General features: G+C 37.0%; 10 protein-coding genes, 2 long non-coding RNA genes and 2 pseudogenes across 15 annotated transcripts; 6 read left to right on the forward strand and 8 right to left on the reverse strand.

The window, feature by feature from the left end:
• Positions 1 to 15480: 15480 nt before the first annotated feature.
• On the reverse strand, positions 15481 to 20257 carry LOC143631364 (uncharacterized). The gene is made up of 2 exons (XM_077100152.1): positions 19757 to 20257; positions 15481 to 16845 (listed from the first exon to the last, which is right to left on the reverse strand). The coding sequence occupies exons 1-2, from the start codon at positions 20255 to 20257 to the stop codon at positions 15649 to 15651; spliced, it is 1698 nt and encodes a 565-aa protein (XP_076956267.1). The 3' UTR covers positions 15481 to 15648.
• Positions 20258 to 27984: 7727 nt separating this feature from the next.
• LOC143631311 (cyclin-U2-1-like) lies at positions 27985 to 29542 on the reverse strand. The gene is made up of 2 exons (XM_077100111.1): positions 29163 to 29542; positions 27985 to 28252 (listed from the first exon to the last, which is right to left on the reverse strand). Exons 1-2 carry the CDS (start codon positions 29537 to 29539, stop codon positions 27985 to 27987), a joined length of 645 nt encoding a protein of 214 aa, XP_076956226.1. The 5' UTR covers positions 29540 to 29542.
• Positions 29543 to 31147: 1605 nt separating this feature from the next.
• On the forward strand, positions 31148 to 37129 carry LOC143631337 (uncharacterized). The gene is made up of 14 exons (XM_077100128.1): positions 31148 to 31542; positions 32820 to 32954; positions 33028 to 33178; positions 33306 to 33379; positions 33474 to 33533; positions 33629 to 33745; positions 33824 to 33952; positions 34047 to 34739; positions 35396 to 35588; positions 35665 to 35858; positions 35943 to 36047; positions 36130 to 36269; positions 36364 to 36642; positions 36743 to 37129. The coding sequence occupies exons 1-14, from the start codon at positions 31312 to 31314 to the stop codon at positions 37005 to 37007; spliced, it is 2766 nt and encodes a 921-aa protein (XP_076956243.1). The 5' UTR covers positions 31148 to 31311; the 3' UTR covers positions 37008 to 37129.
• A 1576-nt stretch (positions 37130 to 38705) lies between these two features.
• Positions 38706 to 40881, reverse strand: LOC143631312 (F-box protein At5g07670-like; annotated as a pseudogene). The gene is made up of 2 exons (XR_013153329.1): positions 39798 to 40881; positions 38706 to 38970 (listed from the first exon to the last, which is right to left on the reverse strand). The product of XR_013153329.1 is annotated as an F-box protein At5g07670-like (transcript).
• Positions 40882 to 45203: 4322 nt separating this feature from the next.
• LOC143631365 (uncharacterized) lies at positions 45204 to 47857 on the reverse strand. The gene is made up of 13 exons (XM_077100153.1): positions 47832 to 47857; positions 47710 to 47761; positions 47496 to 47615; positions 47360 to 47404; positions 47106 to 47252; positions 46957 to 47018; positions 46727 to 46871; positions 46454 to 46645; positions 46202 to 46306; positions 45989 to 46123; positions 45671 to 45898; positions 45488 to 45589; positions 45204 to 45417 (listed from the first exon to the last, which is right to left on the reverse strand). Exons 1-13 carry the CDS (start codon positions 47855 to 47857, stop codon positions 45268 to 45270), a joined length of 1509 nt encoding a protein of 502 aa, XP_076956268.1. The 3' UTR covers positions 45204 to 45267.
• Positions 47858 to 47873: 16 nt separating this feature from the next.
• Positions 47874 to 48610, forward strand: LOC143631313 (uncharacterized). The gene is made up of 4 exons (XR_013153330.1): positions 47874 to 47910; positions 47979 to 48043; positions 48136 to 48194; positions 48309 to 48610. It is a non-coding gene; the product is annotated as an uncharacterized LOC143631313 (long non-coding RNA).
• Positions 48611 to 49957: 1347 nt separating this feature from the next.
• Positions 49958 to 51811, reverse strand: LOC143631314 (GATA transcription factor 4-like). The gene is made up of 2 exons (XM_077100112.1): positions 51571 to 51811; positions 49958 to 50639 (listed from the first exon to the last, which is right to left on the reverse strand). Exons 1-2 carry the CDS (start codon positions 51802 to 51804, stop codon positions 50142 to 50144), a joined length of 732 nt encoding a protein of 243 aa, XP_076956227.1. The 5' UTR covers positions 51805 to 51811; the 3' UTR covers positions 49958 to 50141.
• Positions 51812 to 60300: 8489 nt separating this feature from the next.
• On the forward strand, positions 60301 to 63005 carry LOC143631366 (putative plastid-lipid-associated protein 11, chloroplastic pseudogene; annotated as a pseudogene). The gene is made up of 4 exons (XR_013153341.1): positions 60301 to 60779; positions 62208 to 62273; positions 62450 to 62551; positions 62785 to 63005. The product of XR_013153341.1 is annotated as a putative plastid-lipid-associated protein 11, chloroplastic pseudogene (transcript).
• A 17116-nt stretch (positions 63006 to 80121) lies between these two features.
• On the forward strand, positions 80122 to 82188 carry LOC143631316 (uncharacterized). Its single transcript, XR_013153331.1, has 2 exons — positions 80122 to 80454; positions 81688 to 82188. It is a non-coding gene; the product is annotated as an uncharacterized LOC143631316 (long non-coding RNA).
• Positions 82189 to 98687: 16499 nt separating this feature from the next.
• LOC143631367 (nuclear pore complex protein NUP62-like) lies at positions 98688 to 102557 on the reverse strand. The gene is made up of 9 exons (XM_077100154.1): positions 102014 to 102557; positions 101429 to 101516; positions 101024 to 101102; positions 100748 to 100874; positions 100442 to 100515; positions 99644 to 99747; positions 99384 to 99471; positions 99107 to 99205; positions 98688 to 98922 (listed from the first exon to the last, which is right to left on the reverse strand). Exons 1-9 carry the CDS (start codon positions 102555 to 102557, stop codon positions 98827 to 98829), a joined length of 1299 nt encoding a protein of 432 aa, XP_076956269.1. The 3' UTR covers positions 98688 to 98826.
• A 1524-nt stretch (positions 102558 to 104081) lies between these two features.
• LOC143631338 (putative helicase CHR10) lies at positions 104082 to 109178 on the forward strand. 2 transcript variants are annotated; one of them, XM_077100130.1, is made up of 15 exons: positions 104082 to 104295; positions 105361 to 105368; positions 105506 to 105584; positions 105676 to 105836; positions 105920 to 106051; positions 106122 to 106284; positions 106379 to 106517; positions 106582 to 106699; positions 106786 to 106983; positions 107075 to 107278; positions 107396 to 108153; positions 108237 to 108382; positions 108459 to 108617; positions 108694 to 108808; positions 109001 to 109178. In XM_077100130.1, the coding sequence occupies exons 1-15, from the start codon at positions 104121 to 104123 to the stop codon at positions 109023 to 109025; spliced, it is 2580 nt and encodes an 859-aa protein (XP_076956245.1). In that variant the 5' UTR covers positions 104082 to 104120; the 3' UTR covers positions 109026 to 109178. The 2 variants fall into 2 exon arrangements, with proteins under 2 accessions (XP_076956245.1, XP_076956244.1); XM_077100129.1 differs by lacking the exons at positions 104082 to 104295; positions 105361 to 105368 and having other exon boundaries at positions 105502 to 105584; positions 106382 to 106517.
• Positions 109179 to 109430: 252 nt separating this feature from the next.
• Positions 109431 to 110103, reverse strand: LOC143631317 (putative germin-like protein 9-2). The gene has a single exon (XM_077100113.1). The coding sequence runs from the start codon at positions 110101 to 110103 to the stop codon at positions 109489 to 109491; it is 615 nt and encodes a 204-aa protein (XP_076956228.1). The 3' UTR covers positions 109431 to 109488.
• A 1901-nt stretch (positions 110104 to 112004) lies between these two features.
• LOC143631318 (putative germin-like protein 9-2) lies at positions 112005 to 113199 on the reverse strand. The gene has a single exon (XM_077100114.1). The coding sequence runs from the start codon at positions 112952 to 112954 to the stop codon at positions 112337 to 112339; it is 618 nt and encodes a 205-aa protein (XP_076956229.1). The 5' UTR covers positions 112955 to 113199; the 3' UTR covers positions 112005 to 112336.
• A 5098-nt stretch (positions 113200 to 118297) lies between these two features.
• On the forward strand, positions 118298 to 121624 carry LOC143631340 (uncharacterized). Its single transcript, XM_077100131.1, has 4 exons — positions 118298 to 118623; positions 120326 to 120484; positions 120611 to 120719; positions 121087 to 121624. The coding sequence occupies exons 1-4, from the start codon at positions 118306 to 118308 to the stop codon at positions 121305 to 121307; spliced, it is 807 nt and encodes a 268-aa protein (XP_076956246.1). The 5' UTR covers positions 118298 to 118305; the 3' UTR covers positions 121308 to 121624.
• Positions 121625 to 121896: the final 272 nt, after the last annotated feature.

Here is a 121896-nt window from a genome sequence, read left to right on the forward strand (position 1 = left end):
GCTGACGGTGAACATACCCCTTTGGCCGTAGTAGCAAAATTTCGAACGGGCCAAGGGAAAGCTCTATGGACATCAAATCATTCCGATTCTTTCGTAGGGTCATAAAATTTTCGATGCAGGTCTTCAGGACCGAAAATTTGGTCATTTTGGATGAATAGCCCTTACTCATTTTTTTCGAGCTGACGGTAAACATATCCCTTTGGCCGTAGGAGCAAAATTTCGAACGGGCCACGGGAAAGCTCTAGGGACATAAAATCGATCCGATATATTCGATGCAGCTCTCCAGGACAAAAAATAAGGTCATTTTGGGTGAATAGCCCCATTCTCGGTTTTTTCGGGCTGACGGGGAACATACCCCTTTGGCCGTAGTAGAAAAATTTCGAACGGGCACGGGAAAGCGCTAGGGACATCAAATCGATCCGATTATTTCGTAGGGTCATAAAATATTCGATGAAGGTCTCCAGGACCGAAAATATGGTCATTCTGGATGAATAGCCCCGTACTCAATTTTTTCGGGCTGACGATGAACAGATCCCTTTGGCCGTAATAACAAAATTTCGAACGGGCCACGGGAAAGCTCTAGGGACATAAAATCGATCCGATTTATTCGATGCAGGTCTCAAGGACCAAAAATAAGGTCAATTTGGGGGAATAGCCCCATTTCCGGTTTTTTTGGGCTGACGGTGAACATACCCATTTGGCCGTAGTTGCAAAATTTCGAAACGGGCAACGGGAAAGTTTTAGGGACATCAAATCGATCCGATTATTTCGTAGGGTCATAAAATATTCGATGCAGGTCTCCAGGATCGAAAATATGGTCATTTTGGGTGAATAGCCCCATACCCAGTTTTTTCGGGCTGACGGTGAACATTTCCTTTTAGCCGTAGTAGCAAAATATCGAACGGGCCACGGGAAAGCTCTAGGGACGTCAAATCGATCTGATTGTTTCGTAGGGTCATAAAATATTCGATGTAGGTCTTCAGGACTGAAAATATGGTCATTTTCGGTGAATAGCCCCATACTCGGTTTTTTCGGGCTGACGGTGACCATACCCTTTTGGCCTTAATAGGAAAATTTCGAACGGGCCACGTGAAAGCTCTAGGGACATCAAATAGTTCCGATTCTTTCTTAGAGTCATAAAATATTCGATGCAGGTCTACAGGAACGAAAATTTGGTCATTTTGGGTGAATAGCCCCTTACTAATTTTTTTCGTGCTGACGGTGAACATATCCCTTTGGCCGTAGTAGCAAAATTTCGAACGGGCCACGGGTAAGCTCTAGGGACAACAAATCGATCCGATTCTTTCGTAGGGTCAAAAAATATTCGATGCAGGTCTCCAGGACCAAGAATATGGTCATTTTGGGTGAATAGCCTCATACTCGGTTTTTTTGGGCTGACGGTGAACATACCTCTTTGGCCGTTGTAGCAAAATTTCGAACTGGCCATGGGAAAGCTCTGGGGACATCAAATCGATCTGATTCTTTCGTAGGGTCATAAAATATTCGATACAGGTCTCCAGGACCGAAAATTTGTTCATTTTGGGTTAATAGCCCCATACTCATTTTTTTCGAGCTGACGGTGAACATACCCCTTTGGCCGTAGTAGCAAAATTTTAAACGTGTCACGGGAAAGCTCTAGGGACTTCAAATCGATCCGATTCTTTCGTTGGGTCATAAAATATTTGATGCAGGTCTCCAGGACCGAAAATTTGGTTATTTTGGGTGAATAGCCCCTTACTCATTTTTTTCGAGCGACGGTGAACATATCACTTTGGCCGTAGTAGCAAAATTTCGCACGGGCCACGGGAAAGCTCTAGGGAAATAAAATCGATCCGATTTATTCGATACAGGTCTCCAGGACCAAAAATAAGGTTATTTTGGTGAATAGCCCTATTCTCGGTTTTTTAGGGCTGACGGTTAACATACCCCTTTGGCCGTAGTAGCAAAATTTCGCACGGGCCACGGGAAAGCTCTAGGGAAATAAAATCGATCCGATTTATTCGATACAGGTCTCCAGGACCAAAAATAAAGTTATTTTGGTGAATAGCCCTATTCTCGGTTTTTTAGGGCTGACGGTTAACATACCCCTTTGGCCGTATTAGCAAAATTTCGAACGGGCCACGGGAAAGCTCTAGGGACGTTAAATCGATTCGATTATTTCGTAGGGTAATAAAATATTCGATGCAGGTATCCAGGACAAAAAATATGGTCATTTTGGGTGAATAGCCTCATACTCGGTTTTTTCGGGCTGACGGTGAACATTTCCCTTTGGTCGTAGTAGCAAAATTTCAAACGGGCCACGGGAAAGCTCTAGGGACATAAAATCGATCCGATTTATTCGATGCAGGTCTCCAGGACAAAAAATAAGTTCATTTTGGGTGAATAGCCCCATTCTCGGTTTTTTCGGGCTGACGGTGAACATACCCCTTTGGCCGAAGTAGCAAAATTTCTAACGGGCCACGAGAAAGCTCTAGGGACATCAAATCGATCCGATTATTTCGTAGGGTCATATAATATTCGATGCAGGTCTCCAGGACAAAAAATAAGTTCATTTTGGGTGAATAGCCCCATACTCGGTTTTTTCGGGCTGACGGTGAACATTCCCCTTTGGCCGTAGTAGCAAAATTTCGAACGAGTCACGCGAAAGCTATAGGGACATAAAATCGATCCGATTTATTCGATGCAGGTCTCCAGGACCGAAAATATGGTCATTTTGGGTGAATAGCCCCATACTCAGTTTTTTTGGGCTGACGGTGAACATACCCCTTTGGCAGTAGTAGCAAAATTTCGAACGGGCCACGAGAAAGCTCTAGGGACGTTAAATCGATCTGATTCTTTCGTAGGGTCATAAAATATTCGATGCAGGTCTCCAGGACTGAAAATATGGTCATTTTCGGTGAATAGCCCCATACTCATTTTTTTCGAGTTGACGGTGAACATATCCCTTTGGCCGTAGTAGCAAAATTTCGAACGGGCCACGGGAAAGCTTTAGGGACATAAAATCGATCCGATTTATTCGATGCAGGTCTCAAGGACCGAAAATATGGTCATTTTGGGTGAATAGCCCCATACTCGGTTTTTTGGGGCTGATGGTGAACAGTCCCCTTTGGCCGTAGTATCAAAATTTCGAACGGGCCACAGGAAAGCACAAGGGACGTCAAATCGATCCGATTCTTTCGTAGGGTCATAAAATTTTCGGTGGAGGTCTCCAGGACTGAAAATATGGTCATTTTCGGTGAATAGCCCCATACACATTTTTTTCGAGCTGCCGGCGAACATACCCCTTTGGCCGTAGTAGCAAAATTTCGAACGGGCCACGGGAAAGCTCTAGGGACATCAAATCGATCCGATTCTTTCGTAGGGTCATAAAATATTCGATGCAGGTCTCCAGGACAGAAAATATGGTCATTTTCGGTGAATAGCCCCATACTCATTTTTTTCGAGTTGACGGTGAACATATCCCTTTGGCCGTAGTAGCAAAATTTCGAACGGGCCACGGGAAAGCTTTAGGGACATAAAATCGATCCGATTTATTCGATGCAGGTCTCAAGGACCGAAAATATGGTCATTTTGGGTGAATAGCCCCATACTCGGTTTTTTGGGGCTGATGGTGAACAGTCCCCTTTGGCCGTAGTATCAAAATTTCGAACGGGCCACGGGTAAGCTCTAGGGACATCAAATCGATCCGATTCTTTCGTAGGGTCATAAAATATACGATGCAGGTCTCCACGACAAAAAATAAGGTCATTTTTGGTGAATAACCCCATACTCGGTTTTTTCCGGCTGACGATGAACATTCCCCTTTGGCCGTAGTTGCAAAATTTCGAACGGGTCACGGGAATGCTCTAAGGATATAAAATCGATCCGATTTATTTGATGCAGGTCTCCAGGACCAAAAATAAGGTCATTTTGGGTGAATAGCCCCATTCTCGGTTTTTTCGGGCCGACGGTGAACATACCTCTTTGGCCGTAGTAGCAAAATTTCTAACGGGCCACGGGAAAGCTCTAGGGACATCAAATCGATCCGATTATTTCGTAGGGTCATAAAATATTCGATGCAGGTCTTCAGGACCGAAAATATGGTCATTTGGGTGAACAGCCCCATACTCAGTTTTTTCGGGCTGACGGTGAACTTACCCCTTTGGCCGTAGTATCAAAATTTCGAACGGGCCACGGGAAAGCTCTAGTGATGTCAAATCGATCCGATTCTTTCGTAGGGTCATAAAATATTCGGTGTAGGTCTCCAAAACTGAAAATATGGTCATTTTCGGTGAATAGCCCCATACACATTTTTTTCGAGCTAACGGTGAACATACCCCTTTGGCAGTAGTAGCAAAATTTCGAACGGGCCACGGGAAAGCTTTAGGGACATCAAATCGATCCGATTCTTTCGTAGGGTCATAAAATATACGATGTAGGTCTCCACGACAAAAAATATGGTCATTTTTGGTGAATAACCCCATACTCGGTTTTTTCCGGCTGACGATGAACATTCCCCTTTGGCCGTAGTAGCAAAATTTCGAACGGGTCACGGGAAAGCTCTAAGGATATAAAATCGATCCGATTTATTTGATGCAGGTCTCCAGGACCAAAAATAAGGTCATTTTGGGTGAATAGCCCCATTCTCGGTTTTTTCGGGCTGACGGTGAACATACCCCTTTGGCCGTAGTAGCAAAATTTCTAACGGGCCACGGGAAAAATCTAGGGACATCAAATCGATCCGATTATTTCGTAGGGTCATAAAATATTCGATGCAGGTCTTCAGGACCGAAAATATGGTCATTTGGGTGAACAGCCCCATACTCAGTTTTTTCGGGCTGACGGTGAACTTACCCCTTTGGCCGTAGTATCAAAATTTCGAACGGGCCACGGGAAAGCTCTAGTGATGTCAAATCGATCCGATTCTTTCGTAGGGTCATAAAATATTCGGTGCAGGTCTCCAGGACTGAAAATATGGTCATCTTCGGTGAATAGCCCCATACACATTTTTTTCGAGCTAACGGTGAACATACCCCTTTGGCTGTAGTAGCAAAATTTCGAACGGGCCATGGGAAAGCTTTAGGGACATCAAATCGATCCGATTCTTTCGTAGGGTCATAAAATTTACGATGCAGGTCTCCACGACAAAAAATATGGTCATTTTGGGTGAATAACCCCATACTCGGTTTTTTCCGACTGACGATGAACATTCCCCTTTGGCCATAGTAGCAAAATTTCGAGCTGAGGGTGAAAATATCTCTTTGGCCGTAGTATCAAAATTTCGAACGGGCCACGGAAAAGCTCTAGGGACATAAAATCGATCCGATTTATTCGATGCAGGTCTCCAGGACAAAAAATAAGTTCATTTTGGGTGAATAGCCCCATTCTCGGTTTTTTCGGGCTGACGGTGAACATACCCCTTTGGCCGAAGTAGCAAAATTTCTAACGGGCCACGAGAAAGCTCTAGGGACATCAAATCGATCCGATTATTTCGTAGGGTCATAAAATATTCGATGCAGGTCTCCAGGACAAAAAATAAGTTCATTTTGGGTGAATAGCCCCATACTCATTTTTTTCGAGCTGACGGTGAACATACCCCTTTGGCCGTAGTATCAAAATTTCGAACGGGCCACGTGTAAGCTCTAGGGACATCAAATCGATCCGGTTATTTCGTAGGGTCATAAAATATTCGATGCAGGTCTCCAGGACCGAAAATTTGGTCATTTTGGGTTAATAGCCCCATACTCGGGCCACCGGAAAGCTCTTGGGACGTCAAATCGATCCGGTTATTTCGTAGGGTCATAAAATATTCGATGCAAGTCTCCAGGACCAAAAATATGGTCATTTTGGGTGAATAGCCCCATACTCGGGTTTTTCGGGCTGACGGTGAACATTCCCCTTTGGCCGTAGTAGCAAAATTTCGAACGAGTCACGCGAAAGCTATAGGGACATAAAATCGATCCGATTTATTCGATGCAGGTCTCCAGGACCGAAAATATGGTCATTTTGGGTGAATAGCCCCATACTCAGTTTTTTTGGGCTGACGGTGAACATACCCCTTTGGCAGTAGTAGCAAAATTTCGAACAGGCCACGAGAAAGCTCTAGGGACGTTAAATCGATCTGATTCTTTCGTAGGGTCATAAAATATTCGATGCAGGTCTCCAGGACAGAAAATATGGTCATTTTCGATGAATAGCCCCATACTCATTTTTTTCGAGTTGACGGTGAACATATCCCTTTGGCCGTAGTAGCAAAATTTCGAACGGGCCACGGGAAAGCTTTAGGGACATAAAATCGATCCGATTTATTCGATGCAGGTCTCAAGGACCGAAAATATGGTCATTTTGGGTGAATAGCCCCATACTCGGTTTTTTGGGGCTGATGGTGAACAGTCCCCTTTGGCCGTAGTATCAAAATTTCGAACGGGTCACAGGAAAGCACAAGGGACGTCAAATCGATCCGATTCTTTCGTAGGGTCATAAAATATTCGGTGGTGGTCTCCAGGACTGAAAATATGGTCATTTTCGGTGAATAGCCCCATACACATTTTTTTCGAGCTGCCGGGGAACATACCCCTTTGGCCGTAGTAGCAAAATTTCGAACGGGCCACGGGAAAGCTCTAGGGACATCAAATCGATCCGATTCTTTCGTAGGGTCATAAAATATTCGATGCAGGTCTCCAGGATAAAAAATATGGTCATTTTGGGTGAATAACCCCATACTCGGTTTTTTCCGGCTGACGGTGAACATTCCCCTTTGGCCGTAGTAGCAAAATTTCGAACGGGCCACGGGAAAGCTCTAGGGACATAAAATCGATCCGATTTATTCGATGCGGGTCTCCAGGACTAAAAATAATGTCATTTTGGGTGAATAGCTCCATTCTCGGTTTTTTAGGGCTGACGGTGAACATACCCCTTTGGCCGTAGTAGCAAAATTTCGAACGGGCCACGGGTAAGCTCTAGGGACAACAAATCGATCCGATTATTTCGTAGGGTCAAAAAATATTCGATGCAGGTCTCCAGGACCAAGAATATGGTCATTTTGGGTGAATAGCCCCATACTCGGTTTTTTCGGGCCGACGGTGAACATATCCCTTTGGCCGTAGTAGCAAAATTTCGAACGGGCCACGGGAAAGCTCTAGGGACATAAAATCGATCCGATTTATTCGATGCAGGTCTCCAGGACCAAAAATAAGGTCATTTTGGGTGAATAGCCCCATTCTCAGTTTTTTAGGGCTGACGGTGAACATACCTCTTTGGCCGTAATAGCAAAATTTCGAACGGGCAACGTGAAAGCTCTAGGGACATCTAATCGATTCGATTCTTTCGTAGGGTAATAAAATATTTGATGCAGGTCTCCAGGACAAAAAATATGATCATTTTGGGTGAATAGCCTCATACTCGGGTTTTTCTTGCTGACGGTGAACATACCCCTTTGGCCGTAGTAGCAAAATTTCGAACGGGCCACGGGAAAGCTTTAGGGACATCAAATCGATCCGATTCTTTCGTAGGTTCATAAAATATTCGATGCAGGTCTCCAAGACAAAAAATATGGTGATTTTGGGTGAATAACCCCATACTCGGTTTTTTCCGGCTAACGATGAATATTCCCCTTTGGCCGTAGTAGCAAAATTTCGAACGGGCCACGGGAAAGCTCTAGGGACATAAAATCGATCCGATTTATTCGATGCGGGTCTCCAGGACTAAAAATAAGGTCATTTTGGGTGAATAGCCCCATTCTCGGTTTTTTAGGGCTGACGGTGAACATACCCCTTTGGCCGTAGTAGCAAAATTTCGAACGGGCCACGGGTAAGCTCTTGGGACAACAAATCGATTCGATTCTTTCGTAGGGTCAAAAAATATTCGATGCAGGTCTCCAGGACCAAGAATATGGTCATTTTGGGTGAATAGCCCCATACTCGGTTTTTTCGGGCTGACGGTGAACATAACCCTTTGGCCTTAGCAGCAAAATTTCGAACGGGCACGGGAAAGCTCTAGGGACATTAAATCGATTCGATTCTTTCGTAGGGTAATAAAATATTCGATGCAGGTCACCAGGACAAAAAATATGGTTATTTTGGGTGAATAGCCTTATGCTCGGTTTTTTCGGGCTGACGGTGAACATTCCCTTTGGTCGTAGTAGCAAAATTTCGAACGGGCCACGAGAAAGCTCTAGGGACGTCAAATCGATCTAATTTTTTTCGTAGGGTCATAAAATGTTCGAAGGAGGTCTCCACGACTGAAAATATGGTCATTTTCGGTGAATAGCCCCATAATCGGTTTTTTCGGGCAGACGGTGACCATACTCTTTCGGCCTTAGTAGGAAAATTTCGAACGGGCCACGTGAAAGCTGTAGGGACATCAAATCGTTCCGATTCTTTCGTAGAGTCATAAAATATTCGATTTAGGTCTCCAGGACAAAAAATACGGTCATTTTGGGTGAATAGCCTCATACTCGGTTTTTTCGGGCTGACGGTGAACATTCCCCTTTGGTCGTAGTAGCAAAATTTTAAACGGGCCACGGGAAAGCTCTAGGGACATAAAATCGATCCGATTTATTCAATGCAGGTCTTCAGGACCAAAAATAAGGTCATTTTGGGTGAATAGCCCCATTCTCGGTTTTTTCGGGCTGACGGTGAACATACACCTTTGGCCGTAGTAGAAAAATTTCGAACGGGCCACGGGAAAGCGCTAGGGACATCAAATCTATCCGATTATTTCGTAGGGTCATAAAATATTCGATGTAGGTCTACAGGATCGAAAATATGGTCATTTTTGGTGAATTGCCCCATACTCAGTTTTTTCGGGCTAACGATGAACATATCCCTTTGGCCGTAATAGCAAAATTTCGAACGTGCCACGGGAAAGCTCTAGGGATATTAAATCGATCCGATTTATTCGATGTAGGTCCCCATGACCAAAAATAAGGTCATTTTGGGTGAATAGCCCCATTCTCGGTTTTTTCGGGCTGACGGTGACCATACCTCTTTGGCCGTAGTAGCAAAATTTCGAACGGGCCACGGGAAAGCTCTAGGGACATCAAATCGATCCGATTATATCGTACGGTCATAAAATATTCGATGCAGGTCTCCAGGACCGAAAATATGGTCATTTTGGGTGAATAGCCCTATACTCAGTTTTTTCGGGCTGACGGTGAACATACCCCTTTGGCCGTAGTAGCAAAATTTCGAACAGGCCACGGGAAAGCTTTAGGGACATCAAATCGATCCGATTCTTTCGTAGGGTCATAAAATATTCGATGTAGGTCTCCAAGACAAAAAATATGGTCATTTTGGGTGAATAGCCCCATACTCGGGTTTTTCGGGCTGACGGTGAACATTCCCATTTGGCAGTAGTAGCAAAATTTCGAACGAGTCACGCGAAAGCTCTAGGGATATAAAATCGATCCGATTTATTCGATGCAGGTCTCCAGGACCGAAAATATTGTCATTTTGGGTGAATAGCCCCATACTCAGTTTTTTTGGGCTGACGGTGAACATACCCCGTTGGCTGTAGTAGCAAAATTTCGAACGGGCCACGAGAAAGCTCTTGGGACGTCAAATCGATCTGATTCTTTCGTAGGGTCATAAAATATTCGATGCAGGTCTCCAGGACTGAAAATATGGTCATTTTCGGTGAATAGGCCCATACTCATTTTTTTCGAGTTGACGGTGAACATATCTATTTGGTCGTAGTAGCAAAATTTCGAACGGGCCACGAGAAAGTTATAGGGACAACAAATCGATCCGATTCTTTTGTAGGGTCAAAAAATATTCGATGCAGGTCTTCAGGATTAAGAATATGGTCATTTTGGGTGAATAGCCCCATACTCGGTTTTTTCGGGCTGACGGTGAACATACCCCTTTGGCCGTATTAGCAAAATTTCGAACTGGCCACGGGAAAGCTCTGGGGACATTAAATCGATCTGATTTTTTCGTAGGGTCATAAAATATTCGATACAGGTCTCCAGGACCGAAAATTTGGTCATTTTGGGTTAATAGCTCCATACTCAGTTTTTTTGGGCTGACAGTGAACATACCTCTTTGGCCGTAGTAGCAAAACTTCGAACGGGCCACGGGAAAGCTCTAGGGACATCAAATCGATTCGATTGTTTCGTAGGGTAATAAAATATTCGTTGCAGGTCTCCAAGACAAAAAATATGGTCATTTTGGGTGAATAGCCTCATACTCGGTTTTTTCGGGCTGACGGTGAACATACCCCTTTGGCTGTAGTAGCAAAATTTCAAACGGGCCACGAGAAAGCTTTAGGGACGTCAAATCGATCAGATTCTTTCGTAGGGTCATAAAATATTCGATGTAGGTCTACAGGACCGAAAATTTTGTCGTTTTGGGTTAATAGCCCCATACTCATTTTTTTCGAGCTGACGGTGAACATACCCCTTTGGCCGTAGTAGCAAAATTTCGAACGGGTCACGGGAAAGCTCTAGGGATATCAAATCGATCCGATTCTTTCGTAGGGTCATAAAATATTTGATGCAGGTCTCCAGGACCGAAAATTTGGTTTTTTTGGGTGAATAGCCCCTTACTCATTTTTTTCGAGCTGAGGGTGAACATATCTCTTTGGCCGTAGTAGCAAAATTTCGAACGGGCCACGGGAAAGCTTTAGGGACATAAAATCGAACCAATTTATTCGATGCAGGTCTCCAGGACAAAAAATAAGGTCATTTTGGGTGAATAGCCCCATTCTCGGTTTTTTCGGACTGACGGTGAACATACCCCTTTGGCCGTATTAGCAAAATTTCTAACGGGCCACGGGAAAGCTCTAGGGACATCAAATCGATTCGATTATTTCGTAGGGTCATAAAATATTCGATGCAGGTCTCCAGGACCGAAAATATGGTCATTTGGGTGAATAGCCGCATACTCAGTTTTTTCGGGCTGACGGTGAACATACCCCATTGGCCGTAGTAGCAAAATTTCGAACGGGCCACGGGAAAGCTCTATATTTGTAAACTAATAATTTTGAAGAGAAAAAATAAGTTGGTTGAAACCATCAAACCGGTAAAACCAGTAGTTTCGGTTTATTGCTTTTCAAAAGCTAAGTTAGTGGTTCGACACATAATTTAAATCAAAACTTAATCGTAAACACACTGATTTTTAGTTTTTATACATAACATAGACACTAGAACATCACATAGAATATATAGGATTTATGTGGGCTACTCGCAAATTAATCATATATGAGAGCACATAAAACTAACACCAAAAATGAAACCAAACTCACCAAGCATGCTTTCGAGTAGGTGGCCAATATCGATTCAAATTTCCCAACGATCGATGATCCACAATACGGGCAACGCATGGTGTCATATGTTCGTCTTCATCTCCAACCAAAATCATAAACTCATGAGGTCTCGTTTCACCAGACGTTTCAGTTACAATTTCTGAATCACCTGCTACAATTTCCATATTATAGAGTTTCCGAAACTTAAAACTTAAAAAAGAAAAGTTTTCCTAAATGAATAGATTGATGAGAGGAAAGTTGGTTATATTAAGAAATGAATTGGCTCTTCATGTCAAGTGATTGTCACACATGCTCATTTTTTATAAAGTTGGTAATATATATACATATACTTACAAATAATCATATATATATGTTATAATGTTAACATGTAATCCACACAATAGCAATGACGTAGTTTACATTACCTTTTTATTATAAAAACTAACGACTAAAACAATATCTTTTTTATACAAATAGTAACACATTTTTGTTAAGCTTGAAATTGAAAAAGAAAAACAAAAACCATTAATTAAATCATGTTTTTCTTTTTGGACCAAGAAGTCAAAAACGTATTTGTTTATACTTTTTTATTTGTTTTTAATCCGTAAAATGATGTTTTAATTTCATTAATCATTAGTCACGTTTGTTATCGATAGAGGTTTGTTGATGAAGAGCATATCATTTCTTGATTTACAAATCATTCAACATGTTACTAGTGAGATCGACAGATCGCTTGAACTACTTAACATTCCTCGATATTAATTTATGTTTACTTGGGTATTCAAGTATTCCTTCACCAAATGACATAACACTATTATCTCCCACATTAACACCTCGAATTGACGGTGTCTCTTTGGTAACGATTCGATCTAAAAGCAATCTTCAAATTAAACAAAATTAAACAGCTAACTTTAATCGAAGCCCACTTTAACCAAAAAGAAAACTCAACTACCTGATGTTCCAAATTGTCCAACTCCCACATTAGATCTTTCACAAGAAAATTGGAATATAAGCCATTCAGACCTTTAGATAACCAAAACCATACAACTTTGAAGTTTCTTATCGGTTATGGTTATAGTTATGGTTAAACAACCCCACCCCCGTGTCAGGGTTAACCACCAAGTCCTCCAATCTCTTTGAACCTACCACCCGTCTGTACGCTATTACACACCATTTTACTCAAAAACAACATAAAAAACCAGGTTATTAATAACAAAAAAAATAATAATAACCAAAACTAACATATACCTTTCAAGGTTAATTGCACATACTTTTCAACAACCTCCATTTAACTAACTCAATTGTTAAACCTAAATATATTTATTTAAAACCAACAATTTTGATTTAAGACGTAAAACTTTGCTTGTTTAGTTATTATGTCACGTTTAAAAGTTAATTATTAAACAACCTTTTAACAAAAATTATTAAATTAGTTAAGTGATACGTAGCTAGTCATAGGTCACGTTTCCATTGTCACATACATAATTAAAAAAGAGTAAAGCTTTGTGGGTTCACACATCAATGTTAACATTGACTATACTTTAGTCTTTAAACCTAAAAATCAACTTATTAAAAAAATCCAAGATTTTAAAACTACCTCACTACCTAAATGAGAGTTTATGAGACGGGATACCAATTGTTCATGTTGATTTCAACGCTTCAAGCCTGACTTACATAGTCGGTCAGTAACACCATCAAAAAGAAAACTCATCACTACTCTCTTGAATTAGGCTTCAAACCTAAAACCATAAAATCCCAAGTCTTAATCGTCAGTTGTCACCCATGTCAATGGAACAAAAGGCCATTTGCAACTTATTATTTCTAAGTAATGAAAACTTCTTACTTTATTACAAGATTTTAAAATTTATCTAGCTTATGTATTGATTTTTTTATTAATCAAATCAATGTTGTAAAAGTAGGATTACAAGGCCGAGTACTCACTACAAGGTATGTCACCGACGCGAGTTTCTGTAAATCCGCCTAGTTACTAAGAATCGATCAAATGTGGTCAACCTCAGCTAAAACCACATCTTATCGGTGAACTTGGACAAATAAATATAATTCGTATTTCATTAATATTAAAGGACAAATATCATTTTTTTTAAATAAATGATTAATAATTTTTAGAATATTTTATTATTTAAAAATGTATTTCTTTTATTTATATTGATATTCACCTATTTTGTTTATAAATATTAGTAAACTTATGATATATGACATATATATAATATCTAAAAATTAATTTTCTTTATATTTACCATGTCCGAGTACTCTCCGAGTACTCCGAGTACACTCAACTCCCCAATCAGCCGTCTAGGGTCCGTCTAACGACTTTTGCATCCTTGAATCAAATATAGCTAGTCGTCTTTTATAAAGATTTGAAATAATGAAAAACTAACTATATATCTTAAGTCTTAACCAACCCACAAATTCTAAATCCCAAATTGATGTTTTTAGCTCCCTCAAGGGTGACAAGTTAATACTATACTCAAGTACTCATTTTATGCATTTGAAAGGGTGGGAAACATAAGTTATTCACTATATTAAGTTTATCTTGTAGTATAATATATAATCTTAAATAATAGTTCTTTAATGTTATTTAACAGTGTTTTTTTGTAATAAGCTTCAGGTTTGTGTACTGTGGGTAAACATAGTAACATACATATTACATATAGTTTCAAAGCTTCAAGCAATAGTCATATCATATTGACATATTCAAATGCAAATACCCAAAATCGATTTCGCAAAGTTCTCTAGATGATTTGAAAACTCACAAAATCGTCGACTAATATTGAAGAAACACCAGTCGAACCCCGACAGATTACGAGTAACCTGAGGGTTAGATAGACGTTTCCCACGAGGGGTTATTTCCGGCAAGATGGTTCTTCCGATAACCTGCAAAACAGACACCGTGAGCTCGTCACTAAGAAAGGGGGGGGGGGGGTTCCTCCTTGTGACCACCCTCCGGCGTGAGAATCAGTCTATATTACTCTTTGAATATAAAAGTATATTAATAATACTAGAGCAGTTATCAGGTAAATTATACAAGATATTAGATGATGAAATGATAATACCATTTGATGTCTTTTATAGCCGAAGGTGGGTTTCCAAGGAGGTTTAGCCGGCCTACTACTCTGCCAACTGTGGCCTACGCACGTGCTCTGCTGGTAATTGGTGGATAGGTAGCGGCTGACAGTGACCAGGCGTGCTGTTCACTTTTCCTTTTCCACCAACTACAGGCTAGGCACGTGGTATGGCATGAGTTGGTGAGCAGGCGGCGGCTATTGGTCACAGTGCTGTGGCGTGTTGTCTGCCATGCTGCTGTCAGTGAGCTGTCGTATCGTTGGTCAGATCTTTTGTCCATACCTCGTCAGATATCACACAAAAGATCCTCCATTATTATACGGACTGGCTCATTTAGGCGGGAGTTTTCCCCCTCCCGCCTTTATGCGGGAATGTTCCCGGCTTTGCTCATTCCTTCTTCAGGTGACTACTGAATTATTATGAGTCTGAGCCTTATGCGTGTAGCCATGCTGCGCGGGTGGCCAGTCCCTAATGGCGGGTATCCGCACCTGCGGGAACAGGCGGATACTTGGAAACCATAGGGAGGCATTTCCTGCGGGACCAGCTTGCGTACCGCATGTGAGGTCGTCACAACTCTGAGCGTGGTGGGTCCTGCGGGTTTGGTAGGTCGCGGCGCAGACGTCCCTATGGTGAAGTCTGCGGGTTCAACTGCGCAGACGTCCGTTTAAGGAGTCTTGCGTGTTCAACTGCGCAGACGTCTCCTTTTAAGGAAGTCTTGCGGGTCCTAACCACCTCTGCTGGGACCTACCTCTTCAAATATTGACTCGGACCATGAGTTATGAAAGTGATCTTTTCTTCTTTTTTTTAAATCTAATCATCGTGTATGGGAAAATGTTAGAATATAAAATGATCAAAACCATATCATGACATTGACTAAACCAACATGCACACAAACATGCCATTGTCAAAGAGGGAATTCTTATTAGAAAATGGTGGAGTCGACGATGGTTCCAACAAATGGAGATTGATGTTGGCAACGAAAGAGTGTGACAGTCGGCTATGGATAGACGGGGATGCAAGATGCGATTCCATTATTAGCAAAAAGGGTTTCTTTTATGCTGTTAAAACTATCAAAACTTGGTATAAATAGCAACAAAACATTTTGGGGTAGAAGCATAATGCATCTATGTGCATAGACAGCAATAATATTTTATAAAAACAAATCTAGTAAATAGAAATATAAGTACTAAAAATTGTCAAAAGTACTCAGGTTCAAATTCAAGACTATAGCATCATCATTCAATTTGTGACATACACTTAGCCATAAAAACAACACCCCAATATTAAATCCTTAAACTGCTCAGATCCAAAACCCCACAAGCAAAACAAAAAAACATTCTCTCACTCCTTCGGTTCCACTGCCTCTTCGGTCTTGCTCTCAGTCTCAGGCTCCACTTGATCTTCAGCCTCGCTTTCAGGCTCCACTTCATCTTCAGTCTTGCTCTCGGGCTCATCTTCAGTCTTGCTTTCGGGCTCATCTTCAATCTTGCTTTCGGGCTCAGCTTCCGCTTGATCTTCAGTCTTGCTCTCGGGCTCTGCTTGATCTTCAGTCTTGCTTTCAGGCTCCGCTTGATCCTCAGTCTTGCTTTTCTTGCTATCGGGCTCCACTTGATCTACGGTCTTTGACCCAATCCCGACTTGGTTTCCAACTGCTCCTTGGGTTACAACCAGGTTCGGACCCTGGGGTCGCAAAGCTAGAGGCGGTCCAAATGTCGATGCAGGGCCATGTGGGAAAAACGCAGGCCCATTTGGAGGTAAATGCGGTTGCAGCAATCGAAGAAGCGCCTGTTGATCGAGTGCTGGTCCTCCAAGACCTAGAGAGGAGGAAGCATTCTGAGCAAGTGCTTGAAGAAGTGCAGGATACAATGCAGCTTCTAGTGCTGGATAAAGTGCCTGTAAAGCCGCTTGTCCAATTGCAGCTTGAGTTTGTTGCTCCTGAAACCGCTGAGCATTAAATATGTGTTTTCTGCCTTTCAAATGGCTATCGAAAACAGCAGCCGATTCACATTTCACTTCACAAAGTTCACAAATAAACGGTACGGGCTCAACAGATATCCGCTCATCTTCTCTCATTTTTCTCTTTAGCCCGTTCCCATGTTCTAAAGCCTGCACGATTTGATTTTCAAATTTGAGTTCTGGTCTGTCAACTGCAGCAGGCATAGGCATTTGTGTTTTGCCTGCAAGTCTCTGCAACTCTTCCTGTATTTCCATGTTCTTTTTATGTTTTTTCCCATTCTTATGATTTTCAAGAACCTCGTGAGTGTTGCAATCGACTCGACAAAGTTCACACCATGCCAGAAACTGAGGTTTTGGCTCAGTCTTGATCCTACTCCCGCCACGTCCTCCACCACTACGCCCTCCACCACCACGACCGCCGCCACGTCCAGAGAAAGATGAACCACCACCTCTTGAGCCTCGGCCTCCGCCTCCACCTCCACCTCTGCCTCCTCCTCCTCGACCACCGCCTCGGCCGCCGCCACGACCACCTCCTCGACCACCGCCTCGGCCAGAAGTGCCAAACTGACCACCTTGCACACTCTGCAAACAATACATCATAAAGAATTTAAGCATATACAACTTACGCATGCGAGGAAACAATAAGATATGGGTGTAAAAAAAGAAACTCCAGCAACGGTATAAAGGTAAAATATTCACGAAGAGATCATATGTCTCAAGCACAACAATTATTAATAGCATGAACACAAGAGTTGTAACACCCCAAGCCCAAATATACATATAAGGCAACTAGCCCAACAACTTCTGAGTTAAGTTAAAACTTAAAAGTTAAAGATAGTATACAATTATTTCAAACTTTTCATCTTCTATCAGTGAATTAAGTGACTATGTGAGTCATGTGACCAGTTTGGCAAGAGGTATCCTGCTTTTGTTATTAGCAAACGCCAGCAGAGAAAAAAAAAAGAAAACTTACTATCCAGTTCTAAACGGTAGATTTGGGCTTTAGAATCGAGTCGTTTGCATTAATGCAGACGCCTTCTGTTAAGCTAGAGAGCATTGACTTTTGAAGTCAAGCAAACTACATTTCAAATGCAAAAAGATTTGTTCTTTAGCGGGAATGACATGAAACTTATTAAGTTTCATGTGGTACTTGTTAGCTGTTAGAAAGTTTGATGCAGTTATAAGATCATATCAATTTTGAAGTTGAAATGTAGTATCACTACCTTGAAAGTCAAACCGTATCGCTTTCAAGGTAAGGCTGGAGTAAAAAGTAATTTCTGTCATTACCATAAAGCTATAATATTCACATTTCTACGCCCGATGTTTTGAAGAACTAAGAAGCAACTCGTAAAAATTGCATGAAATCAAGATTCGCCTCTCGTCAAAAAAGAAACTGCTGCAAGAAGCTGTGAGAAAGTCATAGTTTTCCAATGAAACCCCTTACGGTAAAGATCCTTAAATGACTGCCCCTGGCTGGATGGCACATGCGACTAACAAGGCCACACAGCAGTAGAGGCGGCAAAATGAGCGAGTTGGGCAACAGATGAAACAGATATCTTTATGATTAAACCCGTTTCACCCGTTTAGATAACACATATGACATAGCTTGGTTCGACCCACTGATAAGTAAATGGGTCGATATTGCCACCTATATTTAGCTGTAATGAATACGCTGAATTGGAACGGGATGCTGTTGAGTTTTTCGTTTCATTGTTGCTTTAAGGTTCTGAGGCCATCAGTTTTAATAGTTGATAAAGGTGTTTATACATTTTATTATATAAACATAAGTTAAACAATTTCACTTCTCTCATAAGAAAAGCCATAAATAATTCATAAGTTTTAACCCATTTATAGATTTTTATGGCTCTGCTAGTGTGTACAAAAGCTGAAAAGCCATATCTTCACTTCCCTTGAACTATTCTACAAATGAAAAATATCATGTACCATTTCCAATTGTCAAAAGTCAAAACCTGCAAATCTTCAATAAAACCGAGATCTTGTGGCTAATCACTTCTGCAGATGGGAAAAACAACTTTTAAGCAGAAGTAAAGTTCATTCAAGCATAAACCAAAGTCATTCCAAAGACTGGTTTTGAACTCAAGCTCGAGCTTGTGAGAATTATTCGCCAATGCTCGGGCTGATACGAAGGTGCCCCCTCTATAATCTCTTTAGAGAACTACTCCTTTATACATAACATATTACAAAGGAATAGTTCTTGGATTTATCTGATATGAAAGTTGGTCCAACACCCCCAGGACCCCGTGCATATGGAAACCTCGTGCACCAGATTTCACAGATTATAAAGGAATAGTTCTTGACTTCTTGGATTTATACTATTCCTTTATAATTTAGAGAACTATTTTTAACTGATATGAAGGTTTCTCCATAAAGTGATTCTAAGATGATGAAATGGACCAATTACATATTTGGTTGCTCCACAAAAATTAACAAGATTGTTTACGTGTGTTGTTTGGCATGCACTAATATACATTTGAATTATATTTAAGTAGTAAATCAAGACACGAATGTCCTTAAATGTTATTAAATAAATTATGAACTTAACCTGAAGATTTCTCTTAGATATTAAAAGATAGTGACAATTCAGACATTTTTTAGGTATTAACTAAATCAAAATAAATAAATAAATAGAATTATTCACCGGTTTTATATTTTTTATGATATATATTTCTTTCATTCCATTACAGGAGAAAACACCCCAGCCCCAGAAACTGAAAATCAATCAAATAGAAAAAATGGACTTTTCTACATTGTTCAGTCCATTCTACCTACCATTAAGACACGCCAAAAACTACTTAAAATTAACAGTACATGTTTACAAAATTCTTTTCTAGAAGCATGCATTCATAAGTCAAAAACTCCAAATACCCACCCTTTAAATCGATGTTTGGATAAGCATAAAAGTTGATTATAATGACTTAATCTTTTAACGTTTAATAAAAAGACCAACTTTAATCCCCATTTTCTGCCTATATAAGATCATATTAAAACTTGAAAATACAGAAAAAAAGCAGCTAAACGAAACCAAAAATTTAAATATACGAACAATTACCAGATAATCCCTAATTTTTAAACTGCTTATCTTATTCAAATTCTTCAAGCAACACTTATGATTTTGTAAACTCATCCTCCTAGCGTTACAAGCAATCAAGCATCATTAATGTAAATTATACAACACTAACTAAAACTATACAAATGACACTAAGACAAAGCTACCATTCTCACTAAAAATGAGCAAATAGTACCATACCGGTTATCTTCGATACCCGCTTTTAGGTCTCCGGATCGGTACGGTACTAATATTTTACCGACTTTTACTAACCGGTACCGAGCTCATCCCTAATATTTCTCACCACAATCACTCTACATTTTCATCTAACCCGAAACCCCTCAATTCAATCAAACAAATACCCAATTCCCAAAACCCTAATTCCCAAATACCCAAATTACCAATCAAACAATAAAAAACAATTACCGGAGCGGAAGCAGGGGCGGGAGGCGGGTTCGAAACCGGAGCAGGCGGCGGGTACGAAGCAACCGAATACTCAGTCGGCTGCCACTGCTGCGGCTGCGGCTGATGAGCCACCACAGTCGGATCATACTGCTGCTGGTGATGATAATAATAATTAGGATCCGTCGTCTGGTAATAATAATTATTAGGGTCAGTTGACACCGGAGCAACTGAAACACCGGGTGGATGAATCGCACCGTGTTCAGTTTCCGGCTGCGGTTGTTGTTGTGATTGAACAACGGCAGCTTGTTGTTGTTCAGGGTAATTATGGTCTGGGTAATTAGGGTTAGGGTTAGGGTATTGAGATTGGTCGTATGGTGGGTAATAAGCGGCGTAATGTTGTTGTGATGGGTCGTATTGGAGGTGTGATTGGTCGTATGGTGGTTGTTGGGTGTAGCCGGCGTATGGATCTTGTGGTGGTGGGTAGGCTTGTGGTTGAGCTTGTGCGGCAGCGTACGGATCCATGGGGATTGTGTGAATGAAGAAGAATGAAGGAATAAGGTGGAGTTTGGGGATTTATATTTGTGGGGCAACTTTGCGGAGTATTGGTATTTTTTGGTTTGTTTTGGTTTTAGTTCATAACAGAGGTAACGAAACGAAAACCGATTGAATGTAAGTTTTGTTTTGTTTTAGTTCTGATACTGTAACCAACATGAAGGAAACCGACCGAATTGAAGTAGACTCAACACGTTTTGTTTTAGTTCTAGTACCGTAACAAACGTAAAGAATATCGACAGGATGCTGATTTTGTTTGTTTTAGTTCTGGTACTGTCACGGATGTGAAAATAAACCAACCGGATTTGCGTAGACTCATTGCCTCAATGCTCGGGATCAACAACGATCGGGTTTTACCAACACCCGAGTTTTACCGGCTGACGCCACCCCATTGGTCCACCTCGATTTTATTATTTTTTTTATATTGGTTTTAGTTCTGGTAAAATAACACTCGTAACCCGAACCAATCGAATTCGCATCGACTTACCGTATCGTCACTTGTTACCGACAAGGCTTGGGTTTTACCCGGTAAGTGTATGACATGTGATTATTTTATTTATATGATGTATGAATGATATATGTATGTCATAGAAAAGATTAAGAGTATGTATGAAAGTTTATAATTATGAGTATAAAGAAAGGTATGCTATGGTATGGTTGCATGGAAAGAATGGAACCAGACCCTAATAATACTCGAGGAAGAAGGGAACCAGACCATAATAATATCCTAGGCAGAAGGGAACCGTGCCCTAATTATACTCGAGGAAGAAGGGAACCAGACCCTAATAATATCCGAGGCAGAATGGGAACCGGGCCCTAATAATACTCGAGGAAGTAGAGCGTAATGCTCTTTAAAAAGTATAAGTGTGTATGTAAAGTAAGATAAAATATGAAAGTATGAATGAAAGAATGTATGAATGAAAGAAAGTATGAAAGAATGAAAGTGTAAAGTATGAATGTTTGTGTATGTATGTATGTATGAATGCAGTAGAAGCAGGTTAAGTAAGTAATAGGTATCTTCGTATACGTATAAGTAAGTATGTGAATGTAATGTATGTTGCCTGATTATAACTCACTCAGCGTAGCAGAATTTTAGTATGCACGCAGGTGAGTAGGATGAGACAGCTTGCTTGAAGAGGGATATATGGCAGAAGAATAAAGAAGCTGTCATCTGAAGACTTAGTTAACGATGTTTGAACTTAAATTTTAAGACTCGTGTAATGAATGGTTGACATTTATCTACTTCGCGAAAAGTTTTAATTAACTATGATATTTAGAACTTTGTTTATGAGTAAATCCAACGCCAAAGTAAGGGCTCCGGGATCAGGGCCTTACAAGGCGGTGTCGCTGCTGGCGGATTTACACATAGTTTTGTTGAAGAATGTAGTAAAACTTTCAGTAAGCCACATATGAACTATTTGTGGAAACAATCTTCAAAGTATATGGTCATAAAGAATTTGATGATAAGTTGCTTAAGGAGTATATAAGGCTTACATCCTACATATAGTCTAAGATTGAAAAAATGGAAGTTGAGTTGAAAGACATGATTGTTCAACAAATTGAACCTTGGAAGAAAACACTATATGCGACCCGGCACAAGATTTTGTACCCATTCTGTAAAGATTTGTTTGAGGTATTTCCAACCTTGTTGAGCATTCAGGATGTGACCGAGATTAGTGACGTAATCATGTTGGAGTCGGAGATTGCGAATATTGACAGTATATTGAAGAAATGGACATTAGATATTCAAAGAAAGAGGCAAACACTAACCAATATATGTGAAGAGATAGAGATGAAAGCCAAGGGTACACATGATTTGAGAAATATTTAAGAAACTAAAAATTAGTGAATATGAAGAGTGCTACATTGGCGGAGTGATGCTTAAGGTGGATGTTATTCGTAACCTGTGCAACAAGTTAGGACAAGTTGAGTTTCACACTTTATCAAGGCTCGCCAACGTTATAGCGAAAAGTATGCATTAGCTAATGGATCATCCCTCTATCTTCTTGAGAAAAGTATTACGAAAATGTAGATGTATATATGATGCCATGCCTTAGTATTGAGTGAGAAGGTTTTATAAGAAGTAGCTACAACTTATGCATATGTGTTGAATGTTGTTGATATCTTTTTTTTGTGTGTGTGTCCCCTTCACTTTCTCTTCATAAATGTGTACATTATTGCTAGGCCTCGACTTTCATTTCTTGACCAGTCCTATTGGACCACCTCTCAAAGCACACCTTAAGTCAGAATCTTTCAAAAATATTACTTATATGATTATGAGGCTCTAGCAAAATCATTAACAAATTTAGGAATAAACTAGTTGTTTGACCCACCGCGATGCGGCAGGTATGGTGGTAACAGTTTGGAGATGGTAACAGTTTGGAGACCGGAGTGTGTCGCGTTGATGACATTTTTTATAGGTCAAAGTAATTGGAGATCGAAGAGTGTCACTTTGATGACATTTTAAGTTAACGTAATCTGACTCAACCCAAGTCATATTGAACAACACTTCCAAGTTATTTTAACATTTTTATAGGTCAAAGTAATCCAAGTCAACCATTGAAAACACTTCAAATAATTTAACTCAGACATTAATTTAGTATATTGTTACAATCCAAAAGTATAAGATTGGAGCTTACGCATTGAGATTGCATTACATGGGAAGTTAACCTGCATTTTACAACATGATTTAGTGTCTTTAGGTCATTGTTTTGTGTAAATTGACCATATCAAAACAGCTTGCGCGCAGCGTATCCGCCATGACCTCTTTGAAGAAAACCACACTCATAGTTGTGTCAACATATAAAAAGTGGACATCACCAAGTCAACAATCCTCATCTGTAGAAACAAACTGCAACAACCCAAGATGAGCCTATTAAAAAGCCAAGCTAAGTGGAAATACAGAAATTTTAAACGTTAATACTAAAATGTTAATCAATAAGAACACCAGATTCGAAAAAGTTATAAGCTAAAGGCATATACAAATATTTTAACTCTAAATACTAAAATGTTAATTAGTTAAATTTGTGTCGTAAGAAGAAATGTATTGTGAATGAGTTGCAATTAACTCCAAAAAACGTTTATGACATATGGCAAAAGACACCATAAGCATAAATACGTTGCCATTTGGTTCTGTATGTTACTGAAACAAAACTAAGACCAAAGTAATAGTAAGAACACTTAAATAATTTCAGCAGCAAAATGGTTATAATGACTTTGTTGTTACTAAATTAAAGTAAAAAGAAAAGAAAAAACTCCAAAAAAGTACTTGCAGTAACCTATTCTACAACAAACACCAACTAAAGTAACACAAAACTAACTGTAAATACACCTACATGATAACAACAATTAAATAGGCATAATTGAAGGATGTTTACCTCCAATAATACTGTTGTAAATGAATTAGACTAAAACATCACAGTAACCTGTTCCACAATAAATACTATTAGTAAAGCTTAAAAAGTAATCCAATAGTTTTAGACTGCTCAGAAATGCTAAGTCAATGTAGCTGCAAATAAATAGTCACGTCAAAACGATATCTTTGGATCATCATTGCCTCCATCTATTTGACTGTTAGCCATTTAAAAGTCAAAAGTCATCAAATTAGGGTGAATATCAGATGTGAATATATTGTAGGTTTCATAATAGAAGGCTCAGGCGAGCATCATAGCACAATACAGATGTGAATATATTATAGAGTGAATCATCACATCAACATGACTAAACGTACCATTACAACCCCTAATGCACAATACACCTTCTAAGCATCAACTACACTAACATGCAGTCATAACTTTGCCAATTTCGACCCTAAATCAGTAATCGTTTATAGATACAACAATATTTGAATAATAATAATCAACAATTTAACCAACAAAGAAAGATTTATTTACCTTAATTGGGTTGACCTTCATTGTCTATGGCGACAACCCACGACGTGGCCGGATCGATTAGGGTTTTCTTGCCTCAAGAGGCGAGGCCTTAGCAGCCACCAGACCACCGCCACCTAAATGTAACCCGGCAACAACAGCCGATGACTACAGAACCACTGCCACCAACGCTACCTATGGTTTCGCAAGTGAACCGAGCAACAGTAGTTGAAGGAGAGATGTAGAAGATGGCGGTGAAGACGAAGATGAGCTCTGGTTGATATGCGTGCGTGGAAGGAAGTGGTGAAAGAGAAAAGTGAAAACACGTGACGACAGAAACCAGATGTTAAAAAGGATAGAAAAATGGTGGAAATGAAGGTCCAATCACAACCAACTTGCAACATCATTAACATAGTGTATAAACCACCAATGCATAAAACATTTATGAAGCATCATGTACAAAGCACAAATCTCCCACTTTTATTATTATATAAATTCTTAGATATTCAAAATAATAATAATAATAATAGGGATGAATATAAATATTAGTTAAATTTTAATGAATGGGGATACATAATTTCATTGTCAATGCTCTTATACGACGATTAGTTTATATTTTGTTATGTGAAATGAGTAAATAATATAACTTACAAGTTATTTTTATTCGAAAGTATGTCACTGGCTTAAACACTATGTGTTTAGATCATATATATTAATTTTTTCACAAAATTAACATTAACTAAAAAATTCATACACTTTGTGACACAAAAGGTGTAGAGTGACCCAAATCATGAATAAAAGAAGGCCTAAATGTTGAATGGCCCACACAATGAATCAAAAAGGCCCACGTATTCAATTAAATAATGACCCAATTAGGGATGAACAAACTCGGTACCAGTATCGTACCGGTACTGATTTGGTACCGTCGGTACCGAATCGGTATCAAAGTTTTGAGTTTCGGGATCGGTACAGTACCGGTACGGCACGGTACGGTACCGGTATTTCCCGAATTTTTACCTTCGGTACCGGTTCTATCACGGTACCGTACTGGTACCGAACCGAATATTTTCGATACCGGTACCAAGAATTCGCGATTTACGGGATCGGTATTTTCGGTATCGGTATCGAGCTCATCCATATACCCAATTAGCATGTGAAGATAGATTTGCGTAACCGGACGTGTGAAACTTATATGAATTATGAACACATTTGTGATATTGAAAACTAGTTATTTTTTATAGTCGAGACGGAAAATTTATGAATAGTTTTCAAAACATGAAAATTCGTAGAAACAATTATTATATGTATTTTTTTTCAAATGACTTTGTATTTTATTTAGGGGTGCAAACGAGCCGAGCCGAGCTTGAGCTCGACCAGACTCGAGCTCGGCTTGTTTAACTTATACGGAACTCGAGCTCAAGCTCGGCTCGTTTCGTAGTTTTTCAAGCTCGAGCTCGGCTCGGGCTCAGCTCGATAAGTGAATCTCAGGCTCGTTTATTAAACGAGCTTTATTTTAGGCTCGAGCTCGGGCTCGTTTATTAAACGAGCTTCATTTTAGGCTCGAGCTCGGGCTCATGCTCGTTTAAGCTCGACTCGATCGAGTTTTTTCTCGTGCCGATCTCAAGTAGCTCGCAAGCAGCTCGGCTCGTTTGCACCCCTAATTTTATTGAATGCTGGCAATGTAGCTTTGTTATGATATTGCATTTTTATAACTTGACCCGACAATTTTGTCGTATGGTAATAAGCCAAGAAAAATACTTAACTCATAAGAAAAAGTTCTTGACTTCGTCTTTAGTTATGAGTCACCAACACTTGGACCTCCCATTCTTTCTTTAATCTTTATTCCAGTTAAGACGTCGAAGACAACACCAACAATATTGTTGGCCCGAAACAAAGACATCTCTTTGTGGCCTAGGCCGAAGAGGCTAACATTGTAATTATTTATAGAAACTAACTTAAAACAAAATCACAATAAAGAAATGATTCATGGTGTAACTTCACCAAAATAATGGATACTAGAGTTTTACTTTTTAGTATACATATAAGTGTAATCATCTATCATTGAATATAAAATATATGTTGAATTAAGCTGATATTAAATTAAAGAAATATCACTAAGAAATACAATTTTTTGTTTATTGTTAGCACATGTATATTCTACATGTATCCCAACAAAATAACATGTCACTCAGGAGGGGAAATGAAAGAAGCACAAGGAGACATGGATATGATATAAAGCAAATTACAAATAGATATAGGATTTTATGGAAGGAATCAAATTATTAAAATTATAATTTATTTGTTATGACTATTCAATGTATCAAACATTAAACTTTATCATTGGTCGGCTTTACATTAATCAATCATATTATACATATAATAAAAATATATTGTTATGGTGTTACAAAACTGACAATCAAAGAAGAACAAAGGCATCGACTCGCAATTAGTGATTGTGATTTGTGATGGTTTGATTTAAAAGGAATAAAAGTTGTGCACCTCATAGATACCGACGAATTTTCCGATAAATCAGAAAAAATAATTTCTAAGAAAAAAAATACAAAATAGCTTTTAAAAATGTCATCAACAATCAATGACGTGTTAAAATCTTACTAGTCATGTTTTTATTCGCTTAATAAAATTGGCCGTTAAATAAAAACAACAACAATCACCGACGTATTAACGAAAAAATTGAAGGGTAAATAATAACCTAGGGTTTGTTCCACCATAAAATTTATTTTAGTAATGTCACTTTCTAAGCTCCTCAATAATTGAGTTGATAAGACATTTAAACAGATTATTTCTGAGTAGAAATTAAAAAATGTTCAAACTATGAACAAAATAATTTAAGTCGAAATCAAATTGTCAAAAACTCTATTTAAGGACTATGTTATAATGTAGTTAGTTGTATGTTTTATATGTTTTTAATATGTATTTTTAAAGAGGCACTTCATATACCATGAAAATTATTCACGCATCATCAAAATTGTTTACCGGTGTTGTATTTAATGTTGAAAAAAGCGTCGGGCTGGATTCTTCAACTCTAACCTGACCCATATACTTATTTGTAGCGTGACGTGTCAAGCAGACTTCAAATCGTGTTGTATTTGGGTTGACTCATTTTATTTTCATTTACTAATATGAGCCGTCCCTATTGACGTAAAACAATAATATTTGAAACAATCAATTACTTTAATTCACATGAAATATTATTGTAATTTGTGTTATTTTTAATTGGTTTATTTGTGTATTTATCACTCAATCTCAATAAACAAACCTGGTTTTATAGAAATATTTATGATTAGAATAAGCGAATGAAGATACTCGGAGGACGGGCATTTAAAGATAAAAAATAATATTGTTTAAAAAGAAGACTAGTTTAATAGGGCTTAGAAGAGAAGATAATTTCAAGCTTAAAAATTACCAGTTATTAGAAAAATTAGAATATTTAACTTTTAACATTTTCATATTTAAAATCAAAATACTAACTTATATTAAAACTCTTAAAACGGGTTGACATGTCAACCTACTTTTAACAGGTTGTGTTTTGATTGGCCCATTATTTAAACAAATCATGTTCGGATTGACCCTATTTAAGAAAAAATGTCGTGTTAGACCGTTAGCCAATCCAAAACTGAGTTTTTTTTTTGTGTTGTGTCAGGAATTGCCGTCCACAGTTATGTAAATGTTATCTTAAGGAACAAATCACCAAAGCTTTTCTTCCATAATTGTATTTATAAAAGTATATATGTTATGTGTATACATATAGTTATATCCTACACAACAAAGTATATATATATATATATATGAACAATATAAGTAACTAATTTACAAAGTAAGTCGAGCAACTCGATTACATGATCTTCTCTCTTCTCTTTGTTGAAGCTTAAGTTCTTCGGCACATCGTAACGATTTCTCAATATGATAACCACCTCCTATGCTCACTTCTCGCTCAAGATGACAACAATAGTTCTCAAAAACACTCACATTTACATGCATTTTAAAATTCATCAAGAACAGAAAATTAAGCTCCAAATTGTTTATTTCTTTTGTTGTTATTCCACCAACTCTTGCATAATATGAATTTCTGTAGTTCCTGCAATTATATAATTATATACGTTATTATTTAATAATAATTTGCATTTAGAAAATAAAGATTCGTTTTTATAAATAAAGTTTTTATTTATTTATGGTAAAGGTACAAGTTAATAATTGAGGAGCTACCAAACTAAGAGCATTAGCTTACAAGGCATCAATATATAAATAGATCCTAAAGCTTAGTTAATTTAAGTTTAATAATAAACTTCAACTAAAGATTCTTGTTTCGATATAAAAAGAACACATCTAATGTTTTAGGTTTAGATTTATAAAAGTAATAGCTTCTAGTTAATTATTTTATTGGAAACGATGGTATGATTTTTTAAGTTTAGAAATAATATAATCATGTAATTTTCATTATATTTGTCAAAAAAATATAAACCAATGTATATCTTGATCAAACGACTGTCCGATTAGAGGTATGTTGCCGAAAAATAGTTTTTAACGTCTAACATCTAATGCTACACCATTTCAAACAGTCTGAATAAATGTCGAATGGCATTTCGACAAAAAAGTTTCAACATTTGAGTGTTTGTGGTTAGAATGGTCATCAAAATAGCAAAACAGCCGTTCTAACTAATCATTTTTAAAGTTTGCCCCTCTTTATAGCCATAATGGTCGTCCAGATATTGTTCAATCTGGATAAATGTCGAACGACATTTTGACAAAAAAGTTTCAACATTTGTGTGTTCGTGGTCAGAACAGTCATCCGGATATTAATTAACTAAATGACCGTTCTAACTAATAATTTTTAAAGTTTGCCACTCTTTATAGTCATAATGGTCGCCCAGATATTGTACAAACGACTGTTATGACAAATAATATTCAAAGTTTGACTTTTCGGTCAAAACAACCGTCTAGGTATTTTATGAACGACTGATGTAAAAATAAACGAGGCGAAAACTTACATGTCTTCAACATATTTTGAGGCCACCATAATAGTAGTAATAAGCAGCCTATGAACATTCCTCCCACTGATCCTGAACTCGGGTTGTGATCGACAAAACCTATCGATATACACATACGCCACCACATACACCGACGGTCCAGCCTTCGTGTACTTAAAAATCCGCTCAAGATACGACTGTATACTCATATCCGGTGTTTCATCGCAATCAAAAACCCTAATCTTCGAACCACGCATTAATCTATTGGTTCGTTCGTTTCTAACCAACGTTCTTTCGATTAACGAAGCAAGAACTGTGATCACCAAAGGCGTGTTCGAGTTGTTTTGGTATGAGTATGAGTATACATCGTTTCTAAGCTTTTTTGGAGAGATTGCCATTGTATATAAGAGAGTTGTGTGTGTGTATATGTGACTATGTGTGTGTTTATATATATATGTATATGTATATGTATATGTATATGTATATGTATATATAGAGAAAGAGAGTGAGAAGGGGAGAAGAACTTGACAAATGGAAGGTGGAAGGAAAGAAGGTGATTTGAGGTTTTATAAAATTTTGTGTCATCTTCATTGTAACAATGAAGAACAGACAGAACAGCTATTAATCATATTATTTTAGAACAAACCTAAAATATGTGTTTTGTCTTTTTATTATGTTTTTTTTGTAATTTATTTTGTCTTTTAAGTGATTTGGTTTAGATTTTTATGTTTTTTTTTTATTTATGCTGTTATTGTTAGACCATGTGTTGTGTTGATGTGAAACGGGTGGCGCCTAGCTAAGTCGTCAAAATCGGCATGAAACAGTGGAACACTGCCATTGTGTGGGTATGATGGGGCGCAAAGAAGGGAAGCACAAAGAGAATAGTGAAATATAGGTGTACTAATTAGGTATTTTATAAAAGTATAGATGATTAAATACGAGGCTCTAGATACATAGATGTACTTCGGTATTTTATTAAATTTTTTCTCTTACAAAGAACCCATGATGTTTTAATTAATTTTTCTCTTTTTTTTAATAAATATAGAGGCTTTTATATAAACTCTTTTAGTCGGCTTAAGTTGACCAAATAAATATCATGAAAATAAACTTGGTTATGGACCCGACCTGGTGTACTCATACCGGAACCGGTTCTTACCTAACCCAGCCTACGAGTACGAACCGAGTTTCAGTTCCTCAGAAAATTCGTACCCGAAACCGAGATCACCTCTACCCGTTCAAAACTCATGCCCGCACCATATCGAAACCCAATAAAAACCCGACCATACACGGAAATAGTTCCTACACGACCCAATTATTGACTTTTGTTGACCATACCATAAACCGGTTCCTGAAAATACCCGATTTATGCACAAAATACCCTGTTCCGCACCCGGCCAGGAACCGGTTCCTACCTGTACCCGACCCGCAAGTACGACCTAGTATTAGATTTCTCCCCGGAGCCGTACCCAAAACCAGAACCGAAGCCAGAAATACCCAATCAAAACCCGACCCAACCCAAAACCCAAAAAATTCAAATATGCGACTATACCCGGAACCATTCTTACCCAACCCATTTCCGGTTCCTGAAAATAACCATACCCAGAACTAGAGGTGCACAAATCGGTTAACTGGTTATTTTGCTAACCGGTTTTTTTTGTCGGGCATTAACCGGTTATATCGGTTTTTCGGTTAGGGTAGTAACCGTTTTAACCGGCTAAAGAAGCGGTTTTGACCGGTTAGGCCGGACGGTTAACCGGTTAAAAACGGTTTTTTATAAAATAATAATTAAAAAAAATCGGTTAACCAGTTTATAACCGGCTTTGAAATCAAAAATACAAACCGGTTATTAACCGGCGGTTAGGATCGGTTAGTAACCGGTTAGGATTGGACCGGCTACTAACCGGTTACAAAATCAGTTAGAAACCGGTTAACTGGTTTCTGTGTGCACCTCTACCCGGAACCGGTTCCTACTTGTTTTCATTTGTAGCAGCCCATCACTGTATCCCATACGGCCCAATCTAAACCCAGTCCACTACAATAAACCAAAACCACTAAAACCTTATTAAACTTAAACCTCACTGCAACATCTTCTTCTTCACCACCGCTGTAACCGCCGGCAACAACCACTACATATTTCCGTTGACCGTCAACGCTCGCTCCAGCTGGTCCAATGGTGAAGGTAATAAGAGCTAACAGTAGTGGTACAAATGGAGACACAAACAATAAAAAGAATAAGAAGATAAACCCTAACGCAGTAGCTATGAAGGTCAAAGCTCCGGCAACAAAAAAACCTAATCCGTTCGAAACGATATGGTCTCGTCGGAAGTTTGATATACTCGGAAAGAAGCGTAAAGGAGAAGAACGCCGTATTGGCCTCGCACGATCTCTAGCTATCGAAAAGGTTATTATTATTATTATTATCAATTGTGTGCCCTATGGATTGTTTTAATGTAATTATGCTTGTAATTGTTCATAGTTTGTACTCAATTGAACATTTGGAAATCAAATTAGGTCTATTAATAATAATAATATTGTACTTGTAATTGTTAATTGTTTGTAGTTAATTGAACATTTGAGAATTAAATTAGGTTATATTTGTTTGTGATGTTACAGAGCTCGGCTTGTTTTGACTTACGAGAGCTCGAGCTCGAGCTCACTTGTTTTTAGCTCCTTTTTAAAGCTCAAGATATTATTATTATTATTATCAATTGAGTGCCCTAGGGATTGTTTTTATATGATTATATGCTTATAAATTGTTCATAGTTAGTACTCAATTGAACATGTGGAAGTCAAATTAGGTCTAATTTCGTGAGTTAAGTTAGATATTATCATTGATTGAGTTCCTTAGGGTTTTGTGTTTATGAATTGTACATATAATTGGTCATAGTTTATAGTTTATATTTAAAATGGACATTTGAGAATCAAATTAGGTTTAATCGGTGAACTAGTTTAGGTGTTGTCGTCGATTAAGCTCCGTAGGGTTTAGTTTTTATAAAGTTGTACGTAATATTGAACATTTGAATTCAGATTAGGTATAATTTGTTGAAATAAGATAGGTTATGTTTGATTTTTGGTGATGTAAATGCTGTTAAGTGTTAACATATATATATATATTTGTTTAGTTTTAATTTACTAGAGCTCGATCTCGGCTCGTTTTAGTTTACGAGAATTTGAGCTGAACTCAGCTGGTTTCAAGCTCGGCTCATGAGTTGTTTTTTCAAGCTCGGGCTTTGTTTGTAAGTATTTATTAATTAATTTACATACGTGTTTTAAGTGTTTTATATATTTGAGAAAAACCTCAAATGAGCCTAGGCTTTAGCTTGCGTAATACCTTAAATGAGCCACATTTTGGCTCAAACTCGGCTGTGCAGTGTGAAATTAATACATAGAGGTCCAAAATAGGTAAAACTTAAAATTACACAAGGCTCGTTAAGGCTTGACGCACTTAAATGAGCTTCCCGTACAAGGCCTGAGGTCAGGCTCGATAAATCTGCTTGTTTGTACCCCTAGTATTAAGTAAAGGTTAGAGACTTAGTATTGGTAGTTACCTAACAATAAATAGCTTTAATTCTGTTAGAAGTCTCATTTTTGTATAAATAGGATAGATGATTGTACTGTACTTTACTTCACTTTTTCCTCTTAATGAAGTTTCCCCCCTTTTTAAAATAACAAATGCAGAGGAAGAAAACATTGCTGAAAGATTACGAGAGGAGTGGCAAATCATCGGTGTTTGTTGATAAGCGAATTGGTGAGCAGAATGAGGATCTTGGTGAGTTTGATAAGGCTATTCTCCGGACGCAACGAGAAATGCGGGTAATTGTTATATCTTTTTGTTTTTTTATTGTATTGTCTATGGTGATTTATGTGTTTGCAATATTTGTTGTAGGTTAAACTTAGTAAGAAAAGCAAGTATAATCTATCCGATGGGGAAGAAGACGAGTATGAGGATCAAGAGGGTGGTTTGTATCCTGAAAGAGATGATTTTGATGATGAAATTCCTGTTGATGAGGAAGATGAAGAGGCTGCAGAGGCTCAGAGTAAGTTCACAATTGTTTTCTTGAATATTACTTTAGTTTGTAGTTTGAACTTTGAAGTATATTGTTTACTTTTAAGACTATTTTTTAATATTTTATTTACCACAACATAATTCTCATATTTTTGCAGAGAGGTCTGTCATCTTAAAACAGCTTAGTGCTGATGGCACTCCTGGTGCTCATGCAACCGAGTCCAGCGGAGAAGTAAGCGCGAGATGAGTTGGATTGTTTGAATGCTGACTTGGCGTATGTTTCCTCTTGTATTTCAATTAATGTGGGGTGTTTTTTGTTATTACAGAGACAGAAGACTAAAAAGGAGGTGTATGATGAGATTATTTCCAAAAGCAAGTTTTTCAAGGTTCTGATTAATGATCGTATAACTATTCTTTATTATTATTGGGAAATTTCTTTGATTGCTGTTAACTTATTGTTAATTTATTGATATACTAATAGGCGGAGAAAGCTAAGGAGAAGGAAGAAAATGACGAGCTGATCAAAAAATCGGATGAACAGTTTATATCTTTGCAGAACCTTACAAGTGTTCAACCTAAAACAGTTGAACCTGATCTGGTAAGACTTATATTATTAATTTAGATGTGGTTTTGTTGCATTAGGTTTGTTATCGGGAATTTAATCAGTTAAATGCAGGAAAAAGCTGATGCGTATGATAAACTATTGAATGAAATGGTGTTGGAAATGCGTGCTCGCCCATCAAGTAGGACAAAAACACCCGAAGAACTCGCACAGGATGAAAAGGAACGATTAGAAGAATTAGAGGTATGCGCTAATGTGACATATAGAGTTAAAGTTGTCACAGACTCACAGTATGACTGCTAAAACTATAATATCTATATGTGGTTATGTTATTTAGGAAGAGAGGCAGAAAAGGATGCAGGCTGCTGATGATACAAGTGATGAAGATGATGATGGTGGCGATGGTGATAATGGAAAGTCTACTTCTAAGAAGCTAACTTCTATTTCTGGAGATGATCTTGGAGATTCCTTTGATGTTGAGGAGCCAAAAACCAAATTGGAGTGGATACAACAGATGCTGAGAAAAGAAAATGAAATTGATGGCGATGAAGATGATGAAGACGAGGATGAGGATGAGGATGAGGATGAGGATGAGGATGAGGATGATGATGATGATGATGATGATGATGATGATGATGAAGATGAAGATGGTGATGAAGAAGGAGATGACTTGGCAAGTAAAAAACCACAATCTCTAAAAGATTGGGAACAAAGTGACGACGAGGATGATGACAACGACGACGATGATGAGGATGACACAGCCACAGAGGGAAAAGCAGGAGAGGATGCTGATGTGGATTTGGTGGGAAAACCGAAGGACCGTGTGGATAAAGTTGATGATAAGAAAAAGGAGTCAAAGGTCCAACCTTCACAAGGAGACCTTCCATATACAATTGAAGCTCCAAAGACCATTGAAGAATTGTCTGCATTTTTGGATAACCGTTCTGATGATGAAATCATTGAAGTAATCAGGCGAATTCGTGCATTCAATGCAATTAAAATTGCTGCAGAGAATCGAAGGAAAATCCAAGTAGGCATATACAATCTTTTTTAACTTGCAATATTCTTTTTGTAGGCATATCCAAGTAGGCATATTATTGTAATAATATCCAATGTTTTCAGACCCGGCCCGGGCGTCGACCCGGACGCCTTACCGGGTCAAAGGTCGGACCGACCCGGGAGGGCGGACCGGTGTTTGACCCGGATGATGTCATAAATAATTTAAATATATATATATTTATATATATAATTCATATACATTAAAAATTAATAATAACAAAAAATAATAATAATAACAAACTTTAATGTTTATTTATGTTTAATACATTGTTTTTTGAATATATATGATATATATTTTATCAATAAAGACAACAATAAAGCTTGGTTGGTTGGCTTATGGGTAATTATTAAAGCTTCTACCTAGGAAATGACCCAAGTTCGAATCCCACCATGCACGTTTCATATTAGATTTAATAAAAAATGGGTTTTACCGATCGACCCGTCGTGTCACCGGGTCCGGGCCGACCGACACCCGCCAAACCCGGCTGGGGTTTTCAAAAACGGGTCAAATACCTCACCCGACCCGGTTTTGAGACCGGGTCCCGGTCAGACCGGTCCGACTGGCCGGGCCGGGCCGGGTTTCAAAACAGTGATAATATCTGATGAATAAAAATCTGCCCTTTTCAGGTATTCTATGGTCTATTGCTGCAGTATTTTGCCGTTTCAGCAAATAAAAAGCCATTGAATTTTAAATTATTAAATTTGCTTGTCAAGCCACTGATGGAAATGAGTATTGAAATCCCATACTTTGCTGCCATTTGTGCTCGCCAGCGTCTACTTAGAACTCGATCACTCTTTGCAGAGGATATTAAGATTTCAGGTTTTTTTCATACCTCTAGTTTTTTTTCCAATTTAAAGACGTTATTGCTATTGATCATATTTTAATTTTGTTGCAGAAAAAAACTGTTGGCCTTCTGTGAAGACATTATTTCTCTTGAGGCTCTGGTCCATGATATTTCCATGCTCAGACTTTCGTCATGTTGTTATGACCCCGGCAATGTTATTAACGTGTGAATATTTGACACGTTGCCCAATTATATCCGGTCGTGACGTGGCAATCGGATCCTTCTTGTGCTCTATACTTCTTTCGGTAATTCACACATTTATTTAATATTTTTTACACCATTTAAATGCAAAAGAATTTGTTCATCACATTTTGTGGTACTAATATTAGATCTGCAAGCAATCAAAAAAGTTCTGCCCGGAAGCGTTAGTGTTTCTGCAAACTCTTTTACTGGCAGCTTTGGAAGAAAAGCCGGGAGTTTCTCTAGACTCTGAGGTGTTTTCAATTTGTTTTTTTTAATTAAACAAATCTGGATAATTTAATATATTGCTAATAAAGATGTTTGTGTTATTTGCAGTTATATCACCTAATGGAATTAAAATCTCCAAAGTCTCTGCTACGTATACGTGGCACAGTTGATGAAATAAAGCCTTTAGATTTCCTTATGTTAATGGACTCACCTGATGACTCACCTTATTTCACTTCTGAAAATTTCAGGTAAATTTATTTTTTCCCATCTTTTCTTGTATTCTTATTAGTTTATTATTTGTTATTTAATAAAAGCATCTAATAAATATGTGGTTTTATGCAGGGCAAGCATGCTTGTGGCGGTAATTGATACGCTACAAGGATATGTCAACATTTATGAGGAATTTAAATCATTTCCCGAGATATTTTTGCCAATTTCCAATATATTAACGGAACTAGAAGGACAAGATCATACGCCTGGTGCATTAAAAGATAAAATAAAAGCTACGGTGGAGCTGATAAACAAGAAGGCCGATGAACATCACATGTTACGTTTGCCACTACAAATGAGGAAACAAAAGCCCGTTCCAATTAAGTTGCTTAATCCAAAGTTTGAAGAAAAGTAATTCTCTTGCTCTCGTGTTTGTTATATATTTTTTTATTAACATTTTTGTAAACCGAGTTTTAAAAATTGCTCATTTTTGGATTATTATGTTTGGCAGCTTTGTGAGCAATAGAGACTATGATCCTGACCGACAACGTGCTGAGGATAGAAAACTAAGGAAGCTTGTGAAACGTGAATTTAAAGGGGCGGTCCGTGAGTTGAGGAAAGATAATGACTTTTTGGCTAATGCAAAGGCTCGGGATAAGGCCCGGTTAGAAGAAGAAAAGGCGGAGACGTATGGGAGAGCTAAGGCTTTTCTTCAAGAACAAGAACACGCGTTTAAGTCTGGACAACTTGGCAAGGGCAGGAAAAGGCGACGGTAGTTTAATTATATTTATGGTTCGGTTTTTTACTCTGTTTCTTTAGTATCATATATAATTTTGCATGATCACTTTCAAACACCTATTTAGATTTGTTTAAAAACAGGTGCAAGAAAATTTTGACTAATTGAAATGATACTCTAAATTACTTGATATTTGTTATCTTGTATTCTTTCTTCCTTAAATCTTATTTTTCTATTCAATGATAGTATTGAAATTATAGTTATTGCAAGACTATTAGTCAGTTTATAATATTAAGCTCAGTCCACATGTCTACAACAATTTAGTTTGTAATTTGCTATTAAACATGATGCTTCAATATTATTTCTACATTTTTCTTAATATGCTCCTCCCTCCGTCCCATTATAAGTGTCATAATTTGATTTTTCAAGTCTTTCTTGTTTAACCTTGATTGGTAATATTTTTGTTTGTGTTATATAACACTTGATGTAAAATATATGAATGGGTTGGGTTTTATATGTATTTTACATTGATATAATTTTCATCAAGTATTATATGACATGAACAAAATATTTACGGTCAATGTTGCAAAAGAAAGACTTGAAAAATCTAACTATGGCACTTATAATGGGACGGAGGGAGTATCATTCTTGAGAGGCCACTAGTGTTGCAAAAATCTTAACTAGGTACCGATTAATCCCTGATTAATTGCTAGTCTCCACTTCACCTGATTAATTTTAGGCTAGTCGGCTAATTAATCAGTCAACGGTCAGATTCGGCCAAAATCGGCGGTATATAGCGAAATTCTGACCAAAATCAGCGATTTCCTGCAAGTTTCCACTTTCCAACAAAAACCAACGGTTTTTAGCGAGATTTCAGCCAATTTCCGGCCAAAATATGTTTGTGTATGTATAAAACTGAAAATTACATTAAAAAGTGTGTGCGTGTATATATAAAACTGAAAAATATACATTAAAGTCTGATCCGATTAATCTCGATTAATCGCTAGTCCCCACCGCACCGCCCGACTAGCGATTTTTACAACACTGGACGCCACTAGCTTGGTGGGCTAAATGGCTCATTGTGTGGGGCTAAATAGGAGTCATTCAACATATCATAATACTACGTGAATATTTGTTATTGTTCAAAAGACTATATTACCCTCGTTTTAAAAAAAGTAAAAGAAATGAATAATAACTTTTGATTGGTCAAGATGAGTTCCTAGAGTTCCTAATTGACACTAACCCTATATATATATATATATATATATATATATATATATATATATATATATATATATATATATTTGTTTATCATAGCTTTTTAGTTGGTAGTACCTATTTGTTATAATAGTCCCAACTATCAATTAGTTAGAACTTAGAAGTTAACATCCAACACAAATGACAACATTGTCCACATTATAATGCACCAATTTAGTCTTTTTAAGTTTTTCTTTTTTGCTACTTTTCAAAGCTAGTTAATCTTCCCTTGTAAAATCTCTTTATATTATTCAATAACTTTAAATAAAGTTACATAAAACTATATGTGAAAGTATAATAACAAAATAAAATAAAATGAAGATCAGATTAAGAACATGTATAGTACCTAAAGTGACTTGTAATACACTTGTTCTCTAAAATTCTAAACACTAAGACTACTATTTATTAAAATTTCTATAACAACGCGTATACTCTATGTCGTAACCTGTAGGCTGTAACCATCGATCCGATAATAAAAAGATCAAATTTTGAAGCTTCTTCCGCCTTTCTGCCACACTTCCGTGCCCTCAAGACCCGACGACAGAATAGACTTGGAATCTGGACACCATTTTAACTCTTTAAGAAGAGAGAAAAGGGTAGCTAGCTCGGGTGTCATTGCGCTATCTTTAATGTTGTTACATGAAACTACTTTTAGTCTTTTAAGCTCTTTCCATGAAAGAACCACAGGCTCGAAACCATCCATTGTAAGTAATGAGCAGCCTTCTAAACATAGAGACACCACTCTCCTTATAAAACATGTCAAAAATCAAAACTTTTTAGACAATGAGTGCAACATGTAGATAACAAGTTATTACATATGAGTACTAAATAGGTGTGTGCATGGGTCGGTTCGGTAAGGTTTTGGGCTAAAACCGAACCATAAACCAAAAATGTAAGTTTTTGAGAACAGTTTGCTTTCGGTTTTTCTGGTTTTTGGTTTGAGTTCGGTTTATGTTTTTTTGGTTTTCCTATTTGGGGCTTGAAATTTTTGGACTGAAAAAAGATTGGCCAAAAAAAAAATATGAATTTGGGCCTAGATTTTTTTGTTAGTGTGCATGGGTCAGTTTGGTAAGGTTTTGGGCTAAAACCGAACCATAAACCAAAAATGTCGGTTTTTGAGTTTTCAAAAACAGTTCGCTTTCGGTTTTTCTGGTTTTTGGCCTCAGTTCGGTTTATGTTTATTCGGTTTTCCCATTTGGGGCTTGAAATTTTGAACTGAAAAAAGTTGCTAAAAAAAAATAATTGAATTTGGGCCTAGATTATTTTGTTAGTTAATAATTAACTGATAATTATACACTTGGGCTAATATATTTGAGTTAAACTATATGTTAAACTATTATAAATTACTTAAAATCTAAAATAAAAAATAAATGTCTATAAATTCGACCATTTCGGTTAGATTTTTTTGTTTTAGTTACATGGAAAACCGAACCGAAAGTTCAGTTTTTACAAAAACATAAAACCTAACCGTCAGTTTTTGTTTCGGTTTGTTTTTTGATTTCGGAGCGTTTTGGTTTCTTGCACACCCCTAAGTACTAAACTCAATTTGCAGGAATATAAATTATAATCATACCAACAAATACTTGCAGCACTGAATGAGTTATTATCCAATCCCCAACAATCCTCAAAAACCAACTCCTTAACACTTTTACAAACAAAAAACAACGCTCCGAGTCCCTGCTTATCTCTCAACCGACACCTCTCCAAATGCAACTCTTCAAGGGTCGGGCACGAGCCTAAATACTCATCGGGCCCTGGATTCGGATCAATAAACTTGCAAGATTGAAACTTTAAAGTCTTCAAATTTACACAATAAGACAATGCAGCTAACCATCCACCTTCCAAATTATGATCACAAAAAGTCAACTCCTCCAACATTTGACAACATTGACCAATAGCTTTGATCCCATCATAACTCCCTTCACATCCAACAAGCTCAAGCTTTTACAACCTCGGACACCCTTGCGCCAAAATAGTCAACCCGATATCCGTAACCACCGATCCATACAACCCGTTAACCGAACCAACAAGTTTCAAAATCTGCAAATTCCTAAACCCTGCAAGCCCTTTTAGATCCAAATCCGTACACGAACATAACTCTAGCTCCTGCAAAGCTAAACACTCGTTCGCAATAGAAACCAACCCGTCTTCACTTGCACCGAGCAACACGACCCTTCTTAAATCCGGGCACACTTGCGCTAAAATCTTAACCCCTCTATCGATCACCCGAGCATTCGAAAACTCAGGTTTCCAAAAATATCCTTCGTCCGATACAAACGAATTGACATGAATCGACACAAACTTATCACTCAAACAAATACCCGAGTTCCGAGGGGATATTATGCAAGCTTGAACAATATCAACATCAACAAGATTCGGAAACCGGTAACCGAGCCTACCGGATTCAAGAAAATCCCAATCTAACAACCTCAATGTTTTCACTAAACCACCATTAATCTTTAACCACCTTTTACACACCAAAGAGCTACAAATTTGCTGTGGTTTTGTGAGATTTGAGAGTATAATACTCAAAACTTGATCTGAAACCAAAGAGAATAAATCTTGAGCTAGGGTTAGGGTTTCATCAGGCTCACAAGGGGGTGTGTTTGGATTTGAAAGAGGACTCAATCTCATTTTAAAAATATCATTTTAATAATATTATTTTTTTATAAAAAAATGAGAATTTGGGATTAGGGTTTCAAATTTCAAGAATCAAGATTCTTATAAAAAGGTGAAATCTTTGAAGCTTCAAAATGAATATTTTGATATTGATATAAAAATTCAAGATTTCATTTGATAATATTATGATAAAGATTGGTATTATTAGGGTTTCAAATTTCAAGAATATCAAGATTCTTGAAATTTGACATAAAAAGGTGAAATATTTGAAGCTTCAAGATGAATATTTTGATATAAAAATTGAAGCTTCAAGGTGAAAGCTTTCTTTCTGTATCTGGGTATATCTATATGTGTATGTATATGTATGTATATGTATATTTGTGTGTGTGTGCTTAGTTTTTCTCGTGAGTGGATGAGATTTGTGGGTTGCACAATATTGTCTTATGTATAATGTTTGTCAATATTATAAAAGGGTTAGAAAGAGGTGAGGTCAGTCAGACAAAATGGATGATGATGGTGATAATTATATTATTATTATTATTATTATTATTATTGTTGGCATATAATTATGGGTAAAAGACATTAAAAAGACATGAAAAGACATAAGCAGTTTCTTTGAGTTTTTTACCAAAATGGGGGAGGAGGAAAAATTATTTACTAAAATGGGTGATTTGAAAAATATTTATTTAAATAGGTTTTTCTTTATTAACTTATTTTTTCTTACTCTAATCTTTCTACTAATAAAATAATTTTCGTTTAAACTTCTATGTGAAATGCATAGATAATGAAAAATAATAAAACTTTTATTTTTATTTAATAATTTTGTTTAAAACAAATATATTAAAAATAAAATAAGTTTTGCAAACCGTTTCTAATACTCATATTTATTAAAAACTATTAAAATAAAACTCTTATGTTTGTAATTTTTTTCCTTTTCATTGTATTTTTCTTTTATTTTTTTTCTTCTAGATTTTTTTTTTCATATATACCACGGGTATAACTTGTTATATGCAACTGCTTTTATGCTAAAAAAATTATAAAATATTTAGAGTTGTTTTATGATCAAAATATATGTTTTAAAATAAAAATTTTATATTATTATTATCTTTTTTCTTTTAAAATTTCATTTTAATATTTATGCAATAAGTAATATGCGCAAAAAAGTAATTTACATTCGCTAACGTAAAAAAAAAGAATACATAGTTGTGCTTCATTTTTATTCTTCGCGTTTAGGTTTAAACTTTGTTGAATTCAAAATTGTATTCAAATTAAAGTATTTTTTATATCATAAGTTATACGAGTGCTAGTATTTTATTACTTTATTGGTACTATAACGAACCGAACCAATTTTGACTGAACTTTGATAATAATATTGATATTACTGGAACAACTATCGGCATTTGTTTTTTGATTTTTATATCGTAAGCTTTACGGGTGCAAGTGTACTGTACCAATATCGATAGCAAACCGAACCAGTTCCGACAAAACAATATAGACACCAATGTTAATATTTAAGTCAAACTAAACTTTAAACACTTATGTATGAGAAAACATATTGAAAAGACAGCAATAATAAAGCAATTATAAACAGAATAAAAAAAAACATAGTTTTTATTTATATCGGTTCAAATAAAAAAAACATATGAATATAAGATACAGTTTCCAAAGCATTCCATGAAAATTTTTGTTTTAAACGATAGAAAAAAAAAGTTTTATTATTTTTAATTCATTTTCTTTATCTATTTTTTTTTTTACATAGAACTCTTAATAGAAATTATTTTATTAAATAAAAGTTTTAGTAAGAAAACCTATTTTGATAAATATTTTTCAAATCACCTATTATGGTAAATACTTTTTCCTCCTTCCCCATTTTGATAAAAAAAACTCCAGTTTCTTTAATTTAAGTTATAGTTTAGACAAGGAAGGCTAAAAGTTAAAACATGTAAAATGGCAATTTTAAATCTGTGTTGTTTAATTTAATCAGTTACATGTTTAATACTTAATTAATAGTGTAACTAGATGCTCATAGGAGTTAGGACAACAGGCGTCGGCGTGGATAAACGAGACACATCGGTGAAGATTGTCTTGTTGGTCTAAACAAAAGTTACGGGTGAAAATATGTAAGTGTGTGGTACAAAGTTCGGGTGTGTGAGAAGAAATGTTTGTGGTGGAACTTACTTGTTATAAATATTCGCTATTAGCCATATGGCGAATATTATTTGTGTGAATAATGCGAAATCGGTTAAGCATGATAAAGATAGATTCTATGTCTTAGTTAAGGTAATATGACAAAGTGTATAAGCTAAATAAAAAGACCGTGAATTCTATAATTTAATGCTACAATTGTCTATACTTCAAAGTTTTTTTTAAAATCAAAAATGATGAACAACTTATACTTGTGTATCATTTAATTTTTATTATCTAACAAATAGTAACCAAGTTATACTGACACGCTAATTAACCCGGTCATACATGACATTGTTCCAATGTTTTTTAGAACACAAAACATGCCCGTTCTCGATTCTCTGACTTATCCAGTTAAAGATCTGGAAATACCCCAAGATACTTGAATAAGAAAGCGATCGGTACACGATTAACATAGATCGTCTGGCCGTCTAGGCGTTTCGAAAATATAAAATCTACACATAGCCTGTGTTTATAATTTAGGTAATACATCAAATTTAAACTAAAATTATCAATATTCTAGTTGTGCTTTGAATCATCTTTCTTGTCTTCACTCAATCATACTTGTTCTTCTTTTCTAACACGTGGGTCATATACATCGACTGTATCGAAAACATATACACTTCTATTCATTTTTATCACTCATTTCATTGTCTTCACAAACATTGAAAACAGACACATTAGGCTATGTGTAGTGAGCGAAATATATGGGCGAAATTGGGCGAAAATGGAGTGGAACACCGCCCCCTGGGCGAAATGGGCAAGGGCGTGGGGTATTTGTCGCCGGGGAGGAGAATGATTATATTATTATTATATTAGTAGTGTGTGTGTTATATACATATATATATACATACATATATATTATTAATATGTTGTGTGTGTATATATATGTAAAGGTATATGTATATATGCTATGTGTGATATATATATATGTATATGTATATATGTTGTGTGTGTATATATATGTATATGCAAAATGAATCCTAGAAACAACCCGAACCACCCATTCCCTCCTTTCGGTCAACACCATGGTTCGCAAAACCAACCGAGCGTGAACTTGCAATGGAACCCGATGAACCTAAACCAACCGAGCTATCCGTTTCAATTTCCCGACTCGAACCTAAACATGTACGCCAACCGAGCTATATGTTTTTTTATATTTTTAGTTATTTAATTTTTTTTAGTTATGTTTTTTTGTATTCCTTTTTAATTTTTATGCATTTTTATTTTATTATTTAAATAAATTAGTTTTATTTGATTAGTTTAATTATAAAAAGAAAATAATAAAAAAAGATATTGTGGGCCCAACTTGTAGCCCCTACACCATTACACTCCAAAAACAAATTCGCCCCCGTTGCTGACTGGGCGCCACGTGCCACAATTCGCCCTCAATTGTAGCCTCTCCACTACACATAGCCCTATGTGACAATTGTGTAGTTCAAGATCAGTTGATTTCAGTAACCAAATTTAGAGGTGTACAAATCGGGTTTTTCAAATACTCGGGTTCGGATATTGGCAATACATGGGTCGGGTTCGGGTTCGGGTCCGGGTATTGTCGCTAAAAACTATACCTATGTATCGGAAACCGGGTATTTGAATACCCTATTTTCGGGTATTGAAAAAACCTTATTTTCGAGTATTTTTCGAATATATATTGGATTTTTAACGGGTTGCACCTTTTAGGATTATTTTTTCAGGTAACATCGAATATTTGAAAAACCCGGTTCTGAGTTTTCGGGTATTACCGAGTACAAACCGGATCCGATTTCGGGTACGGGTTCTGGTACTTAAATGCATACCTTATCCGTACCTTACAGGTAGGGTCAGACACAGGTTCAGGTATTAAAAACCCGGGTATAAAAAAACTGGTTTCGGGTTTTATCAAGTCCGGTTCTGGGTTCCGGGTTCAGGTCTTTTGTGCACATTTAACCAAATTCATTTAACAGATACTTAAGAGAACTTAAAACTGCTATCGTTGTCAACGTCATGTAACAATGGAGTTTAAGTTAGACGCCGGGTTGGTTTCAAAAGACACCAAATGTGTTTTACAGCATTTAAAACGACAGTATCCCGCAAAGAGAAAGTAAAAAATAAAACAACATTCGAATACAACATTTATCGAAAAAACATCTAGAAACTAAAATCTAAACAAAGTCTACCACTGGTCTGCTATCATCACCATTTACATACGAGAAGTTTGACTAAATCTCTAAAAAAAGCAATAAAGCAATTAATATGTGCTAGTGCAGAGTATCAGCTATGCCTCCAGCAACCACACCGTCATCCACAGGCTTAGGCCCTCCACATGATCTCGACACCGATTCAAAAAGCTTCTCAATCTCAGGAGCACACCTTGTGAAAGACCGGCTCCAGAAGTTGTACCTCGGGTTCTGCTCACAAGTTAATCTTTGTTATTATCTTACAACTCAATATTAACATATACAACATTTTATTTATTACCTTGATAAGCTCAATGAAAGTAATTAGAAGCCCCCAAGGGTGTGGTCGGTTAACAATCAATCGTTCCAATAGAACCCTAGTGATCTGTTCCTGGATGGCCTCCTGTGTAACATTAAGCACGCGTGTGAATATTTGAAAGTGAAACAACCATAAAAGTTAACCGAGCACTGATAACCGACTGACCTGGTTTGACTCGGAGAACAGGTAAAGAAGGATGAATGAGAAGTAATGTGTGTGGTTGTTGGGATAACGCAATTGGTTAGCAATCGCGTTCAAGAAGAGGTAACGCCCTTCGTTCTCTAGCTCCAATATTAATGTTTGGTATATGTCCAAAGCGGCACCCACTAAAAAGATTGCACTACTTGCCATTGTTTGTCCATGAGGTGTTCTCGCCTGCTGCTGCATGATTGCCTGCATCAATATTATTAGTCGTATCATCTTTTTGTTTCTCGTTTAACCAAAACTTTATCGAATTAGAATCCAAGAACAAGTTAAACACACCTGTATCCCAACATAGAGAACAAGGGAGTTCATCAAAGGCACGTTATATCGGGTCCCGGCCCTTGCAGCTTCACTTGGTGAAAGGAGCAGTTTCTGCTTTAATTCTGATAGAAATGATGTCCCTTGTGGCCTCGTCTGTACATATGATTAAAAAAAACAATTAATTAAAAAAAGTCAGATTTTCCATGTTTTTTTGCCAACAAAGCTCTGTACCTTGAGATACTCGTCCACGTCACTTTTCATTAGCTTGGCTTTCAAAGCCGCATCAACCTCTGACAGAATGCGCGGTGATTGACTAATCTCAGCTAGCAGATCAATCTGAAAAGTTAAGATTGTATGGTTCAAGAAATCAGTTCTGATACAAATGCATATCATAATTTGCTTCTATTAGAAATGTTAGATTTTTTTTACAATAATACTTAAAACGTTATCTATCAAGAAATCAAAAAAAAAAAAAAGACGGACCTTTAGATTAGGAGTGGAAGGGTCGGGTAGCCTCATATTGCGTGGAAACGCGCTGAGTACAATATTTCGCATCTGAATGCAGCTTGGAGGAATGATATCACAGAAACTAAAATGATAATCACACAGGAACTCCGGGAAATCATGAAGCAGCACTAAAAGAACCCTCAGTGTGCCTTTGTACAGAAAACGAACCTGAGAATATGCAACAAAAAAGAAAGATTAAGAAGATTTTGTTAAAGACAGAAGTTTAATGAGTAAAACACAGATGCAAACCGGTTCAGCATTTCTCAAGAAAGGCTCCATGAACTGGAACAAGTCTACGAGCAACCGTTGGAAATATGGCCACCCCTTTTGGAGACTTCCACTAAGTAGTTTTGGCATGAAACTTCTGTGGCTTACTAGCTCAACCCATACAAAGCTGAAAAAGACCATTTTGCCCAAATCAGAAACATAAAAAAGTAGGTCTTTGATATATTTTTAAAAATCATTTGTAGTCACTAAACCTGAATGCAGGAACTTTCAAAGGCTGTAGTGCATGAAAGGAAGTAGCTAGAGCTGTCAAAACCTGTAAGGACGCAAAAAAATTGATAACTTGAAACAGAAAAGATTTGAGATTAAAGTGTTAACAAGTTGAACAGAGAAATGCAATTACCTGAAAATTTGCACCTTCGAAGACTGAATCAAGAGAATTAAGATCAAGCAGCCAATCAATGAATAGCCTAAAGTACGGCCTAGGGTTGAATGATGTTTTCTTATCATCGGCATCCTTTTGAATGAATCTCACAGTCACTGTTAACACCTGCATCACAAAATGTGGAATTGCGGATTAAAAATTTAATACACAGTTATCATGAGTAACTAATCGAAAATCATTATAAATTTCAGAATAAAATTAAAATTTCAAACCTTTGACAAAAGTGACAGCTTGCTTGATCCATGGTCAGCAGAGTACTAATACAAATAACAAGGACGTCACGTTAAGAAATAATAAAAAATGCATATGTAAATTAGAAGTTCAAAAACAAAGTTAAATGGACCCTACCTTGAGTATTGTGAAAACAAGTGATGCATACATATCAATTGCAAGAAAAGATAATGTCTGTGACTGTTGGTGAGATTGAACAGCGCCCTCAGAAGAAATGCAGTGTGATACAGCAATATCCTGATGACGTTAGAGAAGATAAGACACAGGCTTCTTATAGCATAAAATAAAAAATAAAAATAAAAAACTTAAAGATAAGACACAAGCTTCTTACCAGCAGACGGCGGAAAAAGCGATCTGATGTATCATCCACAATTGGAGGTACTCTTTGAATAAAATGCACTTGCTTTTGACCAGATCCTCAATCTGTTTGACCGCCCATTTTGCTACGTATACTTTTGGAGAACATATATGACTAACATTAAATTAATACTCTTCCAGAAGTCGAGCTAAAACGAGCAAGGACAAAACTAAGGTTTGTGTTTCATGAATTATATTGATTTTTATGTTCATTATTCATGGTCCATATCCTGGTATGTACAGACAAGCAGGAAAGCAAATCCAGGGTGTCATAAAATCGGGTTATAAGATTGAAAGACAGGCCGGGGGTATGCAGTTTCTCTTTTTATTTTGGTATTATGTAAACTCACAACAATTAACTTACGTTATTGACGCGGTTTTTCTGTTATACTGTAATCAGGCTTGAAGGATATACCGACAGAGCTTCCTAAGAGAGATGCAGCAGGATTCCGGTCAGAAGTAAGTACTTGCAGTTATATTGTCATTTTACAAAATTTTAGATAACAAATCGCACAAAACTTTTTATAGTCACTACTTGATGAAGCTTCTTACATAGGATGTTGTGGTTTGTAGGTGTCCCGACTTGCATCACAAGCTAAACAAGAGAGAAAGGTTCTAAATAAAGAGGTTAAAAAGATATCTAATTATGGTATTTCTGTCTGAATACACCACCGTTGTAAGGTGAGAGAACACTGAATCTAAAAACATTTTTATCTTAGTTAAGAAGTCCCATCAATATGCTTCTTAAAAGAAGGTTTTTATATCGGACTTCTGTTTGATGTTGTATTACAGTTTACCGCATTTGGTAAAAGATATGTAACGTGTCCTTGCTCGATTTTGGTTTTCTGGAATAATGTTTTTGGTTTGAAGGAGGAACAAAAACATGTTACCTGCAAGTATAATGTGCTATTGGAATACTCGGTTTTCATATATGCTTATCTGTTTTTTTCTTAACCATGACGTTTGAAAATTTGTTAAAGTTACAACACAGAAGATGATAGAGCATGTCCTGTTTCTTTGAACGAAATCATATGAATAATAAATAAATGAAATCATATTATACAACATCTAATAATAAAACAAGGATTAAACTAGCCATGAACCAATGCATCCTGTGTTGAAGTGGGCATTAAATTGTCAACTTTTGGCAGTCAAAACATTTTTTATAACTTCTAAACTTTTGACTTCTTATAAGGGTCTGTTGTGGGTGCGCGAACACCGTTACTAGAGGGGTCTGAGGCGCGGAGCACAAGACGTGACGGGACTTGAGGGTGTGTTGCGCCTTTTGTTGTTTTTTTAAATATACATCCAATCATATCTAGCAAACTCAACCCAATACATCATTTTTAATAAAGTCCCACAACACCCCCTTTAGAGTAAGAATAAGCAAAAGCTACTGGGTACTTTCGGTGTCCACTTTTGAGGTTTCGGGATCGGTATCGGTATTTACTGACTTTTTGCCTTCGATACAGGTACCTATTTTTGGCTATTTTAGGTACTAGTACCGAACTCATCCCTACTTTAAAGCCCTTTTCAACCAAGCCTCTGTGGTGACACGAAACAACAGTTCACCTCAAATCTTCTTTAGAACCCCCCCTCCCCCTCTCAACACATAGCCTAACAATCTTTACATCGAACCAAAAGTATTTTACTCAGTTCAACACAAATTAATTGAAGGGGATCAACCACCCACCTTGCATTTCTGTCCCTTCCACCCTCACGCATCATCGGGTTCTAATTATCCAACCCACTACGCGTGAAACCCACAACTAGTCGTTGCCTAAAGAGCTTTACCCCCCCCCCCACCTTTAGGATTTATACATGTGGCACGGCTAATTTGAACACAACCCAAACCATATTATACAGTAAAACCCGAATACGCTAACGTTTTAAGTTTTAAATGGTTTGATAATAGGTTGGTGAAACCGTCGCAGTGGCGTAGCCAGAAACTTTTTCCTACGGGTTTGGAAAATTTCGATGGACAGACGAGCGATTGTTTATCACTTAAATTTGGATTTTCTATAGGTTCAATGTTGAAATTTCTACGGGTACAATGTCAGAATACACTAATATATAACACTAAAACAAAAATCAAATGTGTACGGGTTCGATCGAACCGTTTCCCCTAAAGATGTTTACACCACCTGAAAACCGGTAAGCCGGGTTTTACATTTAACTATCATACAATCATACATACTGATGCATCATGCATGTTACACGTACACAGGCATCACGTGGTAAGTTGTCACTCTGGTAATTGAACCTTTAAAGGCTTTACTTTAAGTAACCATAAAAATTCACCTTCCATTAATTTATTCATAAAAATCAACAAAAATCAATAATCATCATCATCATCATCATCACATACACAAAACTCATAATCCCTATAGCCGATGACGTCACTCGTCAGCGAACTTCATAATTATTATTATTATTATTATTATTATTATTATTATTATTATTATTATTATTACTACGCTCTCCACCGCCGTACATTTGCATCACCTCCTTCTGCCTTCTTAGCTCCATTACTTTCCGGTGAGAATTCGAATGCTGAGTCAACACAAACGTCGGACTCGCCGCCGGCCTATACTCCGGCACCAACCGCCCTGACTTGTACCTCACGCCACACGCGTTACACAGCGTCTTCGGCCCTAACGGACCTGTTCTCCACTGCGGAGTCTTCTCCGACGCGCAGTGCGTGCACTGGCGGATTAATTCTCCAGTCTCTGTTGACTTATCGGCTGTAAGTGTTCTCGTTCTGTTGATTTTGGATATGTTAATGTGATATTGTGTGGTGTCCGTACGGTAGTTTATTGTTCCGGTGAGGTTATTCGCCGGGAAGTTGATGAAGGAGTCGTGGACGAAGTTTGATAGCCATTCGAGTTCCGCCACGTCATCGGTCTAATAAATTTATGCATAATAGAAATCAGTTACAAACTTACAAATCAAAACATTGGTTAGAACGGTTGTCTGAATAGTAGTCATTTAGTCGGGTGGCTGTTCTGACCATTATTTATCAAAGTTTGGTTTGACCACCTATGTTAGCGATCCGAATATTGTTCAAACGGCTGTTTTTCATGAAATTTTCGAAGTTTGACATTATATGGTTAAAACGACCTTCAAGATATTGGTCGGACGGCCGTTCTGATTAATATTTTTAAAAGTTTGATTCTCTATGGTAAACATGGCCATCTGGATATTGTTAAATGACCGTTATGACCAATAGTTTTCAAAGTTTGATCTCCTATGTCAGCGATCCGAATATTGTTCAAATGGTCGTTTTCATAAAAGTTTTCGAAATTTGACCTATGGTTAGAAGGACCCTCAAAATATTGAACGGACGACCGTTCTGACTGATATTTCTAAAAGTTTGACTCTCTATGATCAACGCAACCATCCATATGTCCACTAGCGAAGGATAGTGAGGCCCAAGGGTGACCCGAAGCCTCTTATTATTACGCAACAATATTGATTTACCTGATTTTCGTCTGAAAATTTTTATACGTAGTGTAAATTTACCCGTTTCCGGCCGAAAATTTAAGTCCCCCCCTTTAAAATGCATTTTAAGGGCCGAGGTTAAGCTTCGCCACCGCAGACATCGTTCAAATTGTAGTTTTTACCAATAATTTTCAAAGTTTGGCTTTTTTGGTCAAACAACTGTTTTAGTGTTTTGCAACGGTTATTTGATGGTGTGAAATCAGAGATCACGTAAACAAGATCAACAATATATATTTTTGGTTACTACTTTTTTTCTAAATAGAACTTGTAAAGAGAAGGTGAAAATTATTATATAAAGGTTAAAACCAATGTAGTTGGAGTATCGAATACTTACGGGGACACATAGGTCGTTGGTGAAGTCCTTCGACTGGTGGTGATAATTGGTGGCAGTATAATCGTTGTAGTTACTAATATAATCGAAACTACAACCATTGGTGGTGGATGAGGGGGTGATTTTGTGATGTTGGTGAAGTACATCAGTCGATAATACGTCGCCCTGGTCGTTGGAGAAGTCTAGTAGCTCGTCAACACATGTGAAATCAGACGATTGCATTCCATAAATATCCATTTCTCTTTAAAATTTTTAGCTTTAGACAGGGTAGACAGGGTCGTATCCGAGAATCCAAAAAGAATTAAGGTGGAGTGAATGAGAGGGGAGGTGTTGATATATAATAGGTTGCTTTGGGATTAAGGGTTAGGGAGCAATGGAACGTGGGTTGAGTAACCATGCAATGTAATGACTCTGATCACAAGTTTTTATTTTATTGCCACATTTATAGTGGAAAGTATATTAACAAATACACTATTTGTTTTGTTATTCTAATAACATCCAAGTTCAAACTATGTTATGTATTCGACTTTGTGTCTATGTACATGACTAGCAAAGTATAAATCTAAAATTTATTTCGTAATAAGTGCTGTTTTAATAGTGTAATATTCACATTGATTGAGAATCGATATTGGTTATAAATGTGTCTGATTAGAGTCTGATAATGTTCGGGCTTTAATACGTTTCACCTCGTCAAATAATTGATGTGGGATGGAGGCAACGAAAGCAAATAATTGATATGACACAGTCCTGAATCGTGATAATATCAAAAATTGTTCCTTGTGAAAAAAATCACCTTGCATTTATAGTTTATACTTTATACAAATAATAATTTTGTAAAGATGTTGAAGCTTGAAAAAGAAAAACAAACATATGATGTCATGTCCTTTTAAGATAAACAAAAGAAAATCACGTGACCGACACTATTGAGTCATGTGATAAGTGAAATATAGGAGGTTATGTTATGATCCTAAAGTGCAAACAAACAAATCACGTGCACCCTCATGTGCTCACTTGTTAATTACAGCTTTTTTTCATATATTAAAATCTTTAACCATCATTAATCCCAATAAAATGCTTTCTCATTGTTATTCTTTCTTCACTAATTACAAGTAAAACTAGTAGCAGTTTTTTAACCTGAAAAGTACGATATTTGTATTCATATTGCTAGAATGTTGCTTATAAATTATTACTTAACTGGGCGAGATAGCTTTTTGTAGTTCTGATCGTAATGTCGAAGTAAAAAAGTGTTTGTGATGTCAAGGCGAGAAAGATGATCTGAAAAAGGTGATGATGTTTGGTTGTTTATCTGTAATGGATAAGAGTTTGTGTAAGTTAGGAAAACATTACACGTGTTCGACTAGAATGTGAATATTTCATGAATAGTTGATTTTGTGAGTATGTAAAAATATGCTTTATAATATACATACAATGTTCAACATGATTTCCTAAAACAAGATTATTTATAACTCAAAAGAATTTGGTTGTTTCTTAGGGTTACAAGCAAACCAATATGTACCGATATTGGGGAATACTCAACACCATGAAAGTTTTCTGTGTCTTTTCTGGTAATTACTCTCCACACCCGTATGATGAACCATACAACTTTAACGTTGTGAAATCGCAACCCGAATGGATGAATGCAATGTGTGACTTTGCTGAAATTGGTAGACCTATCCTACACGATTCATAAATTGGGGTGGGGAGGGGGTGAATGTTGGTAATTTCGAATGAAGTGCCTTGGTGTGGAAGACAAGAGTTAAAAGAAGGATTCTAATACTTCCTAATACGCGTCGGTTTATGATGTTAGGTTTATTTAATTAGTTTACCACTCTGATTTTCCAATTTTACTATTTTTCCAACCGTATGTTTTAGATGATCGTTTATCTATGTTAGGACGACTATTTGGGAATAACAATACGTACAAAGGAGACAATTAAAATGTCAAACATGTAATAGAGGCAATGAAACAAGTGGGTGTGTGTTCACAAATACTAGGTATAATTAATTGCAAAAGGTAATTTAGAATTATGATAACGAGGCACATGAAAATGAAACCATTCATTCAATTTGATTTTGGAGTCAACAATGCACGTGTGCCCATATGTTGAGCCACTCGTTCATACCATTCATATGACAATATTATATACGGTATTCTAGCAAACGCGGATTCCTAAAGCCCAAATTCAACCGGGCGAAGAAATTTAATAAGCACAAGGGTGCAAACGTGCCGAGCCGAGCCCGAGCTTGAATAAACTCGAGCTCGGCTCTTTTAACTTACATAGAACTTGAGCTCGAGCTCGACTCGTGAGTAACTTTTCAAAGCTCGAGCTCGGCTCATTTACTATATTGATAAATATATTTTGATATAATTATAATTATTTTTATATTATTTTCTATTATAATTTATTTATCAAATAATATATATTATTTAGTTATTTTTATTCATTTATTCATAACATTATAATTAATAATTATTAAATATATATTTTAAAAACTTATATAAATGACAGGCTCGTTTAGGCTCGCGAGCCGGCTCGAGCTCGATAAGTGAAGCTCGGGCTCGTTTATTAAACGAGCTCACTTTTAGGCTCGATCACGGGCTCAAACTCGATTAAACTAGGTTTGATCGAGCTTTTTAACAAGCCGATTTCGAGTAGCTCGGCTCGTTTGCACCTCTAAATATGCACATTATTATGTCCTCTAATTTAAATGCATCTGATAGTAATATCTAATACAAATGTTTTTCTAGTTACCACTATTGAATGATGGTTTGTTATGTCAAAGATGATCTCATTATTCACAAACATTGTACATATAGGAGAAAATATACTATCATCCTATTCTAATGGAGATATTCTAGAGATAATATACATGAATACAAATATATATAAAATATGTTCCACTAATACGCCCCCACAGTTGAAGCAGTAGCTTGCCGAATGCATCGGAACCGAGAAAATAATGATTTCGGCAGCCCTTTGGTGAATATATCCGCGTATTGGTAGTCGGCGGGAACATGTAGGGCACGCATGGTGCCAAGGCGCACCTTCTCACGAATAAAGTGAATATCAATTTCAATGTGTTTCGTGCGCTAATGTTGAACCGGGTTATGAGACATGTACATCGCAGAAATGTTGTCACAATAAATAATGGAGGCCTGTCTGATGGGGACGTGTAGCTCGAGAAGTAGGTTACGTAACCATGTTAATTCTGCCGCTGTATTAGCTACACCTCTATATTCTGCCTCAACACTTGATCTAGAGATAGTTTGTTGTCGTTTAGATGACCAAGAAACTAAGTTGTCCCCAATGAAAACACAATAACCCGACTTTGAACGTCTCGAATCTGGGCAACCCCCCCAATCCGCATCAGAGTATGCAATGACTTTTGCGGACCGAGAAGGAGAAAGGTGGAGACCTAAGTCCACGGTCCCCTTAACATACCGCAAGAGACGTTTAAGAAAATTCATATGAGGTTCACGAGGTGCATGCATAAATAAGCATACATGTTGTACCGCGTATGCAATGTCCGACCTAGTGAAAGTTAAGTATTGTAGCGCCCCGGCGAGACTACGATATAAAGTTCCTTCTGGAAGTAAAGCCCCCACATTCGCACTAAGTTTGGAGTTTGTATCAGTGGGGGTTTGAGATGGCTTGCAATCAAGCATATTTGCCCGTTCCAAAATTTCTGAAGCATATGAACGTTGAGTAAGGAATAATCCCCCATGTTGATGTTGCACCTCAATACCAAGAAAATGATGTAATCTTCCCAAGTCAGTCATGGCAAATTCTTGTGACATGAAATGTTGAAGAAGATTGTTGTTGGAAGCTGTTAAAATAATATCATCAACATAAAGTAACAAGTAAGCCATATCATTACCTCTTTTGTAGATAAAAAGAGAGGTATCCGAAACAGAACTATTGAACCCACACTTAGTAATATAAGTTGCCAACCGTTGGTACCATGCTCGGGGTGCTTGTTTTAGGCCATATAATGATTTCTTTAACTTACAAACATAGTTCGGTTGTTGTGGGTCAACAAATCCCGGGGGTTGAAACATATAAACTGTTTCGTTTAGTTCGCCGTGTAAGAAAGCATTCTTAACATCAAGTTGGTGTATTGGCCACGACCTCGATAAAGCAAGACTAAGAACCGTTCGAATAGTAGTCGGTTTCACAACCGGACTAAATGTTTCATCACAATCAACCCCGACCTGTTGAGATTTGCCATTGATAACTAGTCGTGCCTTATATCTTTCAAGTGTTCCACCGGCATGAAACTTGTGGCGAAACAACCACATGCAACGTATAATACGTGTGTCACGAGGACGCGATACAATTTCCTAAGTGTTATTACTTATCAAAGCATCATATTCTGTTTTCATAGCGTTAGACCAGTTGGGGTCGGACTGGGCTTGTATGTGGGATTTGGGCAAGGGCGATATGGAAGAAAGATTGAGGTTAAAACGGGGGGAATTGGGTTTAACGATTCCCGACTTGGAAGGAGTTGTCATTGGATGGGTAGTTTGTTGTTGAGTGGATTGGGATATTATTGGGTAGAGTGGTAGTTGTGGAAAGGTTGGGTTGATTTGTGTTGAACGTAGGTGATGTGGGTGAGGGGGCTGGTCGACCGTGGGGTAAGGGGTGGTCTGGAAAGTTTTGTTGTAAGTTAATGGGGCTTGGGTTTGGTGTAGTAACAGAAGGTGTAGGAGTGGAGTTTGGAGTTGGTTGTTGAAAGATAATAGGTGAGGGGTCCGAATCAAGAAATTTATATGAAGCGGGTGTAGGAGTATAGGTGGTAGAGAATGGAAAAACGGATTCGTCAAACGTGACATGCCGGGAAAGGATAATTTTACCGGAGGATGTATCGAGGCAACGGTAACCCCGATGATCCGCGGGATACCCAAGAAAAACACATGGGGTGGACCGAGGTGCGAGTTTGTGTGGACGGGTAGCGGTTTGGTTGGGGTAGAAAATGCATCCGAAGACACGAAGGTGGTCGTATGCAGGATGTTTCATGTAAAGAACTGAGGTTGGTGTGTTGAATTTAAGTAGTTTGGAGGGTAGGATGTTGTGAAGGTAGGCTGAGGTGTGAAGAGCTTCCACCCAATAGTGTGGTGGAAGAGAAGCATGAGTGAGGAGGGACAACATAAGTTCGTTAATGCGACGAATCATATGTTCGGCAGTCCCGTTTTGTTGTGAGGTATGAGGACAAGAAAACCGAAATTGTAAGCCATGTTGAGAAGAAAAATTTTTAAATTGTGTGTTGTCGAATTCTCCCCCATGTCACATTGAAAGGTTTTTATTTTTCGGTGAAATTGTGTGTAGATGAGGTTATGAAATTGGGTGAACTTGGTGAACGTTTCAGATTTAAACTTAAGGAGAAAAACCCAAGCAAAATGAGTAAAATCATCGATAATGACAAGGTAATATTTATAACCATTTTTACTCACAATCGGTGAGGTCCATAGATCACAATGCAATAGATCAAAAGAAAATAAAGTAGTAGAATTAGATAAAATAAATGGCAAACATTTGTGCTTAGCAATTTGGCACGAATTACAAAGAAAAGAACGACTTTGTTTATTACAAGGAATAAACTTTTTTGAACTTAAAAAATCTTGAACATGCAATCCAGGATGTCCTAGACGTTGATGCCAAAACGAGGTGTCTGAGTGGGCTACGAAGACGAAAGCAGACGGAGTAGCGGGAGCTGTGAGTGGGTAGAGATGACTGTCACTGTTGTGACGGCTCAGGATCCTCCCAGTCGGGTATTCCTTCACAGAAAAACCAAAAGAATCAAAATCAACAAACACCCAATTATCGACACTAAATTTTAGAACAGAAATTAAATTTTTAATAATGGAAGGTGTGTGAAGAATATTATTGAGTTGGAGAGGTGGCGAGGAGTGGGAAAGGGTGGTATGACCCGATCGGACAACTGGTACTCGATTGCCATTTCCAACAAGAATAGAGTTGATAGTATTAACACTTGGTGTGGAAATCATACCTTGGTCATGCGTCAAATGGTCTGATGCACCCGTATCCATAAGCCATTCCGGTTGGCTCGAGTCGAGAGACATGGTTTGAAAAGCGGCTCCAAGTTCACTCGGTTCGAGTGGGTTAACCTCGGTAACATGAGCTTGAGCGGATGAAGATTGTTGAGGTGCTCGAGTTTGTTGAGGCGGACCCGATGGTGCAGCCCAAGGACCTGCCCAACCCGCTTGAGTTGGATATGGGCATGGAGGAGGAGCCCAGTAAGCGGTCTAAGGTGGAGGAACAAGAGGGTAGTAGTTGGTTTGGCCTTGAGAAGTCCACTGTTGGCGATTTGTGGGAGGACCGTGGGCTTTAGACTGACCACGGTTTGGTTGGTCACTGGGTGAGTATTGAGTCTGTGGTCCAGTGCGTTTAGAGTTGGTGTTGTACCGTCGGTTAACTGGCTTGGAAGTACCACGGGTTTGGCTCGAGTCACGGCGGTTGTAGCTGGAGGAGGTGTTAATGGCAGCCATGGCTTGAGAAGGAGGACGCAGGCTTGAATTCTTCTCTGTTCATGATCTAGCATATCACAAGCTTCATCCCATGATGGAATGGAATTATTTATGATGGTACCGATAGCATCCAACTCACTCTGACCAATTGTAAAACAAGTGCTTGTTCATTGACAGATCCACCCAGATCGTTTAACTGGTCTGCAATAGACTTGAGTTTCTGACAATAAGACTCAAGATCCGGCATGGCAGAGAGTTGAAGAGTGACGAACTGGGTTGTCAAGGCGGCAATTCTAGCACCCTTGTTATTTTGGAACAAGGCTTTGACAGGCTTCAAGAGCCGTAGACTCGAGTTCGAGAACCCGATCTAAAAGTTTATCCGACAATAGCATCGATCTTCATCCACTGATCATAAGACGGATCAGTTTTCGGAGGCGGTTGAGTACCGTTGATGTGGTCGAGTACATTGAGCATGAAGGTGAAAGGGCTTCGCCCATGCAGAGTATGTGACCGTTTTCTCATCGAGAACACGGACTTTCTTCTGGATGTCGGTGACGGTGTAAACCGGGTGAAGAGTATTTGATTTTGAAGGTTCGGCTTTGTCACCCATGATGGTGGTTGGCGGCGGAAAGAGGGTGGCTGAATCGAAATCCGGCTGAGAGAAAGGGAGAAAAAGATGGATCGAGATCCTATATTGGCTGTGATACCATATTGAACGGTGGTTTGTTATGTTAAAGATGATCTCATTATTCACAAACATTGTACATATAGGAGAAAATATACTATCATCCTATTCTAATTCTAATGGAGATATTCTAGAGATAATATACATGAATACAAATATATATAAAATATGTTCCACTATATTCAGATTGTTAATTGGTCATCTCAAGTGTAGCTCCCTAATTCAATCTTGAAATCCCTTTTGAGAGTTAAATTGTACATCTCTCATATAATCGCAATTGTGTGGTAATCAATAGCAAATCTCTCCTTCATTAATCTCATGGTTGGCTTAATGCGTTAAGTAATCGTCAAGTTAGTATAAACTATAAAGGTTAGCTAATCGATTATGTAACATCTAACCTATCATACTTACAATAATTGTTCGTTTTATCTAGGAGCTCATAAATTTGTTTTTGGTTGTTTGATGCTCTACTTCCTTCTAGATCACTCCTCATTGTACTACTCTATGACTAACAATTGGTTATGAACAATCCTATCAAAATCTAATGTGGCAACATGTAGGGCTGTAAACAAACCAAACGTTCAGTGAGAAGATTGTTCGTTTAATAAATGAACGAAAATGAACAAGAAACTTCGTTCGATTAGTTAAACAAACAAACAAACATGAACAAAGCCTTAGTTCGTTCAACTTTCTTCTTGAACATTCGATAATGTGTTCATGAATGCTTGTTCAGGTTCGTTTGTGTATATTGTTCATGAAAGTTTTTTATTCTACATTTATTCAGCTTATCTAAACAACTTATATTTTTTTAATTTTATTACTCCTAACATAAAATAGAAAACCATATTTTCACATTATTTTTTGCGTTGATCACATTTCATTTCTCATTATTCACATTGATGAATATATCAATCTCAATCTCTAAGCCTTCGCCAATTTTATTTATGTTCGTGAACACATTTATTTCCTTAACGAACGAACACGAACATAAAATCTCATTCTATAAGTGTAGGGATGGAAACCAGTTGGGTTTGGACTGGGTTTAGGTATTCCCAAACCCATACTCGATTATTAAATCTCGTCCCAAACCCGTCGGGTTTCGGGTTTCCTATCGTGTTTTTTTTACAAAATACCCATCGGGTATTCCGGCCCAAAATCCATCGGGTTTCTATCGGATTTTGACAAAATACAACTAATCAATTACATTCAGTGATTACCATAAAACTTAAATGTATCAAATATTTGTCATAAACAAGTTTCGACAAATTATATATATGTAGAATACACTATATATAAATATATATAATATAAATAAAGCTATGTCAGATACATCGGGTATCTAATCAAGTAAACATGTCAATGTCATCTGGTCAGATAATCAGGTATATTAAAAATCTCAAACCCACAAAAAATTTCAAAACTTATCCCAAACCGGTCCCAAACTTTAACGAGTTATTACCCATCTCACTTATGTCAGATTTCGGGTTTTACAGCCCCTCAAACCTCCACTTTCAACTAACCATCAACTACCATACAATCATCATCTCATTGACTCATTCTCATGGCTTCATCATCATCATCATATTCATCACCCCTTCCCGCCATTTCCAACTACCAACGACCAAAACCATTCAAACCATTAACCACTAACTCATCCCTCACATCCCAATCTCTCTTATCCGCTAAATCCAACCTCCTTAATCTAATCTCCGACCAAACCCAAGGCATCCGAACCCAATCCGACCCGAAACGCCTCTCCCTTATAACCGAAGACATCGACACGATCGCTCTAACAAACCGTGACCAGGTGACAACCAACACGTCACTCTTGGGTACCTGGCGGCTGCTGTGGACAACTGAGAAGGAACAGCTGTTTATTATCAAGAATGCGGGTGTTTTCGGGACCGAAGCCGGAGATGTGTTGCAAGTGATCGATGTAGAGAATAAGAAGTTGAATAATGTGATTATGTTTCCTCCCGATGGAGTGTTCTTTGTCAGATCTGACGTGGATATTGCTTCTTCCCAACGTGTCAATTTTAGGTACACATAATTAGCTAGAGCTTGGTATTTGTTTAATTTACACAGAGCTAGAGCTAGAGCTAGAGCTCGAGCTCTATTTTCAAAGCTCGAGTTCTGCTCGGCTCGTATACTGTTTATCAGTTATTATTTATATAATTATTATATTTATTGTTATGTATTTTTACTATTATAATTTGATGTAAAATTAATATATGTTATTTAGTTATTTTTATTTATTTTTTCATAACGTTATATATATTAATTAGTAATTAGTAAATATATATTTTAAAAAATTATATAAATGACATACTCGTTTAGGCTAGCGAGCCGGCTAAAGGTCGATAAGTGAAGCTCGGGCTCGATTAAGCTCGGCTCGATCGAGCTTTTAAACGAGCCGATCTAAAGTAGCTCATGAGCAGCTATGCTCGTTTGCACCCCTAGTTATTGGTGTCACATAGGGTTGATAACGTCCCGAACACAGTAAGAATCCGGGGGGGGGGGGGTATACTGATTGGGCGTTATACTTGTTTCCCCATTTTCGTTATCCACCCCCAATACACCAAGCCACCGATTAGACTCTTTTTTTTTTCTTGTAAAATTAATGCTAGTTAATAAAGCTAGTTAACCTATAAACGCCCAAGTTAACAGGTTAAAGCTCCACTGCATACGTGATAGTGACGTAACGCTCTAACTAGCATGTGCTGATTACCTCACAACACATAGCTCCACTGCTTAGGGTGAAATTCATTACAATACACAAAATCCCTTGCATAAAAAGAAAAGAATTAACTCATTCATGTGTTATATGTATGTGATAATTTACACTTCACATTTGTAAGCTCCATATATAAATGAAAATTTTCATATATATATATATATATATTTTGAATTTTGATGAATAGACATTGCATTTTAACTTTTTACCAAGTTTTAAATTTGAAAAAATTAGTGATTAATGCTGTTAGCAAAGAACCTATGTCATGATAAGCATTACCGGTATGCCTTTTGTTAAAAATATGATCATATGCATTATCTTTAAACTGTCCGTCGGACCAGGAATTGGGTTCAGATGAGTTTATTTGTTCAACCTATGAACTGGACGAGATGATTGATTTTGTGTCGTCTTTGGCTCTTGTTGCTCTGTTACGATTTGACTTTTGGGTCAAACTAATAATTTTATGAAATTATGTTAAAACAGTCACTTATGTTTCTTTATTAAATATGTCTCATAACCATTGTACCACTGCAAATGCGAAAATCTTGACATTCAAATGTAACATAATAACCATATCCATTTTCGATCTTGAAAAAAGGTTTGACCATATATAAGTCATATATGCATAACATCTTTCTCTAAGGCTATATTCTTAAGAGTGACACCTTCTTCTCAGAACTAGGATGACTGGTTATAACACTGTAGTAATAATGGTCTACATGTTTTTATTATAGGTTTACAAGCGCGGTTTTACGTGGAAAAGGCTGGGAATTTCCATTGCCACCATTTGGTCAAGGATGGTGAGTTTAATCAATTTTAAGAAGCCATTATATGTTATGTGTTTAATCAATCTTTTAGTATGTGACGAATAATAACATATTTCTTTCACAAAATGTGTCAACTCAAATTAAGGATTTTATATTCGATTCTTCGTATGTTTTTCATGAATAAAAATGAAGTCATTATGCTTCTGTAGGTTTGAGTCTGTATACCTTGATGACGAGTTACGCATTGTAAAGGATATTAGAGGGGATTATCTAGTTGTCGATCGCGCTCCTTATTCTTGGACCGAATAAAGGTTAACTGTCACATGCTTTAGAACCCAAAATCGGCATTTATTTTAATTTTTAATTCAAACTTAACATGACAACTTCATAATTGTGGTATCTATTTTACAGGTTAAAGTATTTGTAGTTTTGTACCATATGTTGACTTAAGATTCTAGCCTGTTTGACTTCAAAAGTCAAAGCATACATTTTTATATGTGGTCAAGTTACTAAGTTTTGTGCTGATTCTTGAATCTTGGATCAGGTTTGATTCGGTATACTTGGATGATGATATTCAAGTTGCTAAAGATATACGTGGAGACTATCTGGTTGTAGATCGCGCTCCTTACCAATGGAAAGAGTGAAGAGGCAAGTGTATGCTTAGTTATGTGTATAGCTGCAAAACGGGCCGGTTAGTTAAATGGTCAAAACGGATAACTTTTTGGTACAAGTCACGACAGAACGGTTGGGAATTCTTTATAAACAGATTGTCTCATTGTCAAATACGGTTATAAAAATTATATATATTGATAATAATCTATTTTGTATGAGGATTATGTACTTGATTTTACATGTTTGACATTGATAGAATAACGTTGTATAGCGAGAACGGATAGTCCAGAGTAAAAATAACGTTAACGAAAACAAAAAGTTGGTAATTACTTTACGAGGAAAAATTAATTTCACTTGTAAAAACTAAACAGTCAAAAACAAAATAAAAAATTATCAAACTATAAAGAGTGAATTGCGGTTTTCGTCTATGTGGTTTGTCCATATCGTCGGTTTTAGTCTAGTAGTTTCAAATTTGCGATTTTCGTCCCTGTGGTTTCATTTCACTTGCAATTAAACCCAAATTCATTAACCCCGTTAAGTTTGGCCGTTAAACCAATCAGTGTGCCCCTCACGTGGGGCATTTTTGTCCTTTTTATCCTCAAATAAACCCCAGTCATAATTCGCAAGCCCCCTCACACGAGGGGCTGTGGTGTATTTGGGGAAAAAAGGACGAAACTGCCCCCTCACATGAGGGGTATGTTGATGAGTTTAACGACCAGATTTAATGGGGTTAATGAATTCGGTTAAAACGACCCAAGTATAACTCTATAAGACATGCATAGTTCGCTACACAAACATAAGAAATGTTGTGTTATTGAGGATGTGAATACACAACGTAGTTTGCCCTAGAACTAATTTTGATGGGTATGCATAAGTTCATTGAATATCATTTTAGAATGTAAAACAAATATATGTGTTTACTTTCATGCTAAATCAATAAATCAATCAATCATACACAGTGGAGTCCCACCAATAGCTAAACTATAAGCAGGGTCTGGGAAGGGTGGGATGTAGGCACACCGTACCTCTATCCAATGAGATAGAGAGGTGGCTTTCAGAGAGACCCTCAACTCTTGACTACATGTGTATGCGGCAATATAGAAGGAAATCAAAGTTCAACTATAGTATAATTGATAGCTTATGTAACACCTCAGCCTAGTTAGCGTTGACGTGTCACTCGGTATTTTAAATCAAAGACATAGTGAGAATTACAATTACCAACCAAAAGTTGAATAAAACTCGATCTTACAATAAAAGTCTTAAAGATAAAACAAAATCCTAAAATAAGTTTGACTTCTTTGCTTAATTAATGTTACTCACATTAGTTGAAGATTAATGCACCAATAAGTGAGATAGATTGAAATGGGGACACACACAAACCATTTCACTACAATAACAATAGTTAACCAAGGATGTGAATAGAGATGCCGTAGACCAATCGATCTACCACAGATAGAGCATGTCAATGGTGACACAATTGATGCCTTTGTTGGGATAAGTGGATATATATCGGTATTGAAGTCAAATGAGGGTAATAACAATGGAGAATGTCAACACAATAGTCAATAGGTTTCATTAACCTTCGGTTAGCATTCAATTGTCTAATTGGAACATGTGATAACGAGTACAGTGAAATCTATTTTATTACATGTAATAGAAATTTCAGTTATCCAATTTAATAATGGTCAATCAACAACATGCAATAATTAAAGAAATGGCTTAGTAAGGGGCAATGACGATACAATCTATGGTACGAATCAATAAACAACGTCGATGTTAAAATAATTAGGCTATGATTAAAGGGTACAAAAACCCGTGTAATATGAGAACAAAGACATTAATAATTTCTACAAGTGAATTGAGCATGAAATATGTACCTTACGAGCATGATAAAAGCTTAAATTAAACGACACGAAAACCTATAATTTTATCGTAATTTCAATTATAATTTTTCATCCGGGCACGCTTAGTATATTAGTGCTATTTGAAGATTTGATGATGTTCATTATTTACTAGAAGACATATACATATATAAATATTTTATTATAATTACGCTACAGTTAATCAGTTACCATTAACTATGTTATAAGGTTTAACAATTATTTATTACATAGCATAAAACACCAACAAAATAAATCCCGATAGCTCAAAATAGGGCTGAGCACGCAACAACCATTTATAGCTCTCACAATTTTTTTTAACTAGACTTAACACCGATTTTTCTAGCCACATCATAAAATCCCAGTTTAATAGTTTATATCTCGGACGCATTGGCCTCACCAACGAATCTGTCATCCAGGATCACCCTCATATTTTCCGTAACAGTTCTTTCCGTCCTATGTTAGTACCAGACCATTAGGGATGTTCCCCTTCAACCAGTTGGTTTCTGAGCATGGTGGGTCCTGCGGATCCAGTTGGTTTCTGCGCAGACGTCCCTCTTCAAGGTGAGTCTTGCGGGTCCAACTGGGCTCTGCTGGGACCTACCTCTTCAAGTCCCCCCAGTCCAATGTTCTTCTCATGAGTGTTTAATAAAGTGAGGTGAACTTTTGGACTTAAGCAAAGGGTTTTGAAAAGGGTTTTTTAAGGTTTTCCATGGGGATTCTTCCCGCGGAAGTCCTTGTCACTTGCAGAAATTCCCGAGTTTCCTGCTTGATCTTTGGGTATGATGCGGGTAGGTCTGTAACCTCCTCGCAAGTCAGGAGCGTTGAGTCCCACTTGTGTGGATTCTCCATGTGGTTTTGGTAGTTTTGAACATAGTGATCAATTATGTTAAAACCACCAATTCCATCCTGGAGCTTCAAACAATGTAGTTCTCGACGTTCCCGCTATGCGGGGATGTTATTTCCGTTTCCGCAAGCATTGCCCAGAAGATCCTTCTTGGTTTCAATTCCCAGCGGAGCGCTAGGTATGTGAAGGGTTTTGCCTTGACACTCTACCCGCGCTTGTCTTACGGTTACTTTACTTCCAAGGTATTCCTGGCGTCAATTCCCTGCGGGTGCTAGGTATGTGAAGGGTTTTGCCTTAACACTGTACCCGCATCCGTCTTACGGTTACTTGGTTGCCAAGTTATTCTTGGCTTCAATTCCCTGCGGGTGCTAGGTATGTGAAGGGTTTTGCCTTAACACTGTACCCGCATCCGTCTTACGGTTACTTGTTAGCCAAGGTAAGGGGTATTTTCCCGCTTACTTTTGAATCTTTTTGAATTTTTTTGAAATTCGAAGAGTTGGTGAAAGGATAAGAACAGTCCAAACCTCTGAAACGTCGTGCGACGGTTTCTTCTGACTGTGTCAGGACGTGCAGGAAGTTATGGTGACGTGACAGTACATGGTCATTCCAGACGCTTTTTCAGGCGCGTGGGCACGATTTTTCGGGCGCGTGGCCGCGAAATTAATGGTACGCGTCCTGTCAACAGCTGTTGCCGGCTTACTTTTTGCCACGTGTCATAGTTTCATTGCACCTTTGATTTCTCTCTCTTCCGCATTAAATTCATCGCATTAATTGCGATTAGTATATAAAGGGGGAGAGGGTTCTTTGTAATCCACACTTTCACTCTTCTCTTCATCTTAAGAACGATTTCCGGCGAATACTCATCTTTCAGTCGAGCATTCTCTTGAAATCGTTTTCTTCTTTCTTTTTGCAAGATGTCGTCTCGTGATCTCGAATCTACAGCCGATGACAAGAGTACTGCTGGCGAGTGCCAGTGTGCTCTGCCTGGCGATCTGTATCAGTACATCGTCAGGAAGTTCATGCTCGAGTCTCTCGAGCCTGAGTTTCCTGAACCCCACCAGACGGTGTATGATGCCCCCAGAGGCAAGATCGGGGTTTATGCTGCATTATTTGTTTATGGGAATCTTAGGTTCCCATTGACAAAGTTTGTTTACCGTGTCCTTGAGAGGCACGGTGTGCACCTGACCGAGGTGCACCCGATGGCGATTGCCAAGATCCGGCACTTCGAGTGGGTGTGCCGGATTCTGGGCATTGAGCCCTATGTTGACCGCCTGATGACCTTCTACACTTGGAGGTGCATCCAGGGGTGGTACACGTTGACAACCCGGATTAAGGGTTTGAAGATCTGCGCAACCGAGCGCAGTCTTCGCTCGTGGAAGCGGGAGTTCTTCTACATCTCCGCTCGCGCCATCCCCCTTGCCATGAAATTCAAGAACGGGCAAGCACTTCCCAGCCTTCACGCCTCCAACTACCAGGAGGCGGAATGGTTTGCGAAGATATCCCGAGTCCAATCTCCCGTTTACCGGTTTGCGGAGTCCGGGATGGTGATGCTGGGGATGAGCCGAGTGTGGAAGGCTGCGGATGCGCAAAAGATCCCAATCGTCCTCGAATACGGTTCGAACTCTGTTCCTTACGGTATGCTTTGTTTCTTTTTGTTGATTTAGAATCTCTTCTAACTTTTTTCTGTTTATTTCAGAGGGGAACGACTTGCAGTCGCTCCTGAACCCGCGGGAGGCTGACGGTCCCGCTCGGATGGGTACTCGCGCTCTAGACGAGAACGAGTTGCCCATCCTAGAACAAACGGCGGATCGGTTCGTGGAGGTCTATCCGCTAGGCCACGAGATCCTTAGCGCCAGGCGGCCAGGTAAGGCGCTATTCGACCCTCGACCCCTCAATGTTGAAACCTCTGCTGGAATTCCTTTAATCGTATGTTCTGATGAGGAATTCGCAGATGGTCCTCCGTTGGTGCGGAAGAAGAAGGCCGCCGGCGGGAAGGGGAAGGAGAAGGTGGCCTCCACTGCCGATCCGGCGCCTCGGTCTGGTTCGGAGACCGAGAGCGAAGAGGTGGCGGGGAATCCCGGTGGTGATAAGACCACCGCTCCGGAGGCTGCGACTGTCACCTCCGGAGAGCCCAAGAAGACGACGATGAGCGGCGCAAAGAGGCCGGCTCCATCGGGTTCGTCCCCGCCTCTCCGTACCTTTAGGCTCAAGAAAACCCGTAAGTACAACTTCCTTTAGCTTTTATCTTCATAGCTTAATATCATTTAACACTTATCTTCTTTGTGCAGGCGTGGATGTTGACGCATTCCAGGGTGGAGCGCAGAGGAGTACCTCTCCGCCAATGACGGTAGGCTTGGTCAGCCTACCTGAGGCGACGACCCAGGCGCCTGCGCCTGCTTCCGCTGGTTCAGTTGCTCACTCCTTTGAGCCGACTGTTCCAGCTGTGATGACGTCACCGCCGGCTGTGAGTGCTGTTTTTACAGCATCTTTCACCGAGCCGGTGGTTACTATTGCTGCGGATTCCGCAGCGGCGACCGTGGGGGCTTCTACCATGCCTCCGTCATCGGCAACGACGGCCGATCCGTCAGGTATGCATGGAGTTTTTCGCCAACCTCTGCCTCCTTCCCATCTGCCTGACCTCTTGGATGGATTTCCCTTGGGTTCAGGTGATGGGTTTGGCGGCTATCGGCCTGTAATTGACCCTACAGGTGCGTAGGGTTCTTTTGGCCCATTTTATATATATTTTTTCTTTATCATCTTTTCCTAACTGCTTTATGTTTTTTGCAGTGTCGGATTCCAATGAAGTGTATGTTCCACGATGGAACATTCGCCGAGGAACAACCCTTCGCACCCCTGTGGAGTGCTTGGAATGGGCTCGTCACGCTGCTCCCAGTGGTGCGTTGGGGGAAGCCATGGCTAGCTACCAGGAGGGTAGGCTAACCAATGAGCTTCGGGTTCTCCTGACCCGGATGCAGCCGCGCGTCGAGCTGCTTTGTCGTGAAAACGACAAGTTAAAAGCAGCTCGCCTTAAAGAAGTGGCTCAGGCGCGGGTTGTCCGGGAGGAGAACCAAAGGCTTTCCGCAGTGGCTGCGGAAAAGGAGAAGGCCTTCAAGGCCCTCGAGGTTGAAGTTCAGGCTCGACTCGAGGCCCGTTCCAAGGCTGCCCAAGCTGTTAATGAACAGCTTCGGCTGGCTAAGGAAACTGCAAGGAACGCAACCGAGAGGGCCACCAAGGCTGAAGCTGTTGCTGAGCCTCTGCGCGTGGAGAATGAAGAGCTTAAAGCCAAATTAGAGGCTCTCCAGCAGGCTCATGATGCCTTGGCGATGGAAGACGCCAAAAAGCTCCAGGAGATCTTGGACCAGAGGGGGGTGCTTGACCATACTGAGCGGAAGCTAAAGGGCGTCGAAGAGGCTGCGGCTAAAGAAGTGTTGCTTGCCAACCTCAACAAGAATGAAGCCGAACGCGCCCGTAACGAAGCTCAAGCTGCCCTCCAAGAAGCTTTGGTTGCCAAGGAATGGCTTCTTCGAGAAGCGTTGTCTCAGGTATGTTTTTCATGTCTTTACGCTTTTCTTTGTAAATAGAAAAGGTTTTGACACTTGTATATTTTCTTTTGTAGGTTGTGCATCGAGTCTTCTCAGAGACCTCTTATGATGATGCTATGAGCGCAGCCCTCAACGCTTCTCACGAGGATAGGGAAAAGGCCGACTTCCTGCTTGGTCTAGGGTTCGTTGAGAAAGGCATCCCGCCTTCCAACTTCCCTTTGTACAATGTTGATACTGAAGCTGTTTACGACCAAGCAGTGAATCAGTACGCCGCCTTCCCGCATCCGGTGGTGGAGAAGGTGAATCAAGTTGCTGCTGCTGATGATGGGTTAGCTATCCTTAAAGCTTTCCTTGAACTGCCACGATCTACTGATGGTGCTGGTCCAAGTGGAAGTGGCCCTGAAGCCTGACCCTGAAGATCCCTTCCCACTGCTAGGATAGATTTAGCTTGTATAGATTTATTTTCTTGTAGGCGGGTAGTTACCCGGCCATTCTTGTAATGAATCATTGTGAAATATAAATCTTTGTGCGGGTAAGACCGCTTCTTTTATTGGATTCCTTGCTTTATAAACGTTATATGACTTGCATACTTTTGTTTAAATTAGCAATTTTCCAAGTGCAGAAAAAGTTAACCTTTGAACGTGGTAGATAATAGGTGTGAAGTTTTGCTTCCTCTTTCGTGATTGTGCGGGTAGGACCGTCACTTGCACTTAGTAGGATGCCTAAACTTTACCTATATCTGACCTGCGTGTAGGTTTTCCACATCCTTTTTGAGGATAAGTTAACCTTTGAACGTGGTAGATATTAGGTGTGAAGTTTTGCTTCCTCTTTCGTGACTGTGCGGGTAGGACCGTCACTTGCACTTAGTAGGATGCCTAAACTTTACCTATATCTGACCTGCGTGTAGGTTTTCCTCATCCTTTTGTTAGAAATTCTCTGTTTTGAATAACCGTTCGACGCGCGGTTGTTAATAGTTTAGTGTTCAGTTTCCTCTCATGATTCATGCGGATAGACCGGCACTTTCATTTAGTGGTACTGAACTTTTCCCCTTTCAACTGACCTGCGTGAAGGTTTGCCGTTTTTTGGGTTTATGCGGGTTTTGCCGCCTTCCCCACGCAACGACTCACTTATGTATGCAGTGAAAACCGGCATCAGTGTTGATAAAAGTATAAATGTAAAATCATCAGCGTCGATGTTTTAAGGAGAATCATTTCCATTAGAAGTGGCTCTTGGCCTTTTCTTTACAAATTTGGAATTGATTTACATGCAAACTGTGTAATTGAGCTCCCTTCCATGTTGGGATGGGAGTGCCATCGAGCCGATACGCACCTGGTTCGGGATCTCGTTCTTTACGCAGCATGTAGTCTCCACATTGAAGCTGGAATTTTTATTCGTGTTTTCGCCTGCTGGGGTTCTACACGCATCAGCCTGCTCAGCGTTCATTGCACCACGAGGTGTGCGAGCGTCCCATCTCTGACAAATGCTTCGACCATGTCTTTTACGTCTATGCATTCTTCAGTGTTGTGGCCTTTTGTCCTGTGAAAGTCACAGTATTTGCTCCGATCGGCATTGTGACGATGTCGGATTATTGGAGGCTTTGGCCATGGGAGCTCCTCAGTGGCGAATATCTCGGTGACGCTTTTGGTGAGCGGCGTCCATCTGGAGTTCTTGTTTGACTGTACGTTATCCCTTCCGCCTAACCGATGCTGCAAGCCGGATGAGGTGTCAAAGTTTACCCTTGACTGCCAAATGCCTAGCTTCCGCTTTTTGTTTAATCAGGCGGTAAGGACGTTGTCTTCTCTTGTTCTCTGGGTGTAGAGGTTTGTGCTCTGTGGGAGATCTCTACCCAGTTGCTTCTCCGTTTCCGCACAGCGTTTAGCTGCTGTCATGATGGCATCCCATGTGGATGGCATGCCATCTTTACCTGTTAAGGTGCGGATGAGCTCTGGGTCGTTCGCGCCCTGAATAAAAGCAGCGCGAACAAGATCTTCGCTAATGTTACCCAAACTTAGCTTCTTCGAGTTGAAGCGAGTGATGAAGTCTAGCAAAGATTCATCTTCCTCTCGAATGCATTTGAGGATTGTCCATTGGTCCTCGGTATACTTTCTTTGCTGGCTGAAGTGTTGGCTAAACTTCTGTTGGAAATCTGCCCAGTCGTAGATGTGGTTGACCGGTAGACGATCGAACCACGCTCTAGCAGCCCCCACAAGCGTCATTTGGAACATGTAACACCACGTAGGTTCCGTCCAACTACTGACGGTTGCCCCCGCTATGAATCTGTTCAAATGATCATCTGGGTCAGATATACCATCATATGTGCCTATGCTGGACATTTGTTTGGCACTTTTTGGGACAATTGCTTCCGCAATGTCCCTTGCAAATTTGGACGTTCCCGCATTTGCAACGTTTGGTCTGAATGTTTTGGAGAAGTCACGTGGACTTCCACCTGTGTTTTTTGGTTTGAAGGCTTCTCCAAAATGCCTTCTCGGTTGGGAGTCCGTTTCCTTACGCTTCCCTTTTGCCCTATGGCGAGGGTTCGCGTCGGAGTCGGATCCCTCCGAGTCATCGTCCAAGTAATCTTCGAATTCGTCAGCCTGTTGGACGGAACGCAAGCGTTCGTCCAACTTAGCTTGGAATTCCTTTTGACGTGCCTCCGCCCATGCCTTAACTTCGTCGAGTGTTTGGCGGGGGAGTCTTGTTCGTTTCTCTAACTGGGTATCGGTGAATCCCAGTGAGCGATTATTTACTGCACTTGCCCCAGCTGGGGTAGTGTTCGTAAAATTTACTTCACTTGCCCCGGCTTGGGTAACCGGGGTAGTGTTTGTAAAAACTGTGTAGCCGGTATTCCCCCCAGTAGCTGGGGTTGTGGTTACCGGAGTTTCTTTAACCATCTTTCCAGAAGTTTGAAAAAACTGGAGAAAAATGAAGTTCTAACTTTATGCACGGATGGCGCCAATGAAGAAACACTAACCGGACCCCGGGCAGATTACGAGTAACCTGGGGGTTAGATAGATGTTTCCCACGAGGGGTTAGACCCAGAGAAGATGGTTCTTCTGATAACCTGCAAAACAGACACCGTGAGCTTGTCACTGAGAAGGGGGGGGGGGTTCCTCCTTGTGACCACCCTCCGGCGTGAGAATCAGACTAGATTGCTCTTTAAATATAAATGTATATTAAGAGATTGCTAGAGCAGATATCAGGTATAATATGATGATAATGTGATAAGATATGATAGGATGAGATGGTCATACCATTTGTGGTATTTATAGCCGAAGGTAGGTTTCCAAGGAGGTGTGGCCGGCTGCAATAGTATTCCTGTTCAACCAATAGTGGCCTACGCACGTGCCCTGCTGGTAGTTGGTGGGTAGGCAGCGGCTGATAGTGACCAGGCCTGCTGTGTACTATTCCTTTTCCACCAACTGCCCGCTATGCACATGGTATGGCAGTAGTTGGTGAGTAGGCAGCGGCTAATAGTGACATACAGTACAGGAGCATGCTGCTCGCCATACTGTTGTCAATAAGCTGTCGTATCTTTAGTCAGATCTTTTGCCCATACCTCGTCAGGTACAGTACAAAAGATCTTCCCGTATCGTACGGACTGGCTTATTTGGGCAGGAGTATTCCCCCTCCCGCCCTAGTGCGGGATAGTTCCCGGCTTTGCTCATTCCTTCAGGTGACACTGAGTGATTGAGAGCTAAGTGCCTTGTGCGTGTAGCCTTGCTGCGCGGGTGGCCTTCCCTGATGGCTTGTATCCGAGGCTGCGGGAACAGGCGGAGTCCTTCACCATTGGGAGGCATTTCCTGCGGGAACAGCTTGCGTACTGCGCGTAAGGACGTCACGTCTCTGAGCATGGTGGGTCCTGCGGATCCAGTTGGTTTCTGCGCAGACGTCCCTCTTCAAGGTGAGTCTTGCGGGTCCAACTGGGCTCTGCTGGGACCTACCTCTTCACCTATACATATCATGTTTGGGTTTATGGGGTTGAAGTGAAGCACACTAGTCTTAAAAGAGTAATGTTGGGTCACCTTTTTCTGTGTAGTGGTTGAAATTAGGTCCCATTTTTTGGATTTGGGCCCTTTGCACCTTTAATAATTTTCCACTAAATTTTAATGGCCTAAGAAGTGTACCATGGTCTTTACAATCCTCATAATTTCTTACCTAGTGGACCCATTGAGAAGGAATCTAATCATATTCTTTTCAATTCCTAGGATATATGATTTGCAAATTTTTAGTTTAAAATACTAAAAAAAGGGCAATAATATGTTTCTTCTATATCAGCTTCTATTGAAAATCCTTGAGCTCCTCCTAGTTAGTATGATGAATCAAATGTATTGAATTATTGATATTACGTGCCCGAGGGCCGAGTACATAATGAGCCTTCTGGTTTAGTGGTAGCCCGACTGTTAAACACGTTTTCGAAGTACATGTTTCTTGTTTCAATTTCCACTTGAAATTGTGATTTTCCTTCTAATCCGATAATTACTTTGGAGGTGAGAATATGTTGTGAAGGTCTTGGGATCAAATCTGGAACCACCCGATTTATTCTAAGACACGTAATATACCTCCTCATGTACGATAAGGACGCTCAATGGTGACGTGCACCATTATTTTGGTTTCATCACTACTATTTCTTAAATACAAGAATATTTAGGGCAACCAATTTTTATACTACATTAAATTTAAGGCATGTTATACAATGACACAATGGTTAAAAAATTAATAATGTATCTATAAAAGCAGTTCAGAATAAGACTTATTTCTCGTCTAGACAATAATATTACTTCCTTTATTTTTTTGTTGTGAACTTATAAAACAACATATCTGTAAAGGAGATTTGGTTCTTAGAATCATATGACATGAGAATGAGAACAGCACAAAAAATTGTACGTGAGAGCAAATAGAAGAAAAGGCTAATATAAAGTGGGATTGATCAACGGTTCTTGCTATCATTTAATAAATATAGAGGCTAGCAAGGGTTTCTGATTTTTTGAGGTTTCTTTTTATGAATGGTATTGGATTTGCGGTATCTTTTAGGCTTAGATATACCCTAGGTGCTTACAGCATAATGCAAAACCAACTATATGAGCATTTTTTTTATGGATGTTATATTCGTACACTCTTCCCCATTTGTCACACACCCTCGTATATGGTCATACGACTCATATAACTTTTACGTACCTAACACCATGCCTGATATGGCATATCACTTGTTGGCGGTACTACCATGTGAGTCGTATGACTATATACGACTTGTATAGAGTCATACGACTACCTTATAGAAAATTACTTTTTGTAGATTGAAGTTATACGGGCAATATGCGTGCTATATGCGACTTGTCTATTGCTTGTATACATTTTATTTAAAAATTACTTTTTAATACATAAACTTAAAATTGCATATTAACTCTCTAAAAATACCTTTTTAGCTTATTTTTTATAACTATAAATAATAAACACCAATAATTTTTCATTGCATGACTAGCTTGATCCGCTTCGGATGATCCATGACTTAACCCCATGGAAGGACACACATGATACCAACTCTGGTTATTCATTTTAATTAACTATATGTCTATATTACATAATGTTTATCTTTAATTATATCAGTACTTTTTTACCCAACTCGTATAGTTGTTTAAAACTAATATAACAAAAAATAAATATAAAATGTCTAATAGATTCCTATAGGTATAAACCTAATAAAAATTTATTAAAAGTCCAGTCAAATGATGAAAACTATACCATTCGTATAAACTCATACTACTCTTATAGTCGTATGAGTGTGGTCAAAGGCATATGCAAAAGCTGAAACCCATACGACTCGTATAGAGTCATATGACTCGTGTGGGTGGGCCTAGATGTCTAAATAAGTCAAAGGACGTGCGAATAATCAAAACCACCCTTATTTATCACCTCAATGTAGCATCATCATCATCATCATCATCATCATCATCATCGTACTCGGTAAATCATACAGAGGCACAAATAGCAAAGCTATGATAGAGTTTGAGGAGGGTAAGATGTAGAAACCCATAAGTAGGGTCTAATTTATCAACTCGATGTAACGTCATAAGCATTTATTGTTACACATAAGTAGAAACCCATAAACCTAGCTTGAAACACATAATGCAAATGGTCTTTGTGGTGTGATTATAGTGCAAGTTTGGTTTTCCGATTTTAATAATGGTAAACTTAGTTCAAACATCCGTGAGAGAGTAGCACGTTTAGTCCACACCATTTAAGCAAGTTATTTTTAGCGGAATAATGATATGATGTGTAACACCCTTGGCAAATACAACATCGTCCCACTCTTAGGTTATCCCACATCGGCCGTGGACAAGAGAGATCACTGGTTCATAAGTAATGTCCTGCCTCTTCAATCACCAACGTGTTTTGGGCAACCAAAAACAAATCCGTGAGCTCTTCGTGGGCAGAGCGGACAATATTGATGGTGCGAGGGGCCGGACATTGTATAATGTGCTATTCATGCAAGGGTAAGTGTGTTTTTTTTTTAAATTTAAAACCTTAATAGAATACTCTTTTAATCTCCATAACTCCTAACATCGATTTCAACACCTTCGATTATGCACTGAGCCTTCGACTTGTCACTAACCTAAGGTGATGATGAAATCGTTGTTCAGAGTTTTGGATTTTGAAAGAGAATTTATTTAGGATTTCATATTTAAAAAGACAGAATTACGTACATGAATGACACGTGATATCACTCTTTTCGTTGTAGATTAACTGGGATTAACAATGGGGACCGGACATCCAACCATCTCATAAACTTTTAGAGTAACAATTTTTGAAATCTGAGAACCAAACTTACATTATGATCAAACCATATAGATCATTTGTATGATTTTCACATTATTTTATTTTCTAATTAGCTCATTTATATGATTTTATCATTATTTATTTTCTTATTAACATGTGGTTGTGTATTCTTTAGAGGGACTATCAAATAATTTTATTGAATACCATGTTCACGCTAATAGGTTTCCTAAAAGCAAAGCATGACGTTGGGTTAGCTTTAGCCAAAGTACACTTATACCCCTCATACTTTATGTCATTATCTCCACTCTGCCCTTGTCTATCCGGTTTTCAAGTTCATTAATGATTTTTTCCTTGGACGAAACAAACTTACCTAAAAAGCTCTATTAAACACCAAAAAGGTAATAATGGCACAAGAGTGAATTGTGAACTTATCTTAGACCATGCGTAGTAAAAACAAGATACACACAGACATTTTACGTCATGTGACACTTAGTCAGCTTTTGGGCATTTTGCAAAAAGTAGTTGTAGTGGAAAATACCCCAAAATGCTTCTCTCTCTTTCTCACAAGACCCTCAAAACTCGTGTCACACTAAAATTATGTACAAAACGCTGGTACCAAAAAATCACCCCAAAACGGGGGGGGGGGGGGGGGGGGGGAAGGGGGGAGGTCTGAGCCAAAACGCCACCATAACTCTGCTACTTCGGACGCACTTAGGGTAAACCTGGCCATCAAACCACAATAAAAGTATAGGAATTGGTGCTAAAATTCTTAGGCTATCCGCAACACTAACGCTCGATTCCTTCCACAAACATGTCTAATCAGCCTCCACACTAACGCTCGATTATCGTATCAATTCTTCCTGCAAACACCCATCCGCACACAAAAATGTTTTTTGTTAGATGGGCCACCATACCCATATCTGAGGCGCATTTAACGATGCGCTTCTCCAACACATGGAGGTAGCCCCGGTGCAATATTTTTCAAGTTACTCACAAATGGGTGTCACGGTGGATATGTGCAAAAGAAAACCCGCCCCACGTTGCGGGTGGTCTTAGCTAACGTCTACAAATATTGTAGGTGATAACAAATTCCTTGTATAGAAGAGATTATTCATCCTACAAAATAAGTCTCATAAGAAGTTAGAACCCATAACCAAGTTGATATCTTAAGATATAAATTAGACTTGATGCTTTCGGCAGTGAGTTGGAAATGATGTTTAAGCAGCTAATCAAACGTTGCTAGATATGTTCAATTCGATAATAGGATAAGAATGTAGAATTCATGTTTGAGATACGAGTCGGTTCAGGTTGAAATCTATATGTACTGAAACTTTATGCAAAACACTCAACATATCCAACAAGAATCTTGTCCAAAAATAAGAGTTATAAGGTTAACTCAATCTTTTTTGGGCCTAAAGTGAATTCTAAAATCATAGATTACTTTTCTTATAAAAATAAAAGTTTTTTTTCTTTCTTAAATTCTAACACGTGCAATGTGATGACAAACATTTTTTTAAACGTTTCCTCTTAGAAACAAATATATCGACGAACCAATGACTCTAGACATAATACTTTATATGGTTTCTATATTGCGGTTTTTGGGCGGAGATGTTGACCGGCTTTACTATGGCGATAGTGATTTCAACAGAAAAATTGAGAGATTAATAACTAGCGATGTTATGATAGAATAAGGAGAATTGAACCAGCGGCGGACCCAAAAATTATTTTTTTGTGGTCGACATCAGGACTTAACACTAATCTTCAGGGGGGCCTCGGGATTTTCACATACAAATAATACTAAAAAAATAAATTTAAGGTGGCCGGCCGCCACCCCTACCCTCTACATATAGGTCCGCCTCTGGACTAAACATACAACGATACTGTAATCTAACGGAGCCAAACCCTAGAAAACTGTGGCCCCTTAACACGTATGCCTCAAAGACAAGCTTATTATTTTTTATGGTCAGGTTCCTTGAATAATCATAGGATAAAACGATCATAAGGTTCAAAGCAAAAATAAATTTTCATATCATTGTGTTAGAGTGAACTTTCAAAGCTAGATTTTTGGGCGAGGCATGTACCATGGCTCGCCGTTGGCTAGATTCATGTTCATACATTGACTTCAACTAAACAAACAAACAAACGTATCCAATATTAATATTTCGTACGCATGATAGGATATAAGAAGGATGATATGCAGATTGCAGACAAATTTTACCTTTATGTAAATAATATTTTCATGTGATTGAGCCTAGAAGATCTTTTGTAAAGATGATTTTAATTTAGCTTTTGAACAACTGAATTGAGTCTAGAAGTGTAAAAGTCAAGTTCGAACATGCTCAAAGATACGTACAAATACGACACCATTGCATTAGTATGTATGGACGTATATGACACCCGTGTGTAATTGTAAGGTCATGATCCAAGTTCAATAATACTAATTTGTATAATTCCTTTCAAACATTAATTTCATATTTTCATGAAACTTGTTTTCACTAATTTTCAAAAAAACATAAACCCCACCAATGGATTTTCGTGTACGAACCATATTAATTAAGTAGATTTCCATGTGTCAAAATAGAAAAAAGAAAGAAAACACCTCAACCGTAGTTATCGAAAATGACAATAATAGTTTAGTTAATACATGTAGTACTGGTTGTACGAACTTACATATATAATCAATTAATTTTTCTCAAGCCATAAGCCATATTTAATTCATGGCATCACATGCGTTAGGGTGTGCAAAGTTCGGTTCAGTTTGAATAAGGGGGCTTAACCATAATCATAACCATGCATGATCATAACTGACGTTCGGTTATGGAAGATTGGTTGACCGTAACCCTAACCGAATGGTCGGTTAACCGTCAGTTAAGGGTCACTTTCAGTTAATTTTCCAATATTTTTTTCTTTGTTATAGTTGAAATTAGTTCGGTTATAACGTTTCAAGCTTGGTTATGTAGTTCAAAGCTATATTATAGATAGTTGCAACATAAATTTAAATATTCAAAATTGCATAAAGTGGTATAAAATATTGAAATAGAGGTACAAAACTTGGAAAAATATAAACATTCAAGTAGGCTCACTTCGGTTCGATTAAGTTAAAATCGGTTAATCAAGACACGTTAACCATAACAATTACTGAATGGTAATAATAATATTCACTTAACCATAATCGTCAGTTTTGTTTGATTATATTTAAATTTTTTTGGTTAACAATCCAACTTCGATTATGATTCGTTTTGGGTGGTTGTATTCAAACACCAGCCCCCTGGTGTATAAATAAGTATATACGGCTCGTATATGGTCTATTCGAGTCGTATAGCCCTAAGTTATTGACATACGTACGAAGGTGCCAGCGTGACAACTTTTTGCAGTCTATACGAGCCGTATAGACCCTATACAAGTTGTATAGGTTTTCTGGCTTGTATAGCCCACTTACCTCGTCTGACCTATACGAGCCGTATAGGGTCTATATGACTCATATAGACAGCATGTTAGCCCGTACTTTGACCTGAAATTTATAATTTTTTCCTGGTCTATATGAGCCATGTAGATGGTATATGACATGTGCATACTGGTATCAACTTTTCTTGCTCCGACCATTGGATTTGTATGTTGCTTTGTAAGATTACAAGAAAGGTTGTTTGGCTGATTGTAATATTGGGATATAAACCTCAAACATAGAATTGGGCGATGATTTATGATTTTCAATAAAGTTGTTAAATTGGTATGGAGCAAAATATTTACTTTTAAATTACGTTTTTTTTTATTTTATAACCAACTCGAATGTTATTTTTAATATTTTTAAAAGTAATCTTAAAATTACACAAGTCAAATAGCTTCTATACGGCTCATATAGGGGCTATGTGGTACAATGGAATATAACCTGAGACTCCTGATCGAAAATAACTTGACTCTGCACATATACGACTCATATAGACCCTATATAAGTCATATAGGATCTCATAATGTTTGAATAACCTTCCTAGTGTGTCTGTAACCCAAGCTTTCATTTTTTCTTACCTATTATGTGTGGTGCTAGTTTTTTTGCAAAGGGGACACAACCAACACAATAATTATAATAATATTGTTGCCTTTTTAGATTCATTCATGGTTTGCTTAAACCATATACTTTCTTTACAAGACTTCCACATATATGTCTCTATCTATCCATGGATATAATCGTCATTTTGACCCAATATTCTGGACTCTCTCTCTCTCTCTCTCTCTCTCTCCTTCCATAACTGAAAACGACTGCAAAGAACCTGTGGTCGACATCGACCTGTTAAAACACTTAAACCCCACTCCCCCACACCTACGCTTTCTATACACACACGTATATGTCTATATATCTAATATATATGCACACACATACACACACCGCCCTTGTTTCATTACTCTTATTATTATTCTTCTCTCTCTCTACTATCTCTCTAGTTTCATGTGAATAATAATAGTAATATGGTGGATGTTGAAAGAGTGTGTTGTATGTGTGGTGATGTTGGTTTCCCTGATAAGATCTTCCGGTGTATCAAGTGTCATCATCGATTCCAACACTCGTACGTCGTCTTCAATTCGATATCTTTTTATCCGTGTTTAAACGATGGTCATTCAAGATGTTTACCTAATAAGTACTACTAGCTAGGTCATCTTGTTATTGTATATCACACACACACTTTATGTTAATATTCTTGATGATTGATGATTATTCACTTTAGGTTTTTACATGATAAATTTCGATACTTTTTATGAGTCTGTTGCTTGTTTTTAGTAGGATTGGTTTTACTATCTGAAAAAGATATGAATTTCGATACTTTTTATGAGTTTGTTGCTTGTTTAGTATGATCGGTTTTACTATGTAAAAGGTTTACGATGCAGCTTGTTGACTTATTATATGTCATTTGACTCAATTTATTTATTGTAATTGCTTTAAGGTATATGTATATCCATAGTTTTTATGAGTTAAGGCATACCCAAATGTTTATATGTTTATTAATTTATCACCAAAGTCTTGTTAAAAGTTTCAATACTATTTTATGAGTTAAGTTTCTTTAGGTTTATCATTTATGCATGGTAAATATGAATATAACTCCAAAAAATTCTTTAGGTTATGAATGATAAATTTCAATACTTTTTTAAGTGTTAAGAACTTAAGGCATATCCAAATGTTAATTTATTGATATAAATATGAATTTATCACCTAAAATCTTGTTAAAAAGTTTCTATCGCATCATTGCTTGCGTAATTAAGTGAGAGGTGGCCGGTGACTTGCTTCTACTATTACAACAAACACCACCGCCTCAGCCCACCACCACCGCTACCATTTCTATATCTCCAAGTAGTTATTTATTTATTTATTCTTTAATATAAATTAATTAATGATTACCTTTGTACTATTTTATGTTGACCGATATTACAATTTGCAACCCATGTGTAGTGCCTGCAAATCTTTTTGTACTCCACATAAATTCTTGTATCTCTTTTCTTGGTCTAAGTGCACATCGCACTTGTTCAACTCACTACACATTTTAACTATTCTTTTTATTATTAATACTATTATTATGGTGAAGGTTGACGTACAAATGAAATTAACGTATTAAATGTGAGAATCAGGTAGAGTAATCATACATACAGGTAGAGTAATTATGTAATTACTCTATGATTATTACATAATTACTCTACCTGATTCCCACATTTAGCACGCTAATTTCATTTGTATTTGTCCAAACCCATATTATTATTATTGTAACTATTATTATTATTATTATTAATATATATTATTGTTATTATAGGTATTGTAGCAACTACTATAATGACTCATCCGAGCCACCGGAGTTATGTGACTGGTGTCAAACGGAGGTGATCCAGACTACCAAACCCTCAAAGAAGTCAAGTTCAAAGGCGCATAGCCGGTCCAAATACTCGGGTTACAAGATCAAGCAACATGATCGTGAAGAGGGTTCTGATCATCATCAAAAGGGCAAGTCATCTTCATCCGGAGCGCCTTCGCCGAAAACGAGTACTAGAAGGTACAAGCTACTTAAAGATGTCATGTGTTGATCATAAAGAGGTGAGATCTTTATGGGATTTAATGTTGTTCTCAGTGTGTTATTTTCTGCTTTAAGTAGAGGGTAAATGGGAACTAGAATTTGTGTACAAAGAGTGAAGGTTTGGTGGTGGTGAAAAACAATAATCTTTACCACTTTTTTTTGGGTTTTTGTTTTGTGATATAAGTTTGGACATAGCTCCATCACTTGTTTAGTAGTAATATAAACTAAATAAGTTTTTCTAAATTGGGTTGCATGCATCAACTTAATTATACCTTTTTATTACACTAACTAGTTGTGATTTGGTGTGAGTGTTGTAACGTGTTTCCTTGTGATTTTTTGACTAGTTTCTTGCTAGTCTTTTGGTTGTCGTCTATATAAAATTATTGACCGTTCAAAAAATAATATATATATAACTAGTTGTGAAATATTTATAAAGTTTGGTTCCAAAGAAAACATGTGATCATAGCGTTTGTTGGCATGACATGTAATGCATCCTTAAACCATACCTAAGTAGTTGTGTTGTTTGTTATATTCCCGCGAGTTTGTCAACTGCTATAATATTTTATGTGGCGGTATATATATGATCCACGTATTCTGGTTATGTTTATGAAATTCAGTATGGCATAATATCTAGAAAGTTATATTCCATGAGGATGAATAAGAGTAAAAAACCGTTCGTTTGTGATTATTAATGTAATTTATTAGGGGCCGTTTGATAGCCTCTTAATGACTCAATTAAGAGGCTACATTTAAATAGTTCAACATCAATGTGTGTTTGGTTTATTGAAAGGAAACCGTTGAAACAATCATGAAGCTTCTTAACCAGTCAGATTTATAAACATGCTAAATGGATCGCCTAATTAAGTGATATTATGTTGTGATAATAACACATGCTTAGATCAACAATTTTTATTTTTTCTTGTCTAACATAGAATAATAAAAGTTTCCCAGGTATTATTATATATGTAGGTAATATTGATTAATGCTATTTCATGTTATGTATGTATAATATATTATGATAACTATGTCACGAGTTCTACAAATTCAACTATATATGCTTCTGTCACAAATTCTAGATTTCAACTATGCTTCTAACGTGTTAATGTTTAATTTCCACATATTTTAATTTGTCTATCAGCATCATATTTATAAACCTTTGAATCTCATTTCAGTTTACAACCCCTATATCAATATATTTTTTTTAATAAATATATATATCAGAGTAAATGATTGTTGTACACATGTTAGTTAAAGTGGCATTTAAATAGTTAGTTTAATTAAGTATTGTATAGCATATTACAATATAACTATAACCTAGTTAACCTATAAGTAAAAAAGATTGTGTAAAGATGTGGATTTGGTATTTTATTTGTTTAATTGTTGATAGATAAAATATATGTGTTGTGGTAGGGTTTGAAGTAGGGTTTTGTCTTTAGTCAGGAGGTGTAGGTGGCAAGTGCTGAGCAATTCCCCTTGTTTGGTACCTTTGTTGAATCATGCATCTATACACATATTCAATGCATTTTTATCCTTTAAAAGTTCAGTGTACACAAGGCTGGTAAGTTTTGCAGGTTCACCCAACTATTTATTAGACCCCCTTTTTGGTCAACAATAATTAAAACTGCAAGAAACGAATTTAATTAACTTACTAGCTAGCATACTTCTAATTTTTTTTTTTAAAAAAAAAAAACAACTCACAAGGATATAAACACATCAAATTGATAGTATGTTTTTTCAACCATGAACTAGTGAAGGTGAAAGTAAGATTAGAATTCATGTGGATCGAAAATCTTCATTGTGGAAAACGGTGATTGATCGACGTACATATATAGGTGAAAGAAGAATAGAAGATCACCTATAGAGGTAAAGATTTAAGAATATTGACAGATTAGTGATGAATGTTACATGAAATTGGAATATCTGGCAGATCTGGCTCTCTTTCGCTTGAAATTCATGTAGTCGTAATTTTAGGCATTTGAGATCATTTAAAATATTTTATTAAATTCCAGGCTAATGAAATATTACACATGTAAAGATAAAGCATAATTAATTAAATATATTAATCGTTCGATCATTACATATTTATATATCACATTTAGAGCATAAAACATGTATATCTTTATAACTGTAAATACTTAGTAATATTCAATACAATTACAAAGTTTATGCCAACAAATGTAAAGAATTATACCAGAATGACAAAACCTATCAGTTAGTGTATAGTAATGTGAGAATTTAATGAGTTTCTTAGTATCATGGTCGGCCCCAAGAGTTTAAATATCTTGTTTGAGCCGAAATAAAAAGGCTCACTGGCCTTAAGAATAGCGAGTAACGAAATATTTGTTCTAATTGTAATAGTTTTGGGTCAAATAGATTATCGATGGAAAAAAGTTTTAGGCCAAATATATTTAAGATTATTAAGATTCATATCTATTATATAAAAAAATTAAAATACATACATATATATATATATAAATTGGCCACTAAAACTTACGGGCCCCGGTCGAATGTTCGGTACACACTACCCTAAGGCTGGCCTTGCTAAGTATTATATACTATAAACACCATACTTTCCACACGTATACTACCTTTTTTTTCCGGTGTTATCAAGAATTGTACTACAAACTGCAGCTAGAGCAAATAAAATTCACTTGTTTTGCAAGCTAGAAAAGTTTATGAGATGTGAAGTTGGTTTGAAGATGAAGGAAATGAAGACAATAAGTATAAATGAAGACATTATTATGACCCCATAAAACAATACTTTCCATACGTACTATTCTTTTTTCCTTTATTTCCAAACTATCATCAGTACCCACATGATATGCTTTATCGTTGCTTGCCTATATACCTTCATTTATCCAACTCACAAGCAACTTATATAAAACTCAAGTCAGCAAACAAACAAACAAACACAAACACTCATATATATACATAATAAGAAAGTTAATTAACATTAATAAAACATAATAAAGTTCTACTAACTATAATAATCATTATAAATTATTTATTAAATAATCATGATACTCGGATGGACATGGGCATTTAATATGATAGCGCATCCATCATACCACACGCTTGTGGTTTCCTTCTTGATGTTATATGCCACATCCTCCGTCAACGACTAGGTAGTTATTGCCCCGTCCTTCTTGTCTAACTTCTTCCAATAAATCTGCTTCAAATATCATTTCTGATTTTCATCCTCTAGCACTATATCGAAGTCTTTTTGACGAAGTAGCTGTTCAACCTTCATCTTCCATCAAACAAACTTTAGCCCATTAAACTTTCGTATCATAATCCTTTCATCTACTGCCATGATAATGACTAAATATAACCAATATAAAAAAATAGGGATAGACACAACAGTGTCATGGGCCTGAACCTAATGGTTGTTCTACTATACCCGGCTAAAAATCAACCTATTTAGTGGGCAAAAGCCTAAAACGGTCACGATACAAAAGGGTTTTAGTAAAAATACTTGAAAGAGGAGTATGCTACATGTCAAAATAATAGGGAGAGTTGTTGTAAAGTTGTTGTAAGAATTACACATGTCCAAATGGTTTGCTTTATTACAAGAGTGCGTAGATTTTTATTGTGATTATTGCTATATGTATTGATTATTACATGATAAAATTTTGTCTATAATGAACAAAAGCATGAATACAAGAGTATAATTAGAGGGTGTATATGTGGCGTGGAATCATCAAATATTTAGGAATTAATAGACAGTTAATATTATACATAATTTGAAAGGACGTATATAGGCTTAAATTTTCCAGACTTTTCTTTCATTTCCGAAATGATTTGCAAATTTTACTCTCATTTCCCTACCCTTTCCTCGTTAAATGAGACTTGAGAACGTAAACATAGTAAGTTCAAGGAAATGTTTTGGTGAACATATATAAAGTTCGAACTTGGAGTTGTGTGCGTTTATTATAAAAGGTTTGATGACAAATACATTTGCGTGAAGTATTAAGATGAAACCCTTATTTGATAGCATGATAATTTATGAGGATGAATCTATGTTTCGATGTTGCATACAAAAATTTTGATCAACAAATATATTGAAGTTTATATATGTTTTAAAATTTTGATGACCTACACCAAGTAGTCAGCTTGCAAATTGCAAGTTCAGTTTCTGAGTTTAGACAAGTTGCCTTTTATCAATACCGAAGAGATCAAGGATTTATTAAAGGAAACATAAAATCAGTACATTTTTTTTCGAACGGTGACTTTCACAGTTAAGTTATCTCACTGCACGAATACGTCGCGCCCCAACACCCCACTCAGGCCAACTATGTTGACATGATCGGGATCCACGCTGGCATCCGAGTTTGGCTTGGCGTTCCCGGTAAAACCCAGTTGGCTCACCTCGCCCGAAGGCACGACAGGTTTTAATGCTCTGATACAATCCGGTCGGAATCAGGATTCGAACCCGGGACATTCAGGTCATTTCCTGGCCATTGGGGCAAGCTCCGCTGGTTACATAAAATTAGTACATACTCAAGCGACAATGATTACACCCAATTTTTTGTATTTATTTTTTGTGACACGTTAATTCATTGTCTGGGCGCTTATTTGTTTTCGTTTATTTTTTATTGTGTTTAGTGCTTTAAAACAATTATGGTTTACGTTTGTTTTACTATTTAGGCCGTTAGGTTTGCTTAGCCAGCAAACTCGATTTGCATACATGAGATTAACATTCTGTTGGATGTAATTGTTGGACGTAATTTCCGTTGAATCGACTCATCGAGCCTATGATGAGTTGGTGTCTTGTTTATCAAGTTGAGCATGTAACTTGATTTACATAGAATAAATTACTTGGTGAACAAGTCGAGCCAATGACTTGGGCAACAAGGAATTTGTTTATTAATTATTGTTTAAATATGTTTTTACTAATTAGTATTTGAGTATGATAATGAGTTTGTATTCTAGTCTAATTAGGTTTTCATGTTTAAACTAGTATATATACCCGAGCTTGTGGGTTATATCGTAGTGCGTTTTTAGAATTGTAATTATCGAGCTAATGGAAATTACAAAGATCGAGCTTATGATCTAAATTATCGTTTTTGTGTTTATCGATCCTGGTCACCAAACTTCACATTCATGATAAGACGGTTATATCAAACGTACAACCATTCTTATTGCATCAGATGCGACATTCGGTTTGTTTAAATAAGGCTTGGAACTTTAGTTGTAGAAACATTTATCACGATCACGTATCAGTCAAGTTTCAATCTTTTTGTTTGCATTAATTAAGATTTGTGTGTGTGTGTGTTTGTGTTATTGTCAATCATGATATGCAAGAACAAATTATTGAATCAGAGACAAGAACAAGATCGAAGGGGCCTACATTTTAAGATTAATGATTACACCTAATTAGAACAAAGTTTAAGAGAATCTGTTAACACACAAATTATCAACGATCTTAATTTTGTTACAACTGTTGGATGTAATTTCGGACTTTAAGTAACAAGTTGATGAACATGAAGGGCCAATAATAACAAGCCGGTCATAGTTGGTTATGTTTCCTAATTACAATTTGTTTCTTAATTGTTTTGTAATTATAATGGGTATGGTTAGACATTATAAAACATGATATGCAACCGACTTAGGGTTTGTCAAGAGTAAGCCGAGTAGGGGTACGTTGAGATATTGTAATCAAGTTTTTGAGATAGTTTTGTTGGTCAACAAAGTGTTTAGGAGTTAATCAAATACATGTTTGTTTTGGTGAATTATATCAATTCGATCTTGAACTACTTTTCGGGTTATTATAAGAAATGGATGGCACTTTGTAATAATAATTAACTCATATGTTAATTAATTAACTTGGAATAATTAACTTGTTAAGAATCTTATGAAACCGGCATCTTGATTGCTTCAAAACTTAAAACCAATTAAATATTAATAATACTAAAACTCTAATAATATATTCCATAATACTGAACACTTGTACCAGATAAAAATGAGATGAATATAATGCAACACAATATATATGGTCAAGCTTGAATGGTTAATTCGGTTTGTAAAAGGCCGGACACTAACGAGCAATGCCAAAACACATTTGAGTTTCATGTGCAGAATCAATGCATATTGTGTTCCATAAATATGTCATGTTTACAGTTCACACTCAAATATGATTTTAGATAATGTACATGTTACATCGTACAGTTTTCCAAGTGTTTGTTTAACAACACATCACACATGTACAACATGTTTTTATTTTCATAATTTAATATTTGTGGAGAATATTGCATGTTGCTCTGGATTATTATTATTATTATTATTATTATTATTATTATTCCGTTGTTGGAACCATATGTGAGCCAAACTATTTTATTATTCTAAGATGCATTGCCATAAAACTAAGGGAACTGAAATCTCCCGAGCCATTAATTGCGTGTGTAACAGTCTACCATAAGAACAAGAAAGAAATTTTCAATCACCTCTATTTATGCGTTTTGACCTCCTTTATGAGATTTGACCTCAATTTATGTGGTTTCACCCCGTTTATACGTTTTGACGTACGTTTATGCGTTTTGAACTCCTTTATGTGTTTTGACATCTGTTTAAGTGTTTTGACCTTCGTTTATGCGTTTTGACGTTCGTTTATGCGTTTTGACGTTCGTTTATGCGTTTGGACTCTGGTTTATGCGTTTTGACCTACATTTATGTGTTTTGACCTCCTTCATGCGTTTTGACTTTCGTTTATGCGTTTGGACCTTCGTTTATGCGGTTTGACCTCCTTCATGCGTTTTGACTTTCGTTTATGCGTTTTGACTCTAGTTTATGCGTTTGAACCTTCGTTTATGCGTTTTGACTCTAGTTTATGCGTTTGGACCTTCGTTTATGAGTTTTGACCTCCTTCATGCGTTTTGACTTTCGTTTATGCGGTTTGACTCTAGTTTATGCATTTGGACCTTCGTTTATGCGTTTTGACCTCCTTCATGCGTTTTGACTTTCGTTTATGCGTTTTGACTCTAGTTTATGTGTTTTGACCTCCTTCATGCGTTTTGACTTTCGTTTATGCGTTTTGACTCTAGTTTATGCATTTTGACCTCCTTCATGCGTTTTGACTTTGGTTTATGCGTTTTGACCTCCATTATGAAATTTGACCTCAATTTATGTGTTTTCACCCCGTTTATGCGTTTTGAACTCCGTTTATGCATTTTGAACTCCTTTATGCATTTTGACATATGTTTAAGTGTTTTGACTTCCTTTATGGGTTTTGACCTTCGTTTTGTGCGTTTTGACGTTCGTTTATGCGTTTTAACTCTAGTTTAAGCGTTCTGTTTATACGTTTTGACCTTTGTTGTTAAAAAAAGGTAACTTTCTAGCTAGGACGTTGTTAAACATATTTGTTTTCTAGACAATTCGCTCCCAAAAAATTAACCTTCGCGGAATGTTAACTTCGGAAGCGAAGTGGTCGGGTCCGCTAAGTTGACAGGTTATACAAAACCAAAATTGAGTCTGCTTGTTGGACCAACGAACCCAAACGTCCAGTGAGGTATCACATATTCAACAAGCCTGCATGCATATATCATGAAATCCTTCATGGAAATTGGAATCTATTTCTACTAATGAAAAAAAGTTCATCATGATCATGCCACGTAAAACAATGAACACATATATATATGCTAAATTTATTTGAATACAATATTATGTGGGCTGCATCAATTAAACTTGTTTTATGTTTTAAGTGCTATGGGTCAAGACATTTGTTATGTATTTGTTAGGCTATGTGTAGTGGTGGGGCTACAAAATGGGGCGTTTTCCGCCATGTGGCGCCCAGTCAACAAAGAGTGAGTTTTTGTTTTTAGGGTGTAATGGTTATATATACATATAAATATATATATCTCACAAACAATATAATAGTGTTATAAACCCAACACAAGCCCCGACAATAAATAGTCCCCCCCCCCCATCGCCCAACAAATCGCCCCGGGGGGGGGGGGTGTTTGCGCCCCAAATCGCCCAAATATTTCGCCCATTACGTATAGCCTTATGGGTTAAACTTGTTTAATATAGCCCATGGTATGTTAACAGTCGGGTCTTAGGTTTTAATCATCGCGTCACTTCTTAGAACGAGAACGGTTATCTAACAGTTATGTCGTTTCAATTAGTATTTATGTACGTTTATATCGATGCACTCATCGATGCAACCTAAAAAAGAAAGATCTCTTGATCACATATTTCAATATATTACATGATCAGTTTTATCAGCCCCTAATAACCAAAACTTTGTTTTTAGTAGGATTGCGTTTGCTATCCATAAGGAGGTTGTGGCGCAGCTTCTTGCCCGCTTACCTGCCATTGCATTGTAAATCGTTGGGATGTTTATTAATGATAATTAAACTCCATACAAAAAAAAATATCAGTTTGTTTATCATTCTTGTTCTATTCTCATTAAAGTTTATATCAAATCGTTTGTGTTGATTCGAAAGAATGAAATCATCAAAGCACCCGATTAACAAAAATTTGTATGTATATGTGAAATGTTGTATAAAACAATTCATTGTTGAAACAAAATTGTTTCATTTTTCATAAACATGCTTGTTGTAAAGTTATTTTGCTACACATATATATCCCAGGTAATGGTAATGAAGAGGTTGGTTATTTGTTTATGGGATCAATGAGTTTGCTTCCTTCACATTTTTCATTGCTCTCAACTCCCAAGCTTCTTTCTTTTAATTAGTATGTGTATGCTTTACTCAATCAAATCGATCAACGTGATCTAGATCCAAGATTGAAGTTTAAAAAACTGGTTTGAGATTTTCGAGCTCGAAAACTATGCAAATGTGTGTTCGTATATATTATGTCGAAACTATAAGCATATGTTTTAACTAATGCTGTTTACAATATACTATTAACTTCTTTCGGTCATTATAATCGATGTATTGCAATAACAAATAGAGTCCGATGACCGATCGATGTATTCTCTACACGCTAGCATTTGTCTTACAAAAGGGCGTGTCATTGAATTTTAAGAGAAACAACAGCAACAATCATTCACAAAGCTCACATCAGCTCCATATTAAATTCTAAATGTTTATCATGAACTCTCATTTTGTTTTTCACAAAAACAAATCTACACAAACCTTATTAAAAAAATATTAAAACAGTATATATTATAAGTGTGTGGTTGTGGGAGACAGTGGGAGACAGGTCCCACCTCCTCGTTTGCTTACATGCCAAACCTCCTTGCGAAGACTTTCTTCACAACGGTAGAGTTCATTCCAGCCCACGTCCACCTCCTGGTCACATCAGCCAGACCTTGGGTTTCGGTGCCCGTTGTGGGTGCTATAATAATAACAATGATCTGTTTAGTGCCTACAATACCCCTTTTTTTTTTTTTTATTATTATTATTTTATCATTTGCTATATTTCGTTTTAAAATCGTAAAGTTAATTAGTAATTAACTATTTAGTTAATAGCTTAGCTATATATTTTTTTAGTAAGTGTGAATTTTAGGTCATAAATCATAATAAAGGTTTGATTAACAATTACAGTAAAATATTGTCTAATTTAAAAAAGAATATTAATAAATATGAGGCATGAATCAAGTGAGACAAGCTTAGTGTAGTTGAGCCTATAGTTGACCAAATGAAAAGATTATTTATTAGTGGGCCCAACCTGAGTCAGCTTTTAAGTGATTCATTATGTCGTGGGCTCCTCCACCTACTTGTTTCTCGTAGCCCTGTTCCTCGACAGTGGATTTAAGCCCAACTAAAAGAATCACACATATATCATAACATTAATTCAATCTATATTGGTTTTTATTAATTCAAACTATCATGTTATGATCATTGCAGGTTTTAATATTAAACGTATTTATTCCTAATGGTTCACGACTAACAGAATCTTTACGTCGTTAATTGCAGGTCGCCGGGCAAATGTTTTTGGCTGGAAAAGTAACATTTTTTTGACGAAAAACACCATCACAACCACCAATTGACTCACCTGAGTCACCGCCAACCAACCACCACACTTGAGCACCATAAACCGATTCTGACGTTGTTTCTAGGGTTCCGACGACCTCAATAATTAGGACTTTTACTAGAAAACGGTTCCTAACGGTCCGATACGAAGTTACCAAGATGTTTGGGACGAAAATGTTGAGTTTTCGGGAAAAAAATATGTGTTTCCGGCCAAAAACATTTTTTCCGGAGACCTGCAACTAACGGTGATAAAATTTTGTTAGCGCGGACCGTTAGAAACAAATACGTTAAAAGTTGGGACCGTCAGCAGTCAATTCGTTAGTTGGAACTGACAGTGACCAAAATATAATAGTTGGGATTAATAAAACCAATATACCTCAATTCAACCCTTTTTACTACATCATCGATTTTAATACCACTACACATGTATATAAATAATAAAGAATAATAAAAAAACTAGTTTGGACTAACCCGTCAGTTCGTGAACACTTTGTAATCTAATTCACCTGACATGATTTGGAAAACATGCCAAAAATACCCAGCTTTTTTTTGCCCTAAACCGGTTTTGTTGGGCTGAATCTTCTTGCCTCTAAACCCGGATTGATTTTTTAACTCAAACCAGCTTGAGATATAACCCGTTTTATACATGTCTAAAGTCTAAACACCAAATATCAATATAAAGGTGGACAGTATGGAGGAGATCGGGGAGGGGTTGGGATGCTCGGCTCTATGCCTCTATACAGGACACCGCCGGTATATTGTCGTTAAATGACTACTTAACAAATAAATTTTAAAAAATATAAAGTTAACCCACTGAGACTATTACCATAATTAAAAACAAAATTTATAAAAAGAACACAACGTGTTTTAACTCAAGCACAAGAAAAACACCCTTTATATAAAATTTACTTTTTTCGTTAATATTAATCATTTTATAATTATGTTAAAACTAGATGACCCATGAACGAGTACTTGTGGGTTTTGAAACAAGTTTTAAGAAAAGAAAACATATCAGAATGCTTTTAAAAGCAAAAAATAATTGCCAAAATGGTCCCTTCACTGTTCTCAAAAGGTGTTTCTTTACTTTAAGGTTCTCTGTATGTTTCATTAAAAGAAACAGTCTATACATACATCTTGCAAGCTAGTAACAAACATGTGTATGGATATTATTCTTGATTTTGGCTGCGGGCTTCTTATTTAACTCTTCATATGCATATATGTATGTTTTATAAGAGTATTAATATAATAATATGTAAATTTATATGAATATGTATAAAGAGTATAAAAAAATGAAACTCTATACTTTATTTGTATATTCTTTTACTTTACTATATGATACATAGTAATTTAGATGTAATTATTTACCTCACTTTATTTTGTAACTTTCACCATCTCTCTCAAACATAAATGCATTATACGGTTACTTAGGACCGGGTTTTCAACACATGCACAAATAAACTGCAGAAAACTAAGAATACGAGAATTTAAGTGTTTTGGTCTATACTGTCCTAAAAGTTGCAACCATGATATATTATTATTGCCACATTTGTGGTGGAGAACTACACATGATCTGTATAAATAGAGATTAAATTAGGGTTACACATTTAGTGAACAAGAAACATTAACTCGACCTAAATAAAAGATAAAACAGATCATCTCAAAACCTCCATTGCCTTCGATCTTAATCAAGTCTAATTAACTATCTTCTTGTGTTCATGAGTTCAAACTAAGATTGATTCTCCATAAACCCAACAAAGTATGCATTCCAAAGTGGAAACATCTATAAAAACTTAACATGATATTTTCATAACACAAGTAATTGCAAAAAGTTTTGAATGTCTAGGGATTATAACTAATGAGTAGGCTAAGCATATGTGAATGTATAGGGGTGATGATATAAACCCCCAAAACATGGGATACCCTTTTGTGGGTAAAGTGAAGAGATAACTATAAGCTCCAATTCTTTCCCATCCACACATACAAACTCCATTATTGTTTTTTATTTATAGAAAATTAAAAAAGAAAAATGGTAAAGATATACAGAAATTTAAGTTTATTTCTATTTAATTTTTATCATAATATTCTAAAAATGGAGCGCATAATTTAGAAACCGGATATCAATAAAAGTTGATGATGTTAAGAAGCATACATGTTTATGCTATAGTAGCATTATTTTTATTTTTTAGTAATTATAAAAATGTTTTATGTTAACTCTCACTTCAAATATATTTTCATAATAAAAGTTTGAATAGAATAATAAGCCCTCCATGTCATCATTCTTTTCAAAAACATTAAAAAATAAAAACTTGAAACAAAAAAGTGCTACGTAAAATCATTTTTATCTACGTGACAGCCACGTGAACATTCACTCACATGATAAGATCATTACATTTAGTCTTATCTTTTAGCATGTTTACACATCAAGCACTTGTATAGTTTAACCCGTACGGCAATTTTAACAAAGACACACTCAATGGGCTATTATCGTTTGTCTCGGAGATTTAGCCCTACAATTATTGAGGGGTTGATCCTAATGGCTAACATGTGAACATCTAAATGGTTAAACTAAGACAGAAGAGAGTTAAAGATTAAAGTTGGTGATAAAGATAATCAAGAATGAGAAGAGATAATTGTAAGAGTTGAAAATAAAGTATAAAATTTATTTTATTACGTGTGTATGAGTATTATTAGAAACTAGAGTTACCAAGTTTAGGTTAGTAGAGGTATATGATCATCGTATATCGGTGTTATTCATGTCGGTCTATCCGTTAAATTTAACAATTATGTCAAAAATGTAAATAATAAAGTATTATATTTTTTATTTATATTAAAACAATGACATCATATTAAAAAAAGAAAAGTTGCATGTGATCTATATCAGGGCACTCATTCATGAGTGGTCACAATCTTGCAAAATGGTTTTCATTATTTGGACCCATTTTCACACGTGTACGGACATATTTTATCAAATTAATTGCTCGAGGATAAAATTTTCAATTTCTTTTCACTCATATTTATGGTTAAATTTTTGTTAGGGCGGTTAAGAAGCTCAAGTTCAAAGTTTGCTTAAATTTGATTTTAAAAAATGTTGAAGGCTTCTGCAATTGGTGATTTTTAGCTTTGATGGCAGTTGACATAACTTTTCACATGGCTACCGTTAGATTTGTAATGACGTTTGACATGCTATTATTGAATATGAAATTTAGTTTTGTTATCCTTTCTAACATGACCAGACCCAGTCGATATAATGATAGACAAACAACAGCTAAAATTTCTGCACCTCACGAAAAAAAACCAGGATCCATCATAGCCTTCAGTGCCCTTAAGCTTCTTGTAAATGTTTTATTTTTAACGGCAAAGTTACAATACGTATAAACTCCCAAAACTCCTATAAATATATACATTCTTTGTCTGAGTTAGAACCTAGAACCTCCCACTAGGAGAAGCTCCTAAAACTTGTTGCATGTGTTTATACAATACTACCATTATTAAAAAAACGAGACAAGAATATTTACCAAGTGAACCCAAAAAAATCTATCAAATGAGTGAGCCCCTAAATTAGCATGCAGAGCCGGCCCGTAGGCAAGGGAAACCAAACAATGGCTTTAGACCCACACCTAAGTAAGACCAAAAAGAAAGAGAAGAATAACCATTAAATAGAGATATATTATAATGGACAAAACTCAAACTTATGTGCTGTTTTCGTGTTAAACTTTTATCCTCCCTAGGTTCTATATGGTTATTTACTTTTTTTTGCTTTATTTTTACTCATACTTGTCAAAAAAAAGGTTATAAAATCCCATTTAGGTCTTTAAAATTGTTAAAACGACCCTGTTAATATGCTCAGGACTTAGAGGCAGTTAGTTAATACTTAAGGTGACAGAGAACGGTCATGAGTATTGAGTGATGAGGCAGAAGCTTTATTATGTTTAATAACTGTTGATAGTCAACTTTAATCCTGCCGACATGGTCGTTAACACTGCCAAACTATAAATTAGATTTACATAGCATCAATGATCCAAACAAATCAACCTAATTAAAATTATAACATGAAATAAAATAAAAAAAACAAATATGAAATATATAGAAGCCTTTATTTTTCTGACCATTTGCTCCCCCATCCACCCATTGCTCAACCACACATATTTCTTTATCTCAAGGCTTGCTTCTTTTTATACAACATTAACACCCCCACATATTTTTTCTCATTAAACCCTAGTACACAAATGGAAACTGTGTGGAAGGATTCCTTCGGTGGCGGCGACGACGGCGACGATGTCAGTGAGGACAAAATTGTAATTTTACCAATAATGCATGGGATATATGGGACAATAGTTCTACTTCTGCTACTACTGTTACCCCTCATGCTGGTAGTACTACACATTATGATTGGACAAGTCCAACCACCTCCGCCGCCACTAGGATAACAGAGGCGAATGTTGTCCATGCGCTTCTTTTCGGTGTCGCCAACAATGACGCTGATTTTCATCATGTGCGGGACCCGCACATGATGTGTTTGAAGCTGGGGAAAAGGCATTACTATGAGGACGCCTCTTTTGTCCCTGACAGACATATAATGGCCAGGGACAAAAGAGGCAAGTTACAGTATCTTGATACTCTAGCGGCCACCACTCGGTGGCCAATGAGGGTAATGTCGTCAACAAGATGCCAAGTGGAGGGGTGCAATGTGGCGCTTGGTAATGCGAAAGAGTATTACAAGAGACATAAAGTGTGTGAAATCCATTCCAAGGCTCCCAAGGTGGTCATGTCGGGGTTTCAACAACGTTTCTGTCAGCAATGTAGCTGGTTTAAATCGTTGATATATTTTTATATTTTGTTACTTATTATCATTATTTCAATAAATGTTAAATACCATTCTAATTTTGTAGACTTAAACGAGTTGTGTTATTTTAAAAAGCATTTTACAAACGAAGATAAATTTTATGAAAAATCCACGTGTCCACGACAACCATTTAATATGACTAATAATTTGTAGTAGGTAGATTTAGGAGTAACATATTAACTGTTAAAATAAAAAAGAAAAATAATTAAAATAAAAGTTACAAGTGTTAATTATATAAAGATAATTTTGAAATTCATGTATGGTATTTACTATTTACTTTAGTCATGTTTTGATTTTTTAACTTTGAATGGGTGTTCGGTATGGATTGTCAGTTTCAAATCAAAAAAGGACTTGAACTGAAATTCGTACCGATATATCAATATGTAGCAGGAAAAATAGATTGGAACGATACAACCAACTAGCGTGACTTAAACGACATAAACAAAATCTGGCTCGTGCCGATAAGGTATATCTTTTAGTAAATAATATCTTTAACGAAAAGGATAGGACTTGAGATTACAAAGTTTAACCAAAGTATTGAAATGTATACTTTCTATCGTCATATATCATTGTTACACATTTTATTTCCTCAGGTAGTTTTTTAAATATATAATATATTAAAGAATAATGACGGAATGATTCAGTTTTGAGTGCATCCTTTATACATGTAATTGTGTATGTGACATATGTGTACAGGTTTCATGACGTCTTAGAGTTTGATGAAGCCAAGAGGAGTTGCAGAAGACGCTTAGAAGGACATAACCTACGGAGAAGAAAGGGAGTCGTTTCCAGTTCTCTCACTCGAAACTTTCCTCATTCTCATGGTAGTTTTCCTTTTTTTTTTATTAATTTTAAATAAACAATATTCTAAATAAAAAAAATCATGACCAAAAGCTTAATTATCAAGAAAATTAGTAAACTAGTTTTTAAAACTTTTTCTTTCACAAAGTGAAACAAATGTTAAATAAAGTCGCATTTGAAAAGAAAAGGAAAAAAAGTTCAAGCGCCCCCTTATTAGTTTTCTTAATGTTCCAAAACATGTTGTTTCAGACGTGTAAATTGGCTCACGCCATACCGTCCCGGGCCTTCACACCTTATTAGTTTTCTTGATAAGGGATATTTTCTAGTAAATAATATGTTTTAACATTCTTGTATCAATCATTTATAATTAAATATTACCTTATGTCAAAAGAAAATAGTTCCACGATGAAGCAACGCCGTGGACCATTGTCAACATCACTGTCACCATCATCATCACAGTCGAAGCCCGTGCGTGCTCTCTCTCTTCTGTCATCCCCAAAAGCCGAACCTTGGATATCTTCTGGTGACGTGTCCTCTAGATACAGCGAAGCACTATATGAGTTAATTGCTGCAAACCGAGCAACTTACATTTCCGGACATTTATTGAATCAAAAGAATTCTCATCAACAGACTGTCGATTCAGTCAGTCAACCATGACATTTGATGTAAAGCAAGCTCCGCCTTTGGATTTTGGTCTTTTGGCCACAAAGGATAAGTCTAAAGATCCAGAAGAGTGGACCGACTATTGTTGGTCCGCCTTCGGTGGGGCAAACATTGTGTAGCATATTCATTATTTGTCATGAATTCGTTACTTATTACCCTTTAAACATTTGATGCATTTATTTTTAATGAAAGAAATAAAAACATCCTATAACTTGTAAATTTGTAGCTTCTATTTTTTACTGTAGCTTCTAATTTTTGAAATTTATTATTACACAACAATTATCACCGGAAGCAATTCTACCTCTACCGGTAAAAACCTGACCAAACCCGGAAACATACCAAATAAAAAAAAAGAAATGTAAACCACCAAAATCATGTGAAGTGTACAATATTAGCAACAACAATACTCCATGTAAACAAAAAATCCACAATAAAAAGCCAAAATTTTGACCGAAAATCACGAACCACAAAGTCCAATTATCGTTTTTACACATTAAAATTTTCAACAATAAAAATGTGGGAAACCTCAAATTTGATGCTTGATCTAGCAAACGGGTTTCACTGGCTGCATTTGCCATCAAATCTATTTTATATCCTGGCTAACAGCAAATCCACAATGTAACACAATACGGGCTACACCTATCGAGACAGCCAAAACTTCGGGCCAATCAGTTCTCGATCAGCACCAGAACCTTGTTTAGCCAGTTTTTGAATACGTGAAGAGAATTCTTCAGCCTGTTTGAAATGGCGAGAAGATTAATGAAAATAGATTTTTATGTAGGACTTTTGCAAGTATATTTCATATAAAACGTAACCAATTAGGAGTACAGACTACACATCATCAACCGAAATAAGCGGTATTGCTATGAAATGAAGGATCAAAAACGTATTAATGAAAATATGGAAGAAACGACCTAACCTTCTCATCAATCCACATTAATGAACTTAGTTGATTGTTAAGGATCCGAACAACGACATCCAGTGGGGTCATACCATCAGTTGCTTCAAGTTCTCCACCCTAAATACAACAAAAATTTAAGTATCAACGTCAACCCATATGAACATTAAACAGTGCCATTTTGCCATTTAATGAAATTAGTGTTAGATATTTGATTTATGGTTAAAGCTCAAAGGACTTTCATCTGATCAAACAACCCTCTTATTTTGGACTAAATTAAATTAAAACAAATGAGCACCTGATTGGCATTAAGAGTTTGAATAACGGATTTTATTTGTTCTGTCATTTGTTCCATTTCTCTCTCAATAAATTCAGCCTGCTCGTACCTGAAAGTTTTAAATGATGATATTAAAAACGAGATTACAAATCAATTCCACTTCCATAGAGATTTATTACTGTTACCACTTCATAAATTACCGCGGGGGGGGGGGGGGGGGGGGGATGGGGATGGTTCGCCTTTACATTCAATAATAAAAATATCAATAGCTAGACACTCACATTGCATCTCTGGTTGAAGCTGCTTCATCATCAAGAAGTAGCCCATGCTCATCTTTGTATATCCGCTCAGCTTCTTCTTCCACACTTTGTAAAGACTTGTCAACCTAAAAAACGTATCAAGTGACAACAACTATGTTGATATCACGATTCTGAAATAGCGAGAAAGATGGCTAGCTTAAACTTATAATTAATATCAAAACAAATCAAATACTATGATCAACCTCTCCAAAGCTTATCCATAGAGTAAGAAACTTATGGAAACAACAGAATCATCTACTTCATTACTAACCTTAGATGGGCCTAGAGGTAACAGAAAGATCTGACCACGTACAAATTGGTCAATACCTTTAAACTAAATTATGAATAAACGCTTGTTGGCGCCTCGATCATATGCCGACTCCTCTAACTTAATAAAACATAACCCATAACAATCTGCTTTCACTAACTTAGGGTGCAAACAAAACACCTCCGGTTTTCATTTTTGGAGCTTAAAACTATGTTCTAAAAACTCTATTCATTAATCCAAGCATAATTAACAATAACCTCTACAAATAAAGATACATTTTCTAAAAGAACCTAATATCTTCAACTTGGAATTTTTTTCACCTGGCCTATACATGCTTGCAGTTTTACTCAAAACTCTTTTGTACGTGTTTGTTAGTCAACTTCATATGCAGGGTGTTTTGTTCTTAGATAAAAATAAGCAATTAAACAAAATGATTCGAGTTTAAAGCATGCAGATTCATAACTAAAAATACCACAGATACATGATAAAGAAACAAAACCTTGTTAGCATACCTCTTGTTGATGAGTCTCAATCAACTCCAGCTGTCTCTCAAGGTTTGACTGGGTATCAACAACCTTGGCAACTTCTGCCTGTAAAAAAAGCAGCTTAGAATAAACACAAGGAAGCAACAAAGAAAAAGTTTGTCTTTAACTATATATGTGAAGAAGCTGCTAGAGTTAATTAGTTTAATTGGGGGTATAAATGCACAGTTAAGGTTAATGTGAATCAAACGTGTGTCTCTTTGGTTTCTAGAAAGTTAAATGACCGGTTAAATAGTTTACTAGATAGTACTTCATAATATTTAAAATGAATATGACTCGCCTCAAGTTTTAGAAGAACATCTCGGTTCTGCAAGATTCTCTTGTCCCACTCAGCTATTGCATTAGCTTGCTTCCTGAACTTGCTAGTTCGTTCCTGGAGCTCCACATTCCACTCCTTGATGATCTTTAAACAAAAAATTGTATGAAAAAAATCAGAACATAACAGCAACAGAAGACGCTGAAAGTTGCTACACCAACTTTGTGATTAGGACATGATAAATGAAGTAACAACATAAGCAATCAATAACATAATAATAAAACTTTGTAGGGTACCTCCTCAACAGTTTTTCCAGTAATTTCAGATGGTAACTTCGGAGCAGAAGCTACAGCTGTGCTGACACTTGTAGTTGTCCTGTTGGCAAAATAACAAAAGCAGCCTCAGATCAGAAATGGTACACAACAGATGAATCTTGGAAACAATAAGATGTAATAGTGAAGATGTAAGCAATAACATTGCAATGCCAAAATGGCTAAACCAGAACGCTTTTAGACATTGTATATTATAATCTGACATGCAGAAAGATAAAAGCCTTTTTACTTGCATCTTGAGAATTCACATCAAAAAGAATTTCACCCCTTTTTAAAGACCATACATCATAGATTCATAGACATAGTACACATGAAACTCAATAGTTTAAGGAACAAAAAGAACATTCTGAGATTATACGTATGACTAACCCACTACTCGAAGATACAACAAGAGCAGATGATGTTTGTGCAGTGGTGGTTGTAACAGTTGAAGTGGTTGTCAAGGAAGTAGGGGTAGCTGCAACCAGAATTTAAACAAAAACATAACAGTTAGTGAAGACGGTCAAAAGTTTATCAACATTCCAGAGATTATGCCATAAATAGAATTCTAGGGGTCATAAATAATGAGTGACTAACAATGTTTTTCATAAAGACAGCAAAATCTCCTCGTCCTTATTTAGTATTGATCAAAAAGCTAATAATTTTTTTTACTTTTAAAATTCTAAACACACTTAAGTGAGCTTAATGCAGCGAAATGTCCAGTCTATGGATACAAATAATATATATACTAATGATAACTAAGAAATGCATTTTATTTAGTATTTGATCAAAAGGCTAATGTTGTTTGTTTTCTTTTTTACTTTTAAAATTCTAAACACACTTAAGTGAGGTTAATGCAGTAAAATGTTGAATGGCCAGTCTATGAAAACAAAAAAAAGACATATAGATGATAATTAATAAATGCATTTTGTTACAATAACTTCAAATCACACTGAGAATTAACAACAAACTCACCAAACAAAGACGGAGCAGCTGTTGACTGCGGCTGAGACGCCAATGCAGGAGTCCCAACACTTTTAGAAGCTGTTTGAAATCCCAAAAACGAACTCGACGTCCCTGTAGAACCCGCAGCACCAGTAGCAGCCGGTATCGCAAAACTCGACAAAGATCCCGTAGCAGTCGAAGCTGCAGTACTAGACAAAGTCCCACCAAACGCAGCAAACGGAGACGACGCACTAGCCGTACTAGAACCACCAGTAACAGCAGCAGCAGTAGTAGTCACCGCCGCAGACCCTGCACTCACATTCCCAGCACTCACATTCCCAAACGAGAAACTAGAAGACGAACTCGACGACGATCCTCCAAACAAGCTCGGAGTTGTCCCAGTTCCAGTCGAATTACCAAAAGCCAAATTCGTCGAAAACGAAAACGACGGAGCCGGTGTTGACGCGGCCGCACTCGAAAACGAAAAACCAGGAGTCGTAGCCGAACTCGAAACCGCGCTAGAGGATGCTGCACCAGAGCCGAATAAGCTAGGAAATGTAGCCGGTGATGCCATAGAAGCCGTAGCCGAAGCCGAACCTCAGAAAACACTACCAGAACCTAAAACCGAACCAATCGAAACACTCGAACCGAATAAACTAGTAGTAGGAGTAGTGTTAGTAGTAGTATTACCAGTAGAGGTTGATCCAAACAGACTACAAGATCCACCAAACGGTGATGACGTGGCAGTACCAGTACCAAACCCTAGGGTTGAGCCAGTAGTTGCAGCGGAGCCAGTACCAAACCCTAAGTTTAAAACCGGTTTTGTGCACCTCTATAACACATGATGAGACTAAAACCCGGGTGGGCCAAGATTCACATTAACAACCTCGCAATGCTTAGCTCAAATATTTCATTTTCAATATTCACCCAAAGTGTCGCGAGTGGGGATCAAGCATGAACATTATATGAAAAGTTCCTTATGCACTACAAGTTTTATTGAACTCTGTGTAATTTTAAGTTTTACTATTTTTGGATTTTTATATTTTAATTTTACACCTTAAAGTCGAGCTCTAACCAAGCTTCGGCTAGTTTAAGCCTTTAAGGCAGTACATGAGCTCAACAAAGCTTATATTAATTTAAGTTTTTCTCAAAATATGTGATAAATATATTGAGACCGAGCTTGAAAAAAAACTCAAGAGCCGAGCTCGAGTATTAAAAATAGAACATTAAATGAGCCGAGCTTGAGCTTTGAAAAAAAAACCCAAAATGTGCCGAGCTCGAGCTATCATAAGTCCAAAACGAACCTAGTGAAGCTTGGACTCGACTTGTTTACCCATCTAGTTGACACATCCTTTAAAAAAAAAACAGGTTAACCCGAATACGACATATTTAATAAATGGATCAAACCGAACACGACTCGTTAAAGAGTGATTTGACCAGTTAACCTATTTACAAGTTAAGAAGTGTTAAATCTAAAGTTAGATATTTTGATTTATAAATTTTCATGTTATTAACTTTTAATTTTCTTTTGAAACTTTTGTATATCTACTATTTACTTCCAATAAAATCGGTAGCATCAAATCAATTGACATTCGAACATTCAGTGTTAGTTTTAAAAAAACTACTTATTATGGAAAAACTCTTGCATAAAGTTGAATCTAAGGTGTCTAACTTATTACAAAAGGTTGAATCTAAGGTGAGAGTGACTTGCTTTCGCGCATTATTTCCGGTTCTTTTATTCGTCAAGTACCAAGATGATGCTTTTCCGAAATATAATAAGGCATTGAAAAAAAATAAAACAACAAACGCTTTTATATGAATCAAACTAATTAGTTGTCTAAATAAATTACTGATAAATCCGTAGTTATAAATCATATTCGTAAATAAATGTAAATCCGAGCATTACACGAATTTAAATGAGTCGATACGACATGATACGGATAATAATTATATCAATCGATTTAGGGTTAAGAGAATGATTCTTTAGATTTTTCTTTCGGGTCGGGTATTAAATACGAATCCTAGAAATGATCGTTTTCCTGTTAAAGCGCCACGTGTTACAACTTACAAGTAACCGCCGCTATCAAAATATATACATTTTGACCAAATTCAAATTCAGTCGTGTTTTCGCCGGAGAATGAAGTACGAGCAGAGATTAATCGCCGCCGGGAAGTACGTATTCGACGGCGACGCTGCGGAGGCTGACGTCAACTGTTCCGAATACGGTGTAACGGCGGTGCTTAAGCCTCACCAAATCGAAGGAGTGTCATGGCTTATACGACGATACCTAATCGGCGCCAACGTCATTCTCGGTACAAACTTAATATTTCAATTTATTTACAGGATTAATTCACTAAGTACTATCGCCAATGGTTTATGTTATATGCTATGGTATGATGACTATGATCCTTCTCTTGCAAATCATGAATAGTGTTACAACTTGGAAGCTAGTGTAGCTTTACAATACTACTATTAAAATGTATCGAGTGGTTGTGCACTACTGTATTTGAGGTGCAGAATCTTGAAGGCAAAGTTATTTAAGCTAATTTTGACTATGCCAGCAAACCTATATATAGCCTGGTAAACTTTGACTTAGAAATCATAGACTATGTTACACAGTTTCGTAAGTAAGCAGTTGCATCAATTTTGTATGATGCAGCTAGTCACGGATAATTTGATAGTAGATGAATTTGCCACGCTGAAAATTCAGTTGTGTTTATTTGTAAGAAGACTAACCCCCACATTGCACAGAAATGCAGAATGCAACTTCTAGTCTATTAACTTGCATGATATATGGTTTAGGGGTGTTTGGATAACGGCTTATGAGGTTTTTAAAATAAGCCATCGGTTTCATAAAGTTTTGAAAAGGCGTACAAACTTATACTAACAGCTTATGAGGTTATCAAATTAAGCCATCGGTTCCAGTAAACCATGAGCTTAAGTTGATGATGATAAGCTCTTAAGCTGTTAAAATAAGCTCCTCATTATTTTCTGGGCTTATAGGCTTAATGATATTTTGAGAGTCAAGCAAACTTATGTTAACAGCTTATGAGCTTATCAAATTAAGCTATCGGTTTCAGTAAGCCATGAGCTTAAGTAGTCAATGATAAGCTCTCAAGCTGTTAAAATAAGCTCCTCAGATTATTCATATTTTAAGTATGTTAAAAAATGAGCTTAACCAAACATTCCCAACATGCATATCAGCTTCATTGTGATCCATGGTATTACAAAACTATTGAAGGATCATGAATTTTAACACTGTGTGTTGAATTCAAGTTCAGACTATTCTAACAGTTCTTAACATATCTTTTTGCATCATAGTATCACCATTAACTTGAGAATAATATTGTGATTGCTTGTTTGATCTGTACTTGCAGGAGACGAGGTATAAATGCATTCACACATGCAGGCTGGAAAGCCACAAAGTTTGATCAAATTTATTTAGTTACATTACACATGTTACATTGACATAGAGCATAATCAAGTGTTTGCACTCAGCCTTAAAAAGTAGTTTATTGGCAGATGGGCCTAGGAAAGACATTGCAAGCTATCTCCTTCCTGAGTTATTTAAAGTTTTGTCGAGTATTAAACGGACCCTTCCGTAAGTAATAGTAAACAAAAACTGTTCTACTAATCTTATCATACCACATTTTGATCATTATTAAATCAATCGTTATATGATGTATTTGCAGTGATATTATGTCCGCTCAGTGTGACAGATGGATGGATTACCGAGATTACCAAATTCTCCCCAAAATTAAAGGTTCTGCGTTATGTTGGAGACAAACAATGCAGGCGTGCTTTGAGAAGGGAAATGTATGAAAATGTGACAAAACAATCGTCATCACCCAGTGTAAGTTTACTGGTTGGATGCAGTGCAAGTATTTGCTGACCTGGATATTAAATCATTAATATATGTGTTGTTGCATTATGCAGGTCCAGGCTTTACCTTTTGATGTGCTTCTCACAACATATGATATAGCTTTAATCGACCAGGACTTTCTTTCCCAAATTCCATGGCATTATGCTGTTATTGATGAGGCGCAAAGACTAAAAAACCCTTCCAGTGTAGGTTCAAGATTATTCTAATTGTTAAAAAACCAAGTTTCTAGCTTTCTGATTGGTCGATCTTTTTCAGGTTTTGTATAACGTTCTTACAGAACATTATATAATGCCTAGAAGACTACTCATGACTGGAACACCTATTCAGAATAGTCTTACTGAACTTTGGGCACTCATGCATTTCTGTATGCCTTCAGTTTTTGGAACATTGGAACAGTTTTCATCTACATTCAAAGAAGGTGGATATCCTTTATTTCTAGAATTGTATTTTTCTCAGACCTAATTATTTCTAAATATGGTCTGATGTTGACTATTCTGCTTTGCTTTCGTAAGCAGGTAAAGGTGCACCAATAGCTAAGGATAAGTTTAAAAGCTTAAAATATGTTTTGGGTGCGTTCATGCTTCGCAGAACCAAATCTAAGCTTATTGAGACTGGAACCCTATCTTTACCGCCTCTTACTGAAATCACCTTGTAAGTTGAAATTTGATAATTTATGTGAAAACTTGAATTTAATTATAATAGTGTCTTTTGGTAGGATGGCTCCCTTAGTGACATTGCAAAAGAAGGTGTATATGTCAATATTGAAAAAGGAGCTTCCTAAGCTTCTAGCATTGTCTTCCGGGACCTCTAATCACCAATCCTTGCAGAATATTGTAAGCCAACTTCTTGCTTGTTAAGTTTTTTATTGTTTGTATTTGAAAATTAGTATATGATTACATAAGCTTCTTGTTCTATGCAGGTAATACAGCTTCGTAAAGCATGCAGCCATCCTTACCTCTTTGCTGGTATTGAGCCTGAACCATATGAAGAGGGTGAACACTTAGTTCAGGCTAGTGGCAAACTTATACTGTTGGACCAGTTACTCCAGAAGCTACATAGTTCTGGTCATCGTGTTCTTCTGTTTGCACAGATGACACATACACTTGACATCTTGCAGGTTTCTTTTCTTTTGCGGTTCAAAAATGACATCCTTGCTAAAACATACATTTTCAGTTAATTAAATTCGTTGGAAATTTTTTGAAGTACAGGACTATATGGAGTTGAGAAAATATCCTTATGAGCGTCTTGATGGGTCCATTAGGGCTGAAGAACGGTTTGCTGCAATAAGGAGTTTTAGCGGCCAGTCTGTTACTGGAAATTCCAGTTCTGACCCTGATTCAGCCACTGCATTTATCTTTATGATTTCAACCAGAGCAGGGGGTGTTGGTTTGAATCTTGTAGCTGCTGACACAGTAAGCCCTCCCAATACTTATATTTCTCTCTCCTTGTACCTTTATCAATTTCAGTTGCCTTTACTAATATTACAGATGCATATATTATTTACTCACTGTGGATGAAACAAAATGCAGGTTATATTTTATGAGCAAGATTGGAATCCGCAGGTGGATAAGCAGGCTCTACAACGGGCTCATAGAATTGGTCAAATGAATCATGTTATTTCTATAAATCTAGTTACGGAGCAGACCGTGGAGGAGGTTATAATGCATAGAGCAGAGAGGAAGTTGCAATTAAGCCATGATGTCATAGGTGATGACAGCATAGATAAAGAAGGCAAAGATATGATAGGAGCCGAAGCGGGTGATCTGAAATCTGTTGTACTAGGGTTACGTATGTTTGATCCCACTACCGAAAGCAACGAGAGTTCAGGTCAACTTGACATGTCAAAAGTCAGCTCTATCGTAGAAAAGGTTATAGCAGTCCGGCATGGAGGGAAATCAGAAGTCGAGAATCTAACAGTTGAGATTAATTCAAACAGTACATTAGGTGGAAAGTCATACGACCCTGTTCTAGATGAAGCTTTATATAATTCATGGGTCCAGAAGCTTAAAGAAACATCAGATACCCGTGATGATGTGGCATTAGAGGAGGCAAATAAGAGATCAAAACTCGAGGAGAAGCGTCTCAAAGCTGAGTCTGTTAGGAAGAAAGCTGAGGAGAAGAAATTGGCAAAATGGGAAGCTAATGGATACAAGTCAATGTCGGTCAAAGACATTGTCTGCCCACAAGATGACAATATTTTATCAGATTCAGGTTCGGTAAACTTAGTTTATGGGGACTGCACTCAACCATCCAAAATTTGTCCATCTGAGCCATGTATAATATTTAGGTAGGTAGTTTTTTTCTTTTTTCTTTTTGTTTACATAGTTATCTCATAACCATGCTGCTTCATTTGTGTATGTATTATTGCAGTTGTGTTGATGATTCGGGAGAATGGGGTCATGGTGGTATGTTTGATGCACTAGCTAGACTTTCGTCACAAATTCCAAATGCATATGAGCGCGCTTCTGAGTTTGGGGACCTTCATCTTGGTGATCTGCATCTCATAGATTTTACCGGTCAGCTTCTTAGCGTTTAAGTTTTTTTATAGTGTTGGTTTGCATTTAATTTTTTAAAGGTCTGTCTGTGCTGCAGGTGAAGATGAGAATAAAGTGGCTAATGTTGGTCAGTGGGTAGGTCTTGCTGTGGTTCAAACATATAATCCGAGGCGTAAAGTGCCTCGTAGCGGTATCTCTATTCCTGATCTGGAGCAGTGCTTGTCAAAGGCTGCATTTTCAGCTGCTCAAAAGTCTGGTATGTGTGGTACTGATGTGATTTTATTCTTATTGATAACTCATTTGATTTATCTTTCATTTTTGTTAAACAATAGCTTCGATCCACATGCCGCGAATCGGTTATCAAAATGGTTCAGATCGGTCAGAATGGTACTCGGTTGAACGTCTTGTTAGGAAATATGCTGCTTTATATGCCATAAAGATATTCGTGTAAGTCCTTTCTTAATCGCTCTACAAAAAAGTTTTAAAAATGGATTCTAAATTTGACTTTTCAACTTTAAAGTTTAATAAAATTGTTCTGATTTCTCTTTTCTTTTCAAAAATGATAATTTTATTAAAACTTGAGAATATAATACAGAAACATGAATCAAAGTTGACAAGTGAGAATAAATTAATATGCAGTTATTATTTTCGACGATCTTCGTAAGAGTAGAGATGTGATGATATCAACACAACTTAAATAGGTGTCGTGTCGGCACGTGGGCGTTATATAACTTTATATCTAACATAACGGTACGCATTTTAGAACCTTTTTCAGATATGTGTAGCATGTATTAAGTGTATACAGTGAATATTTGGCAGAACATTTACGTTTGGATTTTCTGAGTTTGGTCGTGTAACCTATGAGACGTTAAATACTTAAATCTAGGGTGGCAATTTCTGTTATTATCCATCACTGCGTAAATGATAAAGCCATGGTTAAGTGTTAAAAACTCGAATATTATTTATTTTTTTCGGTTTCATGTGATTATTGATCCATAAATAGCAGTTACAGCATACATCCAAACTTTCATGATATTATTATCTGTTATTGCGTAAAAGTTTAAAACAACGTTTATTGACCCGCAAACAGCCTACATCCAACTTTTAATGTAAGTGCTTGATCTTAATTAACCGGATAGCCCAGCTTTGAGCTTCTGAATGGTAGCAACATCGGTTTTAAACGACAACGCCAACACCTGATCATCAATAGTCGAATTGAAAACCGCACTTGGAACCTTCACGGTGCCGGGACTCGCACTTCCAAAGGCCGAGAGAGCCAAAGCTGAGTTTTCAGCATCACCATTAAACTGAAAGTGAACAAGACCCTTTGGGAACACAAAGATATCCCCCTCTTGCAACGTTTGCGTAAACAGCTTATTGGTTGTGTCAACAAACCCTACTTCCAACGAACCCATGAGAACGAACAACAGCTCTGAAGCCCGTGGGTGGGTGTGTGGCGGGTTAACTGTCCCGTTAGGGAACAAGAGTACAGCGTAAGAAACGCTCTGACCTTCAAGAGCCGGGAATTCCATCATGGTTGCTTTCAAGACTTTAAAAGCTGTCGGGAAGGGGGCACCAACAAGTGACCTCATCCCGGTGAAGGTGAAGTAGTTTCCCGGTGGGCCCAAAAACATTGGTGGGGGGATGAAGTCTGTGAGAATGTCAGGATCTCCGGCCATTGATATCCGCAACGAAGCGAATGAAAGTGAAAGTAGTAAGAAAAAGTGAAACTTTGATGCCATATTTGATCAAAGCTTGAAGGTGATCTATGTATCTCTTATTCAATATGTGCATAGATGTCAACATATATATATACAGATTGGTGTTCAAAGAATATGCTTAGTTAATGCTTGTAATGATCTGTTACCAAAGATTTGATGTATGATTGGTTTTATCAGTTGATCAAAGCAAGAAATACTTTGTATCATATGATCATTTGTTACTCAAGGTTGAGCCAAAGGAGTAGGAACAAGAAACCTTGGTTACTTCACAGTTGACATAGTATGGGTCTTATTTTAATCGGTGTATCGGTTTTTATAAATCCAACTATCATCTTTTGGTTGCTGCCGGTTCCAACTAACGAATAGGCTGCTGATGGTTCTAACTTTTAACGTTTTTGTTCCCAATGGTCCGCGACTAACATAATACAAACGCTGTTAGTTGTAGGTCGCCGGGAAAATCTTTTTGGCAAGAAGACTCACAATTTTTTCAAAAAAAACTCAACATTTTGGTCTCATACGTCTTTGTAACCTTGAACATTTTTCTAGTAAAAGTACCAATTATTGAGGTCGCTGGAACTCTCTAGAACCATCGTCGGAATCGGTTGGTGGCGGTTGGTTGGTGGTGAGTCAATTGGTGGTGGTGGTGTTCAGGTGGTGTTTTCCAGCAAAAAAAAAAGACTTTTCAAGCCAAAAACGTTTTTCTGGTGACCTACAAGTAACGCTGTTAGAATTTTGTTAGTCGCGGGCCATTGAGAACAAATACATTGACATTGAAAGATAGGAACGTCAGAAGTCAATTCATTAATTGGGACCATCAACGACCAAAAGATGATAATTATGATTAATAAAAATCAATGTAGCATTATATTTTATACATCTTGTTTATGTATATGCTCAGGGACTCATGATTATATCTTCAGTTATTTGAATTTCATGTAAAGAATACTAAAAAGACCATCATTTGCGCGGTTAGAAGGGTTGCATATGCCCTTTTGCGGTCGTTTAAAACCTTCATGTTAAGTGGTTGCGACAATGAATATTTTTGCAGTTGCTTATTTCTCGTTATTTTTCAAGTAATTCTATATGTCGCAATTTTTGCAACCATCGGATGCGAAAAAGGTCGAAAATTTTGGTCACCTTACCATCTTATAGTGTTAGAAACATAAGTTGATTATATTAGTGGTTTTTTTATAATAACTCATACATCTATATGAATAAAAAGTTGAAACTATCGTATACATTACAATATTTGCGCTTGCAGTGGAAAGTTAACGTACGAATAAAATTAATGTGCTAATTGTGATAATCAAGTAAATTAATTATATAATAACATCATAGAGTAATAATTACTATACTTGTATATATAATTACTTTATTTGATTCTCACAATTAGCACGTTAATTTCTTAATAGAGTTTTTAAGATATATCATATATGTAGCATTGCTGCTCCTTGTATTACTTTGGGCATAATTAATGCATGTATGGTAGAGTTTTGGTGTAACGCGACAATTTTTTAGCCGGGTTTCGATACATGTCTTTATAAGTTCGGTCTTTCAACCATGAGCCATTACGGCTCGCGTCTAGGTCAGTCATGATCTTGGTTGCTTATTTGAGTTGTTTCATTGGGATGTTATTATCAAGACATTTCATCTATAAATCTCACACATAGCAAAAACTATTAAATGTTTGAGACAATATAACGGTGAAATTTTTGTGATTAAGTACTGATAGGTATGATATAGAAATGGGAGAGGTTATGCGAACACCCACTTCGTTACAAATAAACCCCTATTAATTTGATATTATACGGCTATACACGGGTGTATTGTTTGTTAGTATACGTCCAAATATAGCTTCGTATTAAACCGCATACATTTGTATAGGGATTTTGTACGTATGCGTAATTGTGTATATATAGGTCATGCAATATGATGGTATATGCTCGTGTAGAGGTATAGTGTTGTTTAAAATGGCTTTACGGCCATATATCGTATGACTGGTCCGTTTAAAAATACTCTACACCCGTATATCATATGACTGGTCTGCTTAAAAATACCATATGCTCGTACAATAGCATAACCGGCCTATACGAAATAACCTCAATAAAAAGTAATCTTTATTAGTTATAAAACTTAAAAACTAGACTTGTCCTTGTGTGTTAAAAGTAACCTTACAAATGGTACACAATTATTAACTTCCAAAGCCCTCAAACAAGACATAAATCCAAATTCACTTGTAAACACTTCATCTTAATTAACCCGATAACCCGGATTTAATCTTCTGAATAGTAGCAACATCGGTTTTAAACGACAATGCCAACACTTGATCATCAATAGTCGAGTTAAAAACCGCACTTGGAACCTTCACGGTGCCAGGACTCGCACTTCCAAAGGCCGAGAGAGCCAAAGCCGGGTCCTTAGCATCACAATTAAACTGAAAGTGCACAAGTCCTTTAGGGAACACAAAAATATCCCCTTGTTGCAATGTTTGTGTAAACAACTTATTAGTCGTGTCAACAAACCCGACTTGTAACGAACCCATGACCACAAGCAAGAGCTCGGAAGCTCGTGGGTGGGTGTGTGGGGGGTTAACTGTTCCGTTAGGGAACAAGAGCGCAGCGTAAGAAACGCTTTGACCTTCAAGAGCCGGAAACTCTTCCATAGTTGCTTTCAAGATTTTGAAAGTTGGCGGGAAGGGGGCACCGACAAGTGACCTAAAATCGGTGTTGGTGAAGTAGTTTCCGCCCGGAGGGCCAAATAAGGCTGGTGGAGGGATGAAGTCAGTGAGAATGTCGGGATCACCGGCTTTTGATACCCGCAACGAAGCGAATGAAAGTGAAATAAGTAAGAAAAAGTGAAGCTTTGATGCCATTTTATTTATATCAAAGCTTAAAAGTGATCAACGTGTTATATTTTGTTATACATTTTGTTCATAGATGTTAACATATATATACATATAGAACTAGAGATTTGATGCATGATCGGTTGGTTTTATCGGTTGAACAAAGCGAATTTGCCGGTAAATTTTGTATCATATGATCATTTTTATTCACATAGTTGTGTGCTATATTGTTGATGATAATAACAAGATCATACAGCCAGACATGATGGACTGTTTTTTGTATGATGTTTAAAATAAAGTTTAGACTACATGAACAATATTTGTATATCCTACAATATAATGGTACAGTGTGTATATTTTATATATGGTTTCTTGTTAAATCTTGGACAATATCATATTAATATTAGAATCTAGTTGTCTAGTACTTAGAGGTGGCAAATGGGTTGGGTTGGGTTGGGTCGAAACGGGTCATGGGTCGGAACGGGTTAGGGTTGAAACGGGTTAGGGTCGAAACGGGTCACTTAAAAAAGGGTTGTTTTGGTTCGGTTCGGAACGGGTTAGGGTCAACAGGTTCGGGTTAGAACGGTTCAAGGTTGGAACGGGTCAAAACGGGTTTGGGTCAAAACTCATTTAAGTGATTTTTCACTTCGTTTCAGCGTGTAACAGCTCGTTTAAGCGATTTTTCAGTTCGTTTCAGCGCGTAACAGCTCGTTTAAGCGATTTTTCAGTTCGTTTCAGCGCGTAACAGCTCGTTTAAGCGATTTTTCAGTTCGTTTCAGCGCGTAACAGCTCGTTTAAGCGATTTTTCAGTTCGTTTCAGCGCGTAACAGCTCGTTTAAGCGATTTTTCAGTTTGTTTCAGCGCGTAACAGCTCGTTTAAGCGACTTTTCAGTTCGTTTTAGCGCGTAACAGCTCGTTTAAGTGATTTTTCAGTTCGTTTCAGCGTGTAACAGCTCGTTTAAGCGATTTTTCAGTTCGTTTCATCGCGTAACAGCTCGTTTAAGCGATTCAGTTCGTTTCAGCGTGTAACAGCTCGTTTAAGCGATTTTTCAGTTCGTTTCAGCGCGTAACAGCTCGTTTAAGCGATTTTTCAGTTCGTTTCAGCATGTAACAGCTCGTTTAAGCAATTTTTCAGTTCGTTTTAGCATCTAATAGCTCGTTTAAGCGATTTTTCAGTTCGTTTCAGCGCGTAACAGCTCGTTTAAGCGATTTTTCAGTTCCTTTCATCACTTAACAGCTTGTTTCAGCATGTTTTTGTTTCGTTTTTGTCGACTTTTCAGTCTCGGTTAATTTGTCGATTTTTTTTAACGAGGACAACGGACGAAACGTTTTAGTTTTTTTACATTTTTTGTCTTTGTTTTATTTTTCTAGTTATGATTTTTTTATTAATTTTTTTGAATTTTTTTATGGTTTCTATTAAGATCAAAATCCCTCAAAAAAAATTCAAAAAAAACAAATAAAAAATCATAACTCAAAATATAAACGAATAACGAAAAAAGTTAAAAAACTAAAATATTTTCGCCGTTATTCTCGTTCATCAAAAAAAAAAACCGACAAATTAACCGAAACCGAAATGTCGACGAAAACGAATCAAAAACCTTAATCGACCCGTCTAGTGCGAAAAATCGAAAGAAACCGAAACCCAACCCGTCCAGTGCTAAAACTCGTGTCGGCACGAAAGCTGATCCGAGCCGAAACCTAAACCGATATCGTTCCAATCTAAAACCCGTTTCAACCCAAACATGTCACTTTTCCTTAAGAGTCTAAGACACTAACCCACATCGACCCATGTAATTAAATTTGTCAACCCATTTTGACCCAAAAATAAGAATGTGAAATTTTAAGTGGCCCATTTTGACCCATTTAATTAAAACCTATGACCCAAATCAACCCATTTAAATTTTAAAACAACCCAAATTGACCCATTTGGAATGGTTTGGGTCAAGGTTGCCACCCATAATAAACTCAAACATGGCTGATGACTAGAGGTGCACAAACCGGTTTAAAAGTCAAAACCGGTTCGATTTGGTCAATAAAAGTCAAAACCGGTTTAGGATCGGTTTCGGTTCGGGTTGAAACTGGTTTCTTACCATGTTACCATTGTTTTCGGTTCAGGTTTTACTGGTTTTTGCTCGGTTTCGGTTTGGTTAACCGGTTTTCGTGGAGAAAATTATAAACCGGTTCCAAACCTACGGTTTCAATCGGTTTCAAACCGGTTTCTACATAATCGGTTTTATACCAGTCCGATTTCGTTTCGATTTTCCCGTTGGTTCAGTTAACCGGTTTATTTGCCCAACTCTACTTATGACTCTACAATCCAATATTTGGTACACTTTTATTTGAAACAATTAAAACAAAGATGAAAATTTTGATATGTTATAATAGATAAAACATTCCTTTTACAAGGTTGGAAATTACATATAATTGACTTACAATAATTAGAATTTAAATCATATATAGACGTGTAAATGCATGTTTGAGATTGAGTTTGAAAAATGCATATTGGCTTTTTGATGTTTTCAGAAAGTCAATAAGCCAAAATATGTTTGGCAATCATAAAAATTCTTTTTATTTTAATTTTTTCAAAGGGTTAAAAAACAGTTTTCTAAAAGCCCAAAATCCAGGCTTTTCAAAATGGCTTTTTGAAAAAGACAATAAGCCAATAAACAATTTTCAAACTCAATCTCAAACATGCTTTTACACATCTATATATGATTTAAATTATAATTATTGTAAATCACGACGATCGCGTTTTAGACTAAAAAGGGATTGAAGATTGCTCAAATCAAAGGAAAATATTGAGTGACGAAACCGGAACCCTTATTGATGGAATCAATTTGTCGACATCTTTCCGCTCGTTTGTTACAGCCTTATATCCAACTAGTACAAGTAGGACCTTACTCCGTTAACTCTTGGATCAGCTTCTTATCAACTTTCATTTTCACTTTTCAAATTCTAAATGGTCAAAGTGTCTTGTATGCCAGTACTCCAGTTTCCACCAGCCGGTGTGAAGTGTGAACCCAGCTCATCGTACTCATGTGGTGTTATGTGCCAGCCTTATTGGTTTATGGAACGAGTCATCCATTTGTTTTTATTATTTATGTCATGTTATTTTTAATTAATTATGTTGTTGAGTTGGTTAAGGATGGATAATGGGTGGTTAAACTCTCCGATGTTCACCATGTTCCAGTAGCAATGTTCTAATAGTGGTTGTTTGTTTGTTATCCTTATTTAAGGATCATTTCTTAAGTTAATTATTATGAATGAAAATTATGAAAGTCTAATATTCTCTCTAAATTGCTACTCCGGCTTCTCTCTAATTATTTTTGAGATTGATCCGCTCAACGGGTTACCTATCCTATTCTCGACTCTACCTAACCGTGGGTACTTAACAGTTAGGAAGAGCATTTGATTAACGAACGAGTTTCGTCTGTTAAGTACCCACGGTTAGGTAGAGTCGAGAATAGGATAGGTAACCCGTTGAGCGGATCAATCTCAAAGATAATTAGAGAGAAGTCAGAGTAGCAATTTAGAGAGAATATTAGACTTTCATAATTTTCATTCATAATAATTAACTTAAGGAATGATCCTTAAATAAGGATAACAAACAAACAACCACTATTAGAACATTGCTACTGGAACGTGGTGAACATGGGAGAGTTTAACCACCCATTATCCATCCTTGACCAACTCAACAACATAATTAATTACAAATAACATGACATAAATAATAAAAACAAATTGATGACTCGTTCCATAAACCCATAAGGCTGGCACATAACATGTGGCTCAATTGTTGGTAATTATGGGTATACTTGAAGTTGGATTTGTTGATACCACAAACATATTTTTTAACCAAATGCTTCAAGACTCCACACAAACATTTTAAAGCATTATACGAATATAGTCCACATGCGGGCGGAACACGTAGGGTAGGAGGTGACCTGGTAGAACGATTCTACTTTCTATATATATATAGTAGTTATATAATATAACCGAAACCCGAGTGTTAGAAATGAGTGTGTAAATTATGGCCGTTGCCCGTTTGCCTGCCACTTTATTTTAATCGTTTTATGCTAACCCTACAAATATTACGTAAAAAAAAACTATGGCCCTTTTGAAAACTTGGTGACTTCTAAAAGCAAACAAAATTGTAAAACCTTTTAACTCATTAAAATTAACTAAACAATTCGTTAAAAACTATAACCCATTAAAATTGATAAACCCATAGGCCATATCTATATAAGCCCACTAAAAAATAAACTCACGTCTCATATATTGAAATAAAAAGCCCATTTATTGTAACACTTGTATTTATATAGTATTATATTTTAATTTGTAATAATTGTTATACGAATAAAAGATATAAAAGTATTATAATAATAGAAAAATGTATTTAAACATCTCAATGGGTATACCCGATACCTGACGACTAATGGGCAAGGGGTTACCAATACCCGGCCCGTTGCCATCCCTAAATAATTGTGATCTTAAGGTCTTAAATTCGAAACATGACTTAATGGAGTTTTCCCATAGTAGTTGGTAATCTCAGGTTCTGTTTGTTTTTACTTAAAAGATCCGCAATAGGCTTATGTCTGCAGGTGCGCAGACATAAGCCTCTGAAGACACCTTGTTTTTTAAGATTTGAAAATTGCTTTTATGATCTTAACAAATTATCTAATATCCATCTTCTTCACACATTTTAACATCATACCAACACCCAATGTCCAACACCACCACCATCACCCACCGTCCATCACGACCACAACCACCGTCTACCACCCACCACAACCGTCCGTCACCACCACCCACCGTCGGCCACCAACACCACCACCCACTTCCACAATTTGTACACCATCACCAATTATTTTAGCAATCTACAGACGTTAAATGATTTATATATTCTGTGATATGTATGATAGATAACTAATATTTGGCTTATGAAGACGATATCTCCTTTATAAAACAAACAATATTATATTTTCAAATTACAAACCTTTATACCACATCTTTAGTTGCAGACTTAATCAAATAAAATCAAATAAAAATCATTTTTTGTCTTAAAAAACAGACAACACCTCAGTGTTCATGGATGAGTCATGCCTAAAATATCAAAACCAGTATGAACAATTAACTCATTAACATTATGTCTCATAAAACCTCACCCGGGTATCGGATAAGTTCCAAAAGTTATTTAAAAAAACAACAAACACGTGCATGTCACGAGTCACTGCTTGCCAACGTCTTTTGAACGAACCTTCATCGAAGCCACATCAACCAAGACCATTTCCTTCACTTCCAATAACAACAATATTATTATTATTATTATTATTATTATTATTATTAATCACCATTCTTCCACCGTTACAAACTGAACCGCCATGGCTAACCAAACCACTCAAAACGTCGTCGTTATGCGCCACGGCGACCGGATCGACAACTTCGAGCCGCTGTGGACCGAAAAGGCCGATAGACCGTGGGATCCACCGTTGATATTAGACGGCAAAGTTAGGGCATTCTGTACCGGTAAGAAGCTGAGTAATAACCTAGGGTTTCCGATTCACCGTGTGTTCGTATCGCCGTTTCTACGGTGTCTTCAGACCGCATCGGAAGTTATTCACGCGCTCTGTGCCGTTGGTGATTGCTCCAATGTTATGAGCTCGGCTGATGGAGTTGATATTGATCCTTCTAAACTTAAGGTCGTATGCTAGTTTTATTATTATTAATTTATTATTATTATTATTATTATTATTATTATTATTATTATTATTATTATTTTTATTTATTTATTTGATTGATTCACTAACGTAATTAGGTCTAATGTGTTTATCTAAGCTTAAGGTTGTATGCTAATTTTATTATTATTATTCTCATTATTATTATTTTAATTGATTCACTATTATTATTGTTATTGTTGTTGTTATTATTATTATTATTACTACTGCTGCTGCTGCTACAACTACTGCTGCTACTGTTGTTGTTGTTATTATTATTATATTGATTGATTCACTAACGTAATTAGGTTGATACTTGGTGATTTACTGTTTGATTCTATGAATGAGGAGATGATTTTTTTATTATTATTCTAATATTATTTTGATATATTTATTATAATAATTAGGTCTAATGTGTTTAGTTTATTAATTACTGATGCTTAGTGACTAAACTGTTTGATTAATTTGCTAATTTTGTTATTTCTCTCATATTATTTTGATTGATTTACAAGCATAATTAGATCTAATGTGTTTATCTTATTAATTACTGATGCATGGCAATTTACTGTTTGATTCTATGAATGAGGAGGTTGTTGTGATCTTAGTTCCAGTTATTCATTGTTTTTAGATCTAGTAAGCAGTTATTTGTTGATGATTTGAGATGCAAATCATTATATATTTGGTAGCCAAGCCCGAGCTCGACTCGTCTCTAGTTTTTTTCTAAAGCTCAAACTCGGCTCGTGATATGTTTTTTCAAGCTCAGGCTCGGCTCATTTATTATATATTAATTAAATTATATATGCTTTTAATTAGTTTTATGTATTTTGAGAAAAACCTTAAACGAGCCAAAGCTCGGTTGTGTAATGTGAATTAGTACGTACTACGTAGAGGTCAAACCAGGAAAATTTTGAAAATACAGAAGGCTTGAACCTAAATGAGCTTCCTAGACAAGGATCAAGCTCCAGTTCGATAATTAATTGAGCTTTATTTGAGGCTCAGGCTCAGATCGAGCTCAAAAAAATTTGGCTCATTTTGAGCTTTTTACCGATCCGAGCTCGAGTAGCTAGCGAACAACTCGGCTCGTTTGCACCCCTAATTAAAGTGAACTTGTGGTTGGATTATAGTTTTAGAAAGGATATATGATTTGGATATTATTGGATATTTCCTTTACTGATTAGAAATTTGGAATTATGCTGTTATGAAATTTGAAGTAAAATGTTGTTGGATCATAACACAAATGATTGCACTAGGATTATGCCTGATGGTGCATCTTTTAACATAGTTAGGCCTTACGTCTTCATCTTTATCAATGATTGATGCATAGTGATTTAGTGTTTGATTTTATAAATGAGTAGATGGTTTTGATCTTTGTTTTAATGATTATTTGATTTTAGATCTAATAAACAGTTGCTTGTTAATGATCTGAGAGGAAAATGATTGTATTCTATGTCATTAAGGTGAATTTGTGGTTATGTTGTAGGTTTAGTAGGGATCTATGATCTGGATGTTGTGTATTTAAACCTTGTTAAATTCAACTGCTTAGATCACAATGCAAGTCAGAATTGAAGATTTGATGATCTGTGGTTTTGGTAGAGTTACCTTTTATGAATGACTGTCTTCAATGTTTCATGGCACAGCTTCAGAAAGTTTGGTTAACAATTGGTTCGACATTGTTGGCATGTTGCAGGCGTCTGTCGAGTATGGACTTTGTGAAATGCTGAACAAGCGGGCCATACGGGCTGAGAACGCGCCTAAAGATGGAAATTTTGCTTTTAATATTTCAGAATGTGAAGCGGTTTTACCACAAGGAATAGTCGATTCAAGTGTAGAACGAGTTTACAAAGAGGTTAGAACTTATAAGATCACAAATCTTTGATCACCTATAAGTTTAATCAAGAATGTCATTAGATAAATGATGATTTATTACTGTTTAGTCACTTAATGCTATTAATTTCTTGATAAACGTCATCAGATGCCAAAGTGGGAAGAATCATCCGAGGCCGCTAGAAACAGGTACCAGAGCATTATCAAGACCCTTGCTGATAAATACCCTAATGAAAACTTATTGCTCGTTACACACGGTAAGTCTTCGTTTCTTATTTTTCCTATCATTCTAGTTTTATACTGTCACGCCTGCTATGCTAAACAAACAAAGCAAAACGTACCCACTGAAATCCCACTCATAGCATATTGAATGGGATTGACTACAAACATTTTTCGTCAACTCTTTTAATTAATTAATTCATTCAGTATGATCGAAAAGAACTATATCATAACAATAGTAGTCATATTTTCTTGCGTAAAGCTGTTTTCACTTTACAGTGTTTGTTTTAAAAATACATTTTTAGGTGCTTTAAAAATACACACGCCTGAATTAACTCATTCATAAGTTACGGTGTGCTACATTTGTAAATTAACAAGTGTTGATTTATAATATACGTGATGCAGGTGAAGGTGTCGGGGTCTCAGTGATTGCACACGCAGCAGAGCACTTGACCGTGTACGAAGTAGAATACTGTGCATACTCAAAACTGCAGAGAACAATCAAAGAAAACAAATCAGATACAACCGAAGAATTTAAGCTCACGGGACATACTGGTGTTCTTACTATGCCCACTTCACCAACAGCTGATGAAATGGTCAAGGAGCCACCGCCAGCGTCATCTTAAACGAGTCAGTTACCAAATCATTTGAAACACAAAAAGAAGTCACATTTACTTGCTTTTAATGTAGCTTTATATCAATAAATCAGTTATCGATACTGTTCAGTGTCTGTCTGGTTTAGTCTTTGTCGGATTGTTTTACTTCAAACAAACGAAGTCGTTTAGGTGAAATTCAAATTTGAGTCTTTAGGACAAAGTTTTGGACAATTGAAGTATTGAACCACTGGTTTATAATTCAACTTAGATCGAAACCACTTTAACATACACACTAGAACTAACAAAGTAACGAACCATATAGAAAAACTCGGGTTTGTTGTTCAAACTACCTTTACATCTATTCCATTTCCATCTCTATCCAATTTAATAGTAATTTTTGTTATTTTATTTCTCTTTCTTATCGCCATAAAAATTCGAGGTGAAAGAACGAGAAACTAATAGTGAATCTACAGTTGTAAAATTCGAAGGACAAAAGAATGAGAAACTAATAGTGAATCCCTTGTATATGAGATATGGGAGGCCAGAGGCGAGCCTGTAAATTTCATCTCGATTTAAGATAATGGGATGAACGAGACGTGAACACTTGCCTACATAAAAT

This window comes from Bidens hawaiensis, unplaced genomic scaffold (assembly GCF_021521415.1).
Source record: "Bidens hawaiensis isolate Kalapana, Puna unplaced genomic scaffold, B.hawaiensis_p1.1 tig00006061_1, whole genome shotgun sequence".
Classification (NCBI taxonomy): Eukaryota; Viridiplantae; Streptophyta; class Magnoliopsida; order Asterales; family Asteraceae; genus Bidens; species Bidens hawaiensis.

Coding starts and splice junctions, on each gene's coding strand:
- LOC143631365 (XM_077100153.1), bottom strand. CDS start 47,857: ATGTTAGTCATATATGTTCTCCAAAA. Junction 46,307..46,453: donor CTTCCACTCCTAATCTAAAG/GTCCGTCTTTTT, acceptor TTAACTTTTCAG/ATTGATCTGCTAGCTGAGAT. Junction 45,899..45,988: donor TTCTCTATGTTGGGATACAG/GTGTGTTTAACT, acceptor ATATTGATGCAG/GCAATCATGCAGCAGCAGGC.
- LOC143631337 (XM_077100128.1), top strand. CDS start 31,312: ATGGTGAAGGTAATAAGAGCTAACAGTAGTGGTACAAATGGAGACACA. Junction 31,543..32,819: donor GATCTCTAGCTATCGAAAAG/GTTATTATTATT, acceptor TAACAAATGCAG/AGGAAGAAAACATTGCTGAA. Junction 33,534..33,628: donor CCAAAAGCAAGTTTTTCAAG/GTTCTGATTAAT, acceptor ATATACTAATAG/GCGGAGAAAGCTAAGGAGAA.
- LOC143631338 (XM_077100130.1), top strand. CDS start 104,121: ATGAAGTACGAGCAGAGATTAATCGCCGCCGGGAAGTACGTATTCGAC. Junction 106,700..106,785: donor ACCAATCCTTGCAGAATATT/GTAAGCCAACTT, acceptor TGTTCTATGCAG/GTAATACAGCTTCGTAAAGC. Junction 106,984..107,074: donor ATACACTTGACATCTTGCAG/GTTTCTTTTCTT, acceptor TTTGAAGTACAG/GACTATATGGAGTTGAGAAA.
- LOC143631314 (XM_077100112.1), bottom strand. CDS start 51,804: ATGGATATTTATGGAATGCAATCGTCTGATTTCACATGTGTTGACGAG. Junction 50,640..51,570: donor CCAACGACCTATGTGTCCCC/GTAAGTATTCGA, acceptor TAAATTTATTAG/ACCGATGACGTGGCGGAACT.
- LOC143631318 (XM_077100114.1), bottom strand. CDS start 112,954: ATGGCATCAAAGCTTCACTTTTTCTTACTTATTTCACTTTCATTCGCT.
- LOC143631367 (XM_077100154.1), bottom strand. CDS start 102,557: ATGGCATCACCGGCTACATTTCCTAGCTTATTCGGCTCTGGTGCAGCA. Junction 101,103..101,428: donor GTTGTATCTTCGAGTAGTGG/GTTAGTCATACG, acceptor TTTTGCCAACAG/GACAACTACAAGTGTCAGCA. Junction 100,516..100,747: donor TCTTCTAAAACTTGAGGCGA/GTCATATTCATT, acceptor TTTTACAGGCAG/AAGTTGCCAAGGTTGTTGAT.
- LOC143631311 (XM_077100111.1), bottom strand. CDS start 29,539: ATGGCAATCTCTCCAAAAAAGCTTAGAAACGATGTATACTCATACTCA. Junction 28,253..29,162: donor TCAAAATATGTTGAAGACAT/GTAAGTTTTCGC, acceptor ATATAATTGCAG/GAACTACAGAAATTCATATT.
- LOC143631317 (XM_077100113.1), bottom strand. CDS start 110,103: ATGGCATCAAAGTTTCACTTTTTCTTACTACTTTCACTTTCATTCGCT.
- LOC143631340 (XM_077100131.1), top strand. CDS start 118,306: ATGGCTAACCAAACCACTCAAAACGTCGTCGTTATGCGCCACGGCGAC. Junction 118,624..120,325: donor TTGATCCTTCTAAACTTAAG/GTCGTATGCTAG, acceptor GGCATGTTGCAG/GCGTCTGTCGAGTATGGACT. Junction 120,485..120,610: donor TAGAACGAGTTTACAAAGAG/GTTAGAACTTAT, acceptor AAACGTCATCAG/ATGCCAAAGTGGGAAGAATC.
- LOC143631364 (XM_077100152.1), bottom strand. CDS start 20,257: ATGGATCCGTACGCTGCCGCACAAGCTCAACCACAAGCCTACCCACCA. Junction 16,846..19,756: donor CCGCCCCTGCTTCCGCTCCG/GTAATTGTTTTT, acceptor TATTGTTTGCAG/AGTGTGCAAGGTGGTCAGTT.